We start from the raw sequence: 137,450 nt of genomic DNA, 5'->3' as shown, positions 1-137,450 counted from the left end.
AAGGAAGAATATTGCTGCTACCACAGTGTTGGAGGCAGAGCCACCAGACACAGCTTGAGTGGCTTCAGCAGAAAAGCAGAGGTATATGCTGGCTTCATTGAAAGAGACTAATTAGTGCAGGTCAGAGTAAAGGCCGTATTCCATTTCATTTCAAGTGTTCCACTATGGGGCCTTGAACTGCTTTTTCAACACAGCTGTTGTAGCCAGCCGGGCTTTATGTACACACGATGTTCTTGAGAAAAACCCAATAGGTTGCATTCGAAGACAGCTTGACTGTTTTGTCCTCAGATCTCCGAATCTTATAAATGATACTCTTTTGGCTACAAACCCCCCAAAATTTCTGTGTTGCAGCCAACAGCAACCACAGTCTGGCACAAATTCATGTCCTTTTTTCATGTGACAGATACAGCTGGAAATAAATAACTCCATTGTTTTCCACTGGTACAGCCACATCACAGAAGGTCCCAGTGCAGCTGTGAGAATGTGGGTCATTAATTAAGAGCCAACACAGAGCCAACAGGCCTTGCAGGGCTCTGAACACTGCCGGTGGCAAATTTTTCCACCAGCTCTAACCTCAACTATGAATACCCTGCAAAGCAGAAAACTTTGTCCTCCAGCACTTAATTCCCCAAATCATTTTTTTTCTTTTTTAATTCCAAGTAGGCTATGCAATTCTCATTACTCCAAGAAAAACTTCTCCCTGCTATAGGAAACATTGCATTCTCTGACCAAAAGGTGCTTGTATCTAATCCAAACAGCAACTCGCCATGAAAGCCAACATCTGGGATGATTAAAGTTAAGCTGCTCAAGTTTGCAAACTTTTATAGAGCTGCTTTTCAAAAAGCACTTTCATGAAACAACGCATATGTTCTCAAGCAGAAAGAACTCCTTTAGGTCCTCCAGCAATTTTTCTTCAAGAAGCAGATTAAATTATAGCTAAACAAAGCACTACTCCTAAAGGCCACATTCACACAATAACAAGAGTGTGTTTACATATAGCCATCACATGTGCATACTCCTCATCTGTCATCCTACTGTACAGATTAAATCTGGAGTCCGTGTCCAGTGTACATGCTGATATGGACTGTAGAAAGGCATGTAAATTAGGAATTAAGAAATATATAAAATACCCTGGAGTAACTCACAGCAAATTTTTTGCTTTTTTCATATGATCTAAGTGTGAACACAAGCTGAGAAGGCACTGAAAAAGACATTGCTGGGAAACGTGACATTTCCAATGGCCACAGCAATAGGTGCAGGGGCGTAGACAGGACACGTCTGCAGTTTCTTTAAAACATTGCAGAGCTTTACCCACTTATTTTGCTCTGTCCAGACATTTGTTCACAGCTGTCAAAGACTATTTATATGAACAGTGGAAGCAAGGAAGCTTGGTTTTCAATGAGTTTGTAGCTCATGGATGAATTTTCAGGTGTGTAATGAGACATATATTCACCAACATTTGAAATCAAAAGAGCTGGAAAGCCACCAGACCCGCCATGTGGCTGCTTTCAGCGTCTACTAAGGAGATCCCCCTACTGTGCCCTCCTGTCTCTCAGAGAAGCATGGCTGCCTCTGCAAAAGCAATGGCTCCTGCCTCCTCTCATGCTTGGATATCCAGCAGCACAAATGTATCTTCAGAAGCAGCAGAGCTCAGAGACTGCTGAAGCCAGGAGAGCAATTGCTCCAAAAACGTGCCACTAAACAGGAAACTGGGGGCACCCTGTCACTGCGAGAAGGCATCTACTCATTTGCTTGCACTAACTTTTGTAGAAAACCTGAAAAAGCAAAGCAAAAACTCCTCCAAGTCCTTACTACCCAAGGCAGTAGAGCTCAGCAGTCCTTTAAAGTACCAGCTCTGGTGAAAGCTCTTCTTGCACAAGGGCTGTTCAATCACATCCCTCTGTATGATGAATTCTCCCGTGGCTACCAAAAGCTATATTCACACTGAAACCTTTGTAGCAGAAACAAGAGACCTTTTCACTAAGGCAAAAATTTGTCAGAATTTAATATCTTTGAGCCCAAATCCCCTCTGACAAATTTGGTTGAAGTTGGCCGACAAGGTCCAGTGTTACTGAGCAAGACTGGGCAGGAGGGAGGGGGGACAAAGCAAGGGAAAGCCCAACTGCACAACCTCTGTTTTCAGAGGAAAAGAGGCTGGCCAAAAAACAAACCAACCCTACTCTTCCAGGTACAACCAGCTTGGGATCTTCCTGAAGCTGATTTTATTTTACTGCATTTTACTCAAGTGGATTTTTTTTCTTCTCCCTCATCTCAAAACGAGATTATGATTAACTTTGCACACAGCTAAAAGCCAGAAAAATCCCACATCAAGTACGATTCCCCATAACAACATGAGAATTTGTGTCTCTGGTTCAGTGGAAGTATTTCTAGCTGTTGTTTGTTCTTGTCCCAGTCTTGGTGCTGCTCCAGTGATTGTGCCCCTGTGTAATAAGGATGTACAGCAGCCCCTCAGGAGAGCCTAAATGCATTTGGTCATCAAGTTCTAAGTTATCAGGAAAGGGAAGGCCAGAGTCAGATCAGGTTGAAACCACACCACAAGGCCCCATGGGACAAGACTGTCAAGACCAAACATTTGTTTTCCTGAAGTCAGAGAAATCCTCAAGAACCAAACAGTTAGGCATTAAATATAATTATCTTTACAAACCTGTGCTGTGTCTGACAGCCCTTTCCTGAAGTTTCCAATATTTCTATTTAAAATGAAGATTTGTTGGGGTTTTTTTCCTATTGACACAAAGCTATGAAACATACACAGATGTGCCACTGCCTTACATTTTACAGATTTATAACCAAATCTGTTTAAAAACAAAGCAAAAGTTTGAGTAAAACCTGTGGACACTCGCTCTACTCCTATATATTTCTCAAAGTCACTGCTTCAGATTTTCACTGAATTCGAAATTAAGAGTGTACTAGCTTCAAGCTTATTCCAATGCTTGCTAGGGAATTTATCTAGGACCAAAGAAAAACATGTAGTGATTTTCTTCTTTTATGACTTTTCTGCATACACTGGAGTAGGAAAGCCAGTGTTCTAGATCACTTGGTTTCAATTTCTAGTATCACAAAAAATTTGCATGAGGACAGCACACCTCTGAAAGAGGCTTACGCAAAAATGTCAAACGTTGTTTCTGCTCTGAGCAGAATAATTTAAGAAAAATGCTCATACCTTTGTAAAAGGCAAAAAAATGGAATAGAAACTTAGCAGCAAAGTTAAAATAGCATTAGAAAAGGTCGTTGCAGCTTGTAAGGGGATCCAAAGACTCAGGAATGGTACAGGTGAAGACATCCACAACTTTATCTTATTAGCCATCACAGGCCAAAAGAAGAATAAATGGTATAATAAACATTTGAAGAGAAGCTCTGACAAAGAAAGGTGAGAGTATGCAGCTGCCGAGAGGCTGCAGGATGAAAGTGTCAGTGGCGATACACTGTTGCTGTTTCTGTCTACCCCTGAGAAAAAAGTGAAAGGCAAACCAAGCATCAGAATGAGCATTTCAGTACTGAGTTTTGCGTCAAATGCACCCAAACTACTTGTTAGATATCAAAAGCTGGATCATTATGTGGTATTGCTCCCAATAAATTTTCACTAGAAGCTGAGAACAAGTAGCTGGACTAGAGACCCTTTGATGAAAGTGCCTCAGTATGGCTCTAACTAGCTACTCTTAGTTATTTAAATAACCATGCAAAGAAATTAGCAATACTGTAGGCAAAAGCAATAACGATGCCAAAAGGTCACAATCAAGCATGCTTACAGGCAAGGAAAATCACATTGACCAAAGCTAAATCCTTTTCTAAAGCTTGCAGAAAGCATCACGCTCTTCTGAAAATGTTTCCTTAGCTTCTTCAATTGCACATGTCAAGCAAATGACAGAATCTTAGTCTACTAAAAGATTCTGATGAATTCACAGACATTTACCAATTTGATGCTATTTCTGCTCACAGTTCTGCAGAAATCATTGCAAACATGATCAGCCTCTTCCTCTGTTTGACTGGTTGAATGGAATGAGAGATTTATTACCCAATTTTACAACACTCAAGTCAAAGCTTCTATGAAGATTGTGCTTTTAATAAAAAGTGATAGCACTAAAGATAGTGCTTTTATTAAAAGTGATAAAAAGTATCTTGCAATTTGGACTATGAACAGAAATAAGATTGGCCAGAACATACTCATAGCATCTGCTTTACCTAGGCAAAACTCTACAGCCAGGCAGTTAAGTTTCCAAAAACTAACTAGTAGTATCATGGCCTTTGAAGCAGCAATTACTGAGAGAAAATAAGAGCCTGTGGGGGCATATTCCACCTCTCTAACCCATAGAGAAAGCACTCGCACCCAGACTACATCTGGACTAAGACACACAAGAGAATTTCCGATTGGCTTCCCAAACATGACTTGACTCCACATCTGGGCACAACCCGCACCCACATCCAGGGCGGCCAAGGACAGAATAACACTGATACAAGACCCTGATGAGAATTTCAGTGTGTTAGGGGCAACAGAAAGATCAGAATCCCAGGCTGTGCTGTAGCCAGCCAGGATGTGGTCACGCAGCCCAGGTTATCAACTATTTTAAGTGAAAAACCATAATCTCCTTGTGGGTCTTTCTTACACCTCCTAGAGCCTAACTCCTCTTACGTGGGCACTTCTAACTTTATCTGGTACCAAAGCTTACTCTGGAAAAGTAGTCTGAGAAAATGCAGGGCCATGTTCCAGCTTTCCACTGAGCTGCTGACCTTTGCTAGAGTTAATTCATTCCCTTTGCAGTCTCCACTCACGCCTTTCAGAGCACCAGAGCAGGTCGTCAGGAATGATGCAAACAGCTCATTTCAGTCTGTCTCAATCAGATAAACTTATGGTCCAAGCTTTCATACTGTGATGCCATGACTGTATTTTCTTAGGGCATTGCAGCCTTTGCAAAACATGCTCTTAAGAGGAATCATGTGTTTTCAACTTCATTTCATAAAATTGTTTATGGCTTGCTTTTATTATTTTAACCATCTATTTTTCTTCGCTATATCTGGGGATAAAAGAACTATAAAGCACTATTTTAAGTTACATAAAATACTGAATGAAACACATCCATGAATCTGGAAGCACTATAAAACATTTAAAGCTATTAAAATGTATTTTGATTGGCATGACATAAAACGTATTTTAGTGTGTCTGAAGTTCAGATGTATTTGAGTATCATTTGTTCACAACTAAATGCTTGAGAAAGGCCAAATTTCTGCCACTCAATGAAAAAGTAATTCACATGCTGCCAGCATGCAGCCAAGCAGGTCCCAAGAAGCATGATCCACACCTAGCCCATGTTCTTCTGCTCTCCCAAATAGCACATGTTCAGTCCTGAGAAGCACTTCTACTAGATGAAGGAAATCACCTTGGAGTGCTTCATTGTGACCCAAACAGCTTCCTTCCAGCTGTAGCTCACTGGGCAGGTGCTTACCCTTGTAGTAAATAACAGTATTCCTTCTGCACGTGGATCTAAAACCACGTTGGCAATTTTGCTGGTAGTGAAAATAAAATGAAATAATAGGTCTTGCATTTCTTTCTTTTTAAAGAACATAGCAAAGCAGATCAACAGCCAGGAAGTTCGCATTGCACGAAATGGGTGCTGTCCACATGTTCTTTAAAACAAACCCCTTGTGAGAAAATGTATCTTAAACTTGAGTGGAATTATCATCATCACTTTTAACCTAACCTCAGAAAACAGAACAAAATCAGTCCATTTACCTGAAATGAACTGGAAGAATTAAATTACCAACATAAAAAAAAAAAAAAAATTAAAAGTTTTGAGGAATGTATGGCAACAACTGAAAAACAACAGACACCCATACAAAAGCTACATGCAGAGTATTGACACGGACAAAGCTTTTAATTTCACTAGATCAAAGTGGCATGTGGTTTCTGCTCAATCACCTTTTAGCTGCTCCTAAAAGTTCAAACTATTTGAAACTTTTGTATTAATGAAATCATACCACAGAATATCCAAATTTGGAAGGGATCCATAAATGATTCAGTAGATAGGATTAGAGAAAAGCAACAAGAAAAAAAAGCAAGGGTAACTCCCTTAACAATAGGTATAAACTATGACTCTACAACCTTTACTTTGAACTCTTTTCCCTTAGCCCCCACCTTCCCCTGACCTGCTCCCCTCCATCGCCAGTTCCCATGCCTGCACACCACTCAGGTCTGCCAGCCCAACTGCTTGTCTGGCAACATGATGAACCAGACAGGTCCACTTTAAACACAGAGTGTTTTTTCACGCATACATTTCAGCAGCGTAGCTGAAATGAGATCAGTTCCCCATCTCCCTTTAATGTCTCTGCCTGCTTGTTTTTCCACCTAATCAGTTTGCCATATGGCCACAGGACAGCTAGCTGCAACTCTCACCCCAGAAGAGCTAATGCAGGGTGAAAACGAAGAGGTGGGAGCATAGAGAAGATGGCTAGGACCATTTACATGGCATACCTATCAGAAGAAAGGCCTCCACAACAATCCCTTCATGCAAGCTGTAGGGTTGAGGGAACTGGGATGAAGAGATTTTAGAAAACACTCCATTCAGTCAAGAAAGTCTGAAATATTTTTGATTCTTTGAGAAGTTATGGCTAATTAAATTTTCATACACCTCTGCATATTCATGTGCATTTGCAGCACATCTAGAAATAGAAGTTCAGGGAGACAGGAGACAAGGGGGACTATATCTTCTAGTCTCAGCATACCTAGAAGTCAGGTCCGTCTTGTGAGCGAGCTCTTAAATAGTTGTAGCACGACCCATGGACTAAAGATACACACTACATAAGAAAGGCTTTGGCAGCAGTTCAACTCTTTTGGTTGTTCTCTTGAGCTAAATCTATCTAATTATTAGGGATAAAACTTTCAAAAGTTGTCAATATTTTCATGCACTCAGGCTAAGCAGTCAGCAACTTAAAACTGGCTGGGATTCTTGAGTTTTAATAAGGCTCTTACTTCTCTACTTATCTTGAATAGCATTAAATTCCTCTCTTGCCTTGTCTAGTGTCTTCCCAGTCACTCACATTTAAAGTATCACCATTTTTTACATGGGTGTTTGGTTTTTTTTTTAGGTGTTCCTGCAGCTTACACATGGTCCTCCAGAAGAATCCAGGTGACCAGTGTCCACTGTCTCACCCACTCCCTACCAGCAGGGAACACAAACACACTATGGGCTGCAGACTCACATTGTACCGGGAACAGTGGTCTACCCACAGCCACCATTCTCATTTGTGTCCCTCTTCCTGTCCTGCAGCTTTGTCTCCCGTGTCTCCTGTGCAATTCACCTGGCACTCTGAGAAGAGAGGCTTCTGGGCGAGCGAGCACCGCACCTCACATCTGAGTTGGCCCGATTTATCCAGTGCTCCCCGGCCTTACCAGGCAGGTGCAAACAGCATCCACAGCAAGCCTGTCACACAATGCAGCAAAGGAGACCAACCCAGTGCACACAGGTTAGGACAGAAAGCATAGTGGCTTCCCATTCCACATGCTGATGGCTTTGGATTGTACCCTGAAGCAAGCTCTCTGCATCTCACATACAGCCTGGGCTCCACACTGGTTGTAAGGCACCTCTATGTTAAGGCAAGCTAATTTTTGTCAGAACCGGTATAGATCATCAAGGGGGGTGCTGGAACGCGACACCGCCATCTGATGTTTTGCGCTATTAAACATGCAAGTGTCAGCCTGGTGAGTTTTGATGCAAGAGTCAGAGTATGCAATAGAACGAGCAAGTGGTTTGGTATCCATAAGCGTACCACAGCCCAGCACCCGCTAGCCCCATCTCCCACAAACTGTAAGGTTTTGGGTCAACATTCTGCTTTTCATGTACCTTCAGCAGTTCCTAGCTTGCACCCCATAGTGTCTGGGACAACAAAAATTGTGCATAATGAATACACAGCATGCTACCTATGTATTAAGATCATGAGGTCTCCAGGAGATGTGGGTATCTTCCCTGAACTTACTTTGTACCCATAAAGAGAAACAATCAACATGAGACAGGCTAAGTATGACAAGCATGCCCAAAGCTCAAGGCCAGAAAACTAACATCCATTGCTGCTGCTAGAGGCAACAGTATCTGCTGGGTGCAGTTCCTGAACAGCAGAGCACACACGCATTAGCTACATGTTACTGCATGTTCCTACAAGCTACTCATACTCCATGCTTTGTGTAACTTACTCTGTTCATGCACCAGCATGTAGAGGCCAGAGAGACTTGTCTTTGCTTTCCTTAGCACTGCCTAGTATCTGCTGCAGTCTTAAGTGCACTCAACCATTTCTTCACTTCATACAGCCAGGGGTGTGGCATCTGATCCCAGCCACCACAGAGATAAAGGCACACAAGGCCTTCACTAAGTAGAAGGTCAAGATGTCAAAGAAGTAGACTTGAAGTCAGTGGGGAAGACTGCCCTGGCTGAACAAATAACTTTGGCTGGAACTCGGGGTGTGGGGAGGGGAAGAAAAAAAAAAAAAAAAGTTTATGACCATTGGAAGGATGGGTAGGCCACTCAGGAGGACTACAAAGATGTCATGAGGTTATGCAGGGAGAAAACTGGAAGGGCCAAAGCCCAGTTACTGATCTGGCTACTGTCATAATAAAAACAATTTAAAAATGTTCCCATAAATACATTAACAACAAAAGGAGGGCTAAGGAGGATCTCCATCATTTGCAGGGGGAAACATAGTGACAAAGGATGAGGAAAAGGCTGACCTGCTTAATGCCTTCTTCGACTCAGTCTTTAATAGTAAGACCAGCTGTTCTCGGGGTACCCAGCCTCCTGAGCTGGAAGACAGGGACAGGGAGCAGAATGAAGCCCCCATAATCCAAGGGGAAATGGTCAGTGACCTGCTGCACCACTTAGACACACACAAGTCTATGGGGCCAGATGGGATCTGCCCAAGGGTACTGAGGGAGCTGGTGGTGGTGCTCACCAGGCCACTTTCCATCCTTTATCAGCAGTCCTGGCTAACTGGGGAGGTCCCAGTTGACTGGAGGTCAGCAAACGTGACACCCACCTACAAGAAGGGCTGGAAGGAGGGTCTGGGAAATAGAGGCCTGTCAGCCTGACCTTGGTACCAGGGAAGGTTATGCAGGTCATCTTGAGTGCCATCACATGGCACATACAGGACAATCAGGTGGTCAGGCCCACTGGTCAGCATGGGTTTATGAAAAGGCAGGTCCTGCTTGACCAACCTGATCTCCTTCTATGGCCAGGTGACCCACTTAGTGGATGAGGGAGAGGCTATGGATGCTGTCCACTTAGACTTGTCTTCGACACAGTTTCACACAGCGTTCTCCTGGAGAAACTCATGGCTTGGATGTGTATGCTCTGCTGGGTGAAAATCTAGCTGGATGGCCAGGCCCAAAGAGTTGTGGCAAACAGAGTTCAATCCAGTTGGCAGTCAGTCACAAGTGGTGTTCCCCAGGGCTCAGTATTGGGGCCAGTTCTGTTTAGTATCTTTATCAACAATCTGCATAAGGGGATCGAGTGCACCCTCAGTAAGCCTGCAGACAGCACCAAGTTGGGGGTGAGTGTTGATCTGCTCGAGGGTAGGAAGGGTCTGCAGAGGGATCTGGACAGGCTGGATTGACAGGCCAAGGCAAACTGCATGAGGTTCAAAAAGGCCAAACGGCAGGTCCTGCCCTTGGGTCACAACCACTCCATGCAGCACTACAGGCTGGAGAGCTGCCCGGCAGAAAAAGACCTGGGGGCGCTGATGGACAGCCAGCTGAACATGAGCCAGCAGTGTGCCCAGGTGGCCAAGGCCAACAGCATCCTGGCCTGTATCAGAAATAGTGTGGCCAGCAGGAGTAGGGAAGGGATCGTGCCCCTGTACTTGGCACTGGTGAGGCCGCACCTCGAATACTGTGTGTGGTTTTGGGCCCCTCACTGCAAGAAGGACCCTGAGGTGCCGGAGCGTGTCCAGAGGTGAAGGGCCTGGAGAACAGGTCTGATGAGGAGCGGCTGAGGGAACTGGGGTTGTTCAGCCTGGAGAAGAGGAGGCTGAGGGGAGACCTTATTGCTCTCTGCAACTGCCTGAGAAGGTTGTAGTGAGGTGGGGGTTGGTCCCTTCTCCCAAGTAACAAGTGATAGGACGAGAGGAAATGGCCTCAAGCTGTGCCAGGGGAGATTTAGATTGGACATTGGGAAAAATTTCTTTATTGAAAGTGGTCAAACATTGGAACAGGCTGCCCAGGGAAGTGGTGGAGTCGCCATCCCTGGAGGTATTTAAAAAGATACGTAGATCTGACACTTGAGGACACAGTTTAGTGGTGGATTTGGCAGTGCTGGGTTAATGGTTGGACTCGACGATCTTAAAGGTCTTTTTCAACCTAAATGGTTCGGATTCTATAAGTGCATCTTGACTATAACTTCTCAAAGCACATGGCTGTCTCAAATCCAAATCCAGAAATTGTGAGCAGGTATCTTCCCTTTCCCTAGATTTTAACTGTAATATACGTGGTAAGAATTTTATAATAGTAGTAGAAACATTTTACTACATGACATAGCAAAAAGTTCAAATAGGATGCTATCTTTTTAAAAACAGAAATCAATGCATATTCTTTTAATTATTCTGCCAGTCTTCACTGGGGTTTTAAACAATAAACTGTCAAAACCCTTTTGCCTGAAAAACAACCTCAGCCATCCTTCCACCCTGAATAACTAACCAGCTAGAAAACATCATTGAAAACACCTGTTACAAGAGATACCAGTTAGGAAGCAATTTCTCAGGATGTCCCAGTGTGAAGCTTAAAAGCAGAATTTGGACAAAGCATGGAATAAAATATTTTTTTAAAGTAAAAACATAATTTTCGATAATCAACTAAAGAAACATTAAACAGGGAAGTGTTAGATAACAATATCAGCTACCAGAACAAAAAAAAACTTCACATAGCTGTATGTACACTCACCTTTCTTAACCGCATCTACTACAACTATTGCTGTAAAACTCTATCGCTGCTGGTCTTTGTACATACAAAGACTACTCATACTAAGATGTTTCCATTATACATCAACAAAATACTTTCTGTCTTTGGGTCTTTCAATGTAAATCATACACCAATCATACTTACTGAAGTCCTGCACAGGCAATATGGCACACAATGTGTAGTGCATCCATCACTGAGGTCATGAAACTTACTATCCTCTCAAGTAACATACAGTGAAGTTGTCACGGCACTTTGAAGTCAGATGTAAAACCCTAATGGCTGTAGCAGGGCTTTTTTTGTTTTGTTTTGATAGATTTCCCAGTTCTGACCAGTTTTCCCAATTCCATGAGCTGAAAACAGCAGAGATGTCACTGGTATGCTGCCTTCCACCCTTCCATGCTCACAATGACAATCCATGACAGTTAAATCCCACAGTTCCCCTTTCTTTGGGGTTCATGAAGTCTGTACTTATATGCTTGGGTAATCTGTCTACCCTAAGCACTCCTTAATCTGAACAGTTCCCTTCTGGTCATCATTTCGTTTCCAGCAGTTAAGTTCTTTTCCTCCTAAAAAAACTTACAAGCCATCTCGCAATCATTACTCAGTTAAAAAAAAAAAAAAGAAAAAACCAAAACCAAAACACAAACCTCCAAGCATTTCCAATCTCTCTTCCTTCTCCCCCTGATACCTACAGAGAACAAGCTAGGCAGTGCAACTGACACTCCTTTTTCCTATGTCCAGATGTGCTCCTCAAATCCCCACCACATCTGTTGTGCTGTCCTGCTTCTGCTTCTGGTTCCTCCTCCTGGCTCGCTCCTCTAGTTCCTTCCTATTTCAACTGCTCTTGCTCCTGCATCCTTTCCTCCCTTGATACTGCACAGGTGTACTACTCATCACGCTTCCAATTACAAAGTGCATTAGACCCTTTTCTTTGCTTCCTTTTACTTTCTCCATTTCTACCTCTGAAGGTCAAGTTCACTAAAATGTACAACCACTGTGTGAACTTCACATCCTTCCACGTTTCCATTCCACATTTCTAACTCCTTGCTTCCTAAAGCATCCCACATTTCAAAAAGGCACTTCTATGTTGCTCAGTGCTATTATTAATCACTGCACTTGCTCCCTTTGCTACTTCTCTCACCAGCTCCTTCAGCACATGCTTTCATGATGCCAACTACTCCTTTTTTCTCTGTGGGCCAGGTTTGACAGCTTCCTCTCATTACCCTCAGGCAACATCATCTGCAGTCTCCCATTCCTAAATTAAAACAAGAAATTGAGTACTCTTCTTCCCACTTGTCCCCTTGCCTTGTTCCCTCCAGCAAGCTGTCAACACCTCAAACTCTAAACAGTGAAAATAAAAAAGCCAAGAGGTACCTTCCTTCCTTGTTGTGCATGCAGGCGCTCCAAAACTACTTTTCATCCTACCCTCAAAGTCTGTGAGACTTTTTTTCCCCAAAAAAAGTTAAGACTTCCCCCTTCTTTCCCCAACTACCAAGCCCTTTGCTATCACTCTACTTAGGACAGATGTAAATACTTCTCCTTTCCAGGTAGCTGGAATTTACATAAATCTCTCTATAGTGTCTTTTAGAAGTCACGTTCTTCTTTCATTGTCTGACATCACACCCCAGAGTAACTTCTTCAATATCCCTGTCCTGTTCATGCCCTTCTCCCTCTTCCTTAAACTTCTGTGCCAAAGCTCGCATCATTCTTAATGTCTCACTGATTTCTCCTAAGCCTATCTTTTCTCTATGCCCCGCCAGGAGCCACACTGCCACCCAAAGCCAACTTGCCATTTCAGCAGAAAAACTAAAACTTACCCTTACAGACCTCTGAAGAAGTCACATCTACAGTACTCTACAGAAAATTAACTCTTTCTAGGCAAAGATCACTAAACCCCAAGTGATCCTCCCCATCGTAAACATCAGTGTGCTGTTCCATACTTCAGAGTATCTTATATATTATATGGAAAATAACTGAATTTATTAATCTGAGGGAGACAGAAAAGATTCTCAATACAAGGACCACTGAGTACCTTCATGTTTGGAGGGTGACAAGGAAAAGAAAAAAAAGAGGTACAATGGTAAGCATCATACCTATCAACTCTGTCATTTTAACACTGAACCCACAATGTATTTAACAATTCAAACACACAAGTAATAATCGTGTACCTTTATTTTAACACGTGCGCTGCACTGATGCAGTAGATAAGCCAGCAGTCTTCTCTTTGCACAAACTACTATCAATCAAGTTTTTAAATACTCAGATCACATTTCTAGGTGGAAGCAGCATTTAGTGCAAAGAATAATTAAGAAAACCCTAATGTTAACCACATCTTGGGAACTGTTTGCATACATAGTGCAGCAATCATAGCTATTTCCCAACTGGCCTTATGAAAACTGATCAGCTATAGCAGTTTGCATTTGAAAATTCTAACACAGACTTGTTCTCCTTTTTAAAAAAAACCTACACTACAGCAACAAATAAATAAAGACTGACAGTGTGTATGTATTTGCTCAGAATCAATTCAGCAACTTAAAAATATAATGTTCAGTATTTGCTGAAATTCTTTGTACTGCATCTATCACCTTAAAAAACCTACCTTAAAAAAAACGTTTAATGAAAAAAAAATAATTCCTCTAACTCTTTATACTGCACCAGTTGAAAAGCTAACATTTGCAAGCACCGCTGCCTCTCACCTGTCGATATGTAATTCAGGTTCCCTGGTCATTCCAGGAACCAACTACAGAACACTTCTGCACACCCAGCATATCCCTGTGCTCAGGCAGCCTTGCGCAGCAACGCTAAAGAAAAGTGCTAGCCTTGGTACAGCAAGCCAGCAAGCGTATTAAGTCATCTTCCAGTTCACAAGTTTCTCTGCTAAAGAACAACCACCTCCACTCGTTATGACTGATTTCTGCATCTATCAAGCTCACTCAGGAACGTATACGCTGTAAGCCCCATCCCAGTGAATGCCTGTGTGCGCTTAATTTCGCCTACATGAGTAATCACACTAAGAATCAATAGGAATATTCATGCTTGTCAAGTTAAGGATACACTTAACTGTTTATAGGACACCTGCATTCATTTGCAGCTATACAACGTACTGGTTGTGGTCCTGTGTCATAAATGAGAAGGGTCACTACTAGGTTATAGGCAATAATATCAGGGTATTTTCCGTAATGTACACAGAGCTAGAAGATCCAGGGAAATGCAAGACAATTCTCTCCCATTTAGAAGGATGCTCTGCTCTTTGGGAGTATTTAGGGATGCATAAGCTGTAGGCCATCGAAGAACTGTGCCCCACGTATGTTAAAGAATTAATGTTAACTGCAATCATTTAAAACAATTAAGACTGCCAAGTACTTCTACTGGCTCTCCAAACTGAAAGCATTTTAACAGCACAACTGTACAATCCAAAAATAATTATACACCAAACGAAGCGAAAATTTTTTCAAGTTTCCCAGTATCACTCTGGGTTTCTACATAAACTACTCAGATTTCATGAACAGTTTACATACGTGGGACACAGTAAAATTCTTTATGTGTGATTTAAGAACACAGATCTTAGGAGTGCTTGTTTGTTTTGTTTTCATTAACATGAGGGAGTGGGGCAAGAATCAACTCCCTCCAATAAAACTAAGAAACTGCTGATACTAGGTGTTGAAGGAAAAAAACATCATTATGGTTCAGGATTAGAGCATTTAGGGAAATAGTGCACTTTTTATTCTATCTTCGAAATGTACAGAAATGCACAGAATGGTTATATCCTTCCTACCTCCTTTCAAGTGGGATCTTTTAATCACTGAAAGCAAAGTTTTAGTCAATACATAGCACATTCTTACAAAAATAGAACTTTTCGGACAACATGAAAAACAGTTAAAAGAAAAATGCTTTATCTTTCAGAACAAAGCCACAATGCAACCTAGCTTCCACTGATTTTTACACTGCAAGCGAATCTAATTCAGCAAGAGCCCCACACAGCATGGTCAATCTGTGGCAACGTGGCCAGGGCCTACCCTACTGAAGTACACATACTTGCCTCAAAACATTCAACACTGGTGCACAGGAATCTAGATGACACCCACATTTCTTTGCCCTCTAAAGCAACCTTTCCTTCTTTAAGAACCTAGTGCTTCCCATAAGGCTGAGGAGTGTATGCCCACAAGAACCTCATTACACTCAGTTTCTTGTGTTGTGGTGTGGGATGGAAATTTTCATGCTGATAGAGTTCAGAGTGCCTCTATAATCTAGAGTTAAATCCATACCAAAATCCAAATAATCAATATGGCAGCAGCTAAAGAATTCTATGAGGTGAAAGGTCAAAGATTCTTCTGCAAATGAAATTACAGCAACAATGAATGAAACTAGAGTAAATAAACAAAATTAAAGACTAGCTTTCTTCCCTTTGCAATGAAGGATCTGGGGTATCCTTTCAGAAGATTTTTTCTTTCTTCTTTTTTTTTTTCCTCCTACTTTTTTTTACTTATGCCCTCATTTTCTGTATGGAAGCACAGCGGTGTTCATTTAAAAAAAAAATAAATCAAAAACCCCTCCATCCTTAAAGAGCACCGTAGATAAAATAATCTGGTGAAAAAAACAAGCCAAAACAAACTCCATGGACCACCCTTCAGTGATGAAATGCTAAAGATGCCTTTTTTAATCAATCAGTTTTGTGAAGATCTACAAAAAAATAAAAAGGATCACATTCTAAAGGTTCAGTGCATTCAGCAGCTATATAGTTTTGCTGCTTATTCATCTTTAAGTTGACTTTCAAAAATAACACCCTAGCTCATCAAAATATACATTTTCCATTTGCTTTTAAATTAAAATAATAATAAAAAACATTTAAAGAATTCACAATCAATAGCATGACTAAGTTTCAGGATCATCTACAGCATATAATTTAAAGGTTCAAGATGCCAATACGCAGCACGTGGCAGGCCTATATGCTCCATGCAGCATGTACATTTAGGATAATCGCAAATAATCTTGATGTTCAGTTGTCAGTTTGTTTCTTCCAAATAGTGTAGAATACCCATCTGGAAAAAAAAAAGCAGTTAAGGAAAAAAACCCCAAAGTTTGTAGTACACAGCTAAAATGGAAGTAGTTCTTTTCACTTATATTTTGATTCTGGAAAATTCTGGTAGCTCATAAAGATGAGGCAGGTAAAAATCTCCAAAGTGAAATCTCCCTGGATCCTCTTTTTCAGGATCAGCAGTTCAGAAAAGCACCCCATTTCCACTGAAACTGAAATCCTTTGCAAACCCATGTTTCCTAATTCCTGCTGCAGACTTTCTGGTGGCGCATTTTTTTATGAATTGCAACTACTGAACAAACCACAGAAATACTTTGCGAAGAGTGACCAAAACTTCCATCAGCTGGGATCCCTCTTGCTCATCTTCTCAATTGCAAAGTAACAAGCTTGAATGGGAAAGAGACATCCAGTTACCTAACACAACCTGGGGTACTGCGTTCAGCTCTGGGGTTCCCAGCACAAGACAGACATGGACCTGCTCAAGTGGGTCCAGAGGAGGGCCATGAAGATGACCAGGGGGCTGGAGCACCTCCCCTGTAAGGACAGGCTGAGAGAGCTGGGGTTGTTCAGCCTGGAGAAGAGAAGGCTCCAGGGAGACCTTACAGCGGCCTTCCAGTGCTTAAAGGGGGCCTGCAGGAAAGGGGGCGGGGGACTCTTGATCAGGGAGGGTAGTGATAGGACAAAGAGTAATGGTTTCAAACTCAAAGAGGGTGGATTTAGATTAGATATTAGAAGGAAATTCTTCACTGTGAGGCTGGTGAGGCACTGGAAGAGGTTGCCCAGAGGAGCTGTGGCTGCCCCCTCCCTGGCAGTGTTCAAGGCCAGGCTGGATGGGGCTTTGAGCAACCTGGTCTGGTGGAAGGTGTCCCTGCCCATGGCAGGGGGGTTGGAACTAGATGATATTTAAGGTCCCTTCCAACCCAAACTGTTCTATGATTCTATGATATGTAAACAACTTTCCAGAAAGCAGACCTTTACGTTGCCCAGACTGAGCTAGAAGCAAATGCAGAGCAACTGGCAGCTGCATCAGTGCTCTTTTTGCTGCTCCTCTGGAGGCAGATGGACCCAGCTCCACCAGAATCATAGAGAAGCTATGCTCAAACCACAGCTCTCTGAAGTACTCCTGCCAGGACAGGCAACTGATCCTCAAGAGCTCTCTTGCCATGCATGAGCATGAGAGAGGTCAAAGCTACGTAATTCTACCTGCTTCCAGAGGAGAAGATGGGAGGATGAGACATGAACATCACGTTTTTTAGAGCTACAGCAACAGCTGAAGAGTAAGGCATAGATTTCTGGGATTGATAACTTAGTAAAACCACATAAAGTCACATGCTCTTCTGTTTACACAGCGAGGTCACACATGCTGCAGATGAGAGCCTCCATGTTTACCATAAGGTCCTGGTGGAGACCTCAGACACACATTTGCTTTCCTCAAGACAGAGCCATCTTTTATGTCAACAGCTACTTGAATTTCAGATGACCCCCACAGCAACATGGGTAAACACCACAATTCCAAGTACCAATCACACATAGTAACAATTCTTGAAGTAGGCAAAACAAATATCAATAAAAAGTGACAAGCCACCTTAGTACTTTGGCTGCATTCAGGTACCCACGCAGGTAACTTTTGGTCAGATTACAAAAATGAACCTTTTCATAAGTGAAAAGATTTGTTCAGTGGCTCAAGAGATTTCGGGCACTTAAATGAATGCCACAAATGTGTGACACTCTTCAGAAAGAAATAAATCCCTTATTTTTGATTGTAAACCATCACATCTCTCAGTCATCTGCGAAACAGCATTTAGGTATAACCTTTCATTCACATACATACTCCTACTTGGAAATCTTAAGTTTCAAGAAAGGCGATTACCTGTACCTGAAATGCAGGTAAAGGGATATCAGAAGTCCAATGCCAAATTAAAAGTTCGAGTACTTACTTTGACCTAATATGAAGTCATCAAGATGACTCCTCCTTTAACATTCCTGTTCCTATACCATTATATCATTGTTAATTCATTCAGAAAAAGCAAACTACTGAAGCATGCCCCATTTCTCTAAGAACTGTCCATTTTCAAGCTCCGTTATACCTACTTAATGGCCAGTTTTAATAAATTTATTACTAAAAATACTTCATATCTGTTAGCTTACGAGAAACATCTAAATGTATTCTTCAAAAGAATGAAGCTACTCAATTAATTTAGAAACATTTTGCATACTTCCAAATAAACAATGCAGTAAGTATTTAGACTTTCTGACGATGCATACTTCAGATGACATCCATGTTGCATTAGTGCCTGGCAGTTGTAACCAGTTTCTCTGAAACTGTAAACTACAAGGGCAAATATCTTCATATCCTCTTTCAGTCCTTTTTTGTCTTGAAAATGTTAAGATCAAATCTGAGTTTCACTAGAGAGCTGATAACGAGAAACAGGAGGAGCTTGTTACAGTCAGTATGGAGTCCAGAACAACAGGCTATAGCATTAAACAGTATCAAGATTAGAGACAGAGGAGGAAGGCAAAATGAACACAGAGCAGAAGAAAGGCTGTGGCAGAGTTTCATGTGCTTTACATAAGGTCCCTTGCAACCCAAACCATTCTATGATTCTATTATTATTATGAATAAGCAGACCCTAGAAAGATCTCTCCTGTCAAGAGAGGGACAGCCACAGCAGGCAGCACCCTGCAGAAACGTTTCTTGGGAGATCACACTCAAAGCAAATGCAGCCAGCAGAAGCACCCTACAGCAGGTCAAAATGCCCCCTCTAGAACTAACAGCTTGAAGCCGAAACGCCTAGCTTCTTGTGTAACTTGCCTGCCATCCACAAAACAAATTCTGAAGAATCATTTTTAGGACTGGGATGTTGCTGAGAAGTGCGTATACCCCTCCATTTGGAATATTTTTTTCAGTAACACTAACTAGTAATGACTGTAAGCTATCACTTTTTTCTCTCCATTAAAAATCCAGTCTGAGCTGTATGTTCAAGAACAGGTCTATCAGAGAATATTTAAAGATCTGGATCATGCTAATCTGTACGAAGTTAGTTTGGTGGGTTTTTGTGAAAGAAAAAAAAAGAAAAAGATGATACAGCCTTGCCAGAACTCCCAGGCAGCATTACCTTCATCATACAGTTTATCCTACACTGCATAAACAATACACTTGGAAACACTCAAAAACATTAATAAAGCATAGCCTGATCTTGAAAGGTGCTGATCATTTCACCAGCTATGAATTTATGGCACCTTTAAAAAACAATTCCTGCTATTATCCTCAAAATAAAACTGCAGTAGTTCATTTACTATGAAAAAACATTAATAGTGTTTAAATCAGAACTGCCTTCTTGCACTTGAGTTCATTACCTCCAAGCAATCTAGGCTTGCTTGGTTTATTAATACACACTCTCCACTCTCTTTCAGTCTTTAAGGATACAATTCCATGTAGGAGGGCACACACACAGTTTCTTTTGAAAACTCCACAGGACAATAAAGCCTGCTAAGCTGTTCTTCATACAGAGTCAAGGCATCCGTCAGATTGATACAGTTTCCCTGCAGAAAAAAAAGGAGTCCCAGTTACAATCAAACAAGCAAATTTGCAGATGAATACATACATTTTGACATTAATGCAAGGCTCCCACAGACTTCAGAACCAGATACTTGCTGTTCTTTAATATTTAATAATACAATGCAAATACTGAACAGCTTGTCTTCATTCTGCCTACAGCAAACAACAATTTGTGTCTTTTCAAGAAAGGGTAAGTATGGGGGAGATTATCTATCTTCTCATTAGCAGAAGCAACCATTACATTAGGACTTCCAGTTAAAACAGACCACCATGTGTTGTTTACCTATAACATCTACTCAATAACCATTTTCTTTATGACTGCTTAAATATATTGGTAAACAGTATTACAACATCCAGATTTTCTCAATTATTTAACATTGCCTAGGTCTTACAACACTTAAACGCACTATAAAGCAAACCTATAACCTATTCATTTTAAACAGATTCTTCCACAGAGCAATATGACAAAATAAATCAGATTATACAGAAGTTCTGCAGCTGCAGGCTACATTGTCTCGAGTTTCTGCATCATGCTTCTGAAAAAGGAAACGATTCCTGTGATACTTTTTTCTTGGACCTGTGTTTTATCCCATCTAAGAATATTAGCAGTATCGTTTTCTGAACAAAACAATAAGTGGTGCTTAGATGATTTTTCTCTAACAGCGCAACTATGAAATACCAGACACATTGAATTCACAGTATTTGTTCCCAGAAAAATATTACCCAAACGGATCATTCTTAGAACATGAACACTGAGGAATTTAAAAAAAATTCGCAAAACAACTCCTAATTACGAGCACAACCTTGTCCAAAGCTAAGCATTAACAAGCAGAAGTTACTGCAACATACACCTGGGGTGTCCATAGAGAAAGCTCTCATCAGAAAAGCGACTATCCATATCCATCATGGGTTTGAAGATTTAGTGGTAACAGTGAGCGCACAGAACACCAGACTGACCAAACACAAGCCACCCAAAGCAATAAGTCAGTTTGCAAGTTTAATAAAAAAAAACCCTTCTTCTCAAATTCCTTGCTTTTCTTGCCTACATAACTGAGTAGAATGGCTGATACTTTATGACCTTAAATACAATTATCTTAAGGAGTGCGGCAAACACAAGTTATTTGGACATTAATTTAAAATGGAGTAAAACTGAATAGTCACCACTGCATGGTCTACAAATTACTCAGCTTTTGTTTCCCAGGTACAAGAGGCTGAATAAAGCCCCACCAAATATGAATGTACTGTTGCTGTGGCACAGCCCAAAGACAAGATACTCTGTGATTCTGGTCAAAGAGGAAAAGATGTTAGTGGTCCTTGGCAAGCTGACAGCCAGATGAATTGATTTGTTTGTCTTCTACTTCCAGTATTTTCACGACAAACCTTTCAGCTCAACCTATAGGCCTCAAACATGATGCCCAACCATGTCACTCACTATACATGAACAGCAAGCTGTATGATGAATCTACCTTGACTGCATAGCATGTGCCTATCCGGTCATAAGTGGGGCAGGATGAGACATCTTCAGGAGACGCGAGTCCCCTTCCTTCCCTAATGGTTGCACTTCCTAGCTTATACTCTAAGTGCCTTTTACCCTGACCTAGCACAAAGCCTACCTTCTTCTTCTGCTTTCTAATCAGTAGAAACAGAAGTATTAACTAGCATTTCTCCACAGTTATTTTCAACATTAAAATCCTCAGCTTTCCCACACATTTTACCACTTCTAGTGGAAGAACTATGTTTACCACAGAAGACAAAAAAAAGATAACAAAAAAGGAACTTTCAGGTTAATGAGTACAGTTCCTAGTAACCTAGTGTACGAGCCAAAGTCCCACAAAACAATGAGGTACAAAAGTTTGCTATTTATCTCAGATCACGAGAACATCAGTCTCTATGATACCAGGATATGCGTTAGACAGAAAAAGGTCTAGATAAATAAAAAAAAATAAAAAAGGAAAACACAGTCATTTACTAATACAGCCAGCTTCTTGGTTTCTAGGTGACTCTTTCTTTTCATTATTGGACAGGCCAAAAGCCTTCCAGCATAAGCACTTCCAAGCAGAGTACTGCTTTTGATTTTAAAAAGCCTTAAACTTTGCAAGAGAGAGAGACAAGAACAAGAAAGTCTAAAGCAATAGACTTCACCTATGGAATGGCAGTATCTTCCCTCTGCTCTGAACGGCTTCAGGAAACGTTCGCGCATGCACGCACACATGATTTGGGTTTTTTTCCAATTACCGAACGAGGTACCTAACTCACATCTGACTCTGAAAGAATGCAGACGGTTCAACTAAGAAAAAAGAGCTAGATCAAATTAAGAACTACAGCTCTCTTGCAGTCCCAGCTTAATCAATATTTTAAAACCTCTAACTTGAAATGAAGGTCAAGTTCTACAGGACCCCAGGAACAAAGGATGTACTCAACACTTCCAAAATGTCTGCACTACCTATGTTTCACATGTGTGCATTCCTCTACTAACACATTGTGAAGCTTTTAACGCTAAGAAAATGGTCTTTAGGAAAGCCACGTTTTACTGTTTAACTTCTGCTTTTTGGTGCTCCCAGATTTTTTAAAATGGCCTTAATATAATTAAGTGCACAGAGACACAACTGAAAGTTAGTTTTTCACAAAGCAAGGAATTAAGATGAATTTGATCAACAAATACTACCTGTATTCTTAAAAACAACACACAATGGGCAGAGGCCAAAACAAGCAGAGATCTTATTTGAATTCAGTATGTCTAAACAACTCCATCTACATTGCTTTTTCCACGTAACAATATCAGATGATAACTAGAAAGGTAGTGTATAATGCACATTCTGACTTTGAGATCTAAACGTTTTTTTCTACTTCTTTTTATTGGTAAGATCTTTTTCACAGTGTATTTAAAAAAATTCTGTTACCAGAGAAAATGAAAAGAGACTGCATCCTACTGTTCTTCCTCTGAAATTTTTTGCATCATGCTCAATGAATTTTTTGCATTGTGCTGAAGTCTTTACAAGTGGAAAAGAAAACCTCAACTTAAAAAATTCCATACACAGCATCTTTTAAAAAATCATATTTTTGAAAGCTCTCTTTCAAAAGAACTTACATAAAACATGTGTTTGATTATGATTTTGATCATATTCCATGAACAAACATGTATTTCTTTATTTGGTGAAGGAAGATGGCATGCTTTATATTGAACATATCATAGTTTGTTTTGGGTATCTGAAAAGAAAAGAGGTTTGTGAAAAGGTAAGAGATAAACACTAACTGAGCACAACTGCACAAAGCACAACAACGAACAGACTACTGTAGTACTTGTTTAGTAACCTGTTATTATCCAGGGGACTGTAGCAGTTATTTGGTTCAGCCGCCCTTTACCAAACATATAATTTTGTTTCAACATCAGACTGAACACAAAAGAAACCTAAAAAACAACCTGTGTGTGTAATTTGAGTCATAAATAGAAAACACTGCTAGGTAATTTATGAAGCATACCACTATTATGGAGGAAGTTTAATAGGATACACAATGAGATAAAAGTATCCACAGTTTCCCAGCCTGTCACTTCAGTATTTCATCCTTTCTCCCATCTCCAGAAAGAGACAAATCACTGCAGACAGCGTGGAAAACAAATTACAGGAACAATGAAACATGCCAATAAACAATTTTTACTTTTCAAACCCACAACTCCCCAGTCTCCAAATCAAGATCTTACCTAAAGGTTCAGACATCCCACATGGCTGTTCTAGTAACCTCTCCTTCTGGAGACGCACCACAGGATTTTACAGTTCTGCACAGTTACAATTATTTCTGTAATTATTTGGCTTTACTCAACAAAAAGTTTAAAATTTCCAAAAATCAAGTCTACAAAACTTAGATTAACTTACCTCAGTAAAGAGGAAAGTTATTGAAAAAATTACTATTATTAACATCTTTCTGTAAGAATTGACCAGCTTTATCAACTAAGACTACAGTGTTGATAATGATGTCAAACACACTTAGATGTTCTTGTATTGCTAAAATATGACACAGGGAACTAAGCCCAGAATGCAATACAGTGATCAGTCTAATAACCTGTGTTCATTTTAATTCTCCCCATCTAATGAAAATAGTTATGTGGTAGAGCAATACATTTTTTGTCCTGAACAGCGACTGTACACTCAATAACTAATACTGAACAGTGATTAATAAGATTTAAAGTTGATAACTAGCCAATTATACTTTTTCAAAGTGAAATAAGCAAAATCAGACTTTCTTTTTTCTCCACACTGTTCAGTCAATTTTCAATATATACAAAACCCCTATCAAACTCCTCTCCCCAACCCCCCCTTACTTAATCTTTATTCCATGTCAAACAATTTGACAGACAAGAAATGGGGGAATGCTGAATTTTGTTTCTCCTTAACAAGCATCCATCTGACACAAAAGTATTTGAGATGGTTTTGAACATTGAGATTTACCAATCTGTATTTGTAAGACCTTGTTTAAGACTGACAGTTCCTGAACTGTTTCACACACAGCCTTTGCATTCGGAGTCTGCTCAGTGCTTGCACACACTTCGACAGCTCAAGTCTGCCTCCCACCACCAGTTCTCCTGGGCTTTCATAAGGCATACATTGTGTAGTACCATGGGTTTAGTTTTCAGGTTTCTACAGCACAATGCACAACAAACTTAAACAATACAGCTCCAGGCAGATAATAAAAACATTTATTAAAATAAGTAGTAAAAAAAAATTTGTTGAAATTAACTCTGTAAGTTCACGTTAATTTTACCCACATGTAAAGGGGACGTGTTCATCAACCGGCTACAGGCTGAATTTAAGTCACTATACTTCCTCCAACCTTAGAAAGTAAACTAGCCACTTGAAGGCAGATCACAGATGAAAAGGTCCCTTTTCATACTTGCCCATTTCTTACACATGTCATTCTTGCATGTCTTACCCCATATGTCATTGCTGCTGGACATCCTTGTCTGTGACAGTATACTATAAAAGTTTAATTTTTAATTTAACATGGTTTTCTGTTTTTATTTTGTAAAGACAAGTGCTGGAGTTGAACACGGCCATGGTTGGAGGTTTTTTCCTTCCTCACTTCAGAGTGACTAAGAAGCAATGAGATCCATAAAGCATGAAACACCTAGCACCAAAACTAGGTTTGAGTTTTAGGTGACACGGACGGCTTTTAAGGAGATAATGGAGGCAAACCTGACTGAAGGTACCTCCACTGTCCAAATGATCAATTAATTTAAAACTGAACACTCAGTAACAGGGAAATGAAGTATTTGTCCCTTAAAGACTCCCAAACTGCCAAGAAATCACATGGGCTCACACAGGGACATGCATCTGTTCTTCCAGCCTCCTTTCACGTTGCAGCCAAGGAGAACCCTGCTCCCTCTTTGGAAGTGCTAATTAGAAACCCACACAGCAGCCAAAAAAAGGAACGTAACTATGGAGCAACATCACGGTGGTCTGGACATTTAGAGAGCAGGGCCATACTGTATTAGAGAGCAGCCAGGAAGCGACAGCTTGGAGCAGGGCCACATGTGTGTAGGGGGAGACATCTGATATCTTCCACCAGTAGTTAGTGCTGTTTACTGGAATCCAAACCTGTGAGTGGTTTGAGACAGTTTCTAGCCTGCCTGGGTTGGGTGACCCAGACTAGGAAGGAGCAAATTCCTGTTCAGAGGTATTTTTAAAGGTTCCACTTCATAAACAGGCTGAAAATGATAGCCTGTTCAACCTCAAAGGATTAGATCAGCAGAGCAAAAACTTAACACAGAAAAGGCATCTTCCTAGCTACACATAATCCATTCACACACAGAGACAACCTTACAATCAGTCTCTGTATCTTATAGAGCACAGTTTCACAGCTGTTGAGACAATCCTCACGTGCTACTTGGAAGGTGCAGGATAGCGATGTTTCAGAAAAAAAACTCAAACGTATCACACTAGTAACTACAAGCAGTACACATACTCTCCTGCAGCTTTTAGATGGCCCAGTAGCATAAAAACACTTAACATGTTCAGAAACAGGTCACTGGCAAGCTCCGTTAGATATGAGACTGGACCTCGGGATACCCCAGGTTCTTACATCCTCATTGACTCCCACTTCTTCCCCGTGATGGTTGGGAACCTGCACCTGTGACTGGCTCCCCTTGGAAAAGGCAACGCTAAGCGCCTCACAGACCTGGACCCGTATCACACCACTAAACACTTCAAAGCACCAGCTTCAGAAGAACAGAGATATAGCAAGCCATATGTCCTTTAAAAGCATCTGAGTAGTGGGATTATGTTCAACATAATCAACAGACAAGCCTCAAGTCTTAAACTTACGGACAGAGCTGCAAGTTCTGCAGGCTAAGGGCCCTAAGGCTCACCTCTCTCTGTCCAGGTCCTCTGCAGGCTGCAAGACTCTTAATATGGATGATGCAGCTAAAAAAGCAGAGACATCAAAAGCAAGGCTGCTACTCATACAAGTAAGTTTTTGTTCTCATTGTGATTACTATTTGTGGGTGCATAGAGCAAGTACGGAGGCGTTCTTTCCCCTCGATATACTTAAACACAGACTTACAGCAGCAGAGAATGAGATCCATAAAGTGCCCTTTCTATCTTTCCACAGCTGAAACGAGCAAAAAGTCCTTCCTTCATCCTAAAATTGGCCACATATGTTCTTGCACCCCCTAGGAATATGAATAAATAGTCTGGAAAACCTTTCACAGGCAGAATCTCTCTATAAATGTTAATAAACTGCTAGGCAATATTAGTTATCAGTCTCCACCTAGTGGTGAAAGGATATTCTGCATTAGCATTTGGAGACTGCTTTGAAGATTGCCATGGCGTCCCGAGGGAACAACGAGGTGTCTTAGAGCCAAAAAATGATTCTTTTGATAATCTCAGATAAATTATACCTACATAGACAGTTCTAGACCCCGCCTGTTGACAATTCGTGGGCTGAAAGAACATTTTCCAGAACTTGCACAGAACTCAATGAAGAGGTGATGAACATTTCCATTTATTTTTCCCAGCAGTGGCATTTAGAGTCATGCAGCAACACAGCATGTGGAAGGCTGGCTTTTTGCGAACAGAGTTCGACTTTTGGGTAAAGTATTTCTTACACATTGAAATAAAAGACATTCTAACAAGATGCACAAGGTAATCCCTGTAAGCAGAACTACTAGAGGACAGGCTACAAGCTACACTGAACAGAAGTTTCAAATGTTAGTATAGCGTAATGCCAAGGCAGAAGAAGCAACTATAGCTACTGACCAGTAGCCAAGGGGACAATGACCCTTTTGCAGCATCTTTCTTATAAGACTCCTCATCATAGCAAAGGTCAGGCTCTAATAAATAGGGTGGAATTTTCCCCGGTCACTTTTCATGATGATATTTAATGTACTTTAGGTTTTAGAGACCCAAAGACACTTAAAGCAGGGGGTGGGCGGCGGTGGTGGCACACAAAGTCCTGGATTTTAAAAACACAACTGCCTTAAAAGACACGTGATTTCTTCAGCAAGTAAAGTACAGCCTGCTACCCAAGATAAACATCCTGGAAGTAGACAGTTGGAACAAAAGTAACTTAAACTTCCAACATTAATACACAGAGATAAAACCCCCTGGCATTTAACAGCTAACACATCAAAGCATTCAAAACCATGTATGAGTTCCCAGTGTGTGACTAAGCTCAGCTACCACAGTTGGTAGCAGTCATGTTTGAACTTCCATCCATAGTCTAACCCAATCTTTTGGATATCCAAGTTCAATTTAATTCAAAACCTAATTTAAAGAAAGTTACAGACAGCTGATTTTATTTAAAGCACCCCTGAAAGTCTGTTCTTCCTATGAACAGACTACTGAGTTTTCTGAGGGCTTTTCTGTTTGTTTTTAAATCAGGCCTGACTGGGAAGAGGCTACAAGGACCATCAAATGGGCTGGGTAGCGTATCATAGAGATAGCAAAAGCTTGGACAGCTGTTTGCCCCAATATTAATTTTCCTCTTTTCAACACTCTCAGGAAGACTAAGTTGCCGGAATTCACTGCTTCTGTACTCCAGCCCTTTCACTGGCTACCAGTTAGCCACAAGTCCAAATTCAAGCTACTTCAATTTTAATATTGTTTCTTTCCCATCCTACCATGTCATACCTCGTTGCCTTGGGATTGTGAAACTAATACTGCACAGTTTCACAATGGCTTAGACCTTCCAGGGCCAGTTCAGTAGTGCTGTTCTTTCTTACCGTGCAAGCAGAGACACTGAAGAGCCGAGTTAGCTCCTCCCATGAGGACAGGACAGGCAGCAGGGCTGCACCAGTCTCAACCTCTACTATTTCAGCTGACACAAAACAACCTCCCTGTACCCTGGCTGCAGCACAGCCATCACTCCAGCTTTCAGCACAAGCTTCTTCCCAGAGTCCTTCTGCAAAGTCTGTCAGATACCTGTCTACAGACATACATTTACATATGCTCTAATAAAGTCAGCTAGTCTCATGGTGTATGTAATGACAACTGCAACACAAATGCTTGCTGTGTCCAAAAGATGTAGTGTCCTTTCAATATCAAAGTCTGTCATAAATATTTCTACTACTAACAGAATAAAAAAGCCATTAAGATTTACAGTGTGATACAACCATATTAGTCATAACTTACATTTCAACCACAAGGTAATTCATCCTGCCCATACAACCACCGCATTATAACAGAGAAGCACATTAAAGTTGCCAAAAACCTCATTCTATGAGTTTTGAATTTCTTTATATACCTGTCCGATTTTACAGTAAACCAGTTCCTTTACATACCTCAAACTCTACGCCGACGGGAACAGAGCTAAATGCATAATTTTAGCTAGGTTATTTCAAATCTTAACAAGATTATTTCAAAGTGCTGTACTCAGATGCTCCACACATCAGAATACTAGTTAAGGTATGGGCACGACAAAAGAAATAAAACTTCAGAGACTCAATTCACTCAACTGTCTGCTGGGTCTTGTCACGTTTTTGTACAATTGCACACAGCTTTGTGGCATCCTAAATTCAGGATTACATAGAGCAAGTATCTTCAGATGAAAGCTATACCGCAATTATATTATCCATGAGGTGGCTAAAATGCAGCAAGATACAACTCAAGTTATTTGTTTTTAAATAGAGTTGCATTAAAAACTTCATACATCGGGACAAAAATCTTGTTTATGACTATATAAAATACTTCACAAAATGCCAAGCATTGTTACAAAGACATCCAAATGTTCAAAATCAATTTTACAGAAGCCAAACCAGTGACTTGCATTAGGAGTAAACAGCAAGCAAAAAGAGAGTATTTACTCCCAAATGACTAATTTTGTCATCCCATTGCACCTATGATGTCAAATTCTTACACCCTTACGGATGACAAATTTTTATGTCTTACACACTATAACTGGAGACAGTAGCTTAAAAACCATGTATCTGTTTATAAAGTACATCTGTTCTTCTTTCCCAAGAATTGCTTACAGATAAAATATTCTGTAGTATGCCTAGCTGATTCTTGAAATTATGCTTTTAAATTCAAAGACACTACAAATTCAGCTGAAATAATGGAAAAAAAAAGAAGTTCATTTGTAAACCCCAAATTTCATGCAAAAATCCCTGAATGAGTCATTAAAAGGAGAGAACCAGCTTGCTAGTAGATTTTTTTAGTTAATTGGTTTGGGTTTGTCCCCTTCCTTTTATTTTTAACCCAAAAAATGCAGATTGCAATACATATATAGCAATACTTTTTTATTTTTTACATCCGGGTATCATACCTGTGTGAAGTATTTTCCATCTTGTTTCAGGACTTTCATTGAGAGGTCAAGAATCAATCGCAAAAATTCCCATGTGGAATCTGCATATAGAGTATGATTTAAAAACAGAACAGCACATTACTGGCTTATTCACTATTACATATTCAAGACTTGCAATATATCTACTGTTTAAAAAGTAGCTATCATGCACCTTAAAAAAACCCCAAAAACAACTAACAAAAAACCAATCAACAAGAAAAAAAAACAACATAAAAAAACCCCACATACCCCGTACACGATGGCAATGATGTTGGAAGTATCTGTTTTTCTTCACAGTAATTTTCCAGACACTTTCATGAAATTATATAGTGGGGGAAAGTTTACTGGAGTGTGAACTCCCCAAATACTTTCTCAAGAATTACATGAGTTCATAATATTCTGGAATAAGAGTACAGTTTAAAAAAGTCCTGGGCATTTGCTAATTTTTTCTAACATTTAAGAAAAATTCAAAAAGAACAGATGTGTTACTATCATTCTTTGCCTCTCAGGTTTGCTATTAAAAGGGCAAGAATCGAAGCATTTTTGTTGCAAACTGCCAACTATTATACAGCAGCGGGAAGAAGTGTGGAAAATCCTCAGAAGTTTAGGAAAATAAATTAGAAGATTAACCTTCTTCTGGAGATGTGGAGATTGGAACAGCCGTCAGATCATTAATTACATAATCAAACATCCTTCCTTCTTTGGCATACCTCTTCAGTACGGGAATACAGTCTTCAATTAGAACCTACAAGAATGAAACACTGCAGCTAGTCCTCAAAATACCCTAAAACTGACCAGATAAAGGAACAAATGCGGATCCACAGGAATTAAGGGGAGAGGAAAAGTATAAGATGCGTCTATTTTCAGGCTCCATTTTCAACTTTTTACATCATATAAAAAGGAGGAACAGTTGTAGGAATTGTGACAACGATGTAGGCACTACAGGACTGTATTGCCTAGCTCTGTCACTGATTGCTGAGTGACCACTGTTCTACGTACCAAACGGTAACAACAGTTAGCAACCCCCCAACATACCAGTAAAATAAGGTATTTGTATAAGAGGCCACTGACTCATGCAAAATAGCATGTGACCCCTCTGTTAATTTTTTACATGCATTTTTTAGCTCACACCCGTAAACTAGTATCTGTGAGAGCCTTAAGCAGCAGTAATGAAAACAGAAATAAAAGATTTCCAGTGAAGATGTCAGATTACACCTGGGCTACTTTCTAAGCTCTCAGATGCACGGATGCACCAATTTTTTTTTTTTAATTATTTTTAATGTATTAGCAGTGTAAAGGTAAAGAGATTTTGCCTGCAAATGAAAAATAACTTTAAAATGTGTATTACAAATTCAGATATTCTCAACAGTACAGCACTAACTTAAACACATGTTTCTTCTATCTTTTCATCAGATTAAGAAATGATGTTTAACACTGCATCCTTACTGCTATTTCCTCTTTATTTGTAAGCTACGGCAATAAACGTTCTCCTATTTCACACTCCTTAAAAGCTATATATAATTATTTTAAAGAGAGTGTGAAGATGCAAAGTTAAAATATTTTGACACTAACGTATACTTTCAACACAAATCCCACTGCCAGCTATTAAAATTTAGAAGTGTCACGAAAAAGGAAAAAATCCTTCCCAAAATTAAGAAAAATTAGAAGACCTTTCCCCAAAACTTTGCCATCACAGCCTTCTAGGCTAGGTATAATTGTACTTGAAACACTACTTCTAATGAAAGCAAAACAAAAAATTACCTGATAGCACTCTCCTTTCAGATTGTCTAAGACATCTCCGCATGTTTTACGCATGTACTTTTTACACCCGTCGATCACCATTTGGTCAATGTTTGAAGTTAGTTAAGGCATTCTACATTCCAGAAACAATATAGGTAACAGTTTCTACTTCTTCAGAAAGAAATTCTCAAAAAGGAATAGCAAGATGCATATCTTGGTATATATATTGCAATAGACAACCTTATGTATTTGCCTCCAGACCCAAAGGTTTAGGAAGTGCTTATTTTTGTTTTTAACCAGTATTTCTGGTACCTCAGGTTACCATTACTGCGAAAGCTTCAAATGTGGACAACAGGATGGTGTATTTAAAAACCCCATAAAGCTAAACTAGGTTAAGACTTTAACCTACATTTTTAAAAGTTATTTTTAGTTTCTAGCAAGGGGATCCCAAAACCTAGGATGATCAACATTTCATATGGCTAAGAGTGGTTCACATTACAATCCATTTGAATTACAGAATGTTGAAAACTTGATTTATATCAGTATTTTTAAGACAGGGCAGGAGTTGGTCATTCTGCCACCAACACAATTCACCAAGTCCTGACATCACTATTGATCAAACTTTGTTTCTAGGGATTTTTTTTTTTTACTGCTTGCTTTAGAAAAATAGAAGAACCCAAGAAGGCAGAACTCAGCCCAAACCTCAGACTTGACAGACGTGTCTTCTGTTATCAGAGAAGATACCAGTCTGATGACAGAAGTGTTCCTTCCCAGTTCTATGTAAATTGCTACTCAAGAGTTATAGTACGGATTGGGAACTTGAAAGCACATGCTACATAATGATGCACAAATACATAGTCACTGGGTCTCCCTAAGCAGACAAAAAGAAACCTCATTTTAGACCCTATCTCCTCATGCAAATCAGAACCTGATAGTCAATTGTGCTCAATGCTAAGACATCAGCAGAAAACACAACACAGGCTGAAAAGTGTTGAAACTAATTAATCATTCATCAAAGGATATCTCTACCATAGTAACCATCTTTGGCTTCAGTTTGACTATCTCATATAGTATACCTCCATCTCCACCTCCTAGGATTAGCACTTCTTTGCCAGTGTAGTCTTCCTTTCCGCTGCCCATTATGGCTCGAGTATATGCCAGGTCACTCTCTGCCAGATCTGAATGGAAGGAAGAGAAAGAGTCGGACAGAAATATTACAACTTTAATTCTTCTCATTAATTGGTATTAATTTGGTATTAATCCAAAGGTGATATAACACAGACCAATGCAAGAGCATCTGCAGAAACAACCTCACTGTTCAATACAGTCAAGGTAACAGGAGGCTGCTGGTGATTTACCAAAGCTAATGAGAACCTCCTCAGAATCCCACACAGGATTACTCTAGTTTTCAATGCAAACCCAGCAACGGCTACCTCTGCATTAGGAACTACTGCATGCCAAGAGAAGCAAAGTGGTAGAGCAAAACTGATAGTACTTAGGACTTGATGTCCACACTCGATACTTCAGTGGGTTTTTACCTCAGACTAATGTTGCAAGAGACAAATTGGGAGATTTTTTGAAAGCACGCTCTGGACCCCAACTAAAAAGGGAAACCTAGATAACCACCCCAGTGGATCCCTGCAGAGAATCATAGCATGCCTTCTGCTGACTTGTTCACCATTAGCTTCAAAGCAGGCAATAACATTCCTAAGCTGTAATAACAGCTCTGAGCTACAAGGGCAAAGCTTTGTGCAGGAGCACACCATAGTATATCCCATCATTCTGCCTGGCAATCAGCACTTTACTTCTAAGTGCACAATAACAAAAAGTCAGAAAGCTGCATTTAAAAATCCCTTGGAAGGTAAGTAATGGCATACTTCCCTTTCTACAAGGCACATTGTGACAACGTTCAAACAAAACCTCATCTCCATATGAAACTGATGAAAATTTCTAGCTAGAAGTATGGAATACTTAATTTGGTGATTTCAAATATAGTTCTAACTGAATCGGAAAATACTTTGCTAATTAATCGAATAAGAACACTTTTCAGCTGCCATCTGCACAGAAGTCCCCCTGACGGTTGCAGAAAACTAATTGAATGGTTAGAGGCATTTCTAGTGATTTCAAAAAGCTACAGTCAAATTTCTTAATTACTCTGCCATTAGACTGAAATTAGGTATTCTATCTCTAGACAGCAACACCCCTCATTTACCTCAGTCAGTACTTTTCAACATAAGTACTGAGAGATTTTACAAAGCATACTCCTTGATGCCTACATTTTCGAGCAAACAGCGTTCTTATCCAGCCTAAAGGAATAGTACCCCCATCTTCTCCCAAGTTCACTTTCAAAAATATAAAGATCAGCAGGCACAGAGTACCACATATAAAGACCTTCCCATAATCAGAAGAGTGACCCAGCTTTTAAGTTAGAGTTCAACCAAGCATTTTGAAGAAGGCAAAGTTAAAAGGTGTTCACCAACAAAGCAGCTAAATGGTTTAAAGATACATCTGTCCTCTATCTCAGCAAGCAGGCGACTCCCTTAAAGAATCAAGGGAGCAGCAGGATTATCTCCACACACACACACCCAACAGCTCCTGCTTCTTCGTATTTCTTCAGAATTCCACTGCATTTTGAAGACTGACAAAGTAGCTTGTTTTACTGTCAAAGAGAAGCCCTCTAGAGGTTTGACTTGCAACAAACAGGTAAAAGCTCACATGAAAGAAAGCAGAGAACACTTGACTTCTATTCTCCTGTACCATTTTCCACAGGAAAGACAACAACTTTGGAAAAAGAATAAATTGGGTTTTGTATGCTTAGATTTTACACTGGTCAGCCTTTCTGATTAAAATACTGTATACACAGGAACAGATATATGTATACATGTATATAGGTAGCTTCCACCATCAGAACCACGACCTTTAGTCATCTATTAAAATTGTGCCATAGCAAGATAGAAAAGAACACTTTCTACAATTTAATGCAAAAGATCCTCAAATGGGATGATACTTACTAACATCCCCACTGAGGATAAGAATATTCCCAAACTGTTTTGAATGCAGAATTTTAATATTCTGAAAAGGTGAATCTTCATCATAAACAACTTCATCTATGTCGTACTCCACCAGGCGCCCATCAGCTGTGGGCCAGTATCTATCAATGACACCTCCTCTCAAAATAGCTGGCAATCTAGAAATAAAAAAAAAATTACAAAACATTTAAGAATGTTTATTTAAAAAAAAAATCCCGTTAAATATCCTGTGGATCCACCATAATAAATAAATAATATTTACAAGATGGGTCTAAGAAAACTTGCATGATTTAACACTCAGATATATGAAAATTATCAGCCATATGTTAAAAATACATAAATGGTCCTTCTTTATGTATAACTTCTACAAATGCCAGTGAATTTACCTCTACCCTGAGAGGGGATTTACATAACACACCAGCTTCTGCAGAAGAGTCAGCTCATGACTAGAAATGGATACAATACAAAAGCAGAACACAGACAAAAAGCCACGACAAGACCTCTTCCCACCTTCAGCTCAGCTAAGAATCACAGGATGTTAGGGGTTGGAAGGGACCTCAAAAGATCATCTACTCCAACCCCCCTGCCAGAGCAGGACCACCTGGAATAGGTCACACAGGAACGCATCCAGGCGGGTTTTGAATGTCTCCAGAGAAGGAGACTCCACAACCTCTCTGGGCAGCCTGTTCCGGTGCTCTGTCACCCTCACAGTGGAAAAGTTTTTCCTTATGTTAATGTGGAACCTCCTGCGCTCCAGCCTGCACCCGTTGTCCCTTAACCTATCGTTGGCCATCACCGAGAAGAGCCCGGCTCCATCCTCCTGACACTCACCCTTTACGTATTTATAAACACTAATGAGGTCACTCCCCAGTCTCCTCCAAGCTAAAGAGACCCAGCTCCCCCAGGCCTTTCATCATAAGGGAGATTAGTGGATCTCGCCTTTCTAAATTTGCACTGAAACACATTTTAAATACACATACAAACACAAAAAGTGAACTATTATAGTGGTTCAAACTGAGTCAGGTCACCCTGCAGTGTATAAGCACAATCCTTGATATCAGCTGACAGTTTGCATTATTTTTTAAAAGTGGTTCAAGCATCTGCATAGATTGTTTAGGTTTTGTTGTTTGGTTTTTTAATTTCATATAGAAGTATCTTGGTTCAAACCAGTACTTCACCTGTAAAGACAAACTATATTTGAAATGGCAGCAAATGATCAAAATTATTGCATTCCATTTTAAGCAAAATGTGGAGGCACAGAGTTCATCAGATTTCACACACACACTTCAGAGAGTTAAAGGTTCTCTTTCCAGAGGAGGGTGTAGCAGAAGACCAGACACAGATAGGCTTCTTCTAAATTCAGTAATGACTCTCAATAAACATTTCAGAAATATTTTCTACCCTCAGTGAGCCACAAGATGGCAGCACACGGTGACAGCGAGAGCATCTATTCACTACATCAAGACAACAAAAAGGCAGGAACAACTTTTCCAGTAGCATTAATTCTAGTGGAGCTGCATGTGTGATGCTAACACCAGAAGGATGCAAAGCAGACTTAAAGAAAAAAAAAAAAGAAAAAAGTTGAGGGGTGTATGACAAGATCCATGCCAGATCCACTGTTCTAGGAGGTTCATCTTCCTATACTAAGGTAACCAAACTAATCTCGATCATTTCAGGCAGACCTTTTCCTGACTCATTTTTAACAAGTCCCTATCACAGGGAATCCATAAACTCCCATTATCACATTCCAGTATTAAAATATCCTCAAAGAGAGAGCTTCTCCCCCACATACACATAGACGAGATCATATACATTTGCATGCTGTGCGCCAGGTAAGGTTTTACCAGTACAAAGCAAAGCAAAGTATCTACCTCTATATTTTACGTACAACTGTTAAACGCAAAAAACCCCAATATTCAAGGTGTAACATCACTTTTCAAATCACTACCACTTTACATATGGTCTCGTATAGCCTCTAGGTTACTTTCTGCTATAGTAGTACTTATCTGGTTCCACATTTTGTAGTTTGCTCCTTGGCTTTACTGAATCTTGTTGATTTTTTACACTGCTCTTTACTTTTCTTAAAACATTTCCACTTCTGACTATGTACATGCCTGCAGTGAGCGCTCCCTGGCTTTGAGGTGCCAGTCCCCACCAGACAGTCACCAGGAAAACACCAACGTGTCCTTACAGCTCCCTGGGGAACTCCAGCATGAATGCTGTTCCAGTAGCAGGTGACGAACCACAATTAGCATCCCCACAGTTTAATATATAACTTTGTATTTAAGTAAGCCAAAACGACAGAAGGCTTGCAAAGCCTCCCTCCTTCAGGTATATTAAAAAAAATTTGCTACAAAATATTTCTATCTTCTTGCTCTAAGCACAGGTTCCCCTGGGTTTTTTACCACACGTGCCCAAGGCCAACACCACAAGACGCAGCAGAGGCAGAGCTGTGAGAGAAAGAGCTGCCTGAATCCTTGTCAGGGCAGGGACTCTTCCATGGGCTTGAGTTTCATTTCAGCTCCAGCCCTCGCCCCTGGTCCCTGCCCAAGCTACGCAGCAGCTCTGTCCATGCCTGCCCAAGTCTTTGACTGATCCTTGACACCCAGCTTGGTCTTGGAGCTGCCTCAGTACTACAGCCCAGCCTGGCAGTCACAGGGCTGGGGTTGATCCTGGTCACTATCACCAGCCCTGCTTGCATTGTCCACGAGCTGTGGGATGTGGCCCAGAGGGTACTGTTCACGCCCTAGCCTATCCCCCTACCACCCTTGGCTCCCCAGCCCTTCCAGAGTAGTCTGCTCTTGCTTCCTGGTTGCATTTTCTCCCACCATTTCATGCAACCATTGCAGCAAATTAAAAGAACTTATTTTGCCCAAAGTAACAACACTGAAGATGAAGCTTAACAAAGTGACAAACCTCACCGTATCTTCCATTCTGCAATAAAAAAAATTTAAAATATTGGGGTAAAAAATACATGCATAAATTCATACTCCAGGCTATTCATTGCAGTACAGCAAAGCATAACTTGCTTATTACCTTTAGCAATCATGCAGACAAGACACACACAGAAGCAGATATACAAACTTACCGTTTCACCCTTTTTATATTACCATGAAACAATTCTTTCATTCTTTCTTCTACTTTGTTTAGAAGCTGAAAAAAATAGCAAACGAGAGGTGGAATTTATAGGTGATCACTTAATGTAAAATATCTGTAAATCAGGCTACTTGGAAGGCAATAAAAAGTAGCACCTGCACTGAAAGGCTTTGAAATGTAACTTTAGAAGCCTATGAATAACTAGCTGGTTGCCTTAGCCTCATTACTAGCAAGAATGTAGCATATTGTAGCAGCTGTCATCACTGCATTTAGCTGTCCTCCAGGATAACACAGCCAGACCTTTCAGGCACAGCCAAAGAAGAAACAAGAGAACCCTGTTGGGTTTCATTCTCGCCAAAGCAGTGGCCTATTCCCCTGCAATATCCAATTTCTGGAACCTTCACATCAGGGAAGATGAAATTATTTTTCTCCATGGGGGAGAAATTTGAGAACAGAAGCTCCCCATCTCTCACATTAAGAGACGGGGAAAAAAAAAGTCATACACTAATCCACTAGGGTTGCAGATTGAGCATCACTTCTCCCTGACTGCCCTGGGTACCTGACAAGACCTGACCCTCACCAGGGCTGCTACGTCTTTACAACTTTTACAGGAAAGAACATAAGGCCCAGGACATGCAAAAGAGAGTGTGTGTGTATGCATGCACACACAATGATACGTGTATATGTAACTACAACAGGTGTTTCTACTCCTTATTCGTAAGCATTCAGGTTTGAACTAACTTTGATATTTAAAAATCTTTTACCAAGATACACTTTGATTGACCTAAAAAGAAGGGCTCCCCATGCAGTTTGACAAGCCCAGTAAGATAAGCATCGCTCATACCTGATCAACTTCCTCTCTTCCTTTCGTATGATCATTGTAGCTCTGCAGATCCACCAACACTAATCCATGGGGGTGAATTCTCAAATTGGCAAAACTACAAAATATAGAGAGATAACAATGATGTCTTTATTACTAAAAATCAGAATGAGTGAGGAAAAAAGTCTGAAAAGGTTATATTAAGTTCATAACGCACATTTCTTTTTCCAGCCATCTGTAACTTTCGGCAGTGCCAGCTCTGGTCTTCCTCTGCAACACACTAAGCAGTAAACAAGGTTGCAAGAGCATGCCAGCTGCTACTTAACTAATAAAATCAGCAGACAGCAAGGCAGTGAAACAGGGTGTTTAAACCAGAACAACTGTGGTACGCCAGGAAAATACACTGCCTACTAGTCTCAGCTCTTTAAATACGGCCTGCTTGAACAGCTGTGTTTTATGTGTGGTTTTGTTTTCTTAATCAAAATCAAGCCTCAAAAACAACTGGACACTTTCCTTCCCCTATTATCTTCCTTCTCACTTCTTGAGTTTTGGGTTTTTTGTTGTTTGTTTGTTTTTAAACTTTACAGCAACTATTCACAGAGATAGTGTTCACATTCGAAGCTGAACAAAAATTTGTAAGTGAGGAACAGTAAGTATCCTGGAGCAAACCACAGCTTTGACTGGCAAAGAAGTTACAGCAGCAAATTCTCACTCACAAATACAGATGCAAGACAGACAAAACTCCTGCCATATATTGTATTACGGGAGCATTTAATGAGCAAAGAGCAAGGCTTCACCATGCTTGGTGTTGGGTGGACAGAGGACCTTTATGAACTTGCAACAAAGAAAAGGACTACGGGGAAGGACACAAGAAAATAGAAACAGAGCAGCAGAGGTGATACCCTTTCCATGCTGGGGAGGGGAGAGGACAAAAAAAACAGAAAGGCTACAAAGGGAGTACATAAGGGAGGAGAAGCACACACACTGGAAGAAGAGGGCAGAGGAGAGGATGGGAACAGGAACAGCCAAGCAAAGAAGGAAGGGTATTCAGGGATGGAAGTTCATTTATACAACACAGAGAAACCCCAGGCAAAGCTGTATACAGTTCTCCGAATGCCCCTTTCTTTGCTTGTCTGCTCTTACCACCCCACTCAACCTCAAAGGCAAAACACAAACCAACTCTTGTTGGAGGTAACTTGTTGGAGGTTAGGTGACCTCCCATCTCCCCACCGCTCGCACCTTTTTTTGTCCCTTCCAGAGGTCCTTTCCTAAACTGTCAGCCTCAACATGAACACCACCTTCCCCATGGTGGTGGGAACTCTGGCCAGAAAACACCTTTACCTCCAGTCAGAGAGAAAATCCTGAACATTCTGTAAGAGTTACCTGAAGTTTCTAATTTTAGATAACCGTAAAATGATCAAATGATGAAACTGACTGAAGTGGTTCAAGGATGAAAACACTCTTGCTGGCTTTAGATAGCAGTGATCTGTAGCTGTGATGTGTTTAGAGTTGACAGAGAAACCAGAGTGTCACCCACTTCTCTTCAAAAGATGTGACCGGCAAGTCTCGGGCTTTCCTTAAGACTTTATGCACGTGTCTTGCCTTCGGGAGCAAAGACTTTTCTGTGCAATATGCACACGCCCTCCCCAAGCTGCTGCTCCCAAGGACCTGCAGATCGTCACAGCCCTTTAGCGACCCTCCCTACATCTCGGGGACTGTCCACTAGGTGTCCTCCCGACAAGTGTTTTTGATTAGCGACTAGAAACCTCTGTACTCCCAATGGCCATTAAGCGAAACCACAGAACAGCCTTAAAATATGCATTCCCCCCGCACCAGGAAATTACTGCTGCATAAAGTAAACCAGACTATTTTACCCTGATGAAAGGATGAACAGAAAATAGTCAAGGAGTAAACAAAGATGGTTTTTTCTTCCCTTTTTTTTTTTTTGCTTTTTCACTACCAGATAGAGTGCTACCTCTTAAGAGATCAGGTTTATGAGCTAATGCTAATTAAAACAACAGTGTTTACAGTATTCAAGACATTTCTAAGGCAGCTTTTTGCTTTTCTCATACAAGCTGTGTAAGAGAGTGCTTAGGGACAACCAGCAAACTCATTCTACTGTACTCCTGCCAAAACCAAAGCAAAGCAGAGGAAGCTATTCTGAACTTTGCCAGGTAAACATTTTACCTGCTTGTTTTAGGATGCTGTGCCCCACTCACTGATGACTGACACAGTTCAGTACTTTTGATACATGGGCCACTTCATACTTTGCATAGTGACCACAATATCTTACAGCTTACATTGATGTTCCCATCAGTACCACTAAGCCACAAGCAGGACCATTAAACAACAAAAAAAGAGAGGGCAGGACACACACACTCCCCCCTCAGTCCCTACAGGGCTTCAGAGTTTTTAAACACTTCTCTCTGTGACCTTACAACCCCTCAAACTAAAAGGACTCAAATTAGTTGTGTGCTTCTCCTGGAATCTCTTGGTACTCAGCATAGCGGGAACAGCTACTGCAAAGGACAGCTCTGGAGAAAGACCTACCAGGATTTTGTTTGTACGATTTTCATGTCAGCAAGGGTATATTTTGTAATGTGACTAATATAGCAAGAAAAAAAATAGTCAGGCATAACTGTAAGAACAAACAGCTTTATCACAAGACCCCAGGAGATTTTTTTTTTTTTTTTTTTAAAAACAGAAAGACACAAGAGCAGAGCTCACTAGATGGAAGCAGTGGTCACTCCAGCAGGTTTTGCATGCAACCATTCAGTGAAAAGGAACTTTTCTGGTGAAGTCAACAGACCTGCTCTGGGCCCTCAGAGCTGCAGCACTACAGGCAGAAATGAGTATTTGCAGTCCATGAGACAGCACGGTTATTAAGTTCTCAGAAATCTGGCACATCGCCGGAAATATCTGCACAGTTAGAAAAACTCTTCATCTGTTTATTCCCATATTCTAGGGGTTGCTATTTACACAAATAAGCAAAAGATCGATTGTCCCATGACTTGAGTTCCCCTTTAAATTTCTTTCCTACAAGAACCACATAGCTATCATAAGATTTGACAGCTGACACTGTTTTCACTTCCCATGTGACTGCATGAAATATTTCCTCAGGATGTGATGTTACTGCCTTTGCTTTGGGGTCTTTTTTTGGGTGAAAGGCAAGGAGAGGCAGAGAGGAGGGCTGCTCTGCATAACACAACCGCACAACTTCGGACTTAGCGTAACTGATACGATAGCGTTAGAACACAGAGACACTGCAGAACCATCATTCATTTTGTTGAATTGTTACCTCTACCTAGTCTAATAGCAGGGTCCTGACACTGGGGGTGGGGGGCAGGCAGGCATGAACGGCAGGCACCAGGCTGGAGCAGCATACTGGGGTAAAAATTTAAGTTCCGAGCATCTGGCTGATAATGTCAGACAAATAATTTATGGTAAATAACCATGAATGACATTCGAAATTCTCAAAGAAGCTTATAAAAATCCAGGTTGGTTATACTTCGGTTAAAATTCACTTGGTTGGAAATTAACACCCAGAACAGCTAAAATGCCTGTGAAGATTCATACACACAGCTAACAGCACAAGGGTACGTTTAGAAAAGCGACCAGACTAGCAGCATTAAGGCAACAGCAGCAGGCCGAGGCTGAACCCACAAAAGACTTACTAGCTTCAATCCGCAGAGAGCAAAGGCTATGCTGGCTTTTGTTACTTTACGCTTGTCTGTTTGGCAGAACGCACATGAACGCAAGTTTTCAGCAGGAGCTCTTACAATATTTGGGGGACAGCTTTAAGAACCACGACAATACAGTTTCTTTTTACTACCTATAAAAATACAGCAAAGATTACATTACAATCCAAACGAGGGGGGAAAAAAAAAAAACTTTCCTTCAAAAGTCTCCCCTCCTGCATCTTGTCTTACTGAAAAATTTAATTTCTGTTCTCAAAATAAAACACCTGCCACACCTTGGTGTGCACTTGCATGCACTTTCATAAAAGCAGTGAGAAAAAAGCTCAGTGAGGAAGAGGGACCCTCTCCTTTCCATTAGGCAACAAAACCTGCACTTAAAAGCAGCCCCCACTGCAACAAAGCCCCACCTGTTGCTGCACCTGCATACCCGCCACACCTTCTGGGGCACTACTCAAGCTTTTTGTGTGAGTGGGCAGACTACAGAAACAAGTCTACTGAGTGCAGCATCCCGTCTTGGGTGCTGCATCTCGCCACCTGAACAAAAAGGAACATCAGATGCTAAGAAATAAATGCCAACTGCACAAATCAAAAAGTAACTGAGAGGTTTCAGATGAGCATCCTCTTTACTTAAAAAGAATCAGAAGCAGTGAGATCAACACATTCTAAGCCAAAACGCGTATCCTACCTTAGTTACTTGTACTGAACAGCGGGAAACATTGCAAATCCACGTATTTAAGAAAGGATTTACCACCACCACTGTGCCCAGAGAATAAAACTAGATAGACAAGTACCTACAAACCTCTCTTCACCTGTCAAAGTCTTCACCTGTCAAACCTTTTATCTGGTGGCAGACTAACTTGAGCCACTATAGGATAGAATAGTTTAAGTATTTGAAAAATAGCTTGCCAGTAAAAGAATCACCTATCAAATTACTCATGAGAGAGGAAACGAAAACCTCTTATAACTAGGAAGTTCCAAAATTAAAAAAATTGTCATGATATTGTTTTAATAAAGCATTCTGTCTTTTTTTAAAATGCTCTTCACCTTAATTACAAAGTACTTAAGGGACCTTAAGGAATTAGAGCAACAACAGTTTTTCACTATATCATTATTCCTGTTCTCTTGTAACAAAATAAGGAAATCAAACCAATGAAAGCTATCACAGTTCTAAACCGTTGCTGATTCCTACCAACTGCTTCAATTTTTCAGCCCATTTTTGCACTCTGGGTAATGCCATGAATAAACTACAACATTTTAGCCTGAAACAAAGAGCTGAGGAATGTTCATCCTGCTCCTTTAAAACACGCTGACTAGCATATAGAGCTGTTAGCAACAGACTAACACAGAAAAGACGAAAGTAAGAACACTGGGGTAAGTGAACATATTAATCATCTCAGTGACGTACAAACCAACTTCAACTGGGTAAAAATCTTGCACTTTTGTGAACACTGAAGTCAAATGCCAGTAGGATTACACTTCTCTAAACAAGAATTCAGACAGAGACAGAAGCTAAAAATGGATATGTATATAGGAGAGGTCAAAGCTTTTCTAAAAGTCAGTCTTCTACTACAGAAACAGCGACTCTAAGTTCCAGGTTTTGTGAGTTTTTAAAGAACTTACAGGTGGAATATGAAAGAAGAGGGAGCATGGATGAACAAAGGACAAGAAAAACCCTGGTGGCTGTATGCAGTATGTAACAGAAGAATACTTGCTCACAAGCAGTGACGCTATTAAAATACAATGTGAGCTGAGAAGATACTCAACAAATTCCAAAGATTAGCATTAACAACTTTCTCCTTTTAATAATCTTCTCAAATTTGCCTGACCAATTTGGTGGCCTCCTACAACAGGGTTACAGCCTTCGTGGATAAGGGAAGAAAAACTGACGTTATCTACCCGGACATGTGCAAAGCATTCAACACTGTTCCAAAAGATCCTTGCCTCTAAGCTGGAGAGACGTGGTTTTGACAGACAGACCATTCAGTGGATCAGGAACTGTCTGGGTGGTCCCACTCCAAGAGTCACAGTCAATGGCTCAATGTCCAAGTGAAGACCAGTGACAAGTGGCATACCTCAGTGGTCAGTATTGGGACCAGTGTTGTTTAACATCTTTGCAGGCAACATGGACAGTGGCATCAAGTGCACCCTCAGCAAGTTTGCCAGTGACATCAAGCTGCATAGTGTCGTCGACACGCTGGAGGGAAGGGAGGCCATCTAGAGGGACCTTGACAGGCTGCAGAGGTGGCCCCATGCAAATCTCATGAAGTTCAACAAGGCCAAAGTCCTGCACCTGGGTTGGGGCAATCCCAAGCACGGATACAGGCTGGGCCATGAGAGCAGCCCTGTGGAGGACTTAGGGATGCTGGTGGACAAAAAGCTGGACATGAGCCAACAAGGTGCACTCACAGCCCAGAAAGCCAATCACATCCTGGGCTTCACCAAAAGAAGTGTGGCCAGCAGATTGAGGGAGGTGATGCTGACACTCTGCTCTGGTGAGACCCCACCTGCCATGCTGTGTTCAGCTCTGGGGTCCCCAGCAAAGATATGGATTTGTTGGAGCAGGTCCAGAGGAGGGCCACAGGGATGACCAGGGGGCTGGAGCACCTCCCCTGTGAGGACAGGCTGAGAGTTGGGGTTGTTCAGCCTGGAGAAGACTCCGGGGAAACCTTATAGCAGCCTTCCAGTGCTTAAAGGGGGCCTGCAGGGAAGGTGGGGAGGGACTCTCTATCAGGGAGGGTAGTGATAGGACAATGGGTAATTGTTTCAAACTGAAAGAGAACAGATTCAGATTAGATATTAGGAAAAAATTCTTCACTGTGAGGGTGGTGAGGCACTGAAGGGGTCGCCCAGAGAAGCTGTGGCTGCCCCCTCCCTGGCAGTGTCCAAGGCCAGGCTGGATGGGGCTTTGAGCAACCTGGTCTGGTGGAAGGTGTCCCTGCCCATGGCAGGGGGTTGGACTAGATGATGTTTAAGGTATCATTTTGTGATTCTATGATTCCTTATTTAATAACATTTTTTAAAATACAGTAAATAAAGACTTCACATTCCTAGCATTTTTGCTCAGCCTAAGCTAAAGTAAGTGACACCAGTACAAGAATGCTGCTTAAGGTGACCCTGAAAACATTCTGGAAGTTATCTGAAAACACATAGATCATGAAAACAAGACTGCTGGGCCCCAGAACTCAGACTGAGCTCCTCTCCTGCATGTGTTACTGTTCTCCAACCAGCAAAGGCACTGGCAAAGCAGAAAAGTGTATCCATCCCCACGACTACAGAGAGGGACTTGAGTGGCTAAAGTGAGCCATTTCCTGACCAGCTCTAGAGCCTTGTGTTGACAGCCCCATTAGTAAATGTTTTCAGCTGAACTTCCCTCAATTAGGTCCTTTGTCAGAGTAAATCACAAACTAAACGGACCAGGTAAAGTTGCCACCTGTGACTTTTGTTTGCTTAGCTTCAGACAAAGGAGAATGGGGATCTGTTGCTTTGATAATGACAACAGGAAAGCATACTTAATCCCCAAATCAGCCCCGATTCGTTTAACAGCCACAGCCCTCCACAGTGCTGTTCACACAGTATCTTTGTCAGAGACAGTTTTGTCAACAATAGTGCCCACAATTCAATAATCTGTAGCACAGGGCACCGTGCAAGCTACAGGGGCTATCTCTTCGACTTTAGAATATCTATACTGTTTAGCAACATACTACAACCTTATCTCAAAGGGTTTTTTTCCTGGGATTATTAGCCAGCTTGTAACATCAGCTGCACATCTTTGTCTTGCAATGGCTGTCACCTTTAGCTGGTTAAAAATGTGTTTGTATGTGCATACTCACAAAACCCCTACTCACATGCAGCACCAACTCATGCATCTTTCATCATGGAGAACTTTTGTTCCCAGTAACACCGAGCCATCCTTACAGGAAACTGCTCATGACATACCTACACTCCACCACAATTTTTTTTTCCCTGCTGTTCACTACAAGCTACTTTACTTCCAGAAGTACACTTGCAGAAAAAGTCCACATGCCCTAACTAATTTCTTCCTAGTTGTGTCAGATACTTTTCTTAATTAGCATAGAAATTTTACGATATTTAGGTCTCAAAATGCAGACATAAGATTGCTAGTATTAAAATAAAGCCTATTTGATAGTATCAAATACTGTGTACATTCACTAGTTCATTCCTAACTCATGAAATGTTTGTTGCTGTTTTGCAGGGCTTCAACTGCTCAGTCTATTGGTTTAAGTGTTCACACCCTTATTTGTTTCAGTTAACTGACATTACATCAGACATTAATAGAAATATACTGAAGACTGCCTTAAAAAAAGTACATGCAGTTTAGGTCATCTGAAAACTCAAAACAGATCTGCTGAGGTACCAAAACTCACAGAAAGTTCTACTGCACATGCTTCCCAATTCAGTGTTTAATGGGGCTGGGAAAGCACAGAAAAGTACTTTAACTCACACCACTATAGACAGTAAGTTGACTAGTGAAGTGAGTCATTTCCAGCAGAAATAAATCCAGTTCAGATGGCAATGAATATACCAAGAGCAAGCAATAACCATTCTTTATTTACATTTAACATTGCACCAGGAAAAAAAATAGCCACTTGCAAAGCAAGTGATGCCCTCTTAATACTCAGTTCTTCTGTGCATTCTCGTTCTTCATTATTCAGTTTTGAGGCTGCTTCACAAACTGTAATTCCTTATTATGTTTAGGATGCTCTCCTTGATAGCTTCTCTTAGAAGCTCAAGTTTCCAGACCTGTATATCAGAACTGAGAATTTCATAAGGGTTAAAAGTCTTCACTAGAAAAAGTAATTTTGAACTAACTTCTACACAATTTAGGATTAAGCTGACAATGGTAATTTGGTATTAAAACCAAGCGTAACTGTCAAAATTTAAGTGACCACATTCATGCTTGGATTAGTGACAGACTGTGAAGCACAGTACAATAGGGAACAAGGAAAAGCAAGGTTGTGGCACCTGCACTTACAGGGAGAAAGGAAGACTTCAACATCTGGCTTAAAACACATCAAATGGAGAGTGACAGAGAAAGTCAATCAGAAAAGGCAAAAATGGTGCTACAGTAGTAGAAAGTGCAGTCATGTCTTACATGGACACCTCAGTATTTAGAGCATCTTTAAGTTCACACTTTTTCCTGAAACTCAGTATTCCCTGGCTTCTAGGTGCCAGTTCAGTTATCTCCTGGAAGAGTTATACAACAGAAGACAGTTTTCCAGAAAGTTCCTGGAACATTTCAAAGGACAAGTAATTTAGCTGTGGAAACTGCTCCTTTAGAAGAAGCTGTCTTCTTATGGGAGCAATCAGATGAGATTGCAAAGGGGAAAGCCAGTTTGAGACTTCACATTTCATATGTCACTTTGAGACTCAGGAAAACACAGGAAGCAAGATGAGGCCATGTAATGACAGAAAGCCAACCTTCAAATCCTGTCAATACTTTTAATTTTAGATATTCTACCCTCTGATTGTTCAGTTTGTGTATCCTTGATACTATCTTTTTAGTGAAACTAAATACAAGCTTACCCCAATACAGAGGAAGGATAGCATCAGAGTAGTAAACCATTGTCTTGGCTATCTTTTCACTGACCTCAGAAACAAAAGGTTATCTAGAACTGGAATCTATCAAATTATTCAGGAAGAAAACAAAACCACAAGTAACTAAAAACAGAGTAAGGAAAACAGAGTAAGGAAGACTGTACAAAACCAAGAGACAAGTAACAAGTTTTTCTAGGCACATCAAGTATAAAAGAAACAATTTTTGTCAGAAAAAGCCAGTGTCACATTTGAAAAGCTAACTGAAATATACTAAGAACTTCAAAGAGCATGATTGGGAAAGCTATAGACAGGACTAGACTCATACTTGTTAACTTAAGTCAAGACCCCAGTTCACCAGTCCACTTGGTCTGCACTACTTCATATAATATATATAAAAATACAAAGACAGAGCTGTACATACAAATATGTTCACACACAGTAAACCCAGAGACAAATTCCAGCAAGCAACACATTCACCTAGGATCTGATCTTCCTACTAGATATAGTTCTCTAATGAGAGAGAACTTCAAAATAAAAAAAACTGATAGAACTTTAAAATCCTTAGGCAATTCTTATGTATGTTAGGAGCGTGGCCAACTGAGCTGCTTAACAGGACAGCCAGGAAGAGAGCCAACAAATTAAAGCTTATTTAGCTTAACTCCAATCCTGAAGATGACTGAAGTATGCAGGTATTTCAACAAACAAAAGCAGCAACCACCACAATGAATGTCAAGAACAAACAACTGAATAACTGGAAACAAATGAAGTGCAATAAAATTACAATAGTTACTAATAGGCCAGGAAAATGTATACAGTGATTAACTAACCCTGACACTGTAAAAGCAGCTTTGGGAAATAACGCAAATGTGGGTTTGCTTACCAGTTTAACCCAGTAGATTCTGTTTATATGAGTGTCACTAATGACACCAACCACACCTTTGTCACACTGTTTGTTACTTCTGTAGCTGCTTGAGAATTTGAAGCATATAATAAAGTGTTTAAAAGCACATACGAGAGTTTTAATCATTCACATGCTAAGGTTAGTTTAACATTTAAACATATTCCATTGTCAGAAGAATTACAAATACATTTAACCGACTTGAGCTGTCCTGCATTTGGAAGGACTGGCCCTGAGATCAAGACACCATATGATGTTACCGCATTAATAGAGCCCAGGTTTACCAACTCAACTGTTCTGATATCCAAACTGCAAAATGACACAAAAAGATTATCAACAGTATTCTGTTTTATTTTAGTCACTTCATACACAAGGCCAGTAAAAGAACAGTTTGCCCTCCCTGTACCCCAGAATGAGATCCAATACAGGGAGAAATAACTATTCATATGGGAGGAAAGAGGGCACCATTATCAAGAGGAAGGAAAATCCACTCACCTGCCATTTTTTTTGATGTAGGTTGCTAAATAACCATGGTCTTCCCAGTTATAAACTGTTTCTGTCATTCCCTGCTCCTGAAAAATGGGCTGTAGAGCTTTAAGAACAGCATTGCAATCAGCTGTGAAATTAAGAGAAAAAACAGTGAGGATTTTCTACTCAAATTAGTTCTGCTTTTTTTTTAAAGGCTGAACAGTTTTTGCTGGCAGCCTGAAGTATATTTGAGTTCCATCTGAACAATAGCTTTCATGTACTTTCTCCCCTTCAACTCCCAATCACCCTCCATCACCCCCAGATATTCCTCAGTGCATAGGGATCCAAAAAAATTCTTTTAAATCCATCTTTACCCCTGAGCAAGACTGTTTATCCACAACGGATGTAATAAGAGTACTTTTATTATGTTTACTAAGGGTCACCTACCATATCACAATCCAGGCCAAGCCCATACTCATATAATTATTCTTTAAAATCACTTAAAAATATACGAACAACAATCCCAGAAAGAGGTCACAGCATTGACAAGAAACTTAGTTTCCCTGTCTTATGCCTCAACTTATTTTCAAAGGCATTGAAAACTAGACACAGCAAACTACCCTATTCGCTCTGCCCTATAGAAACATCCTTTTTCTAAAATCCAGGACAGAGTAGGCACCCAACCAAAGTCTTCTACGGAGAAGGCCTCTCACTTGGAAAAGCACACAAAGTTCACTTGGAAATAACTACAGTTGTTACTCTGATAATTATCTTCAAAAGCTAGCTTCATGGATAAATCAGCTTTTTCTTCAGCCAGAATGTGCTGATTCCAGAAGTCTCAGGTTTGCTTTACACATTAGTTTTGGGGTGGTTTTGTTTTGGGTTGTGGTTGGTTGGTTTTTTTAATAATCTTCATTACAACAGTTTTAGATGCTCCACTCAAACAGGCCCCTCAAAAACAAGTTGCAAGTTTTGTCAGTTGATTTTGGAATTGAAAAGGTGAGTTAGTAGAGGATGCTGGTAGAGCTGTACCTACCAGAACAGGCACAAAATTGGAAAGACTGTCATACCAGTAAGTCAGTGAGAGACTTACACAATATTAACCAAAATAATGCAATACATCAGTAATGTAACCAGAATTTAGAGTCTCAGAGAAATCATGTGGCACAGCCACATTATAGAGGTACAGTTTATAAAAAAATGCTTCAATACTGACACATTTCCCTTGCCCTGACCTATTAAAGAGTTATTCCGAAAGTGTTTTGCTTTACTCACTGCCCCCAAATGCATATACCTCCAAACCCAGGAAGTATAGCGTGCAGACATAATCAGCAATAGTTTCCAGAATGTTACCAATTTCTACAAGCTTCAAACAAACAAAAAGCCTATACTAAGTCAAAGTTTGGCTCATCTATCATCTCTGTGCAACTCCACAGTAGACTGAACTGAAAACCTAATTACTTGAAATGTATGTTTGCTCATCTGTAAAGTATGGACTCCATTATCCCTGTATGCTTTAACCAGACAGACTGAAAAGATAAAGCATTTACTTTAATTTTCCTCTACACAAAGTAAGAGCAAGCCAATTCCCCAACATATTGCCAAGGATATTTAATAGAAGTGGAAAGGCCCTGCTTCTTACTGCCCGTATTATCTGATCTTGAATGCATGTTCTGAGTAATATTTACTTTTCACCATCTACATCTCACTCTAACTCCTCATGTAGCAAATTACAGGGAAATAGAACCAACAAAAAATAAGTTCTGTTGGACAACCGTGAAAAATTTGACTGCTGGCCCTTTCTCAGTCAGTAGCACCATTGATTTTCACCCTCATTGATGAAACACTCCACACAGTCCACTATCACTACAAAGCTTTTTTTTTCCTTCCCTACCCTCCTGTAAAAGTCTGCATCATTTGTACCAGTAAGTTTTTATACTTCCTATCCAGCACCAGTCAGGTGCCACCATGGCACAAGCAATAATTAAGGTTCAGAGTATATAGTTTATCTGACCAGTGATCATGGTCACAGTAGTAAGTGGGCCAACAATCAAGCCAACATGTTTTTGGAACATTAATAGCACAAAATAAATGGGCCATAATTAGATCCACAGTTCTTAAACCAATTCCAGTCTCTGCAGCTTTGCCCTGGGAAGGGAACTTTGCACTGCTCACTTTACTGAACCAGTATGCATCTAAGACCCAGACTACTTCACTTCTGCAGCTCCTGCAAGATCTTGAAGTAGTAAGATGAAGAAACAACTCCAGAAGAACTGAAGTGCTCGTACCACATTTGGCCTATCTGCTCTCAACAGCTTCAAGGATTCCTGCTAGGTGTGTATTGGCAGAGGCTGCACCGACTGCCAAAATCACTGATATTGTTCTGCTCCGTGAACATGCTAATGCCTCACAAGCTGCTCATCATTCAGCAGCAGATTTCTTTGCTAAGCAGCCAGGCACAAGCTTGACTGAGTCCTTCCTATTGTGCAATTAACTTTAGGAAATTAAAAAAACAACAACATGCTCTTTCATCACGTCTTTTAGTTATACCACACAAGACTTGCCTTGGAGGGCTAATTAATTCTCCAAAGCTGGAGACTCCTTTTTAAAATGTTTGAGGCATCAGTGGTTGCTTGAAGCATCAGGAAGTTTCAACAATCTCAGGATTTCTCACCCAAATCCACTTGCCACCACCTCACTCCAAGCTCAGAAACACTATATCAAGTATTGACAAGTGGGGATTAGAACAGCAGGAACACCTTTGAATCTACATCAAAATGTTAATTCAAGTAGGTTTGGTTGGGTTTTTTTTCTTTTTGCTATTCAGGAACAAAGGAAAAACTCCGGTTAGCAAGCATGAAATACTGTTCTAAGTATTTAGTAATTATTTGCCTGGAGTGAGAAGGCCTAGAGTTTCAACTCTGGAGAACAGAAACAAAAATCACTGTGTAAAAGATTTGAGACACATATTTTTCAGGAGTTAATGCCCAGTTAAGCCAGACAGTTTTGGAATCCCAGCACACTTGGAAGAGATCATTCGCAACAGTTGCAAGTGTTTCTTAAAATTCTAGCAGCAAAGACAACATTATTTGACAGTGATCTGTGAACATGAGCACAGTTCGAATTCCAGAGTTACTGTAAGCATCCAGTCTGGCCTCATGCATAACACCAGCTAGTTCACCCAGATACTCCAACACTGAGCTCAGTAATCTGCTATTGAGCCAAACTATCTCTAAAAATATTCTAGTTTAAGACCTCCTCATACCAGAGGATTGACAAAATCCTGGTAAGCTATGGGAACAGATTAGCTCTCATTTGAAAATATTCACCCCATTTCTGACTTCAAACTTTTCTTACCGTGATTTTGAATCATTTCCTCTAGCAGGCAAAAATGTAACACAACCAAAACAACAGAACACAACAAAGCACTCATATATGCTTCTGCATCTCCGATGTATTTTCTCCTTGTGGTAGCAACACTTTCAATAAAGAAAGGTGAAGGGAAAAAAATCGAATTAAATTAACTGCTTCATTAAGAATACATTAGAGTGTGCATTAGGAGCCAAAATGCAGAATATGCTAATAGTAAACAGCAACCTGAATGACTAGCATATTGTTTCAGTTCAGAGTTGTGTATTAATCATTTCAATATATTAAGTAATTGTATTGCACAAGTCTGAAGTTCTCACACACAGGCACTCTACCTGTCAGCTCCAATTCTCCAAAACCCTCACAGGAAAAGGAAATGTGCACAGACAAGGTGGGAGGGTGTCAGATACAAGTGATGAAGGGAACACACCTGAGAACAGAGACTAATTTCTAGCCAGGTGAGGTCCCAGGGGCAGTTCAAGAGGAGGACAGCAGGAGACTAACATGCAGCACACCTGACTGTTCTGGCACCAAGCCCACCACAGTCAAATCAGGCCACTCACAGTGCCTCCCTCCACCACCACTTACTGGTAATACAGTAACCAGGCTTCTAAGTGCACAGGGGTTCCTCATTCACAGACTGAGGCATTTTCCAATGCCAATATTGTATCTCCATCTCAATCATGAAAAACTCTAGAATTAGGGGTATGCTGTAGAAATGGTTAGTGAGCAAAAGTTAATAAATTTTAAAATCCAGACCTGAGGAGAAGCTTCATGCTCCAGTGCCTGTATTTCACATTTTCTAGATTTCCTTTAGGCACTAAACAAGTGGAAAAATAACACCAGAAAAAAATAAAAAACACAGAAATGCACCACAGTTTGTGGAAAGCCAACAGCCACATCCTACTAGCTCCCTCTCTCCCCCACACAAGAGTATTTTGCAGATAACTGGTTATCCTTTAGTCATCAATTCCTGCATAGCAATCTTTCTCTTAAACTTGAAAACTTAAGAGCATCTGCCTGCATGAAAAACGACTGCACAGACCACACTGGTGTTTGAAATGGACTATCCAGAGATGTTTCCACAGAAATATCACAGGCTCAACCAAGAGTTCAGTATGACAAGTTGCCTGAACTAGCCCTTTTCCTTCAACAATGATTATAAAATAAACCCACACCTCAAGAACAAAAGGATCCCCTCCAAGCACACCCCAAAGGCCCTGCTTTCATTACTGCCCAGAACAAACATGTTAGATTTTGCCTGACCTGCTAACAGATGCAAACAAAAAACAACTGGCTTCAGCAACATGCACATCCTAGGTATGAAGTTTGGAAATATCCTGTCAGAAACCCCCATGCACACAGGAAGAATCCTTTGTTTTGTCCTTGCCAGCTCTGTTAAAACAAAAGACAGCAGGAAGCAGAAATCTACACTAAAATTATTCCTTTTGATCAGTTTGCACCTGTGAGAATCAACTTCATCATGCTGACTTACACACAGAAGTCAAACTTTTACAGTAAGTGACTAAAGTAACAAGATATACAAGGGCTTTCAGATAGCACTAGCACTCAAACATGTTTTCCAAGATAGCTCATACAGTCATAGATCACTGTTATGGAGTAAGAAATACCTTAAATCTTTGTCCAAATCTTCAACATCAACGTAAATAAGACAGAGCTACACAGCCACTTTTCCCTAGCCCTTCCTATACAACAATAAAAATTCAAGTTCAGAGTACACACCCAGTAAGTCATTACCTAAAACACTATTAAGAATTCAGCCAAAAGTGACTGTATGGACAGTGAGCAGGAATGGCTGTGTTCCAACCTGTGTAAGCAGCGCTAAGCACATGTGTATATAAACACAGAAACATTCCCAGAGATACAGCCTCATTAATATAAAAATCACCTTTTCCCACTTCCTCCTTTAAGATCTGAGTGAGATCTTTTTCAGTTATTTCACAAAAGCAGTGTAAGATTCCCTAATCACCTTTAAGGAAAAACTCCACATAAAGTTTTCAGCAACTATAGGCCTTCAGCTCCATCCACTTCCATAATGGAAAAAATACATTAACAGAGTTACTCCTTCACCCTTCCTGTGTTCAATTTCTTCTATATTAGGACAACCAAAAGTTTAGTTTACTGTACACACAACCAGAAGTGATCGTTTGTATTGAACAGCCCACAGCTTTATGAATCTGAAGTTCCTGAAGTCTTCTGTAACCTCAGCCTCAATAAATATACATTCTAACATCCATGAGGTTTAAGCCTAACTGTTTGTGCTTCAAGAGGACATAAAATTCTAGTTACTGGATTACAATATTAAAAACCCTATTATCAAATTGCTGATTAATGGTACCATCACATCTCAAATTACCACTAGCAAGCACATACACAGAGTTAAGACTAATCTGAAACAGTGTTACACACAACTTAACTATAACTTAACTATAAGGTCAATTTTATAAGGTATTGTATCATTTGACATTCACAACCATGAGAACAGCAGGTTTGGCTCCACATTCAAGTACAAGTGATGTGGCAGAATCTTTCATTGGCAGCACTTAAAAGGCAATAGTGCACTTCCACCTAGTCTTTAAGACAAAAAACTTATTTTTGAAGAGGTTCAATAGCGAACTCCTGCTACAAAGACAGATAATGCAGTTACAAGATTTGATTATGTCAGTACATTCAGTCACAAAACACAGCAACACGGCATTTAATTAAATCAGTGAGAGCAGAACACAAGGTTTACTGGACTGTATCACAGCATTCCCACCCTTTATCTCCATCTCCCATGAATTTTCAGTCGAACACATAATTTAAATGAGGAAGTAAAGAATGCTAAGAAGCTTGGGCAGCTTTATTACTCATCACATAGGATCTCTGGTATCAATGCTTTCTTAGAGAAAAGAATCCTTGTATCAAGGAGCTTTTCTTACTCTAACATGACCTCTGCTGCACACCCAAACTGCAGAAGCAGCTGAGAACCATTACTGCAAAACTGATTCAGGCATACAGATACTTTTTTACCATTCTTTCCCCAAGTGAATGTCACATTCCTGGCAGCATTGGTCAGTCTACATTTATTTTATGGTTTGGTGTTAATAACCACGCCATTCAGTGCTTTTGGAATACAGCAGAGGCATGCCACCTAGGTAGAGGGTACAGCACAGACAAGACCAGAGTAAAGGGGCAGAATGAAGATGCCAAGAAACAGATTGTACCAGTTGCACAACTTTTCTGTTTTACCCTCCTCCCCTTACCAGGATAGCAACCCTTCAGATGAGTCAAACTGCAAAGTGAAGCATTAAAATAAAACTAAGTTCTCATGCTTTAATGTAAAGCTAGTCATTAAGCCAATGTAAGTGTTACCTAAACAAATAATTTTCTTGCTTGAATAAAGTAAGTACATCTTACATATGAAATTAGGTAGACCAGCAAGTCTTTTCAAGCACAAAGGAAGACTCATCACAGCCACATACACATTGAAAGAACCCGAAGAAAGCATTTGCTACCAATTTAGAGCTCATTCACACCTGAAGACTAACTTAAGATTAGTCATGAACATTAAAGTGCTTATTAATAAATTTTATAACCAGGAGCTACATTTTTTTTCCTGACAGCCAGACTGACTTCCCAACTAATATATTCTTGACTTCTGGGAGAAGATCAGAGCCCTGCTGAAGGTATTTTGCATTTTAACAGCCCTCAGGAAGGGAAAATCTTACTGACTAGTTGAAACAGTTGGGGGACTTACACTTGTGTACAAATTATTTTATCAAGTCATGCAGGCTTAGAATAAATCACTTAAGTGAATCAGCTCAGCTTTGTTACTGAACTTTTACTACACATAGCAGTAAATGTATTCACTAGTCTCCAAAACTCTGCCACCCAGAACCTCTACCCACTATTAGACAAGGAACACCAGGCAGAGTTCAGGAAGACAGCATGTATGTACAGCCTCTGCACTATGCCATGGTCCTGCAGAGATATCTGTAGGAGCCAGGATGCACCATCCACAGAGGCCTCCCTGAAAATCTGCTTATCTCTTTGCACTGGTACAATCAAACAGACACTAGCCTACAGGAGAGCTCTATCATGAACATCATTAATAAAATACCCAGAGACAGGAAAATAAACCTTTCATTGTAATAGTGGCTGACTACAGCAGAGCCAGCAAAGTAAAGGTTAAAATACTTGCAGCATGTCTGAATCTGAAACTACTTGAAAGGAAAGAATGAAGATGAAGGCTCACCTTCCAGAATCTACCTTGGTTTTATTTACATAAGTATTTGATTATCATCTGACATGCTTGAGGAGTTACTTGGGAATCAAACACTGCAAGCACATTTTTCCATGGCTTGTTTACTGCACAAATACAGCATTCCTGCTTGTGGATTCATCAACATCCAAAGGCTCACTCCTGATGATTCCTGCAGCACCACCAAAATTCAAAAGAGAACCCACCACAGGGACTATAGAGGGGGTCTTTCCTTGTTAGTTTTTGGCAAAACTTTAAGAAGGCCCTCACTGCTGCTAGAAGCACTTGAGGAACCATTTTCAGCTGGCTATTAGAGGAATGTTTTTTAGTTAGGTAGGGCAAGTCCTACAAGAACATTCCACAAGACAAAAAAAGTAAGTTTAAGACACCAAGCATGCCAAATTCTGACAGCCAGGACAACTCTGAAGGAGAAACTATTTAAGTATTGCCCCTTCAAATACAAATTCAAAAAGAGGATAAAAGCAGCAAGGACCTATGAGGTTACTATACCTTTCACAGTAACCACATGCAGAGTTAAAGAACATTTAAGAAGTCTCTCCCATTCACTTTGACATTAACAAGTTTGTGTCACTGATAAAATACATACTTTAAAAGTACTTGTCCTATACCTGTCATCTAATTGCAGATAGTTATAACATGACATCCTATTTTAGTTAACAGTAATTTTTTTAATGCAGATCTGGAATGGTGCACAACAGCTCACCAGAAGTCCTGCTGCACTCCACTAATTCTCGAAGGAAAAAACATTTATAGGCCTCCACAAGTAACAGCTGCTGGCATTCTGTAAGTCACATCACTGTTTAAAAATCAGACAAGAGTTCAGTTATGAAAAAAGTATTAACTTTCTTCCTTTCCGTAATTGCTACTTTGCCCTCCAAGATTTTCATGTTTCTTTCCACTTCATACAAATTCACTGGTTTTTAACACAGAAGCAACATCTGCTTATCTAGAGACAGACATGAAATATTTGTCACAATGTTCTGGACAACACACAAACTTTTTAAACATCTCTTAAGTCTCACAACACACTCTTCCAGGCTTGCTGCTTGGTCAAATTAATTTTGCTTTGGAAATACAGCATTTCATTAGACTTTTTGCAACACTTCATCCCAATAGATTATCAGAGCTGAGCAGTAGGTGAAGAGGTAAGCCAAACACATTTGCAAAACCAACATTCTCATATGTAAGTTTGGCATACCACCTTCATACAGAGTATTTATGCACTCCAAAAGCTTACTTGAGCCTTAACATCAACAAGTGTTGTTTTAATGCCTCAGCTCCAGTAACTTCATTTGTGTTTCCCAGTAATGCATAAATTGAATTAACTGGCATATAAAGACTGTTCACATTTTAAACATTATCACCTGTTGAAACGTCTGTAGCCCTTCCATCCAAAAAGCAGCAAAAGAAAATGTACTTGGTAACAAAACTTCAGCATGCCCAAATAATACCAGCTCTCCTGTTCACTTACATCTCTCAAGTCACTTTCATCACTTGACCTTCTTCTAGAAATGAAGTGTTAAGTCATATGTACTCTTCTCTCCTTCCAAGGATTTTGTTATTAAAAAGGCACAGTCAGAGAAGTGTACCTGAAGTGGAAAATACTGATGTGCCAAAAGCAGTCTTTATTTCCTGTAGGAATTTGTTGCACAACCTCAAACTAGACCCTAATGAAAACATTTCCCATGCTGTTAACCTTCACCTTTGCAGGCGACAGTTCCTTCATGTCTGAGCAAGCAGCCACTGAGTACTTGACATCATGCTGGAGAATCAGGTAATTATATTTTCAGAGTTCCATTCATATAGCATTTAAATCTTCAAAACTGGAAACCAACAAAAGCAGGAATGAGTTCACAGTAGTCCTTACTGCTAAAAATGGAAAGCTATTAATTCCTGTATTAACACCTCCTGACAAGCCCCATTTGTGCTCTGACACACAGCAGGCCAGTTCTTGGTCCAGGCCTGTCAGAACTAGACTGTGGAGACCCACAGGGCTCAGCTCAAAACAGCCCAGCCAAGAGCACAGGCTGAGCCCACTCTGCTCAGGAGCTGCTAAGGGAGCACAACTACAATGGACCCATTCCTGAACTGCAGCTGCAAGCTAGATGCAAACACACCTTTTGCCAAGGTTGGCAAGAGCTGCAAGCTCCAGATGTATTTACTTGAATTGTTTAATCTTTATTTACATGGTCTTCAGATACAGATCATAGGCAAGGAATCAGCAAATTTTGGTAACATACCATAAATCAATACAGAAAAGAGATAAGCATATCATCTGCATGTTATCACTGTAATCAGATGTTTCAGCACTTCAGACAACTGAATACTTGACAGAACCAGTCAAATTGAGCTACAAGGCTCAGAGGTACCATACCACCCTGCCCCCCACCATATGTTCAAATACACTTAATGTATTTTTACTGCTAACTACCAGTTAACAGAATCTGCCTCATAAGAAAAACAAAGCTCTACCATATCTAGTACATTAGGCAACAAAAACATCTATTAGAGATACTAATTTGAAAATAACTCTATATATAGTCAAGTGCTCAAAGGTTTTATTGAAGAGTTTTACATCTATCTTGAACTGCCAAGTATTTAGTATTAGTTTAAGCCTTTGTCTCATACACAAGATTCTGACTTACTTGTGAGAAAACTCTGCAAAAGACAAGTTTCAATGCTAGTCGCCTCTTCTTGCTTTCTCTTTTTATTTCCACACTTACTGCAGGATGAGCCATGACTCAACAGCTAGAACTGATGATTATCTACTTATTAAATCAAACCAGGACCAATTCCAAGTTGGCTTTACTACAGCAGGATACAGCTCAACACACACAAGCAGCTGAACTCACTTAAGAGTTTTTCACAGGTAGAAATGCCAGCAGAGGTTTCAGAGATGGTAGAGGGGAAGAACGAATACCCCACCTCATAATTTAGTTCTCAAACACTCCAGTTTCTGGGACATTGTTCCCTTGGAAAGGCATTTTTTATTAGTCCTTAAAGCGAGGAAACTCAACTACAAGGCTCCAAAGGGATGCAGAACTAAACAAGGCCTTGTCAGCTGTTTCCCCCCTCCAAAAGTTTACATCAGCACAGCCAAGAACAAGCACAGAAAACTGTCATCCTGCTTTCTGAAGAACATTAAGACTTCCAATCAAAACAAAGACAAGAATGAAAAGATTAGCTTAACTGCACACAATTCAAATATTTAACAATCTGATAACCTACATAACAATTTCAATACTGAAATAACAGATAGTAACTTAGAACATCTTATAACCAAAACTTTCAGAACACGTATGACCAGTTAGGTATTACACACTTAAGGATATCAGATACTGGACTATATCATGCAACATCGTTAAACAGCTGTAAACAAAAAAATTACATGAGTTATTTAAATATTTGCACCCCCTGACTGCATACTAAAGCTTCACCTGACAGCACTCCTGTCTGCTTAAAAATAGGCCAAAAGTCTGAGATACAGGATTGCCAACAGAGTTAATGGCACTTTCTTACATTGCAATGGATGCTTCAGCTGAGATACTTTACATATTTCACTCCTAAAGCAGTTAGTACCTCCTCTTGAAAAAGTCTCCAAAAGATAATTTTATAAATCAAGTTTGTCTCCAGTAAGTGCAGTTATGCAGCAAAACACTAACCAAAATATAAAATAGTTTCTGCAAGACAAATCCAATATATAAGATTTCAGTTAAATTATGTCACACAATTTATCAGTAAAGAATCTCTTAACACATTATCTACATCCAACATCATTTAGGCTACTGTAGCCATTAGCCATTTTTTATTTACATGTATTCCTACAAATGACAGGCTTGATTTTCTCACCAAATTTTTCCCCCTCACACAGTCTCAGAATTGAGCAGTGGACCCTGTGGACAGAAACACAGCCACTGACAGAAGGCCTAAAGAGAAGGCTCAGCCCACAAAAGGTCATTCCCTTTTCTTTCTATCTCCATTAAAACATTCATTTCAAGAAAAATAGACCATGTGCACACACATGTCCACTCATCCTTTTTCTTAAGAACCCAAGCATTGCTTTACCTGCACTACAGCCCTGGCATTCCCATTGTGTGCTAATTCACACAAGAGTTTCATAGTTTATTTCAGTAACTGTGTCAGCTCAGGTAATCACTGCTTTCCTCCGCCAGCTCACTCACTTGCACCCTGGCCCTGAATGTTGTCAGCACAACTGCGCAACTGTACTATGAGCTGTGTAATCCCCCCAGCAATAACCCCAAATAGTGCACTCGAAGACAGTTAAAACTAATTTTCCAACAAGTTCTTACCCTTTCAAAGCAACTTTCTGAAGCAAACAAAAAATCTCAAGTCTCAATATTATCTTCCCCCTCCCTCATTAAAGAGACATGAAGAACATTGATCTTTTTAATACTCAACAACCAAGCTTATATGACACATTCATGCACGGATGTAAACTCCCATGTACAAACACAGTTCAGCTTTTTTCTCCACATCTCATCCTGCAACAGATTCAATTCGTGTTCTATTAGATTGGATATTAGGAAGAATTTCTTCACCAATGGGCTGTCAAGCACTGGAATAGGCTGCCCAGGGAAGTGGCTGAGTCACCATCCCTGGAGGTATTTAAAAGACCTTTAGATGTAGCACTTTGGGACATGGTTCAGTGGTGGACTTGGCAGTCCTGGGTTAACGATTGGACTTGATGAGCTTAAAGGTCTTTTCTAACCTAAATGATTCTATGAGCAGATTTACAACATACAGTAATCTAAAAACAATTCTGCAAAAGTATAAGGCACGAAGCATCTACATACTTTCATAATACTGTCCTTAAACTAAGTAACTTGAGGAATCCCAAATTCCTCATTTCCAACTAACAAAAATGTCATTAGCCTAGAAGCAGAAGGCACAACTAAAGCCTTCTATGCCCCAATTAATGAAGGTGAGCAATCTGTCCACTTTCATAAATGCTAAAGCACTCTTCCTGTATGTTCAGGATAAGGAACACTATGCTGTTCAGCTGCTGAAGTTATCTGTGGCCCCTGAGACAAGCAGACAAGCAAGATACTTTTGCTCACAAGACTGAGCTCTACAGCTGCTACTTTAACCAGCTTGAGGAGACCATCATAGACAGTCAGGTTGTGTTAACCAGCTCCCAAAGATTCAGCCCTGCTTATATTTAACTGCTTATTTTTCAAAACTGATGGGATGCATAATTACAGGGGGTATAGTTATGAAGACAGACAAAAGGGCCTTTCCCCTTTTGACCAATTTGTAGACTTTGTAGTACATGAAAAAATACAGGAAAGCAAAGAAAACTGACAGCTTTTAATAGAGGTACATGGCTTCAATCATTTCATGCAGCTCCATTCTGTGTTTCCCCCCCCATCTCAATCTAACACAAGAGGACTTGTTTCCTCTTCTTTAACTCCCTACACATCCGTCGACATTGCTGGCATCTCTCAGTACCTCCAACCATCAACTTTACAGAAGTGATGTGGTAAACACTTAAGAAATGCCTACTCCTCCAGTTATTCTCAAGATCCTTGCTAAGTACACATCTGAATCCTGAAGAATGTATGTGGCACGCACCACAGTCCAATATCCCAAGAGAACTGGACTGCCTGAAGACATGCCCGCTATTGAAGTGTTTTGGTACATAGCAAATCTGCCAGCCTATGGGAATGACCCACCAGAACCTACACCATTCTGCAGCACAAGCAGTTGCTAGCTAAGAGCTGCACAAGCATCAACATGTGACAAAACACCATCATCCTAACACAGATATGTCCTCCAAATCATTTCACTTTTTCACTGACATCCAAAGACAACCTCCCTCCCTGACTTCTCAAGAAGTCAAAAGACTGAATGTGAAGATAAGCCACACACAGAGCACATAGAAACAAACAGATCCCAGAAAAAAATAAACATTAACATCTCTGAAACACTATCCCATCCTTTATAGTAATGTTCAGTCTTGATGCTGGACAACAACAATGAGGCCTTTCTTCCCTTCATGATTAGGAGAACATTGGACAGCTACTGTGTTAAACATGAACCCTGAGAAACATATTCAAATGACCTACCAACCACAAATAACAACTCTCATATATAAGCAGACCCTTAAAGAAACTGACACCATAACCATGCACAGTGCAATGAAGCACAAGCTATTGAACAAACTTGCTTTCATAGACTAAAGTCTTGCCTTCTTACAAGCTGGCAGATTTAATAGCTGTATTTATACCTACCAAAAATACATATTTGTCAAAAACTGAGGACATAGCTAATGTTTTGAGTAAGGAATGTGCATTTACCCTGAAGTTAGCAGATTCTGCATTCTCCAGAATACAAACATAAAGGTGCTTCATCTGAGATTTAGAGATAACAATCATAGAATCATTAAGTAATACAGTAATCTAAAAACAATTCTGCAAAAGTCTGGAAAATGCCTCTTAAATCAAGTCCAACCATTAACCCAACACCACCATGTCCCAAAGTTCCACATCTACACTTTTTTGAATACCTCCAGGGATGGTGACTCCACCACTTCCCTGGGCAGCCTGTTCCAGTGCTTGACCACTCTTTCAGTAAAGAAATTTTTCCTAATATTCAATCTAAACCTCCCCTGTCAGAGCTTGAGGCCATTTCCTCTTGTCCTATCACTTGTTACTTGGGAGAAGAGACCAATCCCCACCTCACTACAACCTCCTTTCAGGTGGTTGTAGAGAGCCATAAGGTCTCCCCTCAGCTTCCTCCAGGCTGAACAACCCCAGTTCCCTCAGCTGCTCCTCATAAGACCTGTTCTCCAGGCCCTTCACCAGCTTTGTTGCCCTTCTCTGGGCACGCTCCAGCACCTCAGGGTGCTTCTTGCAGTGAGGGGTCCAAAACCACACATAGTATTCGAGGTGCGGCCTCACCAGTGCCGAGTACAGGGGCACGATCACTTCCCTACTCCTGCTGGCCACGCTATTTCTGATACAGGCCAGGATGCTGTTGGCCTTCTTGGCCACCTGAGCACACTGTTGGCTCATGTTCAGCCGGCTGTCGACCAGCACCCCCAGGTCCTTTTCTGCCGGGCAGCTTTCCAGCCACTCTTCCCCAAGCCTGTAGAGCTGCATGGGGTGGTTGTGACTCAAATGCAGGACCCGGCATTTGGCCTTGTTGAACCTCATACAATCGTCCTTAGCCCATCAATCCAGCCTGTCCAGGTCCCTTTGAAGAGCCTTCATACCCTCCAGCAGATCAACACTCCCATCCAGTTTAGTGTCATCTGAAAATTACTGAGGGAGCACTCAATCCCTTCATCCAGATCAAAGAGGTCAAACAAGACTGGTCCCAATACTGAGCCCTGGGGGACACCACTTGTGATCGGCCACCAGCTGGCTTTAATTCTATTCACTCCCACTCTGTGCTCAACCATCCAGCCAGTTTTACCCAGCTTAGAGCGCACCTGTCTAGGCCATGAGCCACCAGCTTTCCTAGCAGAATGCTGTGAGAGTCTGTGTCAAAGGCCTTACTGAAGTCCAGGTAGATGACATCCACAGCCTTCCCCTCATCGAGTAGGCAGGTCACCTGGTCATAGGAGATCAGGTTGGTTAAGCAGGACCTGCCCTTCATGAACCCATGCCAGCTGGGCCTAAGTCCCTGGTTATCCTGCACACGCCATGTGAGCACCCTCAAGATGAACGCCTCCATAACCTTCCCCAGCACCAAGGTCAGGCTGACAGGCCTGTAGTTCCCTAGATCCTCCTTCTGGCCCTTCTTGTAGATGGGTATGACACTGGCAAGCCTATGTTATCCTCACAAGATCAGAAGGTCCACACCTCATTTTACTAAATGCCATTTCATGGCATTCCAGATCATTCAGAAGTTTTACTGTCCGCGTAACTTACATTAAATGCCTTAACTGTTGATGATCTGTGATTCAGCATTAAACTAACTCCTTTAACACAAACTACAAATGTGCATTCACCAATTTTTCCTTTACAGACAACTCCTTATGCTTTGGGCCATAAGCACTAGATGAGAGGAACAACTCCACGTGAAAAGTACAAGCCAACTTCAGAGCTGTCATGGGTAGAAGAAAGTTCTTCACATCTCACTAAAGATGTCCACTGTGCCAAAACAAACAACAGAAAAAGGCTTCTTCCCTCCATTGATCTACATAGCAACACTTTACAGTTGGTCCATCCCCTCCACCTCCATTTAGGCAAATCCATCTTGATTGGAGAAGAACCCAAACATTGTCTTCGAAAGTAAAGCAAAATGGAACAAAAAACCTACCTGAAAGCAAGAAAATACTTAAGACCTGTACCACAATCACTATTTAATTAATAGTGTAGTTTTTATATCTTAGAGCAGTTTTTCAATATGCCTAGCCCTATTCTTTTCCCTGGCAGCTCAGACTTCTGCAGAAGCCAGCTACTAATGTAACACTTGAACCTGTCAGTTCAGGGAACTAAAAGGCAAAAGAGGATCTTTGTAGGGCTTGGTGGTATCCACAAAAATTGCTTTTAGACTGCTTTATCTTCCCAATTCTGCTCATGCTAGATCAGTCAAGCTCAAGTTGCAAAAGGAAAACGGCAAGACTATCTCATTCGCCATCAGGCCACCGTTAGAGTGGCAAAGCTGCGCTACAAGAAAATTCTCACTGTAAAATGGAAACTGGAAGACTTTCGCCATGAAACACAGTAGAATATCCTAAAGCGCACTGTTTGGGAACAGCTCTACTAATGCCTTCCCCCTCTCCGCTCCTGGCTCTCCGAAGTGCAAACGCAGCAACGCCACGAAGGGCACAGAACGAAGCCAAGCCCCCGGGGTCAGGAACCTCTCTCTCAAGTCAACCTAGTGATAGATTTTATCTGTAGATGCGGGGAACTGCCTCCACACCTCCCTCCCCCCGAAAAGGCAAACAAAAAGAAAAGAGGGCGACGCAGGTCAGACCCCGGAGGCACGCCGGCCCCGGGAAGGGCCTGCCCCGGGGGAGGTTGCCGCGGAGCCGGAAGGCCGGCCCAGAGCTGGCGGCCTTGCTCAGCATCCACCGACTTCACACCCTCCCCCCCCCGATTAAACCTTTTCACCCATCTTGGTCGTTGAGAAACGTGGTCGCTTCCTCGGTTTCTGGCTCGAACATGCCCTCTACAGATAACTACGGAGTAAAGCTTTGAAATAGCCGACGGCCCATCCAAGGCCGGGTTTCGCCGCTAATCACTTCCTTCACGCTTTCGCGACGAGGTTAGAGAAACACCGAAGCGCCAAGACACTCGTACACTGCACCCGCGCCGTGCTCTGCGGGGGCTACCGGCCCGTTTCATCGCCCCCGCCTGAAGCGCGGTGCAAGGGCTGCGCTAACCGGGGTGCCGATCCAGAGGCGGGCTTCGCGGGGAGCCCCGGCCCGGCCGCTCGGAAGTAGCCAGGCCCTCCCAACCCCCGGGCCCACGGCGCGGCACCTCCTGCCCGCGGCGGGGAAAGCCCGCCCTGCCGGCTGGCCGCAGCCCGCCACGGTCACCGGTCGGGGCCGGGACACCTGCACGCCCGCCCGCCCCTATACTGCCGGCTCGCCCCGAGTGGGCTGCCCCAGCGCGGGGCAGCCGCGCGGCACGGCGGGCTCAGGGCAGGAGGCCGCAGCGGGCCGCCCGCCCGCGGCGGGTGCGGCGACATGGCGGCCCCGGGGATCGCGGGGGCACCTGCCCGCCAGCAGAGACGGATACCGGGGGGGGGGGGAACACACAGCCAGGCAGGGGCGCCCGGGGGGGGAGGCGCCCGCGCGTGGCCTGGCGGGCGGCGGGGCGGCCGCACCGCTTCCTCGGCGGCGGCGAGGCGCGACACACCGCGGCGGGGGGGGGGGGGGGGGGGAAGGAAAGGAAAGGGCAAGTTCCGCCGCCCTCCCCCCGACTCTCCCGCCGCGGTGGTTACCTGTGGCGCCGAGCAGGAAGTCCAGGGTGCTGTGCCGCGCTGCTGCTGCTGCCATAGTGAGGTAGAGCCCTGTGCCATGCCTGGAGGAGGCGGCGGCGGCAGCGCGGGGAGTGCGGCGGAGCAGCCTATATGGGCGCGGGGGCTGCAGCGGCGCCGCGGGGGTGGGCGCGCGCGGCGCGGGGCGGGGCCCGGCGGGAGGGGCGGGGCAATGGCGGCGGGGCGGGAGGGCAGCGGGCGATGGCGGCTGGGCGGGAGGGGTGGCGGTGGGCCTGGCCGGGCGGGAGCGCGGTCAGCGGCCGCCGGAGGACGGGGCGCCGTGTGAGGAGCGTTCGGCAGCGGGGGCCGAGGCCGGCCTGGCTCGGCGAGACCCCGCGCTGCCGGCGGGAGCGCTGCGGGGCGGGGATGGCGGCTGCTGCGACGCAGGCGCCCCTCCCCGATGGCTGCGGCGCCTCAGCGCGGCGGGTGGTGCCTGAGCCTCCCGGGCCGCCAGCTCCCGCCTCAAGCCCCTGGGGCTGGGGATGGCCTATACGCCCGAAAAATACCCTACAAAGCCCAAATGGTCTTTAGGATTCGGTTCACGCCCCCAGCCCACCTCCCCGGTGCCATCCCTTAATGGCGTCCCAGCGCCGAGGCGGCGGATCAGCTTCCAGCAGCAATGGTGGCCCCGGCGCTGGGGCCGGCGAGCTGCCGCGGAGCTGGTTGTGATCCGCTGCCCTCGCTGGGCAAGGAGGGTGCTTGTTTCTCCGTTGGCTTCAGAGGGGCCATCACCAGAGAATCTTTAAAGCCTTTTACTTAAATTCATTTTTGCTTACGTAAAGAATAACTAAAACACTGTGCTGAAGCCACAAGTGACATAAACCACGTGTTAGTTACAAACCGAGAAAAATACCGGCGGGAAGTGGTTAATGATAGGACTGATGTTTAACTTTGTGAGTTACTGTAAGTTTTACTTTCGGTTCCTTTAATTTCTTTGCAGGATTTGGATCGAATTTGCACAATGCCGTGACATCAGTGACTTCATGTGAGACAACAAGTAAAAGAGCTTTAAAATTCTGTGGTTCTCTGATTCTGTGAAAAGTAATCATTATTGTGTAATCCAATGTGCTGCCATGATTACTTCTGTAAGTTTCAAGAATGTTTTTTCAGTACAAGTTTACAGCATCCCTGTCTTGAACAGTATAGTTTGACACATGTATCCCGAGCAAGGCGAAAAGTTTCACTGGAGATAGGCACCAAAAGAGGCACAGACGTCTGCAGGTCTGTAATAACTACACTTTCATCAGCTGGTGTTCATTGGACATAGCCAATGCATGAAAGGCTTTTTTTTTTTAAGTAGTTAAAATACAGGGCTTTGCAGATTCCCATTCAACATCTTTGATCCAATCCTGGATGTTACGGGCGATTATATAGTCCTGTTTGGGTGGATTGGGTATCCTTCTTGCCATTTCACCAGGAATTCTGCTTTTTCTTAGTACCGTGCCTTTTTTTTTTTTTTTTTTAACCAAAATCAATGCCTGCCAACTCTGATCTGTCTGCTGTTTTTTTCAGATATGCAGCTGCCACAAGACAGACAGGAAAATCCCTCTACTTTGTGATCTCTTCTGTCTCACCTTTGCTTGTGGCAGCTGCAGTTGTGTCATTTACCTCGTTACATAAAGGAGCTTGCTGGGTTGTTTTTTGCGGTTTTAAACTTCAGTGGCAGCGAGGAACTAACCAATGCCTCAGTTCAAACTATTACATCATCTTTCCGTTGTGGAAAATAGAAGAAGGTAGTAGTGATGTTGTCACCTGAGTAACTTAAAATGTATTGGTCCATATGTGCCAGGTGCCTAGCTAAATTATGCTGTTATATACACAAGCAGTTTCGCTGGCTTTACAGGAGAAAAAAAAAAAAGAACACAAATTTGTGATGCAAATCTTTTCCTGGCATTAGTTTTGCTTCTTCAGGCTGACCATTCCAGACTGGCACTTGAAGATGGGTGGAGCACCATCTTTTTAATTAAATTTGCTACAGAAAAAAGAAACAGAACAGTCGTTTTACCGTGTCCTTTTTTATATGGGTGGGAATTTTATGGATTAGTAGTGAACTTCAAATGAAGAGCTGAAAAGGCTAATGAATTACTTCAGAGAATAGTATGAAGTCTTTCTTAAACTTTCATTTAAAGGACAGTTATTAGCCATAAATGGCTTTCACAGCTGTTCATTAGCTTAGGTGGAGCTGGGAAAGCTGGCAAAACAGCATGAATAAACTCAGAAAAGGAGTATGGGTGGAAAACAAGAGGTTCATCATGGAAAATTGTGAGAGCTGTAGGAAAACATTCCACAAGAGGAAGAAATCTGCAATATCAACATGTAGGAGTGAAAGTGGACAGTAAATTACATATGGTCTTATGGAACAGCCTAACAAAGTCCACAGAATTTAAGCCTGCATGTGAAGGATCCCATCGCTGAGGAAGAAACTAACAGACTTTCTCTTCCGCTTGTTTGGCATGACTACCCTGTGCATACTACTTAAGTGGGTCATGCCTGGGATATTTTGGGGAATCTTCCTTTTAGAAAATTACACTGAAGGGAATTTAAAGCAGAGCAATTAAAATAATTAAAGAGATGGAGGGATTGATTTATGAGATGAGATCAAAAGATCTGGAATATTAAAACATGTTTCACAAGTGCCGTGGAGTTTGGATGACATCATATTGTTAAGATTAGCACAAGCTGTATGGAAGGAGTTTATTCACTGTAAGATTACATGCATATTTTGAAACCAGTAGAGACTGCAAAAGTGGGTGCAACAGGGACAAAAAAGGTAGAGATACCAGTGTTTGCCGAGTTAAGGAAAGCTTTGTGCTGAGAAGCAAGGGCAGAGGCCCTATCCTCTGCAGGTAGATTGGACAGATTAGATAAAAGACACGGGCTGACAGGAACAATCCTGCACTGGAAAACAGTTGGGACAAAGGCCTTGCAATGTGTGCAATAACCTGCACTAGAAGTGCGGTTTATCCTGCATCACCTGTTCTCCGTACAGGACCATGCTGGGCTGAAATACCGAGTGGTTCAAGTCTCTGGTTAAGCAGCGTGTGATAGCATTTTTAAACATAGGCTCCCAGTTCATCTTCCCCGGCTACATCTGCCTGTGTTCATTGCTCTGAAAAGGTTGTACCTACAACTGCTACAATCCAAAGTTCACCTCAGGAATTAGAGTTAAAACCAACTTATTCTCATAGACAGCTAAGAAATACCCATTAACAAAAAGATTTTTTTCCTCATGTTTATGACTTCTTCAGAAATTCACTAACTTCAGGTCCTTCTGAGGCCTACCTAGGGTGCACCAGGACTACTTAATGTTAGTAGACTGTTTTTTCCTGAATGGCTAAACAAGTTTCTGAAGTGATGACACATTTGAGACAGGAGTTCGCAAAGGTTGTGTTAGCACTTGTTTGGGAATACCTGTACGTCTCATGGCTTTGTCACTCATGAATAACATGGTCATCTCACAACGCTAATTGAAACCTTGAAATCAAACATACCTATTTAAAATATATGCACACACAGCGGTTCTTCCCCCATGCCTGATTCTGTATATTCGAAGTATTGTTAAACATAATCAATTTAAGCCAAGCAAAGGCATTTATACAGTACAATTAAATAAGCAGCATAACATGTGCAAACATGTAGCCCCATGCTGAAACAACTGCTAGAAGATAGTACCAAAATGGGAAAAGCAGGGCCTGCAAACAGAAGAGAGTTAGAGTTTGATGCAAATGCCTGGAAGAACTTTCATCACCTTCACTGTTTATGCATCGTACTGGGTCAGATTTTCCCCAGACTTTTTTTTTTTAAACACAGCTCTAGTCCTTTAGTATTTGTTTGTAACTGATAGAAGTCATGGTAAATTTTCATGGGTAGGAGAGGGAAGATAATACTTTGGTTTAGGAAAGTATTAGGGGGGGGGGGGGGCGGAAAGGGTCTTGTAAATTAATGGTGGTTGTTAGAAAATGATTTGAGGTAAGAATGTGGTACCACAATTATGACCAAAGATGAAGTTCGCCTCTTTGAAAAACAGTTTTATCTTATTATATAAGACAAATTAATGTTTTCTAGAAGTGAACATCTGCTTAATACAGCTAAGAAAACTAGAACTCAGCATTTTAATGAATTTACTTCTTTCAGTCTTATTTCTACTTTTGTGTCTGAGCATGTTACTGTTTACTAAAACAAATACAATTTATCTCCCCCTTCTTGGACGCTCACAATCAAATATGTAGGCTTGCTGGGGCATTGCTCTGGAGACATAAAAAAAGAGATAGCAAACTGTCTTTTTTAAATTAAGTTTGGGCAGTGTGGAGCCTACATTTTACTGGAAGCCATGAAAAACATCTCTAAAAACAAGCATATTGAGTTGAACAAGGGATCACGTTCGAGCAGATTATAAGATGAGTAAAGATTTTTATTTTTTTTCTGAGTTTTGCAAACAAGGACCCTGGAGAGTCAAGTTGTGTCATAGGATGTAAGACTGCACAGAACAAGAGAACAATTTCAGGAAGTTTTAGCAAACTCAGATAAGAGTTAATTGCTTAAATAAGTGCTACCATAATTATAGCAGCTGTTATACTCTCTGCTTTTTGAGAGCCCTCTGCTGGATTTCAGCCAGTGCTGCGTTTGAACCCTTACAATGGGATTTTTTTTGATCCAAATAGACTCCAGTCTGTTGGACTCCAGTCTTTTGGGCAGAAGTTGTTTACCACGGAGGTGAGACCTCAGGTCCAGTGGCCCCAGGATTCTGGACATCCTGCAGACCTTCTTCAGGGACACCCTACTTGTGCTAGGACACTCACTAGTCGGGTTTCAAGCTTGACAGAAACTAACTAATTATTTTGGTGACACTGAGAAGCAGCCACGAAAACCATTGACAGACCTTTCCTTACCTTTGCCTCCCCACCAGCATCCTCTAAGCTTAGCCTAGGGTGGTACCTCTAACCTGCACATAGTGGGGGGGGTTGGTGGTTCGTTTTTTTTTTATCCCTAACTGCCAAAATGCCACAGGCCTGACAGAGTTTCTTTCTATGTTTCTCTATAGATGTTGGACCATACAACAGAATTCCCCAGAATCCCAACTAATACTTCCTAGTCCCCAAACCAATTACAAGGAAAGGCTAGATGAACACTGCTTTTCCACCCCAACCACAGTCTTGCCTGTGAACCCATCACAAGATGCAGCAAAACAGGGTCAAGCTTTTCGTTATCATCTGTGCCATCTCTCAGAACCACGACATCCTATAAGCCGTCCCTTTTGGTGTTTGAAAATAGCCCCCAAGAAATCTTTTTACAACTTTTATCAGATGACCTTCCCCACTCCCTCTTCATCCCCTGTCATCATCTGATCCCATGGCCCGCTCATCAGGTGATTCCCAATCCCACATCAGATGATCATTATCTGGGGGGCTTGCCTGGCTTGTCCACCTTCTGTATGATGCCTGTCACGTAGTCTGGATGTACCTCTTCAGACATCGATAGGGCCTGCTAGTACTAGTCTTCCTTTATGACCTAAGCTATAGAAGTTATTTTTGATAGCTGCATCAGCCTGTTAGAATATCTTAACCACTCCCAAGTGGTGACTTATAGGCCCAGCTACAGGACAGGACCTGTGGTTCACAAGCAAAAAGAACGTAACAGAAGAAATTGGATTCTGATGCCTTGTTTCCTTGTATGCAAAGCAGAACAGTGGCAAGCTCAGGTGAGGTCAGAAAACCAGTGCTGAGGGTGGCTATGTGTGATATGGTTGAGACTTCAGGATAGCCCTCTTGTTGTTTCCATCAGCAATGGAACAGAGTCACTTTTCTATTACCGTAAGTTAGTTTTTTTCTGTTTTCCTTCTGTTTTGTCTTCTATTTCCTAACAATTACAGTCACAAAACCAGTAATGCACAGGTTTTCCCAGTCCAGTCAAGTCACAACACCTTATCTATTGATCATTTCCCGTGTTATGCAGGTGACTTCAGGAGGAGGTTAGCCCCTGGATATTAAAAACCCCACACTGAACAGGTAAATCCCCTGTGTTTTTCATCACAGCACTCTGTATCCAGTGGACAGCATTCTCGTTTCTTTTGATCAAGATTACAGTAACAGTTGAAATAATGTAAAAATAAAATCAGACCAATGAATGATTTTTTTTAAAAAATGGTCAGAGGGAGGGTTTCTTTTTATGCCTTTTAAAACTAAATTAGGGGAAAATATACATGAGTTCATAATTTGTAACCCTTGCCTCACATAACATGAAGGAAATACTATTCTTTCTGATCAAAGTGTTTATAGGGAGGAAGGGAATACCTGCACAGAGAAGAATGGATGGTAAATTGATTAAAATTGGAATGATTAATTCATCCAGGCATCATGAGGAGGCAGTAAAACAGATGACCAAAAGAGAGACAGTGTAAAAAAAGACAGTGTAAAAGATGTTTTACCTGAAGTAGAGACCAGTAATACTTACCTTACTTCACATGCATGTTGTACAATACTGTTTCTCATAAAGTTGTTCCTTTTAGTTGTCTTTTCTAATTAGTTTTTGAGTGTGATGTCTCGGTGTGCACTCTGTGAGAAATGCTGGTAAATGATAATGTGAAAATTTTTTTTCATATCTGTATTATGCACTGGATTCAGGGCTTCCTACGTGAAATGCTGTTGCCACCGAAGTCAGACAGGCTTACTGCTGACTTCAAGGGAGCCAGAATTTCAGTCTTTGTCTGGTGCGCTGCAGACAAGATTAGACTAATACTCTGTTTGTTTATGGTCATTAGACTTCCCAGGCAGAATTGTACGTAATCACGTTCAACATATAAAAGCAGAGAGAATGGGCAAAATGCTTAAATACATGCCAAAAAATCATAGCTGCAATTAAGTCATAAACATGCTGTCGTAACTCTATAAGGGGTATTAGTTTGTGTTCATTAGGTCAGCTTTTTTATTATGAGATGAGGTATTACCATCTTGCCTGTCATGAGTGAACCGTTTGGTTGCAAGTGCAATACAAATTTCAAGTAAAAAGATGGTCTTTTCCTCAAAGGGATTTCCAGATTAAATAAAGGTGCCTGTCTAAAAGGCCAAAGTGTCAGTGCAGAACAGCTGTTCCACATCAGGCTCTCCTGTGAGCGCTGTACGTGAAGCTCATCTCATCTAACTTCAGATGTCTACAATCCAGAAGCCTGGATTTGATCTGGTTCTCTTGACTGCGTTCACAACCAGCAGAGAGCCATTTTAAGATGCGATTCATCTCACCCTGCAGTAGATGTCTAACACAGATCAGATAAAGTGTGCTCTGCTTCTGTCTGTTGACTATGAACAGTTCAGGTGAATTCCACACCAATGGAATGCTTTGCACAGATTAAACTCATTTCCTTTTATTCAGAGATACCTTTAACATGAAATAAGAGCTGTTATGTGGGGTGTAAGAGCCAGGATTACATTTTAAGTTTTCTCCTTAGCAGAGACTTTTGCACATACATTCATTTTCTATTGTAAAGAAGAAATGACATATGTTTAGGGAAGAGACATGAGTTTTCCAAAGGAAAAAAACAATACTGCTAATAATAGTAAGATAATACTGATCAACTCAGCAGGCCATGATCTCATTTTATTGGCTGCCAGACCATTTCTGAGTTTATTAAAGGCATCACAGAAAAAAGTTGGAAGGACTTTGTGGTTATTCACAGGCAGTTCCTCTAAGAAGTTGTCAGGTTACACCTAATTATAGGTCTGTATTTTTAAATGCAAGGTAGTTAAATCGAAACATGGAGTCAAGAATATAATCCAAATCTATAGCTCACCTAAATACTTTCACAATTAGAGCTACAGTGAACAGACCAAATTTGGAGAAATGGACAAAAAAGTAGTTAATCCTTCAAAACTTACGTAAAAATACTAAACCTAATGATAAGGTAGAGTATTACTGTATTGTAATCTGATACCAAAACTTCACCAGAACTCGATAAAGTAGTGGTTGGCACTAATTACAGCAAACTGACTTTTGGAATTGACATAAAAATTTTCAGCCTAAACCAGTCTGTTGTCATAAATATCAAAAACTTACATGTCCTTGCAAGCCAGAAGTTTGTCAAATAACATATACTTGATTGTGGAGTTTGGTCCTCACTGGTGCCAGCCCAGTCTTTACTAAAATGTCTCAGTTGATACTTTAAAAGAAAGAAATGTCTGCTAATTAGAGCAGTAGGTTGGGAGTTGGGAGATCAGTGTTTTAATTCTTAAACTGCTACTGATTATTGCACCTTGGATAAATTAGAACCTATTAGAAAAGTGATGGTAACAGTACTTTCTTTATCTATTAGCTGGTAAACCCATGAGGACAGAAACTGTTTCAGCTGTGACATTTTTAAAAACATAAATTCAACAGCTAACAATAAATTTATCTTGTGAACAATGTATTTGATATTCTGTATAAATTTTCCATAGTGCTTCTTTATTACTTGCCTTGTGTTATCTGAATAATTTCTCAGACAATCTTTATTATATTCTCCAGTTATTTAACCATTAGGTTAAGAAATACTGAAAGAACTTCTGATGAACACAAAATGATATGTGTAGCTGTTGTTAATGATCGAGCACTTGTTCAAAAGATAACAAGTAGTTTGCTTAGAGGTTTTGGCTGCAACACTTATAGAATGAATACTATTGCCAGCAATGTTAACTTAGAATACAAGATAATCAGAAAATTAATCAGATAGGAATATTTACCATATGCAGAGCTCAAATGCAACTTTTTTTTTTTTTTCCTTCCCAGCATCAGAATTCTGGAAGTTTTTCTTCAAAGAGGTGAGAGGTGAAAATCTTGACAGGCAACATTTTCAAAGACTGTAGAAGCTGCAGCTATATTGTACTGGTGACACCTGAATGTAATTTTCAAAAGCAGGACTTTTGAGTCTGTTCTGACTTTTAGGCTGAAAATGGTGAGGGAAATGCAGACTTCCAAAAAGAGACAGAGCAAAAGAATTTCTCATACCAAAATCAAAACACCATTCTTCTTCCGCCTGGACAAAATTAGAAGGAAAAAACTCCCTTGATGAGAGTGATGTCAAAGTACAGGCAATGAAGATGCTTCGATAAAAAAAGGTGTAGGATTGCTCAGCTACATGAAGGAAGGCTATTCATATGGGGTTCTGTAATTTAAGGACTTCGAATCCTTTATGCAATAACATGCAATTGTGTTTTCTTTTGTAAAAGTTTATTAATTCAGAGTCTTAGTTTTGTGAGTGTATGTATCCTGAAACGTGCAAGTAGCTATTTTATTTCCTGTAATTCACCAATCCCAACTTTACTAGCATGACATGCAAAATTAAAAATGTCCGTGAATAGGTAGTCTCCTTAGAATTTCTGGTGTGGAAACATTTTAATTTTTCAATTAAATCTTGATAGAAAGGTTGTTTCTATGACCTAAAGCAAATGGTGGGTGATTTAATTTGATCTGGCTCCTATGCCTTCAGTGTTTTGTTGGAACTGTTACTGTGCAGGCGTTCAGTTGTAAGAAGAAAAGAATGTAATTGTCATACCTGCGGGGTGTTAGAAATCACAGTTAGGTTTCTCTTCTGATCTCGGCAGTGATATGGTGGCATTGAGTTTGCACTCTGATGAATTCAGGCAACAATCTGCTCTGTTCTGAGTGCTCACTTCTTCCTTACTGCTTTTTCTGTTTTGCCCTGTTTTCAAGGGCTACATCTATCGTCATCTAGAATACTGTGTCTCGTTGTGCCAAAAGAGCTCAAGTTGGTGTCTTGCCTATGCCAAAGGACACTGACCTAAAAAGACATTTGAGAATGCTGAAATGAAACCTCTGGATTATATTTTCTTCTTGATTCCTGTTTTAAAGTATACACTATTGTATTTCTCTTCATCACACACTGAGACTAACACAGCCCCGTGTAACAATAAACAATACTGAACTGCCAGCCTTTAACTTTTACGGTTTGCTTAGGAAGTGTGCGAGAGCTAATGTGAAAGTGTATTAATTCAGTTTTTGACCAACGTATGATGAACAGCAGATTTTGCAATAAAAATGGTTCAGGAGAAGACAAGATACATTTTCTGAGTGACGGCCACTTTTGACTATGTCAAACAAAGCCATAAAACTTAACTTTAGCCAATATGTCATGCAGGCTTCTTTGAACAAAATTATGCAGTTGCCTGACTCCATTCTTTCAGAAGTCTTTTCCCCAGATTTTGTTACACTCCAACATGGTTACACTGTGCCACTGAGAGCCGCTGACACAGGAGCCCAGGGCTTTCCTAGCAGATGAGACCGATTGTCCTATGTGTTACGGGCAGTTACGTGCAGCCATGCTTACCCTGGAGCCTTTGCTGGCTCCGGCACGGTGAGAGAGTGTAGAAGCAGTGAACAGCTCTGCCTTCCCACACACTGTGCTGCGTTGAAACTATTCAGCTGGATTAAAAGACCTGGGCCTGAGAGATAAAAGCTTATCCTGTCATAAACCAGGCAGGAGTAATGATGTCGGAGCGCCTCACGCCTATCTGATCTGCAGAAATGTTATTTGCTGCAGTGCTTTCTGATGGTATTGAAACAAGCTCCATAGGATCACGCTGAGAGGAGACGCAGTAGAGTTGCAGGAGAAAGCCAAGATGGTTGGAGGAAATACTAGTGAGCACCTTACTCTGCAGGTATTCAGCTTCCCTGAAAATACATTTGTGTCAGCATTCCTACTGTTGGATCCCTCCTTCCAGTTATAAGACCACATGATTATGATTTTGCAGGGTAACCCGGGCGATTCTTGAAAGTTTCTTGAATTTCTTGACAAAAGAGCAAGTCTATTATTACTATACATATAGGACTGTTTAGACTGTTGACCACTTGGCAACAAATTTGCTTTACTTTCAATGAGTTTTATTTTCCTAATGTTTTTCTTTCTCATTCATGGGTAGTATCAAGCTAAAAATACATTGAAATTTTTTTTGCATATGTTTGGTTGAAAAGCAAAATGGTGCTTTTTGATGGGAAAGAGACCATATTTTTCTGCTCGTAGGTAGTATTTCTAGTTATCAGTAGCATTGGCTTTAAGCACACTTCTGTTAGTGAGCCTCACTTCTACCTCTATGATAATTCATAGAGCCTAACTTTAAGAAATAGTGCATGTGTTATCGGCAGACTAGTCCTATTCATATGACAGACATCATGCATGGCGTGTTTCATTGCCTGGATTATATGCAGTCTGTCTGAATGACGACCTCAAGTAACACATTTACAGTATATCCTTCTGTAGAACACAACTGTTCAGAGATCTATTTATAAACTGTTTAGGAGTTAATGATCCTGTCCAGAAAAACGAGAGTTACCACTTCCAATGTATTTGTGAAATGCACACGTTTATTCGCAAATCAGTCTCTGGACTGGTTTTGTCAATTCTAAAACCCCAGCTGAATCAATGAAATTTTCTCTCTTCAGCTGGCTTTCAGTCAAGCCCACAATCACTTTCCCTGTATGCCTTGAATGTTTAATCGCTGAACACTGCAGGGAAATATTTAACTACAAACAAAAATCTATCATCACTTCTATGTCATAAACGCATAGGGAAATTCCTATTTAATTTTCTGAAATTGCTTGCTTACAGCACTAAATATGTGGGATTAAACTGACTTTAAGAAAACGCAAACTGGGAAGCAATAAGATGCTTTTGGCCCTATGCTGCTTCTGTAGGCTTTGCAAAGATGCTATCATGCAGCATTTCAGTCATGGCAGGAATGAACTGGAAGTTGCTTGAGAAGAGGTGGTGGGTAGGTAAAAGGTTGCTATAAAACCTTAAACCTCCCCTAAGGTCATATTGCAAGCTGCTTGAAATAAAAAATATTGAAACCAAGTAATGCAACTCTGGTGTAAACACCAAAGTGCTGTCTAACTGACAAGACAGGGAGATTAAAAAGAAAAAAAGATGAGGTGCCCCTGAATGAAGGAGAAGCAATGGCTATCTATATGACCTTTCCTTAATCCTTACATCCCTTCTGCAGTTTCAAGCCCCAGTCATCTCTCCCATTCCCCCTCCGAACATCCCATCTTCTGAGTCCCATTCTCTGTTCTTTCTTTTGTGTGATCATCACTTAACATCTTCACTGACTGGAGGGCTCGTTCTTTAATGTTCTCCCAGTTATTCCCCCTCCGTCAGCTTTGGTTTTAGTTTGCTGCATGCTACTCTAGCCCTGCTTCTGTCTATGGCTCTTTGATATCTAATTCACCTTACTATCTTTCATTCATCTTAGCATCTTTATTGGTTATTTGGATACCAGTGGAGCTTTCTCTGTTTTCCCGTTCAAACTGCACAGTTACTTGCCCAACCTGTTCTGAATGAAGCACTGTTTGTTCTCAGATTTTTCTTCCTTTCCTCTTCTTTTCTTAAGCCATACTTTATTCTGTTTGATACTAGTTATTTGCATCCCCTCCTGCTGAGAGTCCTTTGTATAATGTTCATTCCATTAGTTTCTGATTTCTCTGCTGTTACAAACTCTTTTTCTTGCTCTGCCTGCACTGTTGCTGACTTCTTGACTGAATTCTTTTTCAAAATGTATACATGCTGCTGTTTGGGTTTGGACTTTGTGACAGAGATCGTGTTTAAGAGCTAGTATCTCTTCTGGAAGCCAGTCTTTCCAGTGCACACTACTCTCAAACCATCTTTGTATCAATACCTGGAGGCCTCCTTCTCCAAACTGAGTTACATCCTCATAACACTGCACTCAGAAAAGGGAGTTTCTACACAGACAGTTTATGATCCAAATACTGAAAATAAAAGGGATCAGCAAAACATCAAGATATTATTGCTCCTGCTTTACAGTGGCCAAGCTGAGAGTTTAATTCAGACCTTGTAAAACTTAGTCTGATTCCTCAATGGCGGAAATATTCTGTGACCTGGACTGTCATCTCCCCGTTTCTTCTAGAAGCCAAACCAAGCCTGGGCAGATGTGGAGATTTTCTCTCAGTATCTGCTGTAGTTACTCAGTGTCACAATTAAGGTGCTGTTGATTTTGACGACAGTTGTATTGCAGACTTTACTGTGGAATGTGATCAACCCGCAGAGACTGGTTCAAGGGCACTAAACCAGGCTGCTATTATTTCAGCTGTCCAGAAAACTAGTGTGATTGTACGTAACAATATGGTTGGTGCCCTTACTGGCCACTGTCTTCAGTGAGAAGGAAATCGCAAACATTCACAGATAAAAACACAAATGTGAATGTGTAGTAAGCGATGTTACTGGTGTGCAAGTTGGTTCTTTGTAAAGGACTTGATTTTCTGCTCTGTTGCATTGGAAAAGTAAATCCATTAGTGTGGGAATCTTAAAATGTACCTAAATGCAGTAGCTACTTTCCACATCTATATATGATGCATGTAATGCTTATTCACTGTAAAAAACTTTCTTCCTAAAGCAAACTGCCCTTCAACATGAATCCAGGTTTTACCCTGACATCTCTAATGCCCTCAAGGGAGATAAAGCATTAAGCAATGGATTGTATGAAAGTATATGACCTGGTATATATAAGCTGCTAATAATCCCTGGCCAGGAACACAGCCTTTCAAATAGATGCCACAGCTGGCAAACTGAACATAATTAGGTAGGGAGTCATAATTCGACAGTCCTTCTCAATCACATTACCACAGTAATTTCTTTTAAAGAGATGTAAAGAACAGAAAGGTTGACAAATATATTTGCTAATTAAGTCCTCAGCTAAATGAAGAATAAAACACACAGATGCCTTCCTCCTCCTTTCCTTCCTCCTGACTGCATAGGAATAGCTTGCTGAGAAATTCTCACTTTTTCATTTAAAAACCATGTTTTTACTGACAAAACAAAGGCAGGCAGATACTAATAACTCTGCAAAGTGTTTCTGGATTTGTTAGAAGGTGAAGTCAAGATGGGGAGGTGGGGGAGGTGCTGGGAAAGGCAGCAGCTAAAAGAAATACCTCTTGTGAATTCAGTGTCAATCTGGTAATAAATGTGGTAATCAGCTCTGACAGGGAAGATGTATTTCTAACTGGCTTTCCAGTCTTCAGTCTTGATCCTGGCAGAAAGATGGAGAAAAGCCTAGTGAACAATTCTGTGGGTAAAAACGTAATCATTTATAACTACAGCAGAGATCTACAGTGTGGAATGTGGAAAGGGGCCGTCTGAGGCCACACATATAATTGAGAATCCCTGTCTTTAAGCATATGTTTGGCTTATTTCTAAGCCTATCTTAGCTAGTTTGATCTCTAAACCACTGTCTTCATCACTAAAATTTTTAAACATTACGGTCTACTTTTGTGACTCTTTTTGTTGTAATTTTTACTATATAAAAATGAGATTGCTAATGCCAGATACCTAGCAATTACAAGTTTTTCATCGTCATGTTTCAGTGATCTTAATGACACATGCATATATAAGAAGTGATATTCTGTTACCAGACTAATGTATTTTAAAATTAGGAATGATTGAGACAAATACTTCCAATTTTTAGAACTTGCTCTAAAATATTCTTTAGAGGAATGTGGTGTGCATGAATAAAGACCTTTTAAGTAAGGTAATCAGCCACAAACCAGTATTTATTCATGCAAAGCTTTTTATTCATTAATGTGCTATGGACCAAAGAAAGATAGAAGAAATAAGGCAGTGAGATACTCATGAGTTTCAAGTTATTTGTGGGGTATCGGTTTTGTGGGGTAATGTTTTATCCCACTGCACTATATACTGCCTGTCTGGGTGCTTTGAGCAATCCTATTTATTAATGTATTCCTTCTCCAACATGGCTGTGTACCTCGTCTGTGTCTATAGTATGTTGTGTGAGAAACAGCCCCACAGCGTGACCACTCCTCAGATGGCTATCTGTGGTGGTATCTCTTTCTTTATTGACTGTAGAGAGAGGAAAAGATGACTATCCAAATGCCTAAAGCAAGTGACTCAAGCTAGGTGGGGTTGACTCCCTGAATTCCTCCCCTCATAGCAGCACCCTGTTCAATCGACCAGCAGCCTTGAAAATTTGTTACAGTCCAAAGCAGAGAAAACTTTTAAATTCCATTTGATTGCTACATCCTTAGGCTTCAAGACAAAATAACGTCTACAAGATGCACTTAGAAGAATAGGCCTATGTCTTACACTACACAAGCAAGGAGCTTTGCAAAATGCATTAACTCCAACAAGGGAAAACCCTTGCTTCATTCTGTAAATTGAAGAAACTGGGGCAAGGAAACTTTTTTCCTACCTCGGCAGGTCCAGTTCTGTCACTGTTCTTTAGGCTATATCACCTTATTCTACTATTACTTTAATACTTTATATTCCACTCCATATAGGGGCAGGATGTTTCCCACTGATGTCAGTGTAGCCAGATCATGTCTGTGGTGAATAAGGATGGAAGAAAGGAGTCCTTTATATTTTCACATGGGTAACAACCTTATTACTCATGCATAATTTGGCTCTGTTTTCATGTGAATATCATATTCAGGGCTTACTTCATGGACTCCGTTTAATTTGGACATATGATTTCCTGGTATCAGGTCTAATTGTCTCGCTGCAGTGTTAGATTTCATAGGACAGCATTCCAAAGCTGGGGATGCACCAGCAGAATTTTCCAATTTCAGATGCCCAACTGCCTAATAATTTAAGCTGTTCTTAAAACAGATTACTTTCCTCAGGGCTGGAGAACAGCAAGCTTTTATCAGCAACAAGCTTGCCACAGTTTCTTCTCAATGATACATCAAGGTCAAACATTTGGAGCAGTTTGAAGAAGAGACAGCCCATTTCAAAGCTCCTTTGTTCATAAGCTTCCATGGCCAAAGCTGTGCACTTCCTAGGCTGTGAAGAAAGTTAGAAGTTTTAAACATAGAAGGCATTTCAGCAAATACTGTACAAAAGCAGAACAGCTATTCAAATATTAAAGCACTTTTATGCTTTAAAAGAATAGTCATGTTTTCCCTAAAGCTTAAAATTGACAGTACCTCTTTAACATTACTCTCCAACATGAAAACACCTCATTCTTACATGGTTTGTACACATCTATAGAGGAAGTATCCCCACACAGACTGCTGCATGATATTAATGGCCCTGGATACCAAACTCCTTATGCTCCAAAACAAATTCAGCAAAGATTAAAAAAACCCCAACAACCAAAACACACAATTTAAAACACTCCTGGAAACATTGTGGTTCCGTCCCGGAGACTGCAAGTAGGTCCTGGCTGAGACCCCAAATTCACTGATAGTATTATATAAACAGTCTGGACAGTGGTTCACTAAACAGACATTGGATTGTATCCAGACTGTTTCCCATCTGCTGTATATCCTGCTCCCACCCGTGCACAAGCATTTTCAAAGACAGAAGTAACCCCTGCTGCCTTTTGTGGGATATTGGAATTAAAACTTCCATGCTGAGACCAAGCGCTCGACTGAACCTCTTGAGCAAGAGGAACAGCATGTGCCATTGCCAGACCCTAGCCTGGACATGATGCGTGAGCTCTTCTGCTCCAGCAGGGCCGGGCATGTGTAGAAGATGACTTCAGGGCTATTTTGAGTAAAAATCTGAGCTAGTTCTGGAGGCCTGTTGACTTCAGGGTAAGCAAGGTCCTAACTGTAGTGAGCTCCGCTGGCCTAAGCTCCCTCCGTAGGACTGTAGGTCCTTTTCTGAGTCTGGCCGTACCAGATTGCTGCAGGTCACACAGGGAAGGTGTAGCACAGCGGGCTCTCTGTCCTGCTGGGTGGTCTCACATCCTAGGCCCATATGGAGCTGCTGAACCACTTTTCTTCACTGCACACTCTGATTTACAGATCTGGCAATGCCATTTCAGTTTCCTGCACTGCAGCTACAGCCTATATGTTTCACGGCTTTCTAAGGTCACTAACAATCATTATTTTTATCTACACTGATGATAGTTCAGGTCAGCAGAAGTTAAACAAGTGCTTCTCGAATTAGCATCTGTCTGTCTATGGAAACCCATGGCAGAAGAAAAGAGGTTTATTTTGTAGTTCAAAGCACACTTTCGATCTAGACAAGTGCCTTCATTTAAGGGGCATTTTTTCAATTTATTTACTTATTTATTTGTAATTAATAATAACAATTATTATTTTTTAAACCCACATGACCATTCATTTTCTTGATTCTTTTTGCTATTTTACATCTGAGTATGGCAAGTTTGATTTCATGACTCCTTAATCAGCTACATTCACTGTCTAGATCTTTTTTCCCTTGTTACTCTGATGAAGTAAGTTCACCAAACCTGGACTCCTGGTTTGGCTGGAACCTTAATGTCTTCAGGAACACTGTACAGCTATAAAAGCTCATGCAAATAATCTGCATTGCAGTTGAATTTGACTTAGTATAGAGCAAGAGAAACGAACTGGAGAATCACATATATGTGAACAGAGTGATTTATCACATTTAATATCACATTGTTACATGATACAGTTTAGTATTTTACACCATCATTTGCACACGGTAAAAGTGAGCCCTTCTAAGTAAGCCTGTAAGTGAAAGCTGAGATGTGTCCTTCAGAATTGCTTTTGGTATTTTCATGTCAAGACAAAAAATAGATGTTAAGAAAAATTGTACAGTTCACAGTTAGGTGAAGTCTCAAATGAACAATAGATTTCTGCATGTTTTATGAAAAAGTACTGCTTGATAACATGCTAAAGTTTTCACAACTATTTCAGTAATATTTTAACTTCTGGTTCAGTTACATTTAATTGCATTTGAAGTGGTATGCAGAGGCCAGTTAGTGCTCTCCTTAGCAGTAACTCTGAAGACAAATGCTGGAAAAATAACCTGGGCCTTCATATGTGAGAAAATAATAGCTTATCTGCACTGATCAGGTAAATGAAACAGTGAATTTTGTCTAGTTGTAAAAAGCATACTATACAAGTTTTGGGTTGCCCATTTTTTCCTTCAGTGCTGCAGCACGTTGAGCATTGCGAGCACCTCGCAGAACATTTCCAGGGAGTAAATTCAACCATCTAATAACGAGAAGTAAACAGTCGCAGTGAAAAAAAAAAAGTTTGTTAGTATAACCACTGGTAAGTACCTAGGAATTTGCGGTTTATAATGCACGTTCATAATCTGGCTTTGTTGATTTTGCAGCGATAACGGAGACACAGGTGGTTTGGCCTACTTTCCGCTAGTTATTCAAATAGCTGCAGGAATGAAAACAAAGCCAAGGGGCAAAACATCATAAAAATGGATTGATTAATTTTTCTTAATAATTGCATCTGTAAGGTCAACTTGTGCTGAAGAGGGAGTGCGGAAAGAGGAAAAAAGTTCTGACTTTGCATCCAGACTAACTGAAAGTAAGATCAGGCCCGATCCTTAAACAGAGAGAGGGACATAACCCCGAGATCTAAATGCCCTGAACTGCTATCTAGAAGGACAGGCTTTTATTGCCTCTCTGATCTTACTACATGGGATGTTTCTACCAATGATGAAAGTTTGTTAGTTTTATTTGCAGGTCAGCCCTGTAAATGCTTCAAGGAAAAAAAAAAAATAGTAAAAAGCTTATTGTGGAGTTATTAAATAGCACTTATATCTCCACTTGTATACATGATGTCTTTCTGATGTAAATATTCTGTAAATGAAGAAACCACCTCTGTCTATCACATCCCTTCCCTGATTTTATCCCATTCCTAAGTGTAAGTCTCACCACTTCTTTTCTCCTGGAAGGAAAAAAAATAGCCAAGTACACAATTGTGGCAGTTGGCCAAGATGATCATAGTCCCCTCACGCAGCCTTGTCTCCACCTGGTGCGTCTTCATCGCTTCCTGTAAATCCATACACAGCTGCTGGAGACAGACGGTATTTTCTTTATAAAATAAGCCTTCCTTTTTCTTGCTGTAGAGAAGGCAGCAATATTCTTTTCTGCTGCTTCCAGACCCAAGATCCAGAGCAGGAGGAGAATGTATGCATTCTGCTAGCCTAAAACAGCCTGTATAGTGCTACCATACACAAATAGAAAAGCTTAGATGTATTTTTACATCAAAACGTACTCAAGAAGCCTTATATTCCACTTCAATTCACGAGTCAAAAAGAAAAAAAATGCAAGGAAAGAAAAGGAGTCAGTCTGGCTTGATTTGTTGCCCACATATAAGCATCTGGCACGATACAAAATGCCCTCCGGTACCCCTCCTAGTATCCAGCTTCTGGTCCAGAATGCCTTTGATCTACAGGGCCTCACTCATGTCTGCCAGCCCCATGCATAGGTCTTAGAAACCCCAAGACCTAAACCAACAGGAGAAAAAAGGAGACAAGTGGTGGAGGAGTTTCAAAACGTTGTTCCAAGTCAGGTTATTAACCTAACAACACCTTAGGATATCTCAGACCACACCAGATGCCTATGTGGGTAACTGAATCAAATTCAGTAGGCTTAGAGAGGAACTTACACTTTATAAAAAATATCTGGTAATACTTTAATAGAGATCCTCACAGAGCTGTGAAAGTGAAAGAGATACAGAGACTTCCATAATAAAATAGCAAGTAAGAAAGATGACATTTAACAAAAAAATAAAGGAAAAAAGATAATTTCTTTTTGGTTTGAAAGATTCCTTTCATGGGAAATGAAAAAGGATGTACAACCATGTGTTTTCAAGACTGTTAGAAGTGGTGGTTACGTAGTATTCAGCCACTACCATATTTGCAAAGAACTAAAAAGAGGTAGAATTAATCAGAAATGTAGAGAATAAAATTCATAATTGATAAGAACATCCAATTCTGTTTCAACAACACTGGAGCCTTAAAAGCATCAAAGTAAACACCAGACCCACATCCATCTGAGGTATAAAAACGGGGGAAAGTTAGCAGAAGTCTGGGTGACTGCTGCTTAGATCTCCTGAATGTTGGGCATTCTCCCAGCTTACCACCACAAGATTAGAATAAAATCTTAAATTGTGTTCATTGGGTAGTTCACATCAAAAGCTCATAAAAATCTTAAAAAAGATTTAAGTCGTAAGTTCAATGCATACAGATCTACTAAAGATGTTTAGGAATGCTTCCGTTTGGTGATTCAAACTGGTATTGTCACCAAAACCGGCAATAAAACTTCTTAACACCAACGTAGTATTAAGAAGCAGGCATTCCTTATTGACGGCCAGGTGCGCAGGGGAGTTCTTTCACCAACAACGCACACCTAACCTGTGACAGTATGATCAGAGAACAAGTATATTAAGCCTTCTTTACAAAGTTCGCAGCAGTCAAGACTCATAGATACAGTATTTCTCTTTAAATCTTACCCTGAAATTATATTAGTGATTAAGGCAATATGACATTAAGACATCACTGATTTTATTCTAAACAGAATGTACCTAACAAGAATAAGGGAAAACATTTTCAAAATCACTGAAAAGCCTCATGACCCTCCTAGAAGCTTACATGCTTCAGAAAAAGCGAAGTATTGTCTCTACCTTTAACAGGGGTGAGAAAAAGAGAGAGAAGAAGAAAAAAGCCATCTCCTCATGCAAGTATTCAGAAAATTGCATAGCGACCTATCTGGGAAATCCTACTGATGTGTCCAATCTGTGCTTTGTGCCTATTTCTCATGTTAATCTTTTATCTGGGAACAATGCCATGCTTGCTGAAACAGGTCTGCTCGTATAAAGTAACAGCTTGTCCAATAAGCAACAAAAGACAATTTAGTTCTCAGTACAAATAACCTGGCTAACTCTAGATGACCTTGCTCAAGAAATGGAGCAATAAAGCTTCATTCTTAAATAAAGCTAAACAACCTGGTTACACCATGCTAACGCAGCCCAAATAGTGTCTGGATACCTAAGTAAACTTGCTCAGAACTAGGCAGGATATGTGCCCAGCTCTGGGCTGGTCTGTATATACAAATCAAAGGTTGTGATATGTAACATCGCCTTAATGTAATTCGAAGACCTTACTTTTTAAGTTCTTTACGTAGGACTGGCCTTAACACCCAGAGAGGTGGTTTCACTTACCCTGACTATGGTATCCTGTGTCAAATACTTCACTACAAACCAAGCTAACAGGAGTCCATAACTCCAGAAGAGAAGAATTACACAGCAACTAAGCCAAAAGAAAGGCATTTGCTCCTATAAGGCAATCACAATCTACCTTGGACACATTAAAACACCGCTAGCTTTACTCCAGAACAATGTGTAGGTGTCTGGCTGTTCTATTATAACTCAAACTATTACTGTGATAAGCTGGTAAATAAGGGAAAGTAAAGTGATAGTTATTATTAATTTTAGGAGGTGGTCAGATACTGAAAAGGATAGTGGTAGCTTGTGGTACCTTGCTGGTACCCAGACAGAGAACATAAATTACATATGAAAAGTATGAGAATATATGAGAGAACATGGTAATTATCACAAATAAGGAATTATGTCACTCTTACCTTATTTTTAAACACAGATTTAAGCACATTAACAATCAAACAATGAATTTATTTGCAGGATACATTTATCATACATAGAAAACAATACTTATTGTTTGGATGATTAAATAGAGAAAAAAAGCAAAACAAAAACACAATACATTATTCAAAGTGCTCCATATATTTGTTAACTGACATTTTCAAAATGAAGCTTTCTTTTTTTTTTTCTTTTTTTAAAAAAAACATGATCATGAACAATGCATAGTGGGAACAAAGGGTCTAGAAATCTAACATTCCACAGCTGTGAGTCAGTGTGAAAAATAAGGCTATGTAGAGGAAAAAAAACCCACAGTGAATTTCAAAACAATACATATTCCATTGACAGGCTTCAGATAAGATCATCTAAGCATATGAAATTTAAAAGCAAAGTTATACAAGGAAAAGAGGAATTTAAAATATTAACAAACAACTTGTGAAGGAAGAAACTAGATTTCTCTAGTGATGGCTTGGAAATAGCCTCCAGACTTGCAAATTAGTATCATGTGAAGGTCAATTATACTGTGATGCTGCAAAAAACAACCCAAGATGAACACACAGAGGTGAGAAATACCCAAGTCCATTTCACTAAATAAGCTGTAACTACCCATACCACTTATTCAGCACATATTTATGGAATGACAAATATGTTTAAAAAAAGAGTTTGATCACTAGTCAACTGAATGATTCAGTGAAGAGCTGGAAAACATATCTGCATGCTCTGAAATGTTAATTACAAGTTCTTTTCACGTTTCATGCAAACGTAAATGGAATGAATGGAATTGCAGTGTCACATCCTGCTCTTTGTTCCCATCCTTTCACACTGGGTCAGCAGTGGGAAGGTTTCATAAAGCTGCCATAAACTGAGGTTCTTCACTGCCCTCAGTCGCTGCCATCTGCTCTACACATGATTGTAGTGGATGAGTCCAAGGAATAAGAAAGAGTCACAGAGCTGCTGTTTTCTGGCAGTCCCTAGTACAATGTTTCCAAAATGCTGCATTAATACAGGATATGGACCCCAGATAACTCAGCCACATTAAATAACTACTCTATATATAGTGTTCCATGAAATTCAGGATAAAGAGGGTATAAAATAGCTGCTAATATTGTATCTTACCTGAGTTAGATTCAGCTTCCTTACTCACAAAGTCACAAAAACAAAGCTGAGGCAAGACTGGCTGTGGGAACTGGTCTGAATGCAGATGTACAGAATGCTTATTTTACAAATAACTATTTATTTCTAGAGCTTAACTCACATCTTTTTAAAACAATTAAATACAGACTAGGCTACATAAACCTTTATAACCTTTCTTCATCTGTCATAAATGATATCCAGATACAAATTCAGATCTTTCAGATAGAAGACATACAGAATTTATTTTAAAAAATATTTGCTACAGGTCACTCTTTGCTGTCATGTAAAATGTATAGGAAACTACTTGGAAAACTTGGATTGTTGATGTTCTAAACTGAGCAAAAATATATTCTTATTTCAAGAAAGCTGAAACACCCTGACTGACATGGGGAGGTCTGTCCTGAAAAACATTATTTCTTCAGTATGCTCTACACAGTCTCACTCATCCCAGTTATCATTCAGAACAGCATAAATAGCAGCATTTAGAGAGTGAGGGATTCTAAGGCTGACCTCTTTTAGTTGCCCTGAAAAATCTGTGTTTACCACACTTGTAGCTGAGGCCTCATAGAAAGCAAGAAACATATTTTAAACATCAGCTGAACAAAACTCATGCAGCTGTGGTTACATTATGTCCACCACTTGTCTTCTGTTAATAGAAATTAGATCAGTTCTGGGAGAAAAACCTAGTTGCAATTTTAAAATCCAGAGAAAACCATGGAATTCGCAGAGAGAATGAAAAAGAAAAAAGAAGCCTACATTGCAGAGCAAGGAGGACTGCTGTAAGTTATCCCTAAAAAAGCAGCAACACAGACTGTGGCTGTGTATGTATCTATTATATGTATGCATGCATGTACACACACACATATACACAAACGCAGAATCATCATCACTGAAAAAAGTAACTGTCAATACAGCTGGTTGTTTCACTCTAAATAAAAAGAATGAGTTAGCAGATTTTGTACTGTGGCTCATAAATACGGGCTGACTAATCTGCAAGTTTGTCTATACATTTTCTAGTGAAGTCTCTTTCACTTAACTTGTAAAGACGCAAGCTGGTTTTAAGGTCCTAAGTCAGCAAAGAGCATGTAACATCCCACATGCTAAGAGGTTAGCCATTTTCATGTCTCATCATGCATTATCAGAACAGGCTATGGAAGTCTTTGCTGATGTAAAAAAAAACTCTCATAAAAAACAAATCAGAAAAATGACTGATTATAATTATGGAATTGTTCTGGCAATTTCCAAGTAAAAGGTACGTCTAACACTTCCCAATGTTAGACATTACTTTTTTTCCATCTGATACAGATTTAAACTGCGTCGTATATACATCAATAGTAGTATCCATCCAACTTTTAAGAGTGTTCTGTTTTATACTCCAGTCAATATGCCCTATAATTATATTGATGGTTTCTATATTACAGAATATGTTACATTCTGAGGCGCTAATTAGAACGAGAAATGGAAAGATTTAATTTTAAGGAAAGCCTTCTTTTCAATTTTTACAAAAACAGAAATAGAAGAAACATCACAAATACTCCAGAGTAAAAATCCAGCACACAAAGACCATCCTGTGTCCTTCTGTGTTCTCTCTTGCTTAACAAAACCCCAGCAAACCCACTCCCAATAACTGTGTATTGCACTTGCTAATCAGAACATAATCCATACATTAGGATTATAGGAGAATTAAATGGATCCACTGAAGAACCTTTTCTTCAGAGAGTGGTCCAACTTAACTATAACCTTTGTCCACAGGTAATCTAAGATGTGCTGGGTCACCATTCATACCCAGTTTGCTTGAAGTCTTGATTCAAAGCACCTAAATCGACCCTTATTCAGTAGAATTCCAGCACATGAAGAAATGGACTCATGAATTATTTCTGAACACTTCTAGTACTATCTCTCCTATATAAGACAAGCAGGGTCTTTACAGTGTACTAGTGTGTCTGTTTTGCTAAAACCATGACTGATGTCTTCTCCATCCTCTTTTTGATCATGAGGTCAAACACAGACTGAAGTTCTACTTAGTACAACTGTGGCTTTCAGTGATTGTGTGAAGTAAAATAAACTGGATTTAGTTTCCTTTGATAAAAAGTCATGTTTTGGTAGCACATTAAATAACCAGGAACAACCTGCCAGCCTCATTATAGCAGATGTAACTTGTGCATGATAATTCAGAAACTTTGTTTTTTTAAATTTCTTGGCTACATCTCCAAGTGGGTACTACGCTAAAAGATTGCCCCAAGCAGTTGTAGTCAACATGAAAGTATCAAATTTGCAACCATAGAATCATTTTGGTTGGAAAAAAGCTTTAAGATCATCAGGTCCAATCACTATCTTAACATTGCCAAGCCCACCACTAAACCATGTCCTCAAGTGCCACATCTACACATCTTTTAAATGGCTCCAGGGATGGTGACTCCACCACCTCCCTGGGCAGCCTGTTCCAATGTTTGACCACTCTTTCAGTAAAGAAATTTTTCCTAATGTCCAATCTAAATCTCCCCTGGCGCAGCTTGAGGCCATTTCTTCTTGTCCTGCCATTAGTTACTTGGGAGAAGAGACCAGCACCGGCCTTTTCCTTTTAGGTAGTTGCAGAGACCCATAAGGTCTCCTCTCAGCCTCCTCTTCACTATGCTCAACCCCAGTTCCCTCAGCCGCTCCGCATAAGACCTGTTTTCCAGACCTCTCATCAGTGTTGTTGCCCTTCTCTGGACCCACTCCAGGACCTCAACATCTTTCCTACACTGTGGTACCCAAAACTGGACACAGTACACAATGTTTTTCACAGAATAATTTTGAAATCACTATATATGCATTTGTTGTGGCTTTAGATAGTAAGACAACACTGCAACTCTGAAATAGTAGACATTGTGGAAAGTAAGTATCCTGTTTTACTAAATTGCCTTAAAACTCCTAAATGCAAATTAATTTTGTGCACCGCAGATTGGACAAGACATAGAGACAGAGGAAAGTGGCACAGAGCCACTGAAAGGAAGAGCTCAGATTTGTAAGCAGCCACTTAGATGAGTGAGCAGGCTTCTGGAGCATAGCCTAGCCTTAGAGCCAGGCTTTGTGCAAGAACCAGGCTGCTCCTATCCCTCCTGTCCACGGAGAGACAGATGGCAGAGTGGCCCATCAGAACTGCTACGCTGAAACCTCTATATGTTTCCAGGAGTGATGATGAGACTTTCAGGGTGTCTCCAGAAGAAAGAGAAGCCTGCTGGCAGTTTCTGATTGTTTGTTCTTCCTTTCTTGCACTTTGTGTGACTTTTGACAGTCCCCAAAGGGCCCAACTCACGCTGGATTGACTGGAGGATTTACTCTCTCTTGCCGGGATCTGTGCTGACATACCTGCATTGAAACGACTGAAAATGAGAGCCATGGGCCTGCCACCCCACAGAGGTGAACTTCAAGAGGCCCACCCAGCCTGGAGCAAACTAACACAACAACAAATAAAAAAACATGCGCTCTCATTACTGCTTGCATCATCTTAAGAAAAGAATGCATCTTAAGTAAGTGTGAAGGCTACTGCACAAAAATACAGTAACACATCAGCAGGCAAATGCAAACATCATAGTCACAAATCCATGCAGTAGCACCAGCAATTGGGCTCAACCCCACTTTTAAAATTACTCAGGCTTTTACCTCTAGTGCCAAGAGAATCTGTGTTAGCTGGTCACGAACACTTCAGTACTCCCTGCAGGCCAGTATCCGTGAGCTTATTTTTCATTTCAGTTCTTGATGGAAAGGCCATTTCTGTAAAGAAACTCTGAGCTGCAGCAGCTCCTAGTGGGAGCACTGTACAAGCCAGAAGTTGCAGGGTATTTTTCAAAATTTTCAATAGCAGCCTATATTGAGTCAAGACTCTGACTGAACCTGATTTATACAAACTAGGCAATATATCACAGGAGGACATGACAGTCAATATATAATCCTATTGGATACAAACTATTACAGACTTGAAGAGCTCCAAAGTATGTCAGACATACTTCAGACAGCAAAACACTAACTATTCTTCCACTGTTCATTTAAGAACAAGGATATGGTCTGTATTCATTTCAGAAAGCAAAGCCAAATGTTTAAATAGTTCGATTCACAATCAAAGTCTTCCTCAAAACAATTCTGATTCAAGACCAGCTTCAGCTAAACATCTTTGTTAGCTAACTTTGAACAGAATGAATCCTAGCAAAGGAAAACAACCCTTTGAAAGACAGAAAACCATCAGTGAGTTACTGTACATATTACATGCATAGCATCAGAAGATAGACACCATAAAAACAACAGGTTTCACTTTTAACTGTAAACAGGATTAATATAGTATTATTTTCTGAGTAAAACAACATAAACATTTCTTATCACTTGGGAATAATTGTGCACAGCATACTTCAGCACTCAGAAACTAAATTTCAGTTAATTGTAGCTATTGCTGACAAATATTGCCTTTAAAAAAATCTCCAGCTACGTATGATAATATGCAACTGAATGTGTAAGAAACACAGACATGTGGGCTTTGTTATCCTCCCACATGCCTCATTCTTAACAGACGTTGGCACTTCTCATCTACATCCTGAGGAGAACATGCTTCCAGTCATTTTGGCCAGCTGAAAAGGAAAGATACTAAACCATATGGCCTCTCTCTCCTCATTAACACATGGTAAGCATTTACTCAGCCTTTCACCATTTTGAGATCAGACTTTAGGGCTTCTTAGAGTCCAGTTTGGTAGAATAGCAGATTTAAAAAAAAAAAAACAAGACAAGACACTCTAGACTATGCTGACTGAGAAATAATCAGAGCCTACACAGATTTTCTGACAATTATTCAAATTATAAAACAAAACTTCCCACTTTACAAATGTTTGAGGCCAAATAATTCCCTTATTTTGAGATCTAAATTAATGAAGTCTTAGGCTTTTTCCTGTGAAACTTTACAATGCAATTTCTCCAAAATGTGTACAGTGCTTAAAGAGAAATGGTTCCTACTTCTTTCTATTACATTTCCCATGACCACAGGCACAACCTTGTACAGTTTTAAATTAAAACAGCAGCCACCAGTGATTGCTCTTTCAGTGTCACTTTAGGGGAATTATTTCAATCTCAGTACTGAACAAGATTTAAAAGGCAATGGATTCATTATTTCTGTGTACTTTGAGAACTGATGGAAGCGTATCCAATGTTCTATCGTGCCGTCACCATCCAAAGTCCCAGTGCAACATTGGCAGCCAAAAGTGCACTACCAGCAAGCAAAATTAAAAAGCCAACAAGCTCTCTGTTTTGTTTTTCTACAATCACGGAGCTCAGAGTCGCTTCCAGGAATGAATTTAATATCCACTGGCCATCCAAAGCAAAGCAGGGTACAGCATTGATAACTGCCAGTGCTCCTGACAGTGAAATTAGGTACCTGGTTGACATTAGTTAAGGTTCATGAATAATATTCAAGAAAATGTAAAAAATATTTTTTATTTCTAGTATGCAGAGAGAAACATATGAGGGTTATTTTTTTCAGCTGCCATTCTGTTCCACAGAAATTATACGAGTACAATGAGTTTTACACCATAACATACCAGCTCAGAGAATCGCCTTTATAGAATTCATTTGTTTTCAAGCACTAGGTTTGGATACTTAAAACAACCTGCATCCTTCACAACTCATATGAAAGTAGAAGACAGCAAAACCACATTTAATACTGCCCATCTTCCTCCCTTGCTTTGTGTGGTTTTGGAGGAAGGTTATAGCTCTGACACCATGCCTGTAGTAAGAAGGTATTCTAGACCTATGACCTAACTATGAAATAACGATTAGGAACATTTTCCAAAACACTCCCTTGCTGGAGTAAGTAAATGGCTAGAATATAATTGGGAATCTGGTCTCTCTCTCCTACTTACCTGTCAGCCAGAAAAGTTGAGTGGATTTCTGTACATGCATGTGCATGTGAAAATGAGGCAATGGTAGATAATTTTTATTGTTGGTAAAGGCTTGCTAACTGTCATACCTGCCTGCATCCTATAATGGCTGGACAAGAAGCCATATGACTAAGAAAGCAGCTGGGTCAGCGTGAACCTTGGCGAGTTCCCAGAAAAGGGGAGATCAAGCAGCATCTTTACTCTAGTTTTATGGAGTACACTGAACTACACTGTTTAATTGTTCTATAGCCACGCATAACCATTTCAATTTCTAAGGCCAAGAGTTCTTAGATTAGCTATTATATTCAAGCCTACTAATCTTTATGTATGTGTATATATATCACCTCATTTATTAACAAGCATATTTTAACTGAATTATCATCCTGCTTTTTGAATAGGCTAAGTTTTCTTTTCTGAAGAAAAAAATAATAAAAGAACAACCATACCTTGTTATTTAGTTCAGTATAATGACTCAAAAATGATAAAACTCTGACATACCAAAGCTAGCAATAACATCTCATTTGTCCTGCCATAAATTCAGGCTTACTTTGACTTTCTCATCAGACCTGTTATGACTCACCCTCAAGAAAGAGTTAAAAAAAGCACTGACCAAAACTATCTTGCTAAGCACAAGAAAGTGAGAGATTTCATTTTGAGCTTGGCACATGGACAATAATCAATGCAGCGACGGAATAAAGATGTCAAAACTCTACAGAAATGTTTCAGAACATTCTGTCTAAAATGATATCCAACTGAAATTTTGCTGGGTCACCAAATTCTAAACAGTTCCCTTCTTGCCTTAAAAGAACAAACATGCTTCAAAGGATACTTGCAAAATGTCTCTATCACCACAGGCAGACCAATGCTTAGAAAGTTTTGTCGTGGTACAAAACTGCTGAGACTTACTGAAATGAAAACATAAAGATAAACAAACATGAACAGTCATTCCAGGAATATAACATTATGAATTTTAGATTATAATTTTGCAGAAAAATCAGATCTAAATGACATTTCTTCAAGGATGAATAACCAATCTAAACAGTTTTGCTTGGATTTTGTTTTTAAAAGAGTGCAGCCGTTAAGTCTTCTTAACCATGCTCACTATGATAGTAAAGTTACTCCACAAAATACAATTAGCATGATTTCAGTAAGATACATACTTTCAGAGGCAACTGGACATCTGTAGCCATAAAGACCACATTGTGTAATTTAAGTCCTTTTCAAAGAAAAATGTATAAAAAGAGATTACAATTACCAGACATATGCAGTCCACATGTATACATTCATACTGTGGGTGTTCACGTGTACTTTCTCTGAAGGCCAGAAAATTCTTTTCTTGCAGTACCTGCAGAAGATCCTCCCAGTCTGAGGCTGAGCTCATGGTGTATAGGAGAGGAGCAGACAGGGAGCAGAGTTCTTGGAATCACTCTGAGAGAGCAAAGGCTAGGAGATGATGCACAGCTGCACTACACATCTTAACAGTAGTTAGCCAGTACCTAAGTAGCTTCTTTTTCTGTCTTCAGATGATACTGTAAGTGACTCCAAGATGTAACTTAGTGCAACTCAAAAACCTGGAAGGTGGGACTCAGCATGCTTCCTATAAATAGTGCCTGGAAAATCACAGTGTCAAGCACCGCATGACCTTGAAACAGTTCTTTAGTACTGTTAACTGCTTTGAAGCTGTATGTGAAGCTTCAGCTGACTGCACGTCAAATGTTTGAGAGACTCCTCAAAGAGGTAGCTTGAGACCTCCCAGAGTGCACTCTGTTAATACAGGGATGCTCCATCTGGGTTGTCTCATAAAAAGTCTTTCAAAGTAAACAACAGTCTCAGTTGCCCGCCTCAGGGACCACTTGAAAACCTGAGTTCTGTGACAGCTGGAAGAAAGACACCTTTCCTACTAGAAGGTTCCACTCATAGCATAGTGGAGTCTTATCCCCAGAAGGAAGAGGTTTAGGTAAATTAAGGCAGAATTAGAAAATCACCTTAAGAATGAGGTTGCACAGTGTCAACTACAGTCACTCTGTCCCTAAAGAACAACTTTGTAAATGAGTGGAGGCCAGCACAATGGCCTGAATTTTCCCTACCAGCCTGGGAAAAGTTATAGCCATAAGAATACCATCTCCACAGAGATTTGTGAAAGCAAGAGTTCAAATCCCACTCAACACAAACCTCCCTTGGGAAAGGAACACGGTAACCCACCCTTTGAGAAATATTAAAACCACTGGGAACCTCACAGCGCTAGTACCTAACATACCAAAAGTGCTGCTATGTACATCTTAGTTAAGAGTAAGATCAGCGTTCTTCAGGTTCAATAAACACTTCAAGGACATCGAACAAAGACAACAGGAAAGTAGTTCCAAAGGCACATGAGGCAGAGAACTAGTCTACTCAGCCACATAAACACATTTTCTTCTGTCAGAGGCCCTTCTGATGAGTCAGAAGTGATAATTAGTCCAACCAGCAAGGATACCATGGGATGGAGAGATTTGGATTGCAAGAAGTCCCCAAAGAAGAATGACAACAAACAGAGAACTTTCCAATACCAAAACTTCCACAGCTGTGCCAAGACAGCTTGAAAATCATGCTCTCTCTTACCTTAACTTAAGAAAGACATTCAATTTTGGGGAACTGAAAGAAAATAAACAAATCTGTGGGACTACTGAGTGAAGAACATAACAGGCAGAAATCCTGGACACCACTCAGCTCAGAAAGTCAGAGGCATCCAAGTCAAGTGATATCCAAACCAAACAACTCATCAAGCTGAAGGCTGGTATCAGAACATCTGATCAGACCTCTTGTTCATGAGCCAAAATAGCAAAATGGCTGAGGCAGCCAGTGTATTCAAAGCTTTCAAAAGATACACACTGCAATATTCTGTAATTTGCAAAAGCTTGACTGCCTCTTGACAAACACCTAATGGCCACTAAAAAGTCACCATCCTGAACCTGAAGTTGAGCCTACATTGAGAAATGGATCATTAATCTCCTTCCCTCTTTGTTACAACAAACTGTTGTCCCTGACAGCCACTAGACATGGATCTAAACTCCAATCCTTACTGCTGAAGCAACCTCCAAAACACAAAGAAACTCTTCAGGAAGTTGCTGGACTGAGCTCTAGACACTCTAACATGAGGCAATAAATTTAGTGGCTGTAAGGGATCAAACCTAATGGCAGCAGGCAAATCTGTCCTTCAAGGAATAACAAAGGAATTACAGAAATTATGTTCTCCAGGCTTGTCTTCAAAAGACACTGCTGGGAAGAGGTGAACAGCAATGAAGCTGGGTGAGAGAAAAGAGTCATTGTTCTCCCATTCTAATTAAACAATTCTTTGACCTGGAATTAACATTCCTTTTGTTGGCTAATGCTAGATGGTGTTGGCAAATATGGAGAAGAATGCACAACAGACACAATTTTAATTAGAAGTGATTTGAAGACTAGGCTGACCAAAGAGCTTTTCAAAACCTCTTTATGGGGGAAAGGGCATGTATGCAATGGAGGAGAGGGACACTACAGCATGAGGTATTTCTGTGTGGTCTCCAGAAGAACTATGTATGTAACCCTTTAAATATGGGTTGAAAGTAAATCATCATCCTCAGCAATAAGGGGAAACAAGCACGGAAATACTGAGAAATCAGACTGTACCAGATAGACCTTCATCAGGGATTATGGGTGTTGTTGCCCAAAAAACTCCCCAAAGCTAGGAAGTGGCTTTTTATTAGAAGGCTTGGATACAACAGAAGTAGGAGACTGGTCCAGTTTGGGGAAATTATCTTCTAGGTAAATCCCATCTTTTAATGAAGGAAATCTTGCAGGTTTTGATTCCTGATGGGTGATGCAGATTCAGTAAAGTTCAGGGATATGATCTTCTCTCCAGCAGTGTGAATTCCAAACGTGAATGTTAGTCACCAGATTCTTCCCAGACAACAAGCGCCAGAGAAACAAGCCAAGATTTTGCAACAGCAGAAATGACATGAAGGAATGAAAACCCCCATAAAGAAGAAACACTGCGAAGTTGCATGACAATAATGACAGGGCCCTCCATTTCAACTTTACATATCATCTGTTCAACACAGGGAGAGCCTCTAGAGCATAACTGGCCTGCAGTAAGAAAGGTCTAGAAGTCTTGAATAATACCACGTGAATTAAACCCACAGTACGAATTTATATTGGATTACATTATATACTTTTTAGAGAGAGAATGCTAATTTAAAGGATTAATCAATGTGACCACCCTAAACAACGTGCATTCCTAATCATTCTGCTGTTTTATTTTTGGCCAAATCTCCAGCACTGCAAGCTCATTTAGGATTATGATTCTTTACAGTTGAGTGGGGGTTTTTGTTGTTGTTGTTGTTGTTTTGTTATTTTTATATACTGGAAACAAGAGCTATGTATAGCATCCATATCAAGAAAAAATATTTTTGCTAGGGTATTTTACTTTAGGGAAACAGAAACATTTTATAGAAGTAAGCTGTATAGCCTATTTCTTCTAAGTAGCAAATATGGATATAAATATTCAAAAATACTGCATCTGGAAGCTAGCTTCAAATGAAAATATGAAATAATTACTGCTTCTCCATAAATCAGGATTATCATGATGACAATACAAGCCTAAGCAAAAAATAATGCACCCATAATCTTCGAATGTTTTTCAAACATTACTTTAGTGACATTTCTAGAGAAAGTAAAGTCATAGTACACACTAGTGCAACTCCCATATCAGGTTGGTGTTAAATGTAGCACCACTCTAAAAAGTAATGTTTCCTGCAGGCAAAAAGATTACACTGAAGAACACGCATTTCACTAAAACACTTCTATTTCAAAATTCACACAGTAGAGGAAGAAAGTATTTTCCTTTCTTAACTGTAAAAAAATGGTTACCACATTCTGATCAGTCACATTTGGGGAAAAAATAAAATCCAACCTCTTGGTTTGTACAGTGCAAAGTCTGAAATACTTAGAAGTTGTTTCACTGGAATGCATGGAAGTCTACAATGGTACAGTAGACTACTTGCGGCCCAAGCCAGGATCCTATCATTTTAGCTCTGGTGATTTTCCAAGGCGAACACAGAGCATAGGTTGCATTTGCAGCAAAATTTGTAATGAAGTAAATCTTTTCGCTCAAATTAACATATTCCATGCGCAATTCCCAGGGTACAGTAAATTACTTTAGAATTATATTCCTGTAAATACACTGTAAATGTGTATTTTCACACAGTAACTTCTTAAAGTAGAACTACCTCTTTATCTGCAATAACATTCTTTTCTGACTTCTGAAAGACTGACAGGTTCAATTGTTTTGCAGAATTACTGTTCAGTAGGAAACACTGATTAAACTTCATTGCTCCAACATATTGGAAAAAGAAACAATATCAATTGTTCTAGAGTACCTACAGTCTGCATTGTTAGAGACCAAGAAAGGGAACTTAAAGTAATTATCAAACTCTATTCTATATTGAGAATAGATGTTATGAAATATAGACCTCTGTATTGATATCACCCAGGTGACAATGCTTTCCTCCTAAATGGCAGGAGGGCAGAAATAACAATTGAAGAGACCATATCTGGAACTTAAATAAGGGTATAGTGTAAACAAGGAGAAATAAATAATTTGTCATGGAGTATCAAAATATGACCAGCACAGACAGATAAAGACTGACAGATTAATTAAAAATATGTTTATGCAAGAATGCTAATGGTTTACACTACCAGATTTCATCACTGTTTCTAAAGCCCTTTTGTACCCAATTCCAGTGCCTATTCAGAAAAGTACAATGCGTTGCTAAGGAGGTACTTCAAGATGTCTGAAGTATAATCTCCCCCTTTGAGGTATAACTTAGCTGTCTGAGGAACTGACAGGTTCCTCAGAGGAAGGGACAGTAGTTTAACACTTCATACTTTTTTAAGCCCATCTGAAGTTAATTTTCACCATGCCACTCAAGCTACTAAGCAGGGGAGCTGATGAGTTCGTTCATTCTTTCCATACTTGCTCCAAGAGCAGAATTGCTTTTTACTTGTATACCTGGCTCAAGGATATAAGCTTGCCTAAAGGAGAGCCATAGTCCATTTCAAAGTAAGGAACTAAACTGTTATATGTTATTTAATTTGTGGGACTCAAATTTAAAAAAAAAATCAGGAAAAAACTCTGTTGTGATTGTACTTGTGGCCCAGTAGTCTTGGGAATCTTGGAAATACTTGGGTATTAAGTGTGATTTAAGCAGTCATGCTAATATTCCAGGCAAGGTGTTAGAGCAAGATGCCCTAGAGATTTTACAATAGTATTTTGAGAAGTTTATGTGTTAGGAAAATGCAGGTGCCTGGTTCCCACAACTAATCTGAGTGAGATCTGCTATAGAAATAGCCCTTTCATACTTTTCTGAAAAAACAACCATCTCATATCACATATGTTTTCTATTACCTTTGTAACTCATTGCACTGTGCACATTTCATTTTAGGCCTGAGTAGTCCATGTCTCTCCACTGGCTGTAACAAGAAATGGATTCTGCATTAAACAAGTTAACTGACAAGTGCTCCAAGACCTTGTTCAAGCAGCCAGGCAAAGTAAACCATATTAGAAATCTTCTTTGTTAAACTGTTTTAATAAATGATACCAACCTGTGTACTGAAGATGCATGGGGTGTCCTACATACAGCATGTCAATATGGGGTGGATGTTTTACCCTGATTAGCCTTGTTTGGTTCTCTAAAGAAGGAGTCACACAAAAGCTTGGAACAAAGTCCTTCTGGCAGTCCATGTTGGTTCGACAAACTTTGCTGGCCTCAATAACTTTTCGTGCTGGCAGACAGGCATACTGCAAAGGGCATTTAAAATGATTATAACATTTAAAGATATTTTCCAACAGATCAGAATAAAAGGTATTATATATTCCTTTTTAAAGCAAATGCCTCACTGATATACTACCAGCTCATGAAGAGCCGAAATCTGTTTTTTGGTTGGTTTTTTTTTTTTTTTTTGTCAAATCCTGCAGAACTTCTACCTGACACATATTCAGCCTGTCATTCCATTTCTGGTGGAATGTGGAAGAGAGGGGTGTGCACACTGTACCAAAATAAAAGCTAACTATTTTTTTAAAAGTACACACACGCATAACAAGAAAACAAGGCATCTAAACATAAGTCAGCAATTTCTAATGAACAGAGCCTGCATTAACATCCTAGTGACTTACCTGTTTAAGAAGTTTTAGTCTTCATTGATCTAAAACCTCATTTGGCTGAACAAAACCTTCTGTTCAGCAAACAACCCAACAAACCTACCAGCTGTGTGGTAAGTAAGAAAACTAATTCTCAACTAAGATGAACACAGGACTTAATGTAGTCTGTGTCCCAAGTCCTACCTATAACAGTCTTTCACTCTGCAGTCTGAAAGACCAGATCTTTCTTGTTCCCCATAGACCAAAGAGAGTACAACAGAGAGGAACAGGAAATTGGTTTTCCCCCTCGTGTCTCTCGTAAAAGCTCAGTGATAATTTTCCTTTTTTTCTTAAACACAAGCAAGGAAAGTTCTTAATCTACTGTTTGCCTTAGGGAAAAAACAAACAAACAAAAAATTTCCTGCTTCTTAGCCTGATAGTTACACTCCCCATAGATGCATGAGTGCTAGACACTCTCTATTAACCTCAATACAAGCTCTTTCTATTCTAATAAGGGGGAGAGGGCACACTTTCAAATACTGCTCCACTGCAAAGACTATTTAAAATTACTGTTCAAAAACTCACAGCCAGTCTAAGGACACTTGAAGGTCACAGGCTTCTGGATGCTTTCATTTTTTTCTCTGTTCCTAAGTAGCAGCTATGAGCTTAAGAATGTCAAAGCTCAGTGGGGTAGTGATTTATCAAATCTTGCTGAACTCCAGGATGTTACTAGCCACTGTCATATTTCAAACAAACTGCTGGTCTGTGCTCAATTCTTAGTGGTTATATACCACAAAAACACCCTGGAGTGGGAAGTTTACCATTGTAGAAACTGTAAACATAGCAGATATAGGAACAGACTGCTTCCATTTCTTTAGGTATTTATCACTAGAGGTCAGAACAATAACAAACTGGTATGTGTAGAAAAGTTTACACAGTTGGTACTTGTGCTCTTCTTCTTGTAAAGGGAACTGTTAGAAATACTACATCATTGTCAATATGCATCGTGTATTTTAACAAACTTTTCTGTATTTTGAGGAGAGTAAGTCAGAATCCGACTGAGAAACTTTTTATGTTTCCACATGTTACAATAAAATCATGGTGAAAAAGGAATCAAATACAGGTCCTGATTTTGAGAAACTGGGCAATCACCAGGACCTTCTCTTGCATGTTGTTAGCCTAACCTAGTGACCAACACTGCTGGCTTCAGCCAAAATAACTGAACAGATAGTCCAGTGCTTTGTTTTGCCTGTAGCACCCAGCAACTTTAAAGACTGAAGCACCAAAACAGGCAATTTCGCCTTGTTCTCAAAAGTTGTTTTTTTTCTCACCAATATTCTCATCCAGTGGTGAAAATGGGGGAGGTGTCTTTCTGCTTAAAGGAATGAGGGGTATAAAATCTTTTCTGGTTCTTGCAGAAACTCCCTGATTGATCATGGGAAAACTCATAGCTAACACTTTGGGGGTTTAAGCTGTAAATGGGGAGAATAACATACACATACACCTTTATTAGAAACTGGAGGTATTCTTGAGTACTTAAGTATGCTGTATAAATGCTGGTAAACTTTACTAATTTAATTTAAATAATTTCAGATTTACCAAACAGAATCAGCAGTTTAAGTAACTTACCAGGTGGCTGTCCAAGTTATTGCTATATGAAAAGCAAATGTCTGTGAGGCTGTTGTTACTACAACATTCAACTGTGCCATCAAGTCTTCTATAGACTAAAGAACATAGGCATAGAGCAAATGATCAATATTACAGTAACTTCCTGAAAAGAAATTAGTCTCTGAATAAAGTAAAACAGTAATTCCGTAGCCTTCAAGAATATAGTAATTCACAAAGCCTAGCTGTGGTTCAGTCTCAACTAAAAATAAGCTTCACCACTTTAGCAATGTCACCTGATTTCAGTCGTGTCACATACTGCTTTTTTTCATCTTAATAAATCTCCTTGAGATACTGAAGATCTACCACTGCAATGTTCTGACCATTATGAGTACAAAATACTTTTATCTGTTGCCCCCAACTTGCCTTAAGGTTTGACATAGAAATTTGTTACCTGCTACTGTACTGATTTCACTGGCTGGCTATGGAAGAAGACTTAAAATGTCCTCTTTAAAATGTGAATGCCTTTGCAAGATTCAGGTTTTGAAAGCTTTCCAAGCCTTGAAGGCTGCAGCAGTGAATAAATTTACACTGTGATTTAAATAGTCTGGTACAGAATCTTTGTATGGATGTTCTTTAAATGAATTAAACCTGACTTACTCTACAACAGCAGCTTTAAAAAAAAACAAACACAAAAGAATATTCACTGTAAGAATCTGTGTCACAGCAACACTGCAGTATCTTCCTTAGGTAGATCAAGCCCGTGATACTGGTTGCTGATTTATCACTGCATAACCTGCAATCCACTTACACGGAGCTTTATGCCTGGGGCTTACAGGTGCAAGCATTGTATCGTACAATCCTTTTTTCAAGTACCCTGAGGCTAAGCAACCACACATATTTTTGAATAGTGAATGACAATGAAATTATTTTCCTTAAAAACTACCCTGAAAACACTATTTTTTTTTTAATTTCAAGAAGATCCTTCGGGCATTGTTTTCTGTCTAGCTTCACAATCACATAGTTTACTCTCCATTTGTTTTATGGTCAAGTAGATGGGGTCCATTTGCTAGATACGTTTTTATTGATATTCTGTATTTATGTCAAGTTGTGAACTGCCAAGATTTTGACAAATGACAGCTGCTAGAGACCGAACAGAGTTCATCTAATTTCAGAGGAATATTTCTCACTGCTGGAGGCTTATAGCCCCAAAAATGCAGACAGACTGGTCTGATTACAATGCAGCAGTGGGACAATGGGCTGCTAACACAATACAGCCACCAAGCTTGGAAGCTATATTGAGTCTCTAGCATTAAGTCTCTAGTATTTCAATCTAAATAGGACTCGTTCAGTTGCAGAATATGCAGTTTTATTATCCATGACTCTGAAATTGCATTTCAGAGAACAGTAGAATCAGAGCATACATACCTACAGTGTCTAAAAATTGGTTCTTACTTGCCATCCCTGCTCAGCTGAAAGCATGTGCCAAAGTCACCCTCCCCTTCAGAGAGATAATCCAAACTGCTAGGTCTCTAAAAGCAGGATCTTACCCATACGCTCCTAGTTTCCAGTTTAAATATTTATCTTAGTTCTAGCTGTAAAATTACTTTCCTTACATACAAAAAAATAAATAAATAACCTTTTCAGTCTCACAAGAGAACTATAATGCATCAAAAGACATGGGTAGTCGAGCTGCTTGACCTCCTGTTTACTTCCAATATGGTGGAAAATTGCAGTGACAATTTTAAAGCTATGAATAGCATCATATAGGTTTTGTTCAGCGGCAGCCCCTTACCTTTGGAATTCAGTCTCCATGGATGCTTGCATGAAACAAACTCCAGAGAGCTTTAGGGCATGTCACAAGACATTCAGCCAATTTAACTTGACTGTTCTTTTTTGTTCCACTTAATTTTTGTTTATTGTTCCAGTTTAGTTCAGTTCACATTTTTTTGTTTCTCAGGGGCAAGCTGTTACAGCAACAAGCACTCTAATGTATAAATGAAAACAGAAGGAAACAGACTGACTTCTAGAAGCAATATGTGCAATCCAGGGAAAACTGAGTTTATGGGCAATGACACTGTGAAGTTGAAGAAGCAAATGAAACATAAAACCCGTATAGTGAGACACATCAGAAGAAGTGGTCATAATAAAGCACATCATTGGGTTAAGCCATACAGTTTGTAATGTCATGGTGATCAAAGCAGTAAGGTAATGTGTGGAATTTACATCTGCAAAAGATCACTGAGTTGATGCATATAACTGGACTAAAAATAGAGGAGATAATTGTATTACTGCTAATAACCAAGTTATGCAATACCCTGAAGAGGCAAATTTCATTGTTCAGATCACACAGGATATTTGTATAGCATGACTGGAAGACAGAGAAATTCTTCTGTCTACCTCTTCCTCCCTTTCAGATTTCACAAAAATGAATGGCATATTGGTCACTGCTTAAGACAGGATAGCAGACTCAACTTAGGAGAAATCTGTCCCCACCAACAAATCCTAAACCCAAAATAAGCCTTTAAGGCATGATAAAAATCACAATATAAAATAATGAAGGGAGCACCTAAAGTCATACCTCTAGCTGGAAAGCTTAATTGCTGTAGGGTGGCTGCACTTATACAGTAGCCGACCTGTGATTTCTCTGAAATGTCTCCCAGACAGGAATTCCAGTCTTCCACACTATAAACTGGGCAGTCTTGTAGGTTAGTGACAAGGTCTCCCACAAAAAGACCTCTTGGTCCATTGGCAGGAGAATCCTGAGAAGAAACAGTGAAGTCAGTCATGTTATTATAGTTAAAACTACAAGGATCTGTTCACAGTTCTGCCAAATAGCCATGAAATCTTTAGGTTAAGACACTATTTCCAGAGAAACAGAAAATCTCAGGCTCCACTGATTATTTCAACTTCCGATACAGCATTACAAAAACGACATCCCAAACAAAGAATAACTTATTTATTGCAAAGAAAAAGAAAAGGAAAAGTCTCCAAGTGTTCTGGTGGACCTCTTCAAATTTGAGTAATTATTTTCATAGAAGTTAATATGTCGTGCTTTTTCCTACCATTTTAAGTTCAAGAAGCTTAAATTAATACCATTAATCTTTCAACAAAGCAGGGTGTACCTATACTTTTGAAGGTATCAAGCATAATGTCACTCCCCTCCTGAGTTATATTAGCTCACTTTCAGATCCAAGAAAGACTGAATCCTTTCAGCTCTGATGTTCAGCTGTGCTGTATTTGATTAAGTCAGAAAAAAAATCGGTCCTTTCCAGAAACTCAGCAGTTTATCTCTACTTTGCTTCCAGCTGTCCAAACAAGCAAGGAAATCAGCTCAAAATAATCTTTAACATTAAGAACAGATAGCAATAACTAGAGTGATAATGCAGTTTCCAGTAGATTTACTTGGTGCCAATATTGAAAAGAAGTTAGAAAACCCTACAGAAATAAGCCTGCAAACTCATCTCAAACGTCTAGTTTTATAGTATGCTGAATAGTCTATCATTATTCATGCCATGTTCCTTCATTTACTGATACTAAAAAACATAAGACTGAGAAAGAAACTTTAAGCAGACAAAGTGCAATGTATTAAATTCTGCTGAGTGCCGCACTGACCAAATTTGACTGTGATAGTAAGATACAGGTACATTTCAGGTCACAAAATAGGAAAACAGTAAAGATCTTTTCTTACCTCTGCGACCTCAGTGACAAGTGCCCCAACACCCGTATAATAGAAAGGGAAAAGAATGGCTGGCAGCAGAAACAAACCCATGAAACTTGCAACACCAAGAACAAAATTATGCCACACTCCTAAAAAGAAGGAAAAAAACCCATGTTTCTAATAAACACAAATAACAAAAAGGTGGTTTTGAAATGCAAGATTCTACAGTTACCTTCTAATTAACTTTCCTGAAACAATTACTGTAAGAATGGATGAAAAGTTAATCTGTGAACATAAGCATGAAAGAATACGTGTAACTTTACAAATTTAAGTTTCTGTGATGTCACTTTACAGGGGTGTTTAAGAGAAGCCTCTGAATCCCTGAGAATTACACTATCAGAAAAGACAGAGAAATGGTAAGTCCATTTTTAAGGTGCATTCTACCATATTGATATTTCATCACATAACACTACTTTTCTATGTAGCATATCTAGTGGGCAGAGTATCCAGAAGAAAAACTGGGCTTCTGAATCAATTCTTAAACTACAGTTTCTACCTACAGAGTCATCATCAATCATAACTATTAAAAAAAGTAGTGGAATGAAATGTACTACTTGTCACTTCCCACCAAAATAATCTGTTGAATTTAAAAATCTTAATCAAGGGACTTGATTAAGAATATGACACGAATAAATACTGTTTGTTCTAGTCAGCAAGATGGATGAAATTTAGTTGCAATTCAGTGTTTTTCATGGTTATCTCCATTGTATCAATGAAAATAATTACATGTATATGTGCCAAACAAGTTTAGAAAGTTATTTGAAAAAAGGCTTCTTTTACAAGAAAATCTGGACCTAAAACCACATCAAGAAAAGTTGTGCAATCAGCATTCCCTGACACGTTATTTCAGGCAACATATTTTCAACTGCAATCTTTATAGTATGCTGCTCTCCATAGGAAGAAATGAATTGCTATCATAAGACACACTTGGCTTCCTTCAACATCCAGTACTACACAAATTTTCTCATTTCATTTGTGTTCTTGGACAAACATATTGTATGACCAATGCAGGAAAACTTTTGAATGTTGAAGACTCCTTATTTCCTTCATATAGTGCTTCATCTTGTTAAGAGAGGTTTGATTCCATTCTGTGTTTACAGTACAGTACACAGGACAGGAACTAAAGTAAATAGATTTAAAAACATATAAACCTATCTTTCTTGCACTGTATATAACACAGGAATCATAACATAAGTCTTTTTTTCCCCTGGCTATCTCTACATCTTACCTGGTCTTATTTTATGTTTCTGACGCTGCACAAATGAGAGACTTTTTTTTTCTGAGTACTTTAACTAAAAGTTTGTTGCCATTTTCACTAGTAGGTGTGTCTTAAAGTGATTTCTGTTTCTGTTAAGTTTTTCATCATCTCATTGAAAGGCACTCAGATAGATTAAATGTTTCAGCATTCAGTTGTCTTTATCCCACACATATACATATAAACATCACACACACTCGTGCAAGAAAACTAGAAGTATTAAGTTTATATTTTAACTTGTTTTAATTTTTTTATCTTAAAAACAAACTTTACTTTTTCCAGCTTCAGAAAGGATCAAAATCTAAGACAGAAACAAAATTCCTTTGTAACAGTGTGGCTGCTAGAGATAGTAAACTGGAAAAAAATTAAAATTAAAGAGGTGATGGAACTGCTGGAGGGTGACAAGGAATACATTCAAACACCTAGGAAAACATGGGCCTTAATACCATAATCTACATGGTTTGCTGTGTGGAATACAGCAGAAAAGTCTAAATTGAAAGGCTTCAAATTCATCACTGGCAATCCATAGAAAAATGAACAGGCTCAAAACAGGAATACCTGTAGAAGCACACTGCTGAGTATTCCATCAATTTTATTTTGCTAAAACAGCCTCATCCTTGGATACCTAATTTCTTATATTTAAAAAGGGACACTTTACACAACCCTTAAAAGACCTTGAAATAATGTTTTAAAAATCTTTAATGCCTTTTTCTGATAAAGACAAGACAAAACATATTAAAAAGGATCTCAAAAAATAATATGTATATTTGAACTAATTATAAGAAAGTGCTGTATAGAAGCACTTTTCATCTACTAGGCATAGAATTAATGCTAAAAATAGCACAAGTCCTACAAGAACGCTCATTCACTATTCTTGAACTCATGATGCCATCTACTGTACAACAAATATACTCTTTAATCTCCAGAGTATAGAGGTGGGCTACAAAAGGAATATTCAGTGTCATTCTCTACTCTAGCTCTTTTACTTAGCTGCCATAGAAAAATCTGAAAGCGTGTCTCTGTAAACTCAGATCTTCTGAATACTGAGAACATGTTCATTCAACTGCTCTGACAATTAAGAAACACTAAGTCAAGTTTACTGAATATCACATTTTATCATTATCAAACATCCTAGTTCTGAAACACACCTATCATTACCTGTAAAAAAATGCATATATTTGTTACACCTAACTGGTAACAAGCCATTGATGCCAACCAGTCTTGCAACATGCTTGTTCCTACCTTGTATTCCCCTATTTCATGTTTCCCAAGAAACCTGAAAAATTATTACAGATACTTGTCATCAAAAACATGCAAGCAATCATTTTCTATTACAGCTTATAATCTTATTTTTCTAGATGAGTTCTCAGGAATGTACGTAAGCAAGCTATTTTGAAAATCAGTATGTCTTATCTTTCAGTTCCGTTCACAGTAGCTGGAAATGAAAATTGATTAATATGAGAAACAGGGCTTCATAAAAGTTAGCCTATTGCAGTGAATGACTTTAGTTCATTAGGGTATTTGGAATATAGACATATTTACTTGCCTAACATTTATTATCATTTACTTTATTTATGAAAGCCTGAAAATACACTTTGCTAAAGGCTTCTGTATGCCCAGCCTAAAACCCTCTATATAATGTTTTAGTTATAATATTCAAGAAACAATGTTAGTAGCTAAACATTACAACAGGCTGGCTGTTATCCTACTGTCCTTTGCAACAGAAAATCATCAGTATCAAGAATGAAACCAAGATACTAACTTTTCTATCTTTATTTCAGTAGTTTGAGAACCACCTTTGTCTCTAGGAATCAATAATACAAGTGGTTGAGGTAGCATAACACAATCTCAGTCTAACTTTCCACAGCAACAAGGCTCTACTTCCCAGCAGCCAGAGTCTTCAAAAAATATAAAATCAAAAACATTTGGAGGTTATTTGTAGCCATAAGCTGTGATTCTCTTTGGATGTTTGTGGTTTAGCTTTTTTTTCCTCCTGGTGGCAACATCAAAACACAGTGACCTGTATAATAACATAACTCGCACGTCACTGAAAATCACTCACAATACTATTGAAAAATCACATAATAGATTGCTACTATTTCAGAAAATGGTAGTGAATTGCTCAGGGGTGTTCACCTGTGACAGCAAGTCATGTTCTCATACAACCAGTCTTCTGGCTGAGTATTTTCCAGCTTGTGTGCTCCAAAGTTTTGCTACATACAGTATGCAAGACAAAAAAAAAAAAAAAAGACAAAGGAACTTCTGCACCTGAGCTGGTCTAAGAGCTTGTCCTAATGAGAGAGGAAGGTCAGAAAACACATTTTTTTTCACCAACCACACAAATGGAATTTCTTATGCAACTATTCTGAATCAGATCTAGGCTTTAATAACATTTTTCATGACAGGAAACTGGTATTCATTTAAGCTCCTAGAAACTGACATCAGTCCTCCAGAAAACAGCACAATATGGACAGTAATGATCAAATGATTTTCTGAAATCACAATTTAGGTTCAGAACAGGAGGATGACCTTTAGGTAAAGAGAAGCTTTTGTACTTCTTCATTTTAAACCTTCAATCCTCCATCAAGGATTCACAAATGATGCTTGTAGAATAAGTAATTGTGCTAAGCAAAGATTTAATAAAAAAGCACAAATTATTACCTGCACAAAATATCCTTAACTGCTGGACTGGAGATATCAGTTGCAAGTGGGTTGTGAAGAGGTCAACAAAAGCTCCAGGATAGACAATGAAGATAAAAATCCCAAATCCATTAAATCGTACTTGTTCTCTTAAAAAGAAGAAAAGAAAAATGGTGTTACTGTAAACAAACAAATGAAAAACTGAGAGATTCTACATAACACACACATTTTTTATGAGAATAATTAAAATAATAAAAGTAATTTATTTTTATAATATAAATATTTGAAAGATAATTAAACTAAAGGATGTTTTCTGCAATTGTTGCCACTTTTAAGCAGTATACATTTTTGAGCCTGGCAAAAAACAAAGGGTAAGTTCAACTTCTTCTCTGTCTCCTGGTAACAGTAATAAATAAAATACTTAAAAAAGAAAAAGTACTTTCAAGTCAACATACATTTTAACATTTGGGGGCTTTTTTCTTTGAAGTAAAGAAATCGCAGCCTGTAGGATGCAATTTCAAACTAATCTGTGAAAAATTATCTGGAAGAAGCAATTGCTGTTGTTTTAAAGAAACTTATTGTAAATTGTAAACTAACAAAAATGAGGGAAATGTCATCTGAAAAAATGAAAATAAGCGAAAAGGTTAAAACGACCTAAAATGCTGTTTAAATATATTAGTAGCTGACACTGTCATACAGACAATAATTTTTTTTTCAGAGGTTTTACAATTGCTTTTTAAATGGCACTTTCTGGAATAACGACATAAAGGTTTTATGAAGCTATAAATTTCATAAGGGACTTACAGAAGCATGACAATTATATGCCAAGGCGATCACATTCCCATTATTATTCCAAGACAATCATGTTCCAAGACAAACCAGGCACAGATCAGCTAATCCCATATCTTTACTGAGACAGTATACTGGGCATAGTATTTTATTTATTCACATTGTGTAAGGAGTTCGACACTGTCCCGCATGACATCTTTGTTTCTAAATTGGAGAGACGTGGATTTGATGGATGGATCACTCAGTGGATCAGGAATTGGTTGGATGGTCAAAGAGTCGCGGTCAACAGCTCAATATCCAAATGGAGACCAGTAATGAGTGGCGTTACTCAGTGGTTGGTACTGGGACTGGAGCTGTTTAACATCTTTGTCGTCGACATGGACAGTGGGACTGAGTGCACCCTCAGCAAGTTTGCCGACGACACCAAGCTGTGTGGTGGAGTCGACACACTGCGGAGAAGGGAGGCCATCCAGAGGGACCTTGACAGGCTGCAGAGGTGGCCCCGTGCAAACCTCATGAGATTCAACAAGGCCAAGGACAAGGTCCTGCACCTGGGTTGGGACAATCCCAAACACAGAGACAGGCTGGGCGATGAGTGGATTGAGAGCAGCCCTGCTGAGAAGGTCTTGGGGTGCTGGTGGATGAAAAACTGAATATAAGCCAGCAAGGTGCGCTCGCAGCCCAGAAAGCCAATTGCATCCTGGGCTCCATCAAAAGATGAGGTGATTCTCACCCTCTACTCTGCTCTTGTGACATACCACCTGCAGTACTGTGTTCAGCTCTGGGGGCCCCAGCATAAGACAGGCATGGACCTGCTCAAGTGGGTCCAGAGGAGGGCCACAGAGATTACCAGGGGGCTGGAGCACCTCCCCTATGAGGACAGGCTGAGAGAGTTGGGGTTGTTCAGCCTGGAGAAGAGAAGGCTCCGGGGAGACCTTAGAGCGGCCTTCCAGTGCTTAAAGGGGGCCTGCAGGAAAGGTGGGGAGGGATTCTTGATCAGGGAGTGCAGTGATAGGACGAGGGGTAACGGTTTCAAACCGAAAGAGGGGAGATTTAGATTGGTTATTAGGAAGAAATTCTTTACTGTGAGGTTGGTGAGGCACTGTCACAGGCTGCCCAGAGAAGCTGTGGCTGCGCCCTCCCTGGCAGTGTTCAAGGCCAGGCTGGATGGGGCTTGGAGCAACTTGGTCTAGTGGAAGGTGTCCCTGCCACGGCAGGGGGGTTGGAACTAGATGATCTGTAAGGTCCCTTTCAAACTAAACCATTCTATGGTTCTAAGATTTATGTATTTATTGTGCATATACAATAAAAGACGACACAGAATTAGACAAAATTAATTGGAATGAAGAAATACATTAATTTCCTGGAGTTACCTCATCAGACCTACCCATGCTACCAATTAGTAATAGGCAGTCTAATGCCTATACGTGATTATTTGGTTAGGAGGTACAGAGGGAGGAAGAAAAAGGCTTTTTTGACACAAGCCTTGACTAAGATAAGGCTCAAATATTTTAAGCTCTTGTAGTTCACAGACAATACTATCTTGAACTGCAGTTGGTGAAAATGTATTAGATTTCAGGGTGTCAAAGTGATTTACCAGAATAATAAAATTTGCCCACAGGACAGCTATTTAATAAAGCCTAAACCCTGAGGATTGACCCTAAGAGCACTATAGACCCAACCTGTGCTAGGAGGAAAAAAATAAAATAAAATAGTCAAGCAGAAAACAGCAGCAGCAACAGCAGTGTACATTGGACAAACTAATTTTTCCCCTTGCAACAGCTGAGAATCAATTTTTTGACAAAAACATAACCCAAACTTGAATATTCAGAGCCTTTGCTCCAGATCTTGAATGAAGTTATCATGCCACTAAGGTATAAGAATTATTCATTCTGGTAAAAAGAGCTCCACAGTTACTCCTAGCTTCTCTGCAGTTAACCAGCAGCATGTGAAGGTACTGTAAGATAAAGGAAATTTCATTGCTTCTTCCTGTGGCAGGATGAGTAATTGCAAGAGTTTCATCCTCCACAGAAAAATCCCTGAAATTATTAGAGGAAAAAAGCTGAAAGACAAACAGAGCATATGAAACACAGAGTGTCCCAAACCACTCTTTTAACTGAGAAATTTTGGGGTTATAAAAAAGGTAGTAATCTGTTAGGATGCGGTCATGACTCCCTACACTCAAGAAAATCAGAGAAACAACTTAAGGCTTCATGCTCACGGGACAGATAATGGTGATGTCCAGGAAAAATGCAGAGGACACCTGAGTATCAGTCCCAGTAACCACCACTTAACCCTCTTATGCTAGAGAGTCATTTAACAGTAATGACTACACCACGTCAAATAACTTTTTTGTGCAGTAATCATCATAGTTAAGTGATGTTAAAAATACCACCTTTGATCAAAATTAACACATCACTGAGATTAACAGGGGCAAATCACATTCAACTGAGTTACTGCTTCAGCCTGTTGGTATGCTACTTCACAAGCTATGTTTAAACAAATCAATTTAAAATCTATTTTAAAGTACCATTGTGCAATAGCGCACGGGTCCTCTTCAAGTGTTGCAGCTGCAGAAATGCAATTGCTGTGTGAAAAACAGGACCACTTAAAATAAGTATTATTTTAAACCTGGTGCAGTGTGGTATATTTGCAAAGCAGAAGTCCTTTGTCATGATCTGTAGAATAGACACTGTATTAAAATTCTATGCTTAATTGTACACCCTTCCAAACTTCCAAATATAAGGAAGCTATGAAATACAGAACAAATAGACTCTCTAGATAAACTGAAGCAGTGCTAACAACATTCACCTGTAAGTAAACGCTCTGGCATATCAGGCTTTGTTGGCACACAGTAAGAGAAAAGTAATTTGTATTACCGAATAGCTGCCACCCCATGGCCGACTTCATGTATCACACCACTGATGAGGATTGCAGAGAAGAAATAGGTCAGCTGGCTGACAGGCAAATTTACACCAGGCACCTGTTGATGTGGGCATGACAACAAAACAAAACACAGGAGGAAACCAAGAAGTACAAAGACAAATCACTCTGTCCCTAACCTTGCTGCTCTCACTCAACTTCTTCAGACCAACAACAGAACAGGGGCTGTTGTCACACAGCACTATCAGTTTGTACCTCTTCTCCCAATTTATTCAATGTATTTTAAAATATATTAAAGATATTTTTTTTTGTTGAAGGCTGAAAAGCTCTCCAGGCACAAAAGTCTTCTCCCTGCCCTACTTATTCCCCACAGCCCTGACCAAATGTGTCCCACTCTATATTAAGCTTGAGAAGTTTACAAAGAGGTACACAGACTTCCACTCAAATGAAACAGGCTTGGCAACCATGAGCATTAGTTTACAATTTCCCCCAGCAAGTCATGTAGCTACAGAGAAGATCCACCCTTCAAAGAAAAATTTAAAAAAACTGTATGCACTTAAAACACTATGAGCCCTGGAAGTTCAAAAAATGAGCTTACAACTGGAACTGTCAGTCTCCCTTCTCTCTCCCTATCCAAATCACGAGACTATACAAAATTTACAAGGTCAAAAAAGGATAATTTTTGTCTATTGTTCAAGTTTTGGCAGTCCACATATGGCAATTTAACCTTTAAAAAAAAACAAACCCACTTGAAATAAGTATACTATTTTCATTTATGTAAGACATAATATGCAGGCCCCTCACATTCCTCCTGTTGCTGTGGATTCCCACCGGTCCCCAAGTCCTTCATTGCACTAGTCATGAGACACCGACTGCTTCCAGATGGGCTTCAAAGCAGTCACGAGTCAGAGAATGAGGAACTATCCCCTCTCTCCTCCTGCTTGGTTCCCAGCCCCGCTCAGTTGCTGTGCTGCAGCGGGATGATAAGGCCACTTCTGCTGCAGGCTCTGGGATTGCTCTCCTGTCTGCTCCACAGCTCTCCTCACTTGAAGCAGGGTGCGCTCCACTACAGTCTCTAGCAGCTGATGTGAACACAACTTGAATTGCAATCCAGTGGCAGAAAAGAGATGCTATGACCAAAAACTCCTGGCCTGTCTACAGGACTCTCTGAAAACTACCCCTGTGGGACACAAAAGGCTGCAGATCCAACTGAGCAGATCCTGTTTGCTTCTACCTTCATTCAGTTCTGCACATTCTTCAACTATATATTCCTCACATTCACCTACCCATGCAGCAGAACTTTACAGTAGGTTGGTGAGACAATCTAGCTAAAAGAAATCCTTCAAAGGACTGTTTTCATTAATGTTAAGCCAAATAATTTCACCAATTCTGTCCAGAGTGTGATTATGACCAAGACATTTCTCTTAACTGGTACGACTATTGTACCTCACTGCATGAAGACAGCTGCTCTTCATTCATTAAGCATCCATTGCTTGTATTGCAGCATCAGCTGGCGGCACTAATGCATCAGATAAGTGGTGTTGCCAGTGGCCCTCTGCTCCAGGCACATGGGAGGACAAATAGCAATAGCAAGAGTTGCCATCTTAATACCACCGTGACCACAGCCTGTTAAGAGCACAGCACTGGATGCTTTCAGACATCAGGTCAAAGAACCTAGTTTAAGATTCACCTAAATGGGAAGCTAACTCTCATGAAGGGTTCTGAAATCAATAGCAGTATTTTGTTGATAAGTACTGTCATCTTATATCTTAAAGTCTTCTGGAAATGCCTTCAGTAAAAGAAGATTCTCTGCTAGTAACCAATCTGCCTCTCCCATTTTTATCAGTAGGCAACCAACAGAAGAGGGATCAGCTGAAAAAAAACAGCCCAGTTAGCCACAGACAGGTATTTTAACTAAAGTACATGACTGAACAAACGAGGAGGGGCACAAAAATCTTAATCAAAAAACACAAGCAGAACTATCTCCCTCTCTCCACAGCCAAAGGCTAAAGGCTAAACAAATTTATGCTATGGGCTAAAGTTCAGTTAAAAAAAAAGTTGCATTTAAAAAAAAACTAACTCACTCTCTCCCAGGCAGTCAAATACAAATTTAAAGGAGGAGAAGGCTCTCCTCACTTGTTCTTCAACTCTTTGCAACCACATATGGGTCACTGTTTTCTGTCAACTTATGCTAGCACACTCCCCTCCGAAAGAATACTGAAACAATTTAAAGGCAGAATTATACAACTGTGACCATTCAGAAATGAAAGAATAAGGTAGGAAAGAAAGAGAACCACAAGTCAAGAATAAGGTAGGAAAGTCAAGAGAACCACTTCAGAGAAGCAACCTTATCCCCATACATGACATTGCATTATCCCTATACATTACATCTTTTACAGTGCCAGTCTGTCCTTGGTTTGGATGCTGTGATATTGCCAGTAGGCAGTCACTGAGGAATCAATTCCACATTGAAATTGTGAACATTATCCTAGATTTCTGCTTTCATGGTTCCAGTTCACACCAGATTAATTCCAAAGGCTCATCTTTGGTTGCCTCTATGTTATTTCCTCCAAGGAGCAATGTATTACAAATGACTGCTTTACTCTGGTGTCACAGAAGTGGATAGATCCATATAACGATCTCAGAAAATTAAGATGTCAGGGAGGCTTTCCTTACTCCAGGATGTAATAGACATACATGCTTAGGATAGACCTTGTTGGCATGTAAATTAAAAATTTTCTGTCTCATGTTCAACTTGTGCTCTACTGGATGCACAGAATGCCCACTCCTGTCTGTTTCTGGAGATAATTCAGGAGGAGGCTGTGGACCAGGTGACTGTAGTGGCAGTACCAGCAGTTCTCTCCCAGGTCTCGTTGCCTGCTGTGGCCAGCACATACTGCATTTGCTATATTCACCCTGCACGTGTGAAACAGCAACAGACCCAATCCATCCCAAAGGCACTGAGTTTATAGCACATGCTAATGATCAGGCTTCCTGCACTCATGCGATTTTTTAAGTCTAGCTGCACGTAGGCCATTTAGCACTTAAGGGAAGGCCTATCATGGCAGCACACGATTCTCAACTTCTGTTCACTAGACTAGCTGAGCACTTAGAGTAAAATGGTTGGGCACCATGCAGAAGGATATCTCACAGGACTTTCTGTATTCCTGGAAAATGACCACACATTCTGGCCAGATAGCAGTCTCAGGGAAATAAGGATGGCTAGGAATCCTTCCAGGTTAAAACTTTGTAAGGCAATGTCACTTCTTCCATCACTGCCTTGTGCAGAGAGAAAAAAAAAGACAGTATTTGCAATCTCTCCCATTCTGTGAAATATATTCCTTTCTAAAACCATACAATATATTGTCCAGCATCAGAAATGCATAAACCAATTAAATATATTTTTAATAGGCCTTTGACTAGATACTGCCAGAAACAGCACTTTCAGTTTCACACTGTAAATTAGGGCATAAGTCCTTAACAATTAAAAAATATGCCATCTTCTCACTAACGAATCTTTGTTTCCACTATCACACAAAGCTCATCACACTTTTTTCCTTTTCCACTGATGTTTTGTGTTGTAATAAATGAAACAGGACTCCTCTCTTCTTGTGGATTATGGATGTGCTTTGCAAACTTTAAGGCCACCAGTGCCTCTACATTGCACAGCTCAGAGGAGGCAAATTCTTAGCTGTTTTGTATTCTTAGCATCATGACAATTTAGGACTTTTCAAAATTACTAGCCAATTCTCACTCTTGAGAAATTTTAATATAACCTCTTCCACATGTTTGCCTTCATTTGTCTTCTCCTCTTTTACTACCTCTATTCCCCATTTTTAAGGCTGATAACAAACCAGCAAATTTTAATGTAGATGAATAACAGGAGTTAAGTTATTCTTGCATGGGAGGATTTAAGAATCACATACCCCATTAAGAAGCGGGATAAGATAAGTTCACAAGTCTCAAATAAAGACGTGAGGAGAGAAGACTTACCACAACTTGCAGCATACGATCATTCTGGGCTTTCGGTGCCTCAGTGAGCATCTGTGTCAGTGTTTGCATCAGTGTCTTTCCGAGAAGAATAACAGAGCCAAACATGGCAACTATACCAAACACCATTCCTATGCTGAACCTACAGAGAGAAGCAAACAGTTTAGCAATGCATAGCTGCAAGAAGACAGGGTATATTCCTCGGACACGTAACTGCTTTAGCACAACTTAGCACACCAAACTCAGAGGGCAAATCTTACCTAATGCTGCTATCATTCACACATCAACAATCCAGTACAAAAATATTAGCCAAAGGAAACTAATAACAATAACGACATACACTGTTTTCCTTGTTTAATAAATGTTTTTCATCCAAACCACATCCTGATTAATTTTCAAATATTTTTATGTTATTCTTACACATTCTAAATTTTATTCAGTTACCCAATACATGTCACTTGCCATTAGCTATGATTATAAGAACATAGCTAACAATGTACAATTTACCATGGTGCACCACACCATTGCATATTTAGAGACCTGGATCAAATGATGGGGTAGGACCACATATTATTTATATAAGCTTTTCCAGTAAATTTTGCATCTTCCTCAAAAACAATAAAAAGACTTAAAGAACAAGAAATGAGACTCAACCTTTTTTAAAGAACAACTGAAAGGTACAACTGCAAGGCCAGATTAAAATCAATTACTTAAACACATTGTTCTCCTCACCAATTTATTTTTCATTAAAACCAGTGTTGAAAATAATTTCAGTTTATGTCAGTCCATCCAGTGGTGAACTTTTATTCAGCATTATTATTATTATTTTACACTGTCCAATAGTTGAAGGATGTGATAAAATTTATCTTCGAGCAAAAACACTTCAGTTGACTACCAGTCCTTCTCCCTCTCACAATAGCGTAATTGTTCTCTTACCATTTTTAATGAAGCTCACAGGGAATTAGCAGATTTATTTTAAGCAATGTGAACTTGTAATGTTAATTAAAAAGACTGGTGAAAAAATTATATTAATAAATTACAAACATTAAAAATTGTGATTTATATAGAACTATTTCAGACTGAAATAGTAAAATCATTATGTATGAGAGAAACCAGTACGAAGCAGACCTCTTTTTATTACTATCTCACTGAGGGTAGCAATACAGGAAATGAAAAGAAATTCAAACCTTACTAATTTTTTATTTTCAAAGCAGATATAAAGTAATGCTAGGAAGGCAACTGACCAATAGTTTTCTGAAGCAGTCCAGGAGCACCCATACTAACCACTCTGCATATTTACCGATTCCCAGCAGTCTGTGCAATGTTAGCAGTGAAAGGTGCAGGCAGATAAAAGACAGAAGGTGAGCAATGTGCTTCTGAGCAGGTACAGTTGCTGAAAGTCTGGGCAATGATTGACAACGGGACACAACTGTCTTTGAATCTTTGTAAACTGTAGTGATCAGGGGAGTGCAGTGATGGACAGATCTGTATGCAGTATTACACATAATAGCTCTACTCTTAAGAACTATGTATAGTTCAAACCACAGGTAAAAATAGTTTACAGATTTCTAGTTTTATAGCATCTCAATATGCAATTTATATTACAGCTATGTCTTTTTCAGCAGAGGAGAAAGACTCATACTGGCATAGGCCAATTATGGCAACAGCACTAGTTTGGTTTTATCGTTAGCCTAGTAAAATAACCATGTCTATCCATCACACTTTTAAGGCTGAAAGGCACAGATGTGGTTAAGTTTGATAGGAAAAAAAATAAATCCTGAATGTATACCATAAATACAGAAATCTGGGTTTGATAGGAAAAAAAATAAATCCTGAATTTATACCATAAATACAGAAATCTGGGTTTCCATCTCCCCCAATTGTAGAACTGGCGGTTGAAGAGAGCTGTTTGCCATCGCATGTGAAAAGGAGAGACGCTCAAGCCGTATGTCAGCAGCCAGTCTTCATAAGATGCCTTCAGAGAGCTGGATGACTGCAAAACAATGAAAAATTAGTTTGACCAAAAACTTCTAGGAAGACTTTGTGTTATGTGGCCAAGCAGTAAATGTGATCTGTTTATATAAAAATGGATGTATAACTTCAGGTAAACGTCCTGCACATTTTTTATATTTTGACATATAGGTAGGTGTGACATGTAATACAAAAAAGTTAAGCCACTGTTTTGACGTAAATCGCAATAGTTCTCAGATTGTGAGAGAGACTAGGTATCTGGTGTTATTTTACAAACAAGACCTTATTATCATCTTTCTTTGCGTTAAGGCACTTTCAGTAGTTTTTAACTGGTTAGAAGGCTAAAGACTGAATTGTTTATGGTATTTTTTCAATGTACAATTACATTTCAGTAGACATTTTAAAAACTACAATTAAAAAAATGCTTCTTTTGGTTTCAGCTGAAAAAACAGCTTCTAATATTCGTGAGGTATGGATCAGTACTGTGGATACCCCCTAGTAAAAGAGTAAAAATGAGGTCTACTTTTCAAACACAAAGGCTATCTCTGAAGAGACGCTGAAATATTTGATCATACTAACAAAAAGCCAGAAGGAATTTAAAATTATCAACCTGTATTGCAACAGCTATTTCACTATGATAACTTCCCAGCATTTCAAGATACTGCTAGAATGCCTTCCTAGAAGTTCCAAAGATTTCTCTTTATGAGAACTGTGAACTATAAACTACATGATTAATACTCATCTGCAATATTGTCTGATATTATAGACTGACACACATAGTTTTGCAGTTGCTACTTTATATTATACAGCACTTGTATTCTCAATAGGCTTTACTCAGCCTGCTTTGTGGAAGCTAGTATCAGAAACCCAACTGAAGGAATGCTTTCCTTGGAGGTGAAAGAGGAACTCACAGCTCAGGAAAACCACAGCAGAGCTTTGAGCCTTCTGACTTCAGGCAGTTGCCAAGGCAGGAGTGTCTCTGACATAATCCAGATAAGTCTTCGGGAGCTGTCTGAACTGGAGCATTGTTCCCAAGTTTCCCTGTGAGCAGCAGCACCTACTGAAGACATCGGGAATGCGTAGTTCACAACACGCTCTCCTCTCCTCCCCCAAGAGGAACTTCACAAGCTTCTGGCTGTTGTCCTTGGTTCTTTAAACAAATTTAGAACTTGCCAAGTTCCTTGCATTCCTCCTGTCCTGCTGCAGTGGTGGTGGGGATGGAGGATCTCATCTTGCACAACTATATTCATAGCTTTTCTCATTTTGTTGAATCAACTAAAATTTGAACACTAAATATTTAAAGCATCAATTTTCCTAGGGCACAAGACCCATTTACTCATGTCATTGTTCACGTATGACCTGTTATCCTTTCTGTGTCACTTCCTTCTTCACCCTGTGATTTCAGCCACGTTTTTCTTCAGTCAGCTGAGGGCACCGACAGAAATCTTCATCATAATGTATTCCCTAATCACACTAGTCACTCCCTATGACACAACTAAGTTTAGTGTCCACAACTCGGCCAGCATCTGCTAATGCAGCATTTGCTAACTTTAACAGAAGAGATGACAAAGATGATTACACTTCTATACTTAATAAGCCAAAGAAAAAGACCTCGTCACATAATCTATCAGATAATCAACCACAAAAACTCATATGACATTAAGTACCTCTGATATGAGAAATTGTCTTTTGGGAATTAAGTAAACACATCCTATTCACTCACACAGAGTCCAAAAAAACCCCAGCCAACCACATATTATTATAATAAACCTAAACAGATATATTGATATGGCACGTTAAAAATGTGTTCCTTTTATCACATGCAAAACCCACTCAATCCCTTCAAATTCATTCCAACCACATCACAGCCCCACTGTACTAGCAAAGCCTAAATAAATACTAAGTTTTCCATCAGAAATATGAGATTACTGACCATACATTTGCCAAATGGGGGGAAAAAAAAAGGTACCAAAATTCATTTTCATTTTGTATTTTCCTTTTGCATTTTCCTCACAAGTGGTGTAAATGGCATTTAGGATCACTAAATGACTGCATTCCTTTGCAAAATATACTAAAAAAGCTCTGTGCAAACTTTTGCTCCTTCTGTCTTGAGCCCGGTAGGATCATCACATTGCCACGTGCACCCTCTCACCCTGGGTATCAGATGTGTTGCTATCCTATGTTTCATTTCAAACTCCTTTCACATGGACCTTGGCTCTGCTTCTTTAAGTTGAGTTCTAAGTGAACTTTGCTATATTAACTTTACCATAAAAGCAATGCCTTTTTTATTTATGCAAGCCTTCGGAATAATGAACATCTGCTAAATACTCCAGGAGCTCCACAAACATCTGCCAGCAAGCAGGAGTCCTCAACATTCTTCTTTGCTGACAAAATCTGTTCAAGAGCTCTGAGCCATTTCAGCTTCCTGACCTTAAAAGCTGAAGGCTAGCCTTGACTGAATGCGCCTAATGCATCCTTTATTTCTCATAGCAGAAGGAGGGACAACCTTCTACCCTTTGCTCATTCCTGATCCTTCAGGCAGAATGAAATGGGATGATCTAGGATGCTGGGGAGCAGGAATTTAAGGGTCTGCCTGCGTGATTCCTTTTTGTAGGATCCAAGCTTCAACAGAAACTTTCATGCCAGTGGTTCAACAAAGAGCAACAAGACAGACTTTAACATCCCAAGCCCCAGCTTGATTCAGCATATTTTTAGTTTGCTAACACAAATGTAATGTAACTCTGGTGATATTATGATATGTGAATTTATTTGTGCAAAAATGCATTTATACACAGTTATGCCTTCTATATTGTAATCTAAGACTCAGACTGCCCAACAAAATGTTTGAAAGTTGAACAAAACCAGTAAGGGAACAAACTGAGGGAGAGACATTGCACATTGAACAAGTTTACAGAACAAACATCAACTGCAAGTTACAGCACACATCCTTCTTTTGCCAAAAATATCAACAGGATCACGCATGGAAAAGTACTCCTGTATTATTTCCCACTCACACTCTGTACATCCTTTTGGTGTAATTAAATTGTAAATGATTCAAGGTTTAAGCAGGGACTGCCTTTTGCTATGGTTGCTAGCAACTTTGGGTCATGAATGTGGTGGGATATTTACAATACTAGCAATAAAACATGCAACCCTGAGTTTCCTAATTATATAAATCTGGTTATTTAATCCAAATCCTATCTTGGCTGTGGTGCTTACAGTGAAACTTACCATGGAGATGTACACACAAGAGATCTACCAGTACATTCACTGAAACCCAACGGCTCCCACATACTTCCTGACGATTAATAACCTTTGTCAACTTTTCGTTGAATGATGAAAGTTAAACTTTAACTCCTGGACTCTCTTGCTTGCTATAGCATTCCAGGCATTCCCCCTTCTTTTTCAACATAAATCAGGCACTAAGTTGGCTCCAAACAATGTGGGGTCTTTCTCTCCTGTGCTGCTGCCAAGCTCTACCACAGGTTGTAACAACAAAAGCAGTGGCTATTCTTACTTACAAAAGAGAATGATTTTAAGGTCTAATGCTGAAAGAGATCTTCAGAATCTCAGACATACAAATGGGTCTCAGCATGGTGGCACAACAGGTCTGCGACCTGAATTCAGCACTTGCTTCACACTGCGAGATTCTTCCTCAGACACAAAGTCGCAGCCAAAAGAAAACCAGCCTGTTGGCTGACCTTTCTGGTGGTTTTTGGTGTGTCTTGCTCCAGTCAGGAGCATGCTTTTCTGGTTATCTGTCCAATCTTCTAACGTGTTTCAAAACAATGCCACGTCTATTTCCAAATACCTATAACAGACTTGATGTAATAAAATTGGAAAAATCTTCAGATAAATTACTGCATTTTTAAATTGTTAAAATTGTTATTATGCACAGACTAACATTTGGCAACTAATAGCTCTCATCATTTACTGAGTTACATTTGCTCTCCTACAATTAGCAGCAGGGGGAGCCACTTATTTTTCCAAGTTTTCCCATCACCTGAAATTTCTTGTACTTCCTCTATTTTACAGGAGTGACAGAATGAATGTTTTTTACTTTGAAATTGCTAGGCCCTATCTGCACTTGGCAGAAAGAGACGCAGCTCCTGGACTGTAACATTAGTGTAAAAAAGAAAGAGACTTACAGATCAAACCTTCCGTTTCATTTTTCCTCATATTTAACCAGCACACATCCTATTTTGCATACATGCTTTGCAATTTCAATCATCTCTCAGAAGTCACACCTCTTGAGCTTTAAAAAAACCAACACTTAATAAAATTTGTGCAACGTACAAATACAACCCTAGATATAATAAATAATGTCTTATTGGTGTATTTTCTTTTCAAACCTTCCTCTTTCCACCAGGGGGAAAAAGATGAATCTTACAACAGTCTCTGAAGATTAAAGTTTATTTAAAAAATATTTGTATTCAGCTCTGTCTCAATTTATTGCAGTAAAACCAAGGACTTTCAAAAGGAAAAAAAAAAAGTGCATTAGTTGTGGTTTTACATAATTTTAGAAAAATCTTCACTATAAAACACATACTTTACACAACAAACATAAATTAAGGTTGTTTTTTTCTAAAAGATAATCACAGAATCACAAAATGGCAGGGGTTGGAAGGGACCTCTGGAGATCATCTAGTCCGACACCCTTGCTAAAGCAGGTTCACCTAGAGCAGGTTGCACAGGGCCATGTCCAGGTGGGTTTTGAATGTCTCCAGGGAAGGAGACTCCCCAGCCTCCCTTGGGCAGCCTGTTCCAGTGCTCTGTCACCCTTATTGTAAATAATTTTTTCCTCATGTTGAGGCAGAACTTCCTGTGCTCCAGTTTGTGCCCGTTGCCCCTTGTCCTGTCGCTGGGCATCACTGAAAAGAGCCTGGCCCCATCCTCTTGACATCTGCCCCTTAGGTATTTATAAGGTCCCCTCTCAGTCTTCTCCAGGCTAAAGAGCCCCAGGTCTCTCAGCCTGTCCTCATAGGGGAGATGCTCCAGTCCCCTCATCATCTTAGTAGCCCTCTGCTTGACTCTCGCCAGTAGTTTCCTGTCCCTCTTGAACTGGGGAGCCCAGAACTGGACACAGTACTCCAGATGTGGCCTCACCAGGGCAGAATAGAAGGGGAGGAGACCCTCCCAAATAATAATCATAGAATCATAGAATGGATTGGGTTGGAAAGGATCTCAAAGATCATCTAGTTCCAAACCCCCTGCCATGGCATGGACACCTGCCAGGTAAGAAGTTCTTCACCCTGGGGATGGTGAGACACTAGAACAGGTTGCTCAAGGATCTACCCAACCTGGTCTTGAACACTTCCAGGGATGGGCATCCACAGCTTAGTCAACCTGTTCCAGTGTCTCATCATCCTCAGGGTGAAGAACTTCTTCCTTGCATCTAGCCTAAACCTGCCCTCTCCCAGCTTCCAACCATTACCCATCGTCCTACCACTACATGCCCTTGTAAAAAGTCCCTTCCCAGCTTTCCTGTAGGCCTCCTTCAGGTACTGGAAGGTTGCTACAAGGTCTCCCTGGAGACTTCTCTTTTCCAGGCTGAACAAGCCACACTCTCTCAGCCTGTCCTCAAAGGAAAGGTGTTCCAACCCTCTGACCATCTTGGTAGCCCTCCTCTGGACTCACTGCAACAGCTCCATGTCTTTCTTGTGTTGGGGGCTCCAGAGCTGGACGCAGCACTGCAGGTGGAGTCTCACCAGAGCAGAGTAGAGGGGGAGAATCAACCTGCTGCCCACACACTTTTCTTGATGCAGCCCAGGATGCGATTGTCTTTCTGGGTGGTGAGCGCACATTGCTGGCTCATGTCCAGCTTTTCATCCACCAGCACGCCCAAGTCCTTCTCTGCAGGGCTGCTCTCAATCTACTCATGGCCCAGCCTGTATCCGTGCTTGGGATTACTCAACCCAGCTGCAGGACCTTACACTTGGCCTTGTTAAACTTCATGAGGGTGGCCTGGGCCCACCTCTGCAGCCTGTCAAGGTCCCTCTGGATGGCCTCCCCTCGCTCCAGCATGTCAACCACACCACACAGCTTGGTGCAGTTGGCAAACTTGCTGAGGGTGCACTTGCTGCCACTGTCTGTGTTGCCAACAAAGATGATAAATTGCACTGGTCCCAGTACTGATCCCTGAGGAATGCCACTTGTTACTGGTCTCCACTCAGACATCGAGCCATTGATCGCAACTCTTTTAGTGCGACCTTCCAGCCAATTCCTTATCCACCGAGTAGTCCATCTGTCAAATCCACGTCTTTCCAATCTGGAGACCAGGATGTCGTGCGGGAAATAATACTTTAAACTCCAGAAAGGACATTAAAGCACCACAGAACTGTTTAAGCAGCAGACTAAGAGCTGGCTTCCGTAACGACTCCCAGCTTTGGTCCCTTAACACCCACCCGACCCCTGTGCAGCCGGCCGGAAGGCGTTTCCAACCCCAGCGACGGGCGGACGCAAACCACCGCCTCCCTGAGTGCCGCCGCCAACGCTTCTCGCGGGGCCGAAGAGCCCCGTTTTTAGGAAGAAGCCGCTTGCCCTCGGGGAAGGGATCGCCTCGGCAGCCCGGAGGAGGGCAGCAAGGCGTGGGGTGCAGGCACAACCCCCCCTGCCAGCCGCACCCTCCCTGCAGTCGCGGAACGGGCCACAGCCAGGCGCCTGCCCCGTCCGAGCTCAGCGGGGCGGGCAGGGGAGGGAAGGCGGAGGCCGCCCCTCCGCCTCCGAGCCGGAGCGGCCCCGGGCGCGGCCGCAGAGCCCGGCACTTGCCGAACCGGTGCTGGGGGGACAACGGCCGCACCGTCACGCGCCCTCAGCGGCCCGAGCCCCGCGGCAGCCGTTACATTTGAATCGCGGAGAGGCCGGGCGCCGCCAGCTCGGGCCCGCAGGCTCGGGCAGGGGAGCGGCCTCTCCGCCTGCGTGCGAGGGGGGAAGAGAGAGGGGTCGCGGCCAGCCCTGGTGTGTCGGAGGGTGGGCGAAGCGGGGAGGCCTCTCCCCGGTGGCGACTGCACGCCTCGCCCCGGGGGAATGCGGCTGCCGGTACCCTCCTCCCGGCCCTGGCGGGGTGCGAGGGGTGAAGCGGCGCTCCTGCCCGGCCGTGCGCGGGGCCAAGGGCTCCCCTTCGGCTCTGCGTCCGCAGCCCTCACCTTGAGCAGCGTATCCGCCAGGTAGATGGCGCACCAGCCCCCCAGCACGCACACCACCACCGGGATCGGGATCATTGTTGCAGCCGAGGCGGTGGCGGCGGCCGCGGTTCATGCGGAGGAGCCCCCGGAACTAAAACTGCCCCGGAACCTTTCTCCATCAGCTATACTGCCCGGCCGGACGCTTCCGGGCACCGCGTCGAGCGAAGGCAGGTGCCGGAGTGACGTCACGGCCTAGCGTGCAGCGGGAACAGGGGACGTCACTGCGGTGCGCGTGCGCAGTGAGCCGTCCGCCCCTCCCGCCTGCGCGGTGGGCTGGCGGGGAGGCGGGGCCGGGGCGGTTCCTCCTCCCTGTGCTCTATTTACGTCAGCTAGTTATGCGCGCGCGCGATGAAGAGGGACGGCGGCGCGGTCTCCTCATGTTACTTGTTGAATGACAGAGGCGGTCGGAGGCGAACCGCCTCCTCGGCGGAGCCCAGTGGCTGCTCCCAGTTCGCCCCCGGCGGTGCCCGGGGCGCTGCGGGTGGGAGAGCTGGAGTCGTCCGGAGAGGCTGTGCTGGAAACGATCGGGACAACGTGAGGGGAAGTAACGGTCATTTGGGGCGGTGAGGTTAGAGCGGATTGTGGAAGCACGTCAGTGACGAGGGAGTGATAGGATTCCCTTTAGCTACTGACGTATTTCCGGGAGTTTGACACTTGACTTCGTGACGCAACAAAATCGTCTCATGAGGCTTCTTGTAAACAACGAGTGACTTTCAGGCAAGCGCTCTCCGCGGCGTTGTGTTTCCTTCCCAGTCTGCTGTCACACCGCTTCTCAGATTGTATGCCTCTCTCGAGCCTGGCAGTTCGCAAGCGTTCACTCAGAGCTTGAGCGCTAAAAGCAAAGAAGTGCGAGATTTGGCAAAGGTTAAGGGAAAGTATTTATTTGCCTACACAAGCGATGCAAATCGAACTGCCCCTCCCCTCCATTTCTCCCTTTGAAAAACATGCACTATCGTGTCCTCAGTTTTCTCATCAAAGATTTTTCAGGAATCAAGACAGCAGCAGTGGGACAGACATCTGCAGTTCATGGCTTCCAGTCCAACTTTTCCTAGGTGCTCCAGCTAAATTTTATGTAGCCTTGGTTTGTGAGAAATTACTCAGAAGGTCACCTCTCTCCTGAAAATGCTTATTCCATCCATCCTTCAGCTCTGATGTGTTAGTCTGTGGGTTCACAGACCATTCTGTGGAAGAGCTGGGGCTGCTGTTGGGAGAAGCGTTCATAAAACCGACCACAGCCTGTCTATTCTACACAGAAAGCTTTGTAGAAGTAGTGCTCTTAAAAGTGATACACCAGTGCCTGTCCTTTCAAGGCGAAAATGCATCAAGCCCTCTCTTTGTTAGAATTTAAAATGTTTCTAATGCTGCTTTTCAGTCACATTTAGAGATTTTTCAGCTCTTTGTTCCACGTTTTCTTCTTCACCTTGTCATTCCCAAAATGGATGCTGCGAGCTTTTCTTATGCTACCAGTAGGAAGAACATCTCAGCTCGGAGCTCCTTGGCTCTTTTCAGCTTCTTTTATTTTCTACTGATAACATGGCATTGCTAAGGGGGAATAAGGGGCTGTACCCCAGGAGATGGTTAGATCAGCAAATGAGGGGAGACAGCCCTGGCCAATCTGTCATCGTTGGCCCTTGTGGGGGCAGAGGGGGAAGTGAGAACTGGTAATGCGTGCCTGCTTTTGTTTGTTCTCTCTTTGGTGAATTTCTTGGTCTTTCATTTCAAGTCAGGGATGGTTTTCTGCCAAGTTCAGGTTTTCCATTATCCTTAAACCCCTACCCTTTGGTGGGAGCTGTTCGTGTTCACCTATGAGAAATTTGGAAAGAATTTCATAGAGTCATAAAATCATTAAGGTCAAAAAAGACCTCTAGGATCATCAAGACCAACCATCAGCTCAACACCACCATGCCCAATAAGCCACGTCCCGAAGTGCCACATTGCACATTTTTTAAACACCTCCAGGGATGGTTAATCCACCACTTCCCTGGGCAGCCTGTTCCAGTGCTTGACCACTTTCAGTAAAGAAATTTTTTCTCATCTCCAGTGTAAACCACCCCTGGCACAGCCTGAGGCCATTTCCTCTTGTCCTATCACTTGTTACTTGGGAGAAGAGACCAACCCCCACCTCACTACAGTCTCCTCTCAGGTAGCTGTAGAGAGCGATAAGGTCTCCCCTCAGCATCCCCTTCTCCAGGCTGAACAACCCCAGTTCCCTCAGCCGCTCCTCATAGACCTGTTCTCCAGGCCCTTCACCAGCTTCGTTGCCCTTCTTTGGACATGCTCCAGCACCTCAATGTCCTTCTTGCAGTGAGGGCCCCAAAACCACACACAGTATTTGAGGTGCAGCCTCACCAGTGCCGAGTACAAGGGCACGATCCCTTCCCTACTCCTGCTGGCCACACTATGTCTGATACCAGCCAGGATGCTGTTGGCCGCCTTGGCCACCTGGGCACACTGCTGGCTCATGTTCAGCCGGCTGTTGACCAGCACCCCCAGGTCCTTTTCCAGCCACTCATCCCCAAGCCTGTTGCCTGCATGGGGTTGTTGTGACCTGAGGGCAGGACCCAGCTCATTCCAACATAAAAGCTGAAGAATTACAGGAAGCATATCCAGCCCTGCAAGCAATCAAATTTGAGTTTGTGCACTGTCATGGGGAACTTGGAGATGTCCCTTGCCCCTAAAAGAAATTCTAAACTCAGTCCCAGAAGAATCAGATCTGATTACAACTGTTCTGCGGTAGTTCCCAATCTAGCAAGTTCAACTGCAAATCGTTGAGAAATTGTGCAAATATGGTTAATTCTACACCATATTGGTTGAAAACTCAAGTTGTTGCATAGACAAACATGCATTTAATATAGATATACAAAATTTATTCTCGCGATGGTCTCTGGAAGCAATGGAGGAGCAATGTGTTCAAACAGTTAAGAACATGACTACTTTTACTGGTGGCATAGCCTCACTCAAGACAAGCATAGTTAAATGGGCATGTTTACATGATCTAGTCAATAAAAAGCTTTTGTAACATCATCGTATTTTTCTTCTTTGTTCACTTAGTATACCATATAAAATACAGACCTGAATTTTATTGAGTTGGCGTAGAAATTGGCAGTGCAACTAGAAAGGAATACAACTAAAAGGCACAGTCTGTATTTTATTGCTAGAAATTTTATCGCAAGATTACAGAATATAGAATATTCTGAGTGAACTGCCAGCCCCGCTTTTTACTTGCATAACTTGAGCGGGCATTTTGCTCCTGGCAGAAAGGCAAGGTTAACCCTTGTTCCCATGGAATGAAACTGTTGCAGACTGTGAAGTGTTACAGGGGGAGATTGCATTTTGCGTTTTGAAAGTTAAGGTATTCAAGATTAAATATTTGCACTTTAAAGTGGTTCAGGAGGTAGTACAAATATTGATACACTTTTTACCACTGCTTTTTTTTTTCCTTACAGCCACATGTTAATCTAAAGTAGTGACTAAAGCAAAATGCTGTACAGTTAGTGCACAGTATCCATATGTTGTTATGAGGTGGTGTAACTGTCAGAGTTTTAGAAGCGACAGCTGAGGTATGCGTTAATGGGAAGGCATGGGTGGACCTCAAAAGGGTAAGTATCAAAGAATGTTAGAAAAGGATATGTATCAGCCATCGTGCAAGGGTATGTAAGTCCATGCAAAAGCTTTAGACAGAAAAAGAATAATCTCATAAGCATAATAATAGCGATTAAATGTAATTTGGCAAGTAAATACCAAACAGAATGTGTTGCTAATACATCGATTAAGATATTATCAAATTCATTTAGTGGCTTAATATGATAGGCATCTTTTTCTAGACACAGTAGATATATTTATCTTAAAATTAATTATCAACATGTCTAATAATTCATCTCTTCAACTTTGGTCTATTATTGAAGTAGATATGTGATTATTCAGATATTACCATAGAAGACACATTGCAAAATAAAAGTAAAAGCAGTCTTAAGAACACTTTCAAAAGCTCTGACATCAGAGTGGTTTACAGGGCTTCAGGGAATTTTTGCCTGACCACAGTTCATTGGAGGCTCAGACCTAAAATCAGCTAAGATGTGGATTTTGGCATGGAGAGGTTGTAAATTTTGCCAGATTGAAGACAGTACAATCAGAACATTACTTGGTTGGATAAGTGAGCCTTGAGGAGAGCAAGTGGGGTTTTAAACATGTTCTAAAAGTAGTATTCATCACTAGATTGTTGAGGTGAGCTAAACAGAAGAAAGGAAGGCTGGAATAAAACACGAATCTGCAAACGTTTATGTGCCAGCGTAACTTGAAATGAAGGGATGCTGTCATGGAGTATGTGAATGTTTCCAGAATAGCACCTGAGTCTGAGAATTTAAAGTACAGACAAGGATGCATGAAAGAACAAATAGATGGCTAAAGATGAAATAGATGGTCCATTAAGCACTTAGGCAGGTTAGGAGATCGCTTCTGGAGGGAATAAAAAGATGAGACTAAAGAAGAAATCTGAGGCAGAAGAGGGGGGATAGCGACTGGCACACTGCAGAGATGTACACAGCGTCGGTTGTAAATATTTGAAGGACAAATATATTTTCATTTACCTTAATAATATTATTATGTAAAAATCTCAGTATATGGGAGAAATTCAGGTAACAGGAATTACGGAGACATGCAATGTGTGTGATCTTTTAACCTGAAACCCAAACAAGAAAGGAAAAAAACTTCCATCCTTGCTATGCCTAGAAAAAAGCAGAATGTTACACAAATTTCTTGATTGTTTTTTTATGTTCCAATTACAGTACAAAAGAGTCTTGCTTTATTTAAATAGAAATGAGGTCAAAATGTTCTATTAAGGTTCAGGATTTGTTTGCAGTATTTAACCTGGTTACCAAAAATACGTACTGGAAAGGTGGGATTTTGACTGTTAGAATAAATGAAAATTGTTCTTAAGTCAGTATTCACATGAACGATATAAGTAAAGGAGAAACACAAGTGTTCATAGAAACAGGCCTTTACTACGTTAGTCTGCTACAAAGAGTAGCTGTACATGCTTTTTCACCATTTGTTAATTACTAGTGCTGATCTATAACAAAACAAATGACAGGTTTTTCTTAATTGCTGTCAATCTGCAGCATTTACCCATCCATCGTAATTCTGTTAGGCACAACACGGCTGGAATTACAGCTAAAAGAAGGTCCTCCAGAGCTGTTGCTTTGAAAGGGTGTCAGACTCTAAAGAAGAACAAAGGAGAAAGAGAAACTTGGGGGATGTGTCTCAAATATTGTTCTAGAATACAGTTCTATAAGAACATTAGTTTGGGGCTTCAGCTGCTCACTTTAACTGACAGTCTTGCTTGCTCACCTGTTGGGCTTTGCATCCTCTGAAATCGTTTAGAAGCTGCACGTGAGAAAAAGCATGGGATAACTAATGCAGAGTAGCTATTCAGCGTTAGCTCCTATGTTGGGATCCCTTTATGACTTTAGAAGTGTGTCCTTGAAAAGGGGTTTACGTAAACGGCAGGGAAAAAAGGGCTCAGTCAGTGAAGGAGGAGGGCACACAAGCGAAGATAATGAGGAACAGTTGTGGGTTTTGTTTTTTTTTTGCTTTAAGTTACCTGTGAAGTCCCTATGCACACAGTCCCCTGTTCTGCTGCAGAATGCAAAATAAATACAGAATGGTTTCAGTCTAACAAGTATTGCTTCATGCTTAGTGTAACCTGAAGTAAATGCACGTGATAGCATTAAACCTCTCGAGTTTGAACCCCAGAACTTGAAGGGCAGCCTTGAACCCTAGGGAAAGAATTGCACTTAACTTGAGCCAGTCAAAGTGAGATAACACTTTGGAGAAGACAAAGTAGGTTGTAGTTCATCATTTAACAGGCTGTTAAAGCCTGTAGCATTTCTATTCACCTATGTGTGCGTGGTATTTAGCTGTTCTGAATAATAGGAATGTCTTGCACGGGATGAACTGATGAGGATATCACCATAACTGTCTGCCTGGACTGTAGAGGTGGTTGAAATAGCTCCTGAATTACTTCATTATGCAGCATAGCACTCACTCAGTTAAACCAGCACTGATTTCATTCTGCCTCAAGGACCAGGCTGTAAGGAGCTGCTTCATGATCACATTGCCTGCCACACAGTGGATAAACTGTAATCTTCACTGGTGTCCCAGTACTACAAATCCCTTCTGCACCTTGTTAACCAGAGCACCTGTGAGCTATCCATGACAAAACAGTGGTTTTGTCTTACATAGATCAGTTCACGTTAGGAATCTGAGCTGAGGACATTTCCTTTCTTCCTAATAAAAATAAATAATCAGTTTGACAGTTGGCTGCAATAAAGCTTTGAACATCTTTGTGGATACTGTAGTCAGAGTATAAAGATTATAGCCAGAACTTCAACGACAGTTGGTGGGCACAGGAAACACAGAGCAGCCCGTAGTTCTCAGAAGTCATTTCCAGGACAGATGAGTTTCAAGCACCACGTTTAGCTCCAGATCTTGAGAACTGAACTGTACTTCAAAGGGCTACCCCCTGTGTTGCACAGCCTAATGTGACTGAATGAAGCAGCTTAATATAGTTTCTTTCTTCAAGTTTGCTATTATCCTTGCATAGAAGATATTGTGAGTCCAGAACCCTACTTCATATGTGTGTAAAGTAAGATGTGATGATTTCAAACGCTACTTCATATAATTTCCTAAGAGAAACTGTTTATACTATTTTTAATACTTGAGGTTTAATATTGTATTGGGAAACACGATTTAGAAACTAGCAGCTGGAGGACTTCACTGGTCTTTCTGTGCCACACCGATTTCTTTTGGCAATTTCTCTCTGAACAGGCACAGTATTTGTATGGCAGGAGATCACAGATGATTGAAAAATGTTCCTGTAGCAGATCCGATTCAATAAAAGTGAGGTTTGATATAGATCATGTTTGACTAGTGGATAGATAGGTATGACTAGTAGATTTATTCATATCTTCACCATGGAAAGCATTCGTTCTTAATTGTCTTATTTTTTAGAACATTGGAGGTATGAGAAGCTAAAGATTTTTTTTCCTTATGAGTCATGGGAACTGAGATAAGTGTCCTGATATTGATTCAAACTGTAAAAATCTTCACACCCACAGTTTATCAATCTTCATCTTTTATTTTCTGCTCAGCAGATACAAACCAAAGATAGCAACTGATCAATCACGTATGATTCAGCGGGTTGGTGCAGTTGTCCTTGAATTTGGTCATTTTTTAATCTAAAGGCCTTAATTTCTTTACAATGTCCTTGATATTCTGCTTCCTCCAGCCCGTTGCCTCATCTCTCTTGTTCTGGGTGCATCTTTCTACCAGGCAGATTTTTCAGGCCTCAACCATGTCTTTATTCCATATTAAATATGCCATTTAGGTGAGGAATCGTCAGAAATGAGTCTTTGTTTTCTGTGTTAAACTTCAGATGATTGCTCTCACAGCGGGCTCATAGCTGTGTGAGAGCTGATACCTGCACAGCTGCAATTTTGTTTCATGCTTTGTTACAAGAGATAAGGACATTGCTTTGTGTGGTGCTGAGTCCTCTGGTGTATCTGTACCTAGTTCTCATACATCTTCGGGTCAGATGCGTACAATGGCAAAATTTCTTACTGTACATCAGGTGAGGTCTTCATCTGACCATTGAAGACAGGAGCTAATAGAGTTCAGCAGAGGTAATCAACTGAAGGGGAAGGCCTTCATCAAAAAAAGTCTGTTATGGAATTGAATAAAATAGATGCCTGTTCGAATTATCTTGATTTGTGAAAATGATGAGTCTTTCTGTTCAAAATTTCACCAATGATTCAGTCAGTTCCTATTTTGTCAAACTTGTTTGCCCAGAACAATGTCTGATGGTGTAATGTCATGGGTTTTGTTTCTTTTCCAAATGATGCTGAATCATTATAGCAGACAGGATGTTTACAAAATCAGCATGTCATTTAAAATCCATATTCCCTTCAAAATCTGCCAGTACCCTTGCTCTTCCTTATGGTATCAGCTTTGCCAGGTATAGTGGCTAAAATTTCGGGAGAAAAGTGGAAACAAATTTGTTGCTTGTACTTCACCCTCACATTTCAGTTACTCAAAACATTTTGGTAAGTAAAAATTTTACAGAATACAAAGCAACAGAGAATGTGGCTTTTGGGTATGTCAGTGGTCAAAGCTAAGATGTTCCAGCTTTTGTGTGGGTTATATTCATAATGCAGTTTTTAGAACTTAATACAAATTCTAAGATGATGCTGACAACGCTATTAAAAGATGCTGGAACTCTGAAATTTAGAACAAGGTCACTGGCAACCTCTAATGAGACCATCTTCTTAACACAAGACTAATTATTTCTTGATGGAACAGTCTGTGATAATAATCACCATGCTTTTATATGGAAAAAAGGGCGAGCATGCAGGAGTTGAATTAATATTTAGCAGCTCAGAAATGTCACAGAAACAAAATCAGCTAATTTAGATATGTTTGTTGATTTCCTGTCCACTAGATAATAGCAAACATTTTTGCATGCTATTTTATGCCATTCATTATTTAAATAGCCTGATGCTATTGTTATTGGCATAGTTGTACAAGTAGAAACTCAAGAGAAAATGCTTGATTTTTTCTTGATACTAAGAAACATATAGATTGGGGGAAACTGGGAGAAACAATTGAACAGTAGATGATACTTCCTCAACAGCTTTTCTTTTGATGAAGCAGCTGAGATCTGATATTCCTTCTACAATCTAGGGTTCAAAATTATTTTCAGTTTAAAGCAAGAGTAAGAATGGGCTCTGATGCCTGGTAATTGCTAGGTCCACTGTATTTTAAGTTTTTGTAGTTCTGACTAACCTCATATGACTGGTACCATTGCTAAAAGTCTCTGTCTTTCATCAAGCCTGTGTGCTAAATCATTGTTACTTGAAGTAGATACTTCTTAACTGAGGGAAAAGAGCACAAAAGCACAAATAAAATCTGTGCGAGTTAGAAAACGGATGGTAGTATTTTTTTTTTTCCAGGATCCTCTATGTTAGTCCTCTGATAAATCTGTCTGATAGCAGATTTCTTATTTTTAAATCTTAGCCAATAACTTAGATGTGTTGAATGAAGGGAATAATTGCACTAGTTGCACTGGAACTTTAGGTTTCATATTCTTCAACAAACAATTCAAATGAAGGTAGTGATAGGAATTTATTAATCAAATACTTAGTATCGTGGGCCCACTATGCTTACCTGATAATAAGCTGTAATTTATAGAACTAAAATTAAGATAGGGAAGCAAAGTTTTGCATAGACAAGATCTAGAATATGTTGCTACTGCTTGGAAATTTGAAGCAAAATTCCAGGAATGTATTTTTTACCTTTTTACTTAAAGAAGTCTTATTTCAAGTGAGCTGAGGTTGTGACTGCTCCTTTGTTGACTTGCATTTTCCATTGTATTACATTGTTTGCATTACACTAAAACATTTTGGACTATAATAGAAAAAATATTTTTCTTTCAGGAGCCTCAGGGAAGTTATGTCTGTGCTCATGAGGTTTCTCAAAAAGCAAAACATTTAAGTAAGCATATTAAGTAGTGACAGCTTAAAGAAACAATTATGACATTATACAGTGAAATATCTCAGTCAAGAAGTAAGACACATACATGTTTCTGTTAACCAT

At 40.4% G+C, this 137,450-nt stretch overlaps 2 protein-coding genes across 3 annotated transcripts; both read right to left on the bottom strand.

Moving 5' to 3' along the window:
* Positions 1 to 15,823: 15,823 nt before the first annotated feature.
* SMS (spermine synthase) lies at positions 15,824 to 66,284 on the bottom strand. Its single transcript, XM_086467470.1, has 11 exons — positions 66,197 to 66,284; positions 48,652 to 48,772; positions 38,029 to 38,122; positions 37,177 to 37,241; positions 34,071 to 34,246; positions 32,083 to 32,237; positions 31,081 to 31,170; positions 29,950 to 30,064; positions 29,302 to 29,381; positions 19,414 to 19,529; positions 15,824 to 15,990 (listed from the first exon to the last, which is right to left on the bottom strand). Exons 1-11 carry the CDS (start codon positions 66,249 to 66,251, stop codon positions 15,948 to 15,950), a joined length of 1,110 nt encoding a protein of 369 aa, XP_086323596.1. The 5' UTR covers positions 66,252 to 66,284; the 3' UTR covers positions 15,824 to 15,947.
* A 27,381-nt stretch (positions 66,285 to 93,665) lies between these two features.
* MBTPS2 (membrane bound transcription factor peptidase, site 2) lies at positions 93,666 to 127,838 on the bottom strand. Of its 2 annotated transcripts, XM_086467301.1 has the most exons (12): positions 127,764 to 127,838; positions 120,492 to 120,640; positions 118,651 to 118,789; positions 114,654 to 114,757; positions 111,007 to 111,134; positions 107,061 to 107,179; positions 105,951 to 106,131; positions 103,394 to 103,488; positions 101,230 to 101,425; positions 101,033 to 101,093; positions 95,441 to 95,512; positions 93,666 to 94,109 (listed from the first exon to the last, which is right to left on the bottom strand). In XM_086467301.1, the coding sequence occupies exons 1-12, from the start codon at positions 127,836 to 127,838 to the stop codon at positions 93,887 to 93,889; spliced, it is 1,542 nt and encodes a 513-aa protein (XP_086323427.1). In that variant the 3' UTR covers positions 93,666 to 93,886. The 2 variants fall into 2 exon arrangements, with proteins under 2 accessions (XP_086323427.1, XP_086323483.1); XM_086467357.1 differs by lacking the exon at positions 101,033 to 101,093 and having other exon boundaries at positions 95,441 to 95,516.
* Between the last annotated feature and the right edge of the window lie 9,612 nt (positions 127,839 to 137,450).

This window comes from Leptosomus discolor, chromosome 1 (assembly GCF_034619465.1).
Source record: "Leptosomus discolor isolate bLepDis1 chromosome 1, bLepDis1.hap2, whole genome shotgun sequence".
Lineage (NCBI taxonomy): Eukaryota > Metazoa > Chordata > Aves > Leptosomiformes > Leptosomidae > Leptosomus > Leptosomus discolor.
Note: the sequence above shows the minus strand (reverse complement) of the source record. Positions and strands in the feature narration are given on the sequence as shown.

Excerpts from the sequence above, each read along its gene's own strand:
- SMS (XM_086467470.1), bottom strand. The coding sequence starts at position 66,251 with ATGGCAGCAGCAGCAGCGCGGCACAGCACCCTGGACTTCCTGCTCGGC. Across the intron at positions 48,773-66,196 it reads CTTCCTGCTCGGCGCCACAG|CTGATTGCAATGCTGTTCTT; the intron begins GTAACCACCGCG and ends TTAATTTCACAG. Across the intron at positions 34,247-37,176 it reads AATATAAAAAGGGTGAAACG|ATTGCCAGCTATTTTGAGAG; the intron begins GTAAGTTTGTAT and ends TTTTATTTCTAG.
- MBTPS2 (XM_086467301.1), bottom strand. The coding sequence starts at position 127,838 with ATGATCCCGATCCCGGTGGTGGTGTGCGTGCTGGGGGGCTGGTGCGCC. Across the intron at positions 101,426-103,393 it reads ATAACTTGGACAGCCACCTG|TATGCCTGTCTGCCAGCACG; the intron begins GTAAGTTACTTA and ends TGCCCTTTGCAG. Across the intron at positions 101,094-101,229 it reads CATGCATCTTCAGTACACAG|TGGAGAGACATGGACTACTC; the intron begins GTTGGTATCATT and ends TGTTACAGCCAG.